Below are 102,543 nucleotides of genomic sequence, written 5' to 3'. Positions count from 1 at the left end.
CGTTTAAGCTAAAATTGCAAAAAATTTCAAAACTTCATCTCCTTTCTCTTTAAATTACATAAAAGTTGAGAAATATTTGTGCAAGATCATGTAGTCATACTTTATGATCATATAACAAAAACTTAAATGTTTCAAAATATGTAATATCACAACTATTTCTCAACTAATTTCTCAAAGTTACCATTCATATAATCCTTATCATCATTCTCAATAATTTAACTTGATTTTAAATGGTTCTACCTCACTAATGTTTAGCACAAGTAACACACTAGACAATACATTTAAAAATATTTGTGTAAGATCATGTGGTCACACTTTATGGTCATAATACAAAAACTTAAGTATTTTAAAATATGTAATAATGCAACTATTTATCAATCAATTTCTGAAAATTATCATTCCTATAATTTTTATTACCATTCTCAATTGTTTAACTTGATTTCAAATGGTTCTACCTCACTAATGTTTAGTGTTTGGAGGGTAAGTGTATCCATCAAAAAATAAAATTAATACAGGGTTCTTAAATTAAGTTCCCGAAATATCGTCCCACAAGAATTAATTTCCAATTACTAAAATTTTTCTAATTCAATTATTTAAGCTTAAAAGATACGAGATTAATTAAAAACACGAATTTATAAAATTAATTATAAAATTAAGAGAAAGGAACATAAAGTATGTCTTGGTTACACTTATCAGATAAAAACCTAGGGCGTATGAGTGTTCTCATTCAATCATTTATCTTATTTTGCTGTTTTAGATCTAAACCCGAATTCCTTGTGATTACTAATCATTCATACGAATACTATTAATATTCACTGGTCATGCAATATTAATATTCTTTTCTCTAAGTTAATATCCCCAATAGTCATGCAAGTTAGCAATTTAAAGAAAGTCTAAGGAACCTATGAATTTGTTAATTCAATAACGATTGGAAGAGGAAGATTGATTTAGTCTACCTAATCTTTCATCTCTATTTATCCTATAAACCTATTAATTAATCGAGGTACGATCTTCTGACGATGTAATTAATGAGGGTTAAGAGTGAGAAGCGATAGGATAAATTCTAATCAAGAAACATAATTCGAATTAAGATTCAAACATCAAAATCTCATAAAATCATAAACAATAATCTCCATAGCCCTAGCTATGGATTTAGTTACTCATGTAGAAAGAAAGAGCTAAAACAATCAATAACATATCCATAATGAAAAGATATAACAAACTAGAAATGAGACGGATCTTCAGTCTTCAAGTATGGTCACTTGAAGCAAGTTTATGCCAAGAGTATGCTGAGAATCCGTGTAAGAGAGGCGAAAAATAATTGAAAACTTGAAAGACTGAGGTTGTGTGTAAGCTGGTATCCAAAAATAGATGCTCTGACGATCCTCTCTCCCCCTATTTATAGAATTTTAACTCCTTTTGAAATGACTAAGATTGAAGTTCTGCAAATGAGCACGGTCGTTCACACAATGCAGCACGGCCGTACATTAAGTCGAAGCACCTCCATGCTATGCTTGACGTGCTTATTTCTGTGAGGCTTTTAACCCCATCCATTTAGGCCCAAAATGCACCAAAACTCACTTTCGCCTCTTTTCTATCAAACTGCACAAACAATATATAAATTTGTGTAAAATCTTAATAAAGTAAGGGTTAGATATAAATACATGGTCGTAAAATATAGCCAAATTATAAACTTATCATTTAGCACAAATAGTATACTAGACAATACATTTGAAATATTTAGTGGGATAAAATATGTAAGAGTCTTTGGTAATTAGATAGTCATTAGTCAGAAACAAAAGTTTTTCGAATTTTCTACAGCTTACAGAGGAAGGAGATAAAATTTTGAAATTTTTAACAATTTTAGCTTAAGTGAATTTTTTGGCTTAAACAAAAATTATTTCTTTTATTAAATCTTAAGCTAATTTTTTTAGCTTAAGCAAAAATCACTTTTTGTTAAATTTACTTATATAAAAAATGCACCGCAAAGTGCAATGTCTATCAAAACTGTAGAGGATCCAGATCCGTAATTTCATGTGTTTTCTCTCCAATCTTTCCATGTGACGAATTTATGTATGAATCCCCTTTTCTATCTTTCTTTTGATTAGTTTGTGTTATGTGTCACTCAATGTCATTTAAGAGACGCAACAGCCATTACCAAAAGTAAGATACTCCAATTGGGGGTTTATCATTTAATCCACATACACTAAGAATATATTAATATTTTTTTAATAAAATAACGTATTAATAATTATGTTACTTCATTAATATATTTGTTAATCGATATATATAATATAAAACATAACTAAGGATATACATTGAGATTTAACCATAAAAACTATTTTCTAGGGAAATAAAAATTTAAACACAATTTTACGAATATAAATCGTTTAGATGAATGCAATTTTTTAGCTTACAACTTAAGAATCTAGATATGATTAAGTATTTTAAATTTTACTCTCTTTTTTTTTGTTGTCAATTTCTTACTTATTTTACTATAAGTTATTTAAAATTTACACACTATATATTAAAGGATTGAATTGTTTTACTATAAAATTTCAAATTTTTATTTATTTTTTAAATTTAGTTCTTTATTATATTAGCGTGTGCAAAATCAATTCTTACAATTAAATATTTACGCATAAGTTATAACGTGATATTAACACGATTAATAAAATGTTACGTCATTAGTTAAATATGACAAAGAAAAAAGATTTTAAATTTATTTTAAGTTTAAATATATTTTTTCTTCACACAAATTTTTAATTTTAATCAATTCAAATAATTTTTATTTTATTCTTTATTTTTTAATAAATTTTTATTTTAATCTGTAATGTTTATGTAATCAAATAAAAAATTGTATTTGGACTAATCATCGTTAGAAACTAAAAAATAAAAAAAAGTAGAAACTAAAAAAATTATTTAAAAGAGATTAAAACAAAAAATTTGCTAAAATGTAAAAAGAATTATATTTAAATTTTTACTTATACTTATTTTGTTATATTAAAATTTTGTATTTGATCTTTTTTTTTCTTCTCCTTTAATTTTATTTAATCTAAAATGTTTACAATTAGTCTTTTACATTAATGAAACTTTGTTAAATAATAAAGTATTCACAATTGATAACTCTAGTTAGCGAGTTTCATTTGTAGTCTAGGCTCTACTTTTATCGGTCAAAACTAATTCATTGGAAGGAAGTGATTATTGGATAATTTAGGATCAAGTGTTTAGCGACTGACATTATATTATATATTAGTTTTTCTTATAAATTATAAATTTATACACATGACATAATATAATTAGTTAGTATCCCATGATTTCAAATCGTACCCAAAAAAAAAAATGTCGCAAGAACATGAAAACTATAATTCACAAACTACGTTGTCTTTGAAACAATTGAAGGTGGCTGTAGTGGCAGGTTTGAAATAATGGAAAGCAAGTATTGAAGGGGATACATGAATAGTGAGTGATGCAAAAGTCTTCATTTAGCTCCAAGATGGGACACTGATTTAGGGCACCTATTGCTTCGAGTTTGAGAAAATATAGGGTAGAGTAAGAAGAGACTATGTAATTAAGGGCATCAAATTTTAAAGGTCAACCTTTAAAGGTTGTCACTTTTTAAGGTTTTTCATATGGATGACAAAATGGATATTGAAATATACAATTTTATTGTTTGGACTATTAAAAATTAATATTGATATTTAATAATTAATTTTATTTCTTTTTCTATACATACATATCTTTAAAATATACTATAAAATACGAAGAGATATATTTAATGTTAACTTTTAGACATTCGAAAATAAAATAAGTCTTTCTATTTTCTACCTTTTTTTTTTCCTAATGACGGGCTAGTCTGGTGATATTTGCATTAGTACTCCAATATCGTTACTTAATAACACATTCAACAGTGATAATTAATGTTGCACATGTTAAATTACTTAAAAATCAACTTTATATAAAATATACTATAAAATAAATTAAAATATATACATTTTATAGAGATAAAAGTTATATTTAACATTAAGAAATTAATTCACTTGTTATATAAAAAGTTAATACTTTAGGATACTGTAATTTTATGATTATAATATTTTTTAAAATATTTAATTTTAAAGGTAAATTATAAAATTGAAATTTAATTTTGTGTGTATTAAAAAAACAACCTAGACAAAAGGTGATGAGAAACTAGGAATAGGGTTTAGAGGCATGACTGTGTGAACAATTGTGGTAGCTAAGAAGCTGTTGGTAAGAAAGAAAAAAAAATGAGTAGAAATGAATGAGATAGCTTACTAGTTGTCACCCCTATGAAAAGGTTAATCTTCTGCCGCCATAACCATCACAACTACAATTTATTTTGCAGACAACCATCTTATTTTTTCAATAGTTGTTTAGGAAGTAATTTCAGCTCTGTCTGTTTTACATTTCAAAACTTAGTTGTACAAATCTAAATACAGTTGAATGAGGTGATTTAAGGTAAATGTAACCAAGTGTCTAAAAACAGAATTAAAAAAGTAATAAATATATAATTTTAATACAGTATACTATATTATTTAAAATGTTTATTTTTTAACTAATATTTTAAATATACTAGTTAATAAACCGTGATTTAAAGCCTCCTTGTAATATAGAAAAAATTGAATTTCTTGAAAGTGAAAATTGTTCGATGTCATCCAATGTACTTCGATATCCCCGAAAAAATAAAACTACAGCCATGTAAAGGGCAATGACAACATAGCATTACACAAACATTTTCATATACAGTATCTTCTTTCCTAATTGTTGTAGGAACATAAAAAAAGGTGACAATATTTGTGAAAGTCATTAAAAAATGTTATAACCCAAATCGTCAATTAGATTAGAGTGTTTTTAAATAATCATTTTGTCTTAAAATTTTTCATATCTAAATCGATTTGGGAGAACCTTACTATGAAGCTAAACAAAATTAATGTCTATTTTTATTTACAAAACTCAAATTTAAAGCTTTATTAAAAAAAATATTGTTGCTTGAACTAATAATTAGTAATTTTCAATATATATATATATATATATATATATATATATATATCATTGTGGTGTGTGATAAATTTAGAGATCTGCGGAAAATATTCTATAAAATTTATTTGTTTTTATACAATAATATATATTACTGATATATGCTATTTTAAATATTTTTAAAGTAGAATTTATTAGAATAAGTTTTATAATCAAATTTATTTTTATATAATAAAAATTTATTAGATAAATATTTGTTGATTTATTTATTCAAATGAACTCTTAACAGGATTCGATCATGATCTTGGTTTCTTGATATGTGTATTTTTTAAAAACTTATGCATTAATAGTTTTAATTGTTAATTTGAATAATAAAAAATCAATTCTGTTTATAATATTGTATATAATTATTTTTATTTTTCACTTTTTTTTAATTTTTTATTACACGTGCATCTTAAAAATGCCTCAGACTAAAGCAGTAGTGAAAGATGTTATCTATGTAAAGATTAGTGTACGAAATTGTCGTAATTTTTAAAAAATTGGTCTTATGATATATATGAAAAAAAAAGGGTTTATTTTTCTTAATTTTTTTAATCAAAGTATCAAATTGTGAAATTGTGAATCCCCAGGATAAAAAAGTTGTGGGACGAGAGAAAGTCGAAGGCAGTTGTTGGAATCTAAGTGGGATGGCAGTGAATGTGCAGTGTGACGGTGCGTCCACTACGCTGTGAATTGCGCATAATCCTTACCATTAACCAACATCCATGCGTACTGCCAAACTGCTAGTTTTCACTCTCTTCCTACCCAAATTGCTTTCCCAACTTGCCACATGCGCATGCATGCCAGATTCCACACCACACCATCCTTTTCAAGTTTCTAATTTTTCTTTTTTTTCCTTCATGCCAATGTTTATTGTCCAATTATAATTTTTTAACTTTAATTCTATTCAAAAACATATTTCTCTGTTTTTAAACATTTAAGTTCAACTTTAAACACTCAACTTCATAAAATTAAATATTAATTTACTCTATTGTTAATCACTGTGTGTGTGGGGTGGGGATTATTCTCAATCCACTTAATAATTTTGTATGAATTTTAAATTTATCAATATATTAAATTGTTAAATTAAAAAAATTTTATTGACAATTTATTATTTTATGGAATATTTAAATACACAACTTAATTAAGTATTCAATAATCACTTTTTAAATAATGACTTTGGCCATAAATTTAACCATAAAATTTATTGTAGTAACTTAAAAATAATTTATTTCAATAAGTTATACTAAAAAAATGTATTAAAATAAGTTAAAAAGAGTTTATAATTTTTTTATATTTTTTTAAAATATCTATAAACTCTTCCAAATATCCTTACTGCATAATATTTTTTTAAAATATAAGTAAAAATTAATTATAAAACAACATATTCATGAATATTTAATTTATCTAAAATTTGTTTAAAAATTTTCATGTTAATATATCCAATAATTGTCTTGATAGAATTCAATTATTTACAAATGGTTATTGGACAAAACAAGTTATACAAACATTATTCTTAGAATAACATATTACACACATAGTTACTACAATATAATAGTTTCACAGCTATATATGTGCTTCAATTTTATTTGTATGATCATTCTGAGTAATTTACCGAAATAAAAAATATTATTATAAAACAATTACAAATTTTAAAATTATATTTATTCAAAATAAATTCATTATCATTTTAATTGTTGAAAATTTTTAAAAATTATGAATGATCTTATATTGAAAACTACTAAAAGTCTTGAAAAGAGTTGTATACCAATAAAATAAAAAATGAGCTTAAATAAGCTTTTGCTCTTAAAAAATTTACAATTTTTAATATCTAATTTTAATTTTTTAAAATAAGTTTTTTATATATTTTTATTTTTTATATAATCCATTTATTAGTAATTTGTTACTTTTGTTTAATATTTATTTGAATACTATTTAACAGACTCAGATAATATGACATGTAGTTATGTGAATAATAATGTAACATTTATAATTTTATTTATTTTTTATATTTTGAATTTTCAGTTTTAAAGATTTCAAAATTTTAAAGTGAAATTTTATTTAAAATTATAAAAGATGTAATATTATTAATGATATGTTATTTATGTCGTGTCTCTATGTTACATGAGACAATTTGAATATTTTATAAATAAATAAATAATTTAATAAATTATTAAAAGAGAACTCATAAAAATAAAAAATAATTTTGAAGAATTAGATTGAAAAAAATAATTTGTAATAGATAAAATCTTTATTTCAATAAATTATTATTAAAAAAATATCATATTTAAAAGTAAAATAATATAACGAAAATAAACTGAAAAAGAACTAGCTCAACACTCCCCTATAACACATAATGTAATTTAATTTTATAATATTTTATTAATTAAAATGAATATTTATAATAAATTCTTAAACAGTAGAGAAGTTCATTCTCCCTTCTTTCTTCTCTGCCGCCTCACTAACTCTAACCCCTTTCCTTTCTTGTTCTGCATAAATATATGTTAAAAGAACATAAGTATCAACGTTCCAAGGCTTCAATTCAAAAAGCACAGTGCTTGTTTTCTTTACAAGTTCAACATTACACTGAATCGTACAAGATCCAAGAAGGGAACTCCAAAATGTGGGTCCTGCTTCAAAATGTATATTTTCTATTAGTTTGATTGCTTCATCTAACCTATTAGCTTGACCATGGCATCATCACATTTACGGCAAATAGTAAGATGCCGTATTGCGACAGAACAGAACTAGCTATGCAAAATGTGTAGCCGTTTTGAGATTTTTAAATTTTGAAAAGAATAAAAAAAAACGTGAAAATTATGAATATTTAGAAAAAAAAAAAGAAGGAAAGTAAACATTCATTATTGTATCCGACATCGAGATCCCAATAATCCCTTTCCAAATTGCTCATGCAAGCAATGACATGACGGTGTTGTCAACATTTAGAGACGGCGAAACGTGTCCCTAGACATTATTTTACAACGAGGTCTTTTAAATTCAAATATTTTTAAAATTGAGGTTAAAATTAAATAATAAAAAGTAAATTTCGTTAAAATTATAATTTTAGTAGATTTAAATACGATTTTAATTTTATATAAAATTTAAAAAAAATTATTTGGTCATTTTTATTTTTATTTAAATTTAATCTCTTAAAAATTATTTATAAAATTTATCTTTTTTTATTAATTTATTTAATTATTTGTTTTTATAATTTTATTAGGATATAATATGAATAAGGTGTATCATTAGTAAAATCACATCTTTTATAATTTTTAATAAAATTTTAAATTATAAAATTTAGACTTTTAAAATTGAAATTTAAAAATATAAAGGAAATTAAATGTGGCAAAATGGGTCAAGTAACAAGTTTTAATCGGTCAAACTAAAAAATCTAAATGTAATTCAAACTTGCAAGAGTAGTGCCTAAAATAGCAAAGCCCATATTTCACAAACTTTTTACATGCTACTCCAGTTTAACATGCATTAGACTTGATTAGATCACGCTAAAATGATTTGGATTTAATTTAATCTTAAAATTTAAAGGTAAACTTTGCATTTTACTAGATGGGCAGGTGAATCTATTTTGCCAACTCTAAAAGAAATAACGTGTTAATGTTATATGATCATTTACATAAACTCTACGTCAGATATACAAGTCTAGTTAAATGATACAAAGATAAATATTCAAAAAAGAAGTAATAAATTACTAATAGAAAGATTGTATGAAAAAATATTTTTCGAGTACTTGTTTAAAAAATTAAAAAAAAATAGACATCAAATAAAAAAATTATGAATTTTTAGAAAATGAAAACCTTATCTATGAACAAATAAGTATCATTTTTCAATTGTAATTAAAAAAAATAAATATATTGAAAAGATAAAAAAGAACAGTTAGTATGGATGATAATGGGTAAAATACTATAATATTTATCTTGATAACTGCTTTTTAAAAAAATAATCCTATCCAGCTCGATACTTACGTGGGTAATAATTTTAATTTTCATATCTGTACGCTCTAGGTCTACATACTCATACCCAACTCTATTACCCACACTTATCTAAGAAAAAAGAACACATACAAAAATATGTTTTTATAATTTACATAAATAGTATAATAATACAAAAGTTTGATACGTATCTTTTGAACAAAGTTCTAGTATAGATAGAAAACAAATATTTAAATATTATAAGTATTAAATATATCTTAATACATCAACTTTCTAAACTCAAGTATTTAAAAATTATAAGTAAAATTTCACACATAATCTTCAAGATATCTAAAACAACCAACTCATAGATTTTAGAATCATGCACTATCACTCTTAAAGACCTATAGAAAAAAGAACATTAGTTAATTATTTATTGTAAAGTCAGAATAATAGATATAATAATGTTATTTTATCTCTTTATCAAAATCATACTCTCCAAATGAACATTTATCTTTTTATGTTTATATATTACTTTGATCCAGCAATATCAATACAAGTTAAAACATACTAGTACATAATAAGAATTAAGTTTTATATCATGTAATAATTAAATTTTATTAGCCTAGTTAAACGATATAAAATAGTAAATAAATTTTTCTATTAAAAATAAAAAAATATTCTTATAGTTTTCTTTATTGGTAAATATATTTTTATGTTAATCTTATAAAATAAATTTAATTAGATAGATTTTTATATCTTTAAATATACATTCTTTTATTTGAGTAACATAAATATTTATATTAAAATTTTCAACCTTTAATTTTACATAGAAAAAATTTTGAAAATATAGAATTATAAATTGAAAGATAATATTACTCAAAAATTCAAAATAGAAAATTTTTTCATTCAAAAGCCAAAATAATTATGTTTATAAAAGAACTCTAAATTGAATAAAAAATATAATATATGAAATTACACAAAATAAATAGTGAAATATTTATCTTGACCAAAATTTTACAAAAGCATTCACAAAATTTTTAAAAACTAAAAATAGGTTACATTTTTATTTTCTTAAATTATTAGTTGTTCTAGCGTAAGTAAAATTTATTTAAATAAGATTATATAAAATTAAGAAAGATGATTAAAAATATGAATAATAATTATAATAGAGTTTTAAACTTACTTATTGAAGATTTATCTTTGTATAAAAATTGTCGTATTTGATCTTTAAATTCTATAAAAATTGATAAGTTAGATATTTCAGTGTAAATCACATTTTTCATATGATTACATAATTATCAATTACTATAAAGAGAATATAGTCAAATATATAAAGTATTAAGTATTAACCCTAATTCTCTTACATCATAGATTTTTGAGTTAAAGTCTTTCTCATATAAGTAGTATAATTAATAATATATATTAGTATATGTGGATATGGGGCTGGAGTGGATACTTAGTACTCATACCTGCATCCATTCTCATTATAATTTGTGGGTATTTATTCATATCCATATCCATATTTACTTAATAAGTAAATATTTTATCCATTAAGAGTAAATTTTACAGATACTCATTGAATACTTTATTCATTGTCATTCCTATATTTGAAAAACATAGCAAATAATTAGTGTGTATCATAATTAGTATATTTTGGTCCCTTTAAGTCTCTTTTAACATTTACAATACTAAATAAAGATATGTGTTTTAAATTAAATTAACATTAGATAGCAAATTTACAAACAAAATAAATAAAATGGTTACTAACTAAAAATTACAATAAATGAGTAACTTATTTTTAAACGAAAATATTGTTTTTAATATTATCTGTAGACAAATTGTTTTTTTTAAATAAAAATAATAATTAAAATATTTTTAAAGACTTAAAAGAATAGCTTTAATGACTTTAATCTTGAGCTACCCATGTCTGCATTATGTAGCCTGCTGGTTTGAAAAAGGAGTTCCACATTTATTCCAAAATTTGTGACAGTTTCCTAACCTTGTAATGTTTCTTTGCATTTTATATCAATCAAAGCCCAGAAAGAGATCTTTTACTTACCTAACCAAACTGCACACGTGCTTCCTTCTTCAACAATACTATTCGGATCTTTTTCTTTGTTTTTCATTGGTACAATAAAGTTTGAGAGGGAACTGTGGTTCACCTGGGAATTAGGATACTACCGTGCATTATTTTCTTGTAAATTATAAAATTAAATAATAAAAGCATGTAAATTTTTTAAGTTTGTAAGGTTTATATTAAGTCTAATTTTTTTATATATAACTTTTATTACTCAATTAATAACATTTGACATAAAATTTAAAATAAAAAAAGAATAAATGTATTTATAGTATGTGTCCTTGAAGTGAGGGCCACGGTTATTTGGTGAAAACACTTTAGGGTAGATAATAATATGATCTGTTAAACTAAGTTGGATTGATTAATGAAGATTAATTTTTTAATCACGAAACAAACCCCATTAATAATAATAATAATAATAATATATACTGCACATGCCTTGTTATTGGTTAGTTACAAAGCTTAAATTTGAGGGAGCACTAGAATGACGAAGCAACGCAATATGATCATTCAGTCTATTTTATGCTCTTATTTCTTTTCCTATTTCTTATAAGTTTTTTCTTACCTTAAATTAATGTTTACATATTTTTGGATGAAATGACATGAGATGGACTAATTAATATGAAAAATAAATTATTATTTCATCCTAATTTTTTTACAATATAGGAGGAAAAATTAACTCATTCGCCCCCGTAGAGTTCATGAAATTCTATTCCATTTTTCTCCTATTTTAAACAATTAAATAATCTTGATACTTGACTTTTCAATTGTAAAATGCTGCTGTTATTTTTTATTTTTTTATAAGAAGGTCAAGTTTGTTAAGTTTATAAGTATTTATGAAAAAAAAATGTTTTTTTTAAGTTATAGTGTATAAGTTATTTTATTTTGCTTTCTTATAAATATTTGTTAAAATTTTTATTAAAATTAACTTATAATATCATTTAATTTTCCTTCATTCTATCTCTTTTCATCAATCTAAACATAACCTAAGAAATTGATCTTAATTTCATTCCCTAATGCCACATATTAAATAGACTTAATATGTGGCATTCAATTAAACAATCTTATACCCTTCCAAATAAAAGGAAGTAATTTTTTTGCAAGTTTCTTTTGGATTGGATCTTCGACAGATGGATTTGTCCAGAGCATACGGCTTATTCGACTTGGGCCCTCAGCTCGGTCCAGAACATGAAAAGGTTATCTCCCAAAAAGATAGGAAAAAACTCTCTAACCAATAGTCGACCAAAAAATGAAGGAAAAAAAAAACTATACCAACCAATCACAAGAAGATTTTCTTCTGGGGGCTTGATCTGTTGAATCACCACTTCTTGAGGCTTATGAAGTGCTTTAATCAAAACTACAAATTATATAGCAAAGCAAACCACTGAAATATTTAGTTTATTAAATGCTAATGTAGCATTTATATATGAAACGCTATGGATAAATGGATGAATTAGAGATCATCATAGTTATGTAATTTGTAACCATTTATTTAACTCTTAAGAAATGTGAAACCGACAGCAAAAACAAGACATCGATTCAGCAATGATTTGCAAAAGTTACACTAAATTGCATACCTCAAAGGCTGAAGTAGTAAACTGGTGCCGTGAACTTGGGAACAGAATGACAACAATTTGATTCACAGGTTTTCGAAAACAAGAGAATCAGCTTTTGACAAACAAAATTTGGTTTTCACAAGTTTTAACAATGATTGTAACGATAATAATCTCATCCTTCTCAGCGAATGTTTCTCAAATTATCTATGAAGTCATAATCACAGTAATGGAAGAATAGGTGACCATGCTTTGTTCATCAAAAAGATATTCCCGAAAGGCAAAGTAAGTTGCAATTATCCAGAGAACCATGCTATTATTATCATCATAACATAGCTGATATATATTACATAATAACAATAATCCAAACATATGTCAAAATAGAACCTGAAGCTCAGCATTTAAGGTTAAAAAACAGAATGAATTTGTATCAAAAGCAAACATGCCAAGAAAAAAATATGGCAATTAGGAGATTCAAACTCCACAAGTAGGGAAATAAAAAAGCACAGATTTCTACAATTGGAAACTACCAAGCATTTCGTTAGCTTTTTTTCCTAGCAGTCATCTGAGAACTTTATGAATATTTAAAAACTATATTATATTTAGACACCTCAATTCTTTACTTCCACAATGCAACTAGGTTCCAAATTGTCACTTTTTTCTCACACAAAGCAGCATATCATAAAACACTCAACTCAACTAAATTTAAATTATCAATGTATAAAGTTAAAGGATAAGCAGTAGCTAGGTGAAAGCAGGGCAAAAGGGAGGAGGGAGATAGCGAGAATTCAGAAATTGATTACATTTTTTCCACGTACTCGGATAAGAAATTAACAATAATATAATTTGATTTCAATTTTCAATACCATCTCAGGATAATTAACAATCAGGAGCTAGCGAAAGTAACTAACATTACCATGTCATAAGTTCAGAATAAAAATAACTCAGATTCCCATACTTCTTTTTCCTACCGGTCAGTTCTTGTGGATTAATGATATTCTTTTTTCTTTTTATATATCCGGGTATATTGCCCAAAATAATCTACTCATACCTGAAAAAGGTCAATATGGCCTCGAAACTTACCAAGTACCCGTCTGTTGTAGTCAGTAATTACATTTGAAACTCATCACATATTTTTGGTACTTGGTAAGCATATGCAATAGTTGGACACAAGATTGACCTGTACACTGTCATCATGCTACCAGTAGTCCCCACATGAACAAGTTCCATCACTAAAATGGTGAAAGCGATTTGCATCCCGAACAATTATGGACCTTCTCATAAGAGCCGAAACCATCTTACTAAACGTGTGACAATCACCACAGACCCTCAGATTTTTGGAGATCCTAATGGGTTCACCCTCAGGGATGGCAATTAAGCCAAATGCAATGGCTAACTTTTCACTATGTGCGTACAACATTTCTTTCTTAGCTTCTTCTTCAACATCTTTCAACACAAAATCTATATCAGGTACATAGCCAGCCATTTCCAACTTCTTAATTAAACTCATCAACATTTCATAGATCTCCTTTGATTGAGGATGGGATCTATCTCCAACACTAAACTGATATGTTTTGTTATCCACTTCAATCCATGTCCACCCAGGAACTTTCTTCAGCTTCCTTTGAGTCATCATATCCCTAAATGTTGCAACTTTTTCCCACTTACCAGCTTTAGCATAAATATTAGCTAGTAATACATAGTGCCCTGGATTTTGTGGCTGTAGTTCAAGTAGAGAATTGGCTGCTTTTTCTGCTAACTCCATGTTCCCATGAATTCTACATGCCCCAAGCAAAGCACTCCACAGCCTCTCATCTTTTTCAATAGTCATGGCCTCAATCAATTTTACAGCCTCTTCAAGCCTCCCCGCACGGCCCAGAAGATCAACCATACAGGTATAGTGTTTGACGTCAGGCCTAACAGCATGCTCTTCCCACATCAAGTTGAAAAAGCGAAGACCCTCTTCAGTCAGTCCTGCATGGCTACAAGCATGTAAGAGGGAGACAAAGGTGACCCTATTCGGAAATATTGCGCAGCTCAACATCATATGAAATAAATCAATTGCTTCCTTCCCCCTCCCGTGATAACCATATGCAGCAATCATAGCACTCCAAGAAATAACATTTTTTTCTTTCATCCTATCAAAAACCTCTCTTGCAGACTCAACACTTCCACACTTTGCATACATATCAATCATTGCAGTCCCCAGGATCACATCCATAGAGAAACCGTTTCTCAAAATATATTCATTAACGAACCTAGCCCTATGCATAGCCCCCAGTTTGGCACATGCATTGACAACAGTCACCATAGCAACCTTGTCAGGAACAACCCCTTCTTCCCTCATCCTATCAAACAACACCAATGACTCATAGGCATTGCAATCAGCATAAGCACCAATCATCACCGTCCAAGTCACAAGGTCCTTGCTAACCATTCTCTTAAACAACAGCTGAGCATCCTCAATCACCATGCACTTGGCATACATGTCCACAAGGGAGGCACAAACAAAGTGATCCAAATGCAACCCGTGTTTCAAGACAACGTCGTGGATCACTCGACCCATTTGAAGGTCCTTTCTGTCCCTGCAATTTCTTATAACAAAAGGCAAAGTATAGTTATCAGGTGTAACACCACATCTTAAAACCTCCCTGAAGGTGGCATAGCAATTAGCATAGTCTCCAACCTTGGCAAACCCACCAACCATGACACTCCAAGTCATGGGGTCTCTGATTGACATTCCATCAAACAGAGAATAAGCATCATCAATAGCCTTGTGTTGGGCATAGGTGGAAAGGAGCTTGTTTGCAACAACCAGGTCTTGGAATGTTCCATTGACCACCACATGGGCATGAACTTGTCTGATATGGAAAACATTTCTGCATCTAAACAGCATATCAATACAAGACTCGGCTCCCATTGAGTAAATATTGTTTTTAAGGTTTGTTCCTCAGTACCAGGTAAACAAAAGCATCACCAACTATAACGCTTAGAAGTGACAGTGTCAAAGGATCTTCCTAGTTTGTAAATGATGACAAATGTGCCAAGTCCCTGTAATGCATGTTTTTTTTCGGGGGTCAGTCACAGTATTAGGCATCGACTTTGCTATATCTTGTTACGCTTCTTTCTAATAATCTTTTTTTTTTTTTCTATTTTATAAAATAATTAAATAAAAAATATGTACATTTATTATTTTAAAAGTATAAAAAAATATTTACAAAGATACAAAAAAGGAGGGTTTAGAATTATTCGTTAAACATTAATTTGTTAATTAGCGGTTATTCATATGCTGCTAATGTCTTCAATGAATTGATAAGAAGTTAAAATATTTAGTGAAATATATAGTATTTAACATATTAAAATTTGAAAATTTATTTCTTATTTAATATTTTTATTTTAAAATTCTTAACAAATGTGCTATGTGAATTCATTAGCATTTGATAATATATATTTTTATCATTTGCTTTATAATGTTGGTCGTTTAAAAATTCCATGTAAGTTTGAAAAATCGTTAAATACAACTGTTTTTAAACCCTATTTGATTAAATTACTCTTCCGTTTGGTGGACATTCAAAAGGCAATAATAAATTTAAAAGAAGCTATACTTTCTTATTTTTAAAATAACATTAAATAAACAAATTTAAAACTAATATTTTAAGAAATAAAAAATGTTTTTTATTGAAAAGAATAAGAATGTACTCCTCTTCCCTAATTTTTAGTACATCTCTAACGTAATTTTTAACATATTTGTTAATTCTTTTATTAAAACTTTTAAAACACTTGTTAATAAGACTTATATTTTAATAGAATTATAAAATATAACTAGAACAGTAGCTCATGTTTTTGAACAAGAATTATTTTTTTTCATGTGGGTGTGCTTTCAGGGACAGAGACTGCAGAAGTCTCTCTCTTTATCTTTTTTTACCCAACAATTTTAAGAATCAAGGACTTACATATCAAATTAATTATCTATAAGAACCTACTATCAACTATATTGGATATTTAAGTCAAGTATATAATTGATAACACAATGCAAGTGTTGATATTTTTTTAAATGTCACTATAGTTGCAGGCATTCCTTTAATAGAGGTTTGATGATGGTCTCGTGAAATAAAATTGTCTTCTTGCTCAGGCATATTTTATTTATGAATTTTTCACCATGAAAAGTTTGCATAACTTGAGGTCAATGGAATATAGAAGTTATAGATAGAATGGAAAGTGTGTAAATTTATTTATAATACTTAAATTATTTATTTATTTTTCATTTATATAGTATTAAAAAAATTATGTATCCACTTAACTGGGTTACACATAAATTAAGAAATGTAATTAACAATTTTTAAAATTAAATTTTTTTATTATTTTTCTCTTATTTATGATAAATGTCCAAACATTATAAACTATTTAAGAATTAAATATAAATACAGACATCATTGAAAAAATTAACAACCAATATTGTCTTCAGTTTCTAAATAAATATGTAAATAAAAATAAAAATTTCTTTCAAATTGTAAAAATCATAAAGTATTTAAGATGATATTGAAACTTTGGTTCAGTCGAAATGTGATCAAGAAAATGTTAAAGGTTAATAAAAATATATAAATAAATAAATAAAAGCATTGTTCCATTGGTCGAACTATATATTTGTTCGAGTACGTATCAAAAGAACAATTGAAGGAAAGCATGCATTGATTAGTCTTTGGGTTTAAACACATTCGTATTCCTTACAGTTTACGACAATTTTTATTTTGATCTATATACTCTAAAAAATTTCATTTTTGGTCTTCATTATTATTAGCAATAAGCCAAAATATATGTCATAAAATTATTTAGATTAATGTCTACAATACTAAAGAGACTAAAACCTGAATAAAATAAATTGTGGAAATACACAAATAAAATTAAACTATACGAACCAAAACATAAATTTACAAAATCATAAGGACTACGCCTAAATTTCTAAAATATAGAAATAAAATATAAAAATGAGATAAATTACAAAGACGAAAAATATATTTAAATTTTAGTATTTATTTAATTATGCTTCCTAAAGCAAATATGTATATTTCAAATCAATCATTTCAACTACGATTCAAAGAATTTGAGAAGGAAAATTAAAAAGTTATCGAAATATCTTAAACAAATTATTTAAAAAAAAATGGTGTAGACGTGGTAAATTTATTTAAAGATGTAAGAAAGTAGAAATGAAATTTATGATAAAGGTTAGTCAAAGAATGTCAAAGAGGATTTTGATTATTTGTCAAAAAATAAATAAATTGGATATCCATTCAGAAGAAGATTTAGAATATTTTTTTTATTAGAATTGCTATAAATAAAAAGTTAATTAGAAGAAGTAACTTCCAATTATTTGTTGCAATCATATATGTATCAAGTTTTTATGAAGGTAGCTGAGTTATTATCGAATACATTTCATGCTAGTAAAATTTGACCGTTGTTAGTCTTTTACCTTTTTTGCTTGGTCATTTTTGCATGCTATAATTTTACTAAATATTATAATCATTCAAACAAATCTTTACCAAAAAGCACAGGAAGATAAAATGAAGATTGGGGAGTAGTTATTAATTTATCTTCTTGATGCAGCAAATAGATATTAATAACAAAGTACTCTCTTATTCTTACCCTTTGGACTATGATGATTGATTGGCACATGGTATTTAATATTAACAGCTAACCTTCAACTGTATAAATTACATGCATATGCATTGATTCATTGCTTCGAGTATAACAAATCGGATGCAGTCCTAATCTGAAGCTAACACTGGTCTGCGCATATAGTTTGTCACTTTAAATATAAACAGTACGTGAATCTATTGGCTCTGTGTGCCATTGTGCGTCACTATGAAGATTTTGTTGAGTACAACCAATGTATGCAGCTTGAAGGTCAAATTTCTTACCTTAACAAGCTAGGAAACCCGCGTGCAATTTAATGTTGAGTATGATGATGTTGTGGTCCCATAATTATGGCCTCGATATCAGAAATTTAAGTACACAAGTAGCACATGCATTCTTAGCTTTCTTTCGTGTTTAATTCATAAGAAACGATTATAATAAAGAATTACTTTTCTTAAGTCACATATATAATAAAAATTTAAGTATAGTAAAATTTTATTAAAAAGTAATAAAAAATATTTTTAAATTAAGTATATTGATAACATTAAATTTTAGTACTTTTCTTCATTATGTTTATTATTTTTTAACAATTTAAAAAATATATTAAAGAATGAGAGTTTATGGTCCAACTGCATATCCATAAATGACTTGCATTGCCACATTTTATGAAACGATGAGGTTATTGAAAACTTGAATCAATGTACTAAATTTGTGTATATGTCATAAAGATAGCTTACTATGTTTTTCAACAAAGATCGGGGTTGGAAAGATGCAGGACCAGCTGCAAGGGATACAATACCTATGGGGTGAAAAAAACATAACAAAACAGATAAGAAATTAAGTGCACCAGTGAATATGGTTGGCAGATAGATCTCCCTTTTTATATGCTGGGAGATGATGGGAATGACTAGAGTAGGTCATCAACTTATTTCAGCCAAAAAATAATTTTTTTTAATGATAAAATTGACAATATTTTTATTAAAAATTATATTATATATTATTAAATTTTTTAATATTTATTTTTAATCAAAATTTATTATATATAAATTCTTATCAATATATTGTTAACACATATTAAAAATTATATTAAAAAAAAAAAAAAACATTGTGTATACTTAAGTGACATGTGAAACAACTTTCTTAAAGTTATTTCTTTGTGCAAGGATATAAGTTGAAATTTAAATAACTTAAATTAAGTTTATAGTGCACTTTAAAAAAATTATTGTAATAAATAGTTAAATAATTAAGTTAGACATTAAATAAATAAAAATATTTATGATTATTTCTTATAAAAATGAAATTAAAAAATTATTTATTTATTTAATATATAAAATAATAATTTAACTATTTATCATTACAAACCGTCTGATGCTTACTACAAAGCATCGGTATCTTCTGCCGAGTTAAGGTGAGTCCCCCTTCTCGACATGCTATGACCGACTGACGCTGGCTCCATACCCTTAAGCTAGCAAAAGAAAAGGTAAGGGATCCTACTGGATACTTTACCCAATCTTTTGCTAAGGGGAGGAGAAGCAGAGGGGAGGGATGCCCTCGCCCTAGCAGCCGGGGGCCTTTATAATACATTAGTAAAACCAATTAAATGACTTTTACATAACTCTTTAACGCGTTTCACTAATTCTACAAGAGTGTACTACCTTTTAAGGTAGTACTCAAGAAAGTCCCCTATGAAATAGGGGTCTACTGTACCGCTAGAATTTAAAAGGGTATTAGGTAGCTAGCTAAGTTCTAGCTCTAACTTTCTTCTAAAATAATATAAATTTATATAATATAAGTATTTTTATTAATTTTAGTAAATTAATTATTAATTTTTAATAAAAACTAAAAATTATTTTGTATATAAATTTAATTGATTTATTAGCTTTTAATCATTATATAGATTAAAAAATATTAAAATTTAGTATTATTTTATTCAACAAATTTTGTTATTCACGTGGATAAAGGTAATACGTATCTTTTAAAGTAATTAATTGATATCCATATAAATGGCCTATAATTCACCTATTAGGGGTTTAAAATACTATAAAATCCAATAATGAATTGGTCTTGTTAATTCACAAGAATGTTCAATGACAATTTTTATCGTCTACTCTTTCTAATATTTAACATTAGAAATTTGTTAGAGAATTTTAATTTATTAGATTTTGTCACATTTTGTAAGGAAGCAAACTGAGAATGTTGATAAATTTGTTAAATTAGGAATAAAAGAACGTGTTCTTGATAGATCTCTTATGTTTTTATACTTGATGCTCCTTTTGTACAAAGAAAAAAGTAATTAATTAATAATATTCAGAATACATAAATAAATTTAAAAAATAAAACATTAAAAGGACAAGGCTCTTGGTGGGTCTTGTTTGAAGTAGAGGAGGCATTTGAAAATCTCGAACTTGAAGGACAGCTACTGTTACATGCAGAAATCCACTATAAATAGAGTTTTAGAGCAGAGAGGGACCCGACCCTTGAACCAACCCATTACTCACAATAAATAAAACACTACCCAACCCAACAACAATGTCAACATTCCCTCTCCACCCTAAACTCCGAACCGTTGGCGCAACCGAATGCAGTTGGTGCAAAGCCGTTCCTGGTGGCACGGGCATCGCTGTCCTCGCACTCCTAACCTCCAAACCCCCACACATTCATTTTCTCCAAACCTCTCTGCAAAAACTCCAAACCTCCCACCCGATCCTCAGGTCCAGACTCCAACACAACCCCAACGCTAACACCTTCTCCTTCCTCACCTCTCCCACCCCTTTCATCAACATAGCTTCTCACACCCTCGGCTCTCTCCCTCACTCAACCGACCCTCTTCAACAAATCCTCGAACTCGAACTCAACCGCAACACGTGGCACGATCCTACCCGTTCCACTTCTCATGACGTGTTCTTCGCTACAGTCTACGCCATCCCTGACGTCGCCAAGTGGGTCGTGGCCATGCGCCTCCACGTGGCCGCGTGTGACCGCACCACCGCGGTGTCGCTGCTCAGGGAACTGCTTGTCTTGATGGAAGAGAGTGGCACGGGTGCAGAGAGTAAAGAAGAGCCTGGTTTGCCCATAGAGGATCTTGTGCCACGTGCCAAGGCCAAGAAGGGTGTGTTAGCCCGTGGTCTCGACGTTCTTGGTTACTCCGTGAACTCCCTCAGGTTGACCAATTTGAAGTTCGTTGACCCCAAAGGAACCAGGTTTTCCCAAGTTGTGAGGTTGCAACTTAACCAAAATGACACCAAGGGACTTCTAGCTGTAAGCCAGCTACACCTTCAAATATTTACTACTATATCATAAGATGTGCTTCTTTTATTAATTATTACCCCACATAACATAACGTGTCTTTCAATATTAATAAGATTATCAAACTTACAGGGTATAAAACTTAGAATGTAAAATGTTTGTATATTTATGAAAAATATAGTCTTTTATGGATTGGGAAGAAAATGTTGGAGTAATGGATGATTGGGTGACATGAAATGTTCAGGGTTGCAAGTGGAATGGGATTAAACTATGTGGGGCACTGGTGGCAGCAGGACTCATCGCTGCCCATTGTTCCAAACGTAGCTCCAGGAAGTATGGGGTAGTCACCCTCACTGATTGCAGATCCAGTCTTGAATCTCCTCTCTCTGACAATTTTGGTAAATATCTCTACTTCTACTTCTCATTTTTCATAAATCTTTCACTTTCCTTTTATCAAAACATTCACTAACCTATTACTAGTTAGTAACTAAAGCTATTATTATATTCATCCCATGCTAATGAGTGAGGCCATATTCGGAAATCTCATCAATAAATTGAAACATTTTAAATGAATCATGATCTCACTTTTTTTTTTCTCTGTCTCTCTCCATTTCATCCCATGCTTTTTTCTCTTTTCTTTGTGTATTAGTTATTGTTTAGATTTTTTGGTATGATTGATATTAAGGAAAAATTAAAAATAGCACAAGGCAGGCATCACCTAATATCACTGTAAAAACTTATTATTTAAGAATGAATTAACAATTGTTAATATAAATTTTTAACAAAAAGAAACTATAAATATAAATATTGTGAAATTAACAAATTTAACAATTAATATATTTATAAATAGATTTGTATTTTTAATAATTAAAATTAAAAAATTTAGATATATAAATAAAGTAATTTTATATTTAAAATTGTGGAGGTGAATGTTTTTTTAATAATTTTATTATTATTTAACTAGGAGAGTGATCAACATTTTTTTATATATAATATAAAAGTGATCGGTTCTGCAAGAATTGATTGTAATGTCGTAGGATATTGATACCATTCTCTTTTGAATCCTTGTCAGAAGGTCTATGCTTTCCCAAACAATGCCTGTCCCTTTTTACTATAAAAGGATACTATTAATAAGTTTCTGACTGAAAGTGTGGACGGGAAGTGGAAGCCATTTTGAATAGACAAATTTTAATTAAGTAGTATTAAAGATATTTTAGGTATAATTTTTAATAAAATTAGTTTTTTTATGATAAATAATATAAGGTGATGAAAAGAAAAAATAGAAAACATGATATTATTTAAATATTTATAAGTAATATTTGTATAAAATACACATACGGTGTAATCTTTTAGCATTGAATTGAGTGTGACTAAAAAAGGAAAAAAGTAACAAGAAAAAGGACACAACAAAAATCTCCTACCAACTGCCACTAAGTTTTAATGCAGCATAATGCATTAATTGGAACAAAAATTGATTTCATTGACAAAAAGGCTTATACTGAAATTCAGGATTTTACCATTCTGCCATTCTGAATTCCCACGAAATCAAAGGAGGAGAAACCCTATGGGAGTTAGCAAAAAGAGCATATGGAGCATTTGCAAACTCAAAGAAAAGCAACAAACAGTTTTCGGACATGGGTGATCTCAACTTTCTGATGTGCAAGGCCATAGAGAACCCGAGTTTGACCCCATCTTCTTCGTTGAGAACTTCGATAATGTCCGTGTTCGAGGACACGGTCGTGGAGAACGGTAGCAAGAAGCAAAGAGAGGTTGGAGTAGATGACTACATGGGGTGTGCTTCTGTTCATGGGGTGGGACCCTCTATTGCCATTTTTGACACCATAAGAGATGGATGCTTGGATTGTGTGTGCGTGTACCCTGCCCCATTACACTCCCGAGAACAGATGCATGAGCTTTTTGGTAAGATGAAGACTATCCTTATTGAAGGTGCAAAGACGTACAAAGAATAAGGATTTTTTCTTTTATTTTTCATTCACCTTATTACTTCTGTTGTCGCTGTTACTGTTAGATATTTGTAGTCATTAAGGTTGTTCATCATTGATGCATGTAGCATTACATACTTGTTTCATTTAAATTGATCTTTAATTGCTTCAAAATTATTCATACTGCTGTGCCCTGGCTCTTTAGTAGCGTATTCCAACTCTTTTTCCATCTATTTGGACTAGAAGAAAATAATAATAATACAAGCAACCATAGATAATAATAATTTTTTTTTAATTTAGCTGAATATACATTGAGATAATTTTAAGATGAAAAAAACATTAAATTTCTTTCCTTATTTTTAATTTAAAATTTAAAATTTACTTTTTCCTTCACTTTTTTTTCTTATCTTATGAAACAAACGTAGATAAATTACATAAAGAGTAGTGTGATTTATGCACAAAACTGAAACTTTTACGACTTTAACCCTGTAAATAAGTCACAATTTTTGTTCAACTTATATACCAAAGAGAGGATATATATGTTTCAAATTTTTATTAAAATAGAACATATTTCTAATTTTGTATTTAAAAATAATCATAAATAAATGAGTAATAATTATTTCCTACCTCGGTATGAGTATGAAATATGTTAAAGGAAAGAAGAAATAAAAAGATGAAAGAAAAATATTAAAATATAACAAATCTTAATAATTTACAATTTTAAATAACTATTTGAATAATCTACGGTTATATTATTTAAGTAGTATGGATTAATATGTTTATTTTTGTGGTCAAAATGAGATAAGAAAAAAATATTAAATAATAATGTTATAATGTATCAAAATTAAATTATTTAAACTTTTTAATGTATCAATAAAAGTACATGTTAATAATTATACTTTATTAAATTATTATAAAAAATTTGTTATTGCAAAAGTTTTTTGTGAGAACGTTTTGTGAAACAAGGTGACCTTTCTCGAGAATGAAGGGAATGATCTCAGCTCCTGCATGTACATGTCTTTAGCTACGATAATGAGCTAAACAAATACTTAGTTTTTCTATTTATAAAAAATAGTTAATTAGTTAGAGTATATTAACTTAATTTTCTTTAAAAAAACAGAAAAAAATTAAAGTATATTTATTTACTTTTAAAAATATTTTTTAATTTTTAAAAATAATTTTTGCCACGATCAAATTAATACTTAAACATTATCATAGATAAGAGTCTATAGGCGCAAAAATATATTCAATCCGTTTGACCTGCATACTGAATTTAGCCCAATACATACAACAGCCGTTGTTAAGCCCAATTCTCATACCCTTTTCCTCTTACTAGGTCATATGTATATGTATATGCCGAATTTTATATCAAATCTTGCTTTAGTTAAAATATATATATCAAATCTTGTTCAGTCGGAAAAAAAAAAATCAATCAAAGTTTAAAGTTTGCTAAAAAATTACTTTTTACATACTCCAACTTCATTTTTTATTTTTTAATTCCTAAAATCTTCTCCATACAAAAAAAACGTAATGGAAGTTTTGGAAGTATAAGTTTGGGTCTATTTAATTTAACAATTTCATAACTCCAAGTTCTAGAATTGATATACCTTTGATATGGAGAGTTGGAATTCTAAAAATGTATATATTTCTGAAAGTTTAAGTTCAAGAAGTGTAGTTTCAAAGGTATGTTTCTGATTTGTTAACTAAACTTGGAATTTTAGAACTATAGTTGCACTTTCAAAAGTTTAAGTGCAAAAAAATAAAAATAAAAAATTACAGAGCATGTTTGTTTTCCTTTTTAAATTATTTTTAAAAAAGAAAACAAACATGCTCTTATATTTTTAATATTACAAAATCATATGAAATCAAAATTACATCTCCAATATTCAAATTTCTAGAATTAAAGTTGAAAATATTATAATCTTTATCTTAAAAATCAACTAGAAAGGAAAATGATGTATTTCTTGAAAATTGTAGATGTAAGGGGTGAACAAAACATCAATAGAGGAAAGAGAAAAATATATGAACAAAAAAGCTTAACCTGCAATGGAAGGAGAACCAAGTACAAAGACAAAGTTTAGATAAATTTTTGTCTAAGTATTTATAAAAAAAATAAAACAAATAAAATCTTTCTTATAAAATAAAATTAATTTATACTCTTTTAGTTTTAGAAATATTCTTCCTATCTCATCCTTGTTAGTATCTATTTCCCATTTGAATTTAAAAGAGCTTTAATTTTGTTCTTCTTCCTTTTATATAAGTAATACTACCAAATAATCTTAAATTTCTATAGCCAAACTATGACTACTTGTGTTGAGATTTCAAAAATTCCTGCCCTTGGCAAGAAATCATGTTCTTCCAGCTCACCAAGGATTTCTTCTCATGAAAGACTTTCCAAAAGTAGTGTAATTCCCCTGCCTCAAAGTAATCTGCATGACATGCATCACTCTGTTACAAGTTTAGTCACATCAATTCATTTTGAGTTGAACAATGAAGTACTTGTGTTTGATTACCATCAATAGTAAATTTTACACGTCAAAACATATATTTTAATATAAGACTTACGATTTAATTTAATTATATTTAAGGCTTGATTGTATTCACATTCTACTGAAGAAACACCTTTTTTAAAATAACTTTTATTAAAGTAAAATTTTTTCACTTCTTACAAAATGAAGATTAACTATTTTTTCAAACAAGCACTTAATAATTTGAAATTAAAATTTTTATATTTAAAAATAGTTAGAATAAGGTTAAGCAGATAGAAAATTTTTATAAAAAAAATATACAATTATTATATTAAAGTCATAAAAATATAATAAATATTTTTGTTTCTAATAAAATTTTACTCAGTCTTTTAAAGTTGAAGTTAATAAAACTCTTAAAAATATTACATATATTTAAAATAAATAAAATATAATTCCAATACAAAATGTATAATTAATAGTATCAACTACAGTAAAAAAGTTATTATGCATTAAAAAATCTATAAACTTAGATTCAACACCAAAGTTTCAATTAAGTAATGATGTAACTATTAAAACATGAATCTAAACATGTATTAAATGGTGAAGATACCTTAAAACTGATATTGCCCCACGCGAAACATGTGATACCTTGGCGTCCTTTCTTCTTCTCTGTTATGGTATGTATGGTCTTCTACTTCAAGTTACATTAATTAATAATTCACAGTTTCTGTTAAAGACAAATGCAAAGTGGGCCCTATACAGAGATAGCAGATTGTCGGCTTTATCTTAATCTGTCTCTTCACTTGTTTTTTCATTCCCTTCCCTAACACACTGCCCTCTCACGCAAACAGCATGGCCCAAGAGGGTGAGACCCAGACCCAAAGTCCAATAATGCCCGAGCCCATCACAACCCGACCCATGGGCGGCACCGAGTTCAGCTGGTGCAAGGCCGTTCCCGTCGGCACTGGCGTCACCGTCCTCAGCCTCCTCCTCTCCAAACCACCACCAATCCCTCTTCTCCAAAATGCCCTCCATAATCTTCAAAAATTTCATCCTATCCTTCGCTCCAAGATCCACCACGATCCCTCCTCCAACACCTTCCACTTCTTAACCCCTCCCAACCCTTCCGTCCATATCCAATCCTTCGATATCCAATCCACGTCCCACATCGTCCAAACCCAATCCAACGGTCACGATCCCTTCCACACGCTTCTCGAGCACGAGATGAACAGCGACACGTGGAGCGATCCCACGGCGGGCGACACCAACATCCTCTACGCCAGCACGTACACGATTAGTCACGACCGCTTCGCCGTGTTCCTTCGCTTGCACACGTCGGCGTGCGACCGCGCCGCGGCGGTCGCATTGCTCAAGGAGCTCCTGCGGCGCGTGGGGGAAAACGCCGTCGAGGATGAAACGAAGGATGAGAAGGTGAATTTGGCGATGGAGGATATGATTCCCGAAGGAAAGATGAACAAGCCGTTCTGGGCGCGTGGGTTGGACGTCCTTGGTTACTCGCTGAACGCGCTGAGGTTCGCGAATTTAAGTTTCGTGGATGCGAATTCGCCTCGAAGCTCCAGGATTGTGAGGTTGCAACTGACCGCTGATGAAACCAAATACCTACTTGCTGTGAGTCATCTCCCTTCTTCTTTCTTTTTCTTTTCTGTTATTTTCATTAATGTTTTTTTTATGTCTTAATAATTAATTAATTATGAAAGTACTGTTTGGTAAAATGGAATACTAGTTTATAGTTATACATTAGTAATTAGGATTTTGGAGGATCAGATAATGAGATAAATAGATATGGAGTGATTCTCTTACGAAACAATAATTCTATTTTGATTTCCATATTTGACTTATGATCTGGAAAGGAACACATGATAATTCAATGGTTGCTCTTCGATATTTTTCAATACTATTAGCCCTACATTTTCAGTTATATAGTAATTATCTGAATAATAATTTACTGTACTTGGATTAATACTTTCTTTTAAAATATTAACATCTTTCTTTAATTGATGTTTTTAGCTTTATGTTAATATTATATTAATTTTACATGATAATGAATTGATGTATCTTACAATTTTTTAAGAATAGAAACTGAGTTCGATTCCTTAAAAAATAATATTTGACCTAATTTAGTTTCTGAAGAAAAAACTGTTACTTAATAATATTTTAAGATTAGAAATGTAAAACATTTTACTCTTCATTCATTTTAGATAATATTTTCAGGGATTAATTTTGGTTATTAATGATTTTTAAGGACTCAATTAGCATATATTTACTTTTTCAGGGATTAATTATGTATGAAAAAACAGAAAAAATGATTGAAGAATTAAAATATCCTATTTTTATAATTTAAAGAGTTAGTTAGTCTCTTTTTCTTTAGAAGGATCAAATGATCAAATCGAGTCAAGTGATTTATTTCAAGATCGAATTGAATGTTACTCATTTTTTAATATTGATCCACTTTTGGAAATGAATTGATTTGAAAAATAATAATTTTCTCAAAGATTTGAAAAAACAAGTAATTTTTTTTCGTTCCGTAAAAATATGAGAGAAAAATTGTTTTTCTAAAATAAGTTGAATGTGTTTGGTCCTACATGTAATGTCATGTCGCATCGTCATCCTACCCATGCTTCTTAGCTAGATTTTGGTCCATTCAATAAGTAAGACAAACTTTTTTCCGACAGTGACCCATCATTTTTATATGTCATCGACTTAATAATAATAATAAAATTCTCCCATAACTCCACTTTATAATAAGAGTATGTTTGATTTTTTTTTTAAATAGTTTTTTGTTTTTATATTATATTTTATTTTTAAAAATGAACAGTTGCTTTTGTAAGGGAAATTAAACATGCTCTGATTCTTTTATTTTTATTTTCTGTAATGAAAGTGAGACAATTGGAGAGAGGTATATGTATGTATGGGGTAAATTTGTTTTTACCGTAGGAGTCATTGTCCGCAAGAATGATTGAGCATGGGGACGGACATAAGGCGCAAATATGCACACATAAAAGTGACAACTACAATGTCGAAATACGACAACACCAACACCAAGTGTAATTCTATGATCAGTTATTACTTGAGCTTCACTAAGAATCAGTAAGACTAATTTCTGACATAAGCTTGAAATAAATGTATTATACCTTATTTTATTATGTATATACTTATTATCAATACATTGGTAAATGCAAGAATCTAACCATTAATATCACCACAAATGCTCGTTAATCGATCAAGAGTTTCTTGCTGGAAAATGTATTATTAGTGCTATTATATTATGGCATTTTCGCTTATGAGCACTGGCTCTTTTCAAATATCAAATTAGTCTTTTGAATATTTCATTCTCCATTTGCAAACATAGATTTCCTCTCTTTTCTTAAAGGACGTGATTCGAGAATATACTAGCCCTTAGAAAAATGCTGGAGTGGCAAATTACAGAGACGTAACCTTAAAAGCCAAAGCTATTAAGAAGAAAGGGCCTCCACTATGAATTAGGGGTTTGTGTTTCACAGCATAGTGGTTTGATCTAAACACTTTGTAATATCAATTAGATTTTATCAACTAAAAAAATGATAATTCATATTTTCGGTGGGAGAAATTGCAGCGAATTGTAGCCAATATCAGCTGCGATGTTATGTTATCGTCTTTTTTCATCTCTAGGTATATGTAATTAAAATTAATGCTTGGGATAAAACAGTAAGCATGAAAATTAATAATATAAGCCAGTGTGCTTCCTAACAGTTTCTTTAAAATGCCAAATCTGTTTTCTATGCGTCCAATGTCTGATCTGATTGTTATGGCAAACTATGAAGTTTGATTGATATGGCATTCTAACATGTATACGTGCCTATGATCTGGTGATTTGATGAATTAATTCGTAATTTTACAATAACATGTAGGGATGCAAATCAAGAGGGATTAAACTTTGTGGGGTACTTGCAGCAGCTGGAATGATTGCCTCACGGACCTCTAAATGCCTTCCTGATCATCAAAGAGAAAAGTATGCTGTAGTAACACTTATTGATTGCCGCCCAATTCTTGATCCAGTCCTTAGCAGCAACCATGCTGGTAAGCAGTAGCTTCTAGTGATCTTTATTCCATTTTTTGTATTTTAATGCTACTGTTGCTTCTACTTTGACATTATACTTGACTGGTTTACAAAAACATGTTCTCTTCTTTTTTTCAGGCTTTATTCTTCTTTTTTAATTTCTGAAAATTAATGAAAAGAATATATGAATGGGTAGGAAGGGGCTGTCTCATATGTATCAAATCATTCCTTACAACCCTAGTAAATAAAATAGTTTGATAATTGTTGATGCCCCGCGTTTGAAATATGAAAGCTATCATTCAAATTTGTGATTTGCCCTGCCCTCACCCCATTTGGACATTTGAATCAAGATTTGTCTAGATTTTCATTGCTCATGTATATGTACCAGTGCACTTGAGTGAGAGCCAAATGTTGTAGAAAAATTTGGTTTCTGTCTTGTAGACAAATAAATGACTGAAATGATAATAATGAACTTGGATATGTCTAGTGCATCATGTAATACCTTTCTTAATGTTGTAAAGTTTCAACATTCTGCCAATGCATCTGTTGTTTGGTTCAGGGTTTTACCACTCTGCCATCCTGAACACACATGATGTGTGTGATGAAACATTATGGGAGTTAGCAAAGAGGAGCTACGCAGCCTTTGTAAATGCTTTGAACTGCAATAAGCATTTCTCAGACATGTCTGATCTGAACTTCCTCATGTGCAAGGCAATTGATAACCCTGGTTTAACACCATCCTCATCACTTAGAACTGCTTTGATCTCTGTGTTTGAAGACCCTGTCTTTGATGATTCAGCTGGCATGCATGAAGAGCTTGGATTGGAAGACTATGTGGGTTGTGCCTCTGCACATGGTGTTGGCCCATCCATAGCCATATTTGACACCATAAGGGATGGAAAATTGGATTGTGCTTGTATATATCCATCACCCCTTCATTCAAGAGAGCAGATTGAAGGACTCGTCGATCATATGAAGAGAATTCTAGTGGATGGTTATATCGGTGAAAATCAATAAATTTTACTGTAGTCCAATTCTGAACATGTGGTAATAATTTAATTGACCCATTCATAAACTTTGTTGCCTCTTCAGTTTCAGTTTGTGTGGATTCTCCTTGTTCTGTTGAATTTCCTAGGAATTTTAAAATGAAGGTAGAAATACAATACAATTCGCTGTGAAAGAAGAAAGCATCTGCAAAAGTTGCCATTAACATCAGCAATACCCTTTAAAACAATGCGGAGATACCTTCTCTCTCAGATGGCCTCAAGTAATGGAAGGTTTATTAATTTATTTGTCTCAAAAAACATTTATGACCGAATTAACACTTTTGAAATCATTTTAATACAGTTGATTCTGCTTTGATTTTTCTTAGTACTATTATTTTGTCACCTTACCCAAATGTAAGGTGATGTGCTTGGTGTTGATGTGTGTAAAGCATCTCAGTATCTAGCATTCTTTATTAAAATATTGCCTATCTATTCTTTCAAAGATAAGCCAATTGCAGAAGAAAAACAATTTTTCAATATTCACAATGAATGAAAATTATGACAAAAACAAATGATGATAACATGAAAGTTAGAACATTGTCTATATAAACAAATCATGTTTTCTTGAAATATAGGCCACTAATGCAATTATATTGCTAATTTATAGAATTTATTTCTACTGATGTAAACCACCAAACAGGTCAAAACGGGTTGGTCTTGTCATTAATAATGCTTCAATCTGGCTATCACGAAAATTGAACTAGTGTTTGCCCTTACTAACAGCCAACCAATTTTCAGTTTCCTGTGCATATACTAAGTCATCAAAATTCCCCTGAAGAATGAAGCCATCTTTTTTGTTTTGTTTTAATTCGAGCTCGTGATTCCTTAAAGAGAGAAGGAAACAAATTGCTGAACACTGCACCAAAGAAAGACTGCATGGTAGCAATATTCCAAATTTTTTTTCGTTTTATTTTTCTGCCGGGCTGCTAAGAGGATCTCAGATACAAATAGTGTCAAGGTGTCTAAATGAAATTTAGCAACTAACTGACTTGTTTTATTGATTTATACTACATTATCTTACTCATCTCATTTCACACTTTTTGTTAGGTACTAAAGTATATGAAATAAATATTTTGTAACTAGTTAAAAATATTAGAACTAAAATTTTTATTGAGTGAAAGAATAATATATTTTCTCTTTAATCATAAGAAAATAATAGCACTCTCTCTTGATAATAGAAAAAATAATTACATAAGAAACGTTTTTTTTCTCTAAATTTTTTTCTTTATATGTAACATTCTGAAATAGAATAATTTTGAATAATGCAAGATGTTTGTATTTATAGGACAGCCTAACTGCATGTGACCACTAATGTTTCTGTGGAAATAGGAGACTTGCTTTCTCCTTCTTTCACCAAGTTACGGTAGTATATATGATAATAGGAAACACATACACCATTTTATTACATTCTATGACTTATTCAAATACATTAAAAAAGTGAGCTTACTAGTTCTCACACTTTTCCCTTCCTATTTATCTCAGCTGTAAAAAATAATTGTACGAATAGAATTTACTCCTTGATATTTCCAACGGGCAAGGAAAGTCTGAGTGAAGAGCACCTAATACTCGTGTAAATTTAATGCAGTTAGATCTTTTTTCCAAATATATGCACCACAGTATGTCCAATCAGACAGACACCCAGTTGACTAATTGAAAGTGCACAATCCTTGCCTCTGATTACTGAGGTCACTTTTTGCGGCACTGGATGACAGTTGTAAAAGTAGGGGACATGTTTACTGAAAAGTGCAAGGGACAAGTAATAAAGCAAATGAAAGGCATAAGCTGAATATATTGAAAGCTAGCTATCATTCCTGCACAAACTAATTTACATGTCAGATCAATCCTAATTGAAAATTGCTTGTAGCAATAGCTTCCATTGAAATTAAATCTAGCTCACTGCATATGAGAATTGGTGTATATTCTCTAAAAGTCTGGCTAGAACATCCATTAAATATAACCCCACCAAAGAGGTCATAGTTTTGATGCATTTTAACACTAACCAAAGAAAGAAAAAGAAATATGGCATGATCTGTTTTTTGCACTTTAAAGAAATTCTTCAAAAATCTTGCCCAAGTCAAACTTGCCATTGTTGCATTCTATAGCATTTACCACCTCCTGAAACGTGGTAACACTGCATGGAACTACAAGGCCATTCCTCTGAGCAAACCCAAACTCGTTGTATGCCTTCTCTAACAGCATCTTGAATAGAGGGTGAGAAAGGTAGCTTGTTGGAACCACATATCTTTGGCGATCCTCCCCCACATAAAGTGCAAAAAAACCAGTTGGGGTTGTGCTAGAAGGGGATTCTTCCTCATACCCTTTGAGCAAACATTCTTGGTACGGAGGATCAGGGTCAGCTCCACCAACAGCCTTCACCTTTTTGGCTAGTTTCTTCAATGACACCATCTTTTTCCCTAGCATTTTGTTTTGATTAATCAAAGTACCAAAGGGACTTTGAGAATATTGAAGGGGAGCTATATAGAGGAGGGAATGGCTATTGTGCAAGTTGAAGGGAGGATTTATGATGATATTTGTGAGGGCAATAGAGGTGATAGACAAATGACAGTGCGAAGGGGAATGTGTCCCATTGAAAAGTCCACTTTTCCAAGTTTGAATTATAGGGAATTCATGATAGGTGAATGAATGTTTTGAGCGTGAAAAAATTATTCTCTATTCTTTTATAGCTGACCTCAAGTTGTCTTGAAGTGGTCATTGGGTTAAGCCTGACTTAATAATAGTTAAAGAGATAAAAATAGATAAATTCAAATTGTTCAGAAAAAACACAAGCAATGTGTGGCACACTACTACTTTAAAGTAGTAGAGCAGCATGATAATACAGTTGGTGTGGGTCTCAACTCCACGTTTGTTGGTTGTGATTTATTAGGTGGCCAATGCATATGTGTCAATGAAGTGGCGCAAACCAAGGGCTTGTCCAAGGCTAAAAAATTTTAATATTGGTGGCACCTAATTAAACATTTTATATCATTCATTAAAAATGATAAGACCACACTAATCCAGTGGGCGTAGTTATTAGTGGTCCACTGCTTAGGAATCATTAGTTTTTGAAACTAAAAATGTATTCATATATAATTTTTTTTTTCATAGGTTTGGTTTGGCTTCTCATTATCTAATACCAACACCAAGGAACTCTCATCTATATTCTCAAATTAGCGAAAGCCACAATATGGTGACCCACGAACTGACACAGTGCATGTTCCTACCATTGAATTTTGAATCGCATTTTTTTTCAAAACCCTATGACATCTTATATCTTATTTCACCACTCTTTTTGTTTTAGAAAGATTCAAGACTAGTACAAGAAATAGGGTAGTCTAAAGAAGAGACAAAATAATTTCAGTGACATGTAATTTCGAAATCAATTGTTTAAAAAAATGGTGTCACTTGAGTCAACGGCATGATTTTCGATCTATACCTATCTCATAAGTTATGAAGACCCACAACGTGCAGAGTGAAAAGCCAGAGCAAGGGAGCCGAAAATTCGAGAGTATGATGCAATATTATCAAGAAAGAATTAACAGTTTTTCTAAATGGTACTTATCTTGCTATGTGAATTTAACTTTTACATACTACCAATAAAAATTTATATTGTAACCAATTATAAATTATTTTATATTTACTTTTAAAACAGGTATTATAAAAGTCAATAATTTCATAAAATATATATTTCAATACATTTTAACTTAATTATATGCATGTATTACTTAATGTCTTCAAAAATATTATAAAAGATGAGAAGGAGTATATTTAATAGAAGCTTAAAAACTTGCTTCATTAAACTTAAAAAAATCAAGAAAACTCATTTAAAAAGTAAGAAATATAAGTCTAATTTGCTTAAACAAAAATATAAAAACACAAAATATGACCCTCGTGTAACTGGAGGGGAGTTTTTTCTGGAAATTGTTGGTGGAGTTGAGGTTGAGGGGCAGTGAAGATGATTGGTAAATTACTGTGTGTTTACCCTTCAATGACTAATGACCGTACTGTTCTTGTTGACAAAATTGAACGTAAGCAACCGTACAATGATTGACTGCGGTACGTCTCGTTTTCTTTCTTTCTTATGTCATGGCGTTGGGTACGGAATTGTCCTCTAAATTATCATAACACTGTGCTTTCTTCCCCGCCAATTCCGTTCCAATCAACGTTCACACCCCTTTGTCAATGTTCCATCCAGAATCATATCAGTTTTCAATTTGGATTATTTAATATGTTTAAAATAAATTAAAGTTTATATATGATATTTGTATATGGATTGTTTCTCTATTTTTATATAATTTTTAATTTAATATTCTTATAATTGTATATAATTTTAACTGAATATATTATACATGATATATATATATATATATACTTACTGTTACTTCAATCTTAATTGTATCATTATTGAATTAATTAAATGTGGATCGCACTTTTATTGTTTTTAATGACTAATTTGATCATTATTTTAACAAATGATGCATTAGATTAGATATTATGATATAATTTTTATAAAATTTAGGGTATCCTTTATAATTACAGATTTTTTAACCCGTATAACCTTGCATAGGATAAATCTTAATAAATACATCACTTAATCAATGAATAAAAAATAAAAAATAATTTTTTTAAAAAAGAAACCATGATAAAATAATTAATAAAATTAATTAAGTGGTGCATTTATTAAAATTTATCCCGTACAAAATTGTACAAGTTAGAAAACTCTTTATAATTAAAAGAGAATTTGATACCTTCTTTTGTATGTAAAATAATTTTAACTATTAATTTTATACTGATAGATATTAAAGTTAGTAATTTAATTAAAAAATATTAATATTTTTTTATTTTTAAAATATTAGAAAAATTACAACCATTAATCTTAGATAATATAGAATACTCTTTCAAGTGTATGAGTACCATAATAAGCATTTATAACTTTTGTGTTATTTTTATTTATTATAAATTTGTAAATCTTAAAAAAAATATGATATTTTTATAAAGTTACTGTCTCTTACTAATATTGTATATATTTTGTTGACATTAACTCACTCTTTGAACTAAAAATATACATACTATTATTTTACCTTTTTTTTATATGTGTGATAGTTTTTTTAATATAAAATTTTATTTATTTAATTTAGCCTTATTTTTTATAGTCTTATTCAATATGATAAAATATTTAATAATATTTTTTAAATTATAAATTAAAATTTTATGTAATATATTTTATTTCTTATTCAAAAATTTATTTTAATTTAACAATATCTATATAGTATGAAAAATATTCACTAAAATAATTTTTTTAGTTGTGTGTATGTGTATAGGAATGTTATCATGAATGAGAATATTTTTTTAGTTGTTTTTTTTTCTCAATATGTCATCTAACTCTTCTAAATTTAAATATTTATATTTTTAAAATTTGATATTTTTTAAAAACAGATTAACCTCTTTAATTAAATTTTATTTAATATAATAAATTATTATTAAAATTTGTCCTTTTTAAATGAACTAAATATAAAAATAAACTTATAAGATAGAACAAAATTATTAATTTATTCAAAAAAATAAATTTTGAGTTTTAATTATGAAAATAATTTCCTTTCGTGGTTCTCCATTGGATGATTTTGTGAATCACAAATTTATGGAGAACACCAGATGCCAACTTAGATAAAGCGTTTGAATAACATGATTGAATTCCATCCAAAATTTGATTAGGAAAGAAATGAATAAAAAAGTGATATAAATGTAGCCTTAAAATATTTTTAAAAAGTTTACAACTGGGTGTTTGGTCTAGTGGTATGATTCTCGCTTCGGGTGCGAGAGGTCGCGAGTTCGATTTTCGCAACACCCCTAGTAGTTATTGTTTATTATTTTACTAATTGCTGGTTGTTGAGTTGATTAATATTAAATTTTTCTTATATATAGCTTTTTATCTTATATAATATTACATAAATTAAAAAATTTATAATATAATTTTCTTCTATATACTTACTTTAAATTTTTTATTCACACCTCTCTTTTGAGTAGAAGGTTAGAAATAAATAGAAAAATGGAATCACATGGAAACAAAAAATAAAAAAAGTTAATTGCTAATCATGTTTACTTGATAAAAATATTTTGCAAATCTTTTATCTTCTACACAAGTAAACATAGAGACCAAAAGACCACGTGAATGTTTGGTAATATATATAATATATTATTAATAAAATAATTGTATTTTATATTGGTGTTATAAAAAAAATTACTTATAAAAGCACAATACAGACTATAGTAAAATTAGTTCAATCAGAGTAAGAGTAAAGTAGAGCTCCAGAGTTTTTTTTTTTAGAAATAGCATCTTCTTTGTTAATACGATATTTCTGTTTTCTACTCTAAGTTTTGGCACGAATCAACTATTCATTGCCTTTAACTTGTGTTTATGTATCCACTTCTACCTTTCATTGCATTAAAATTGTGTAAGAAAAAAAATGGTGGTGAGTAGGTGATATTTTTAGAAAAATATTATTATTTTTTAGAACTTAATTTTGGAATTGATTTTAAAAGTTCTTTGAAATTATGCTTTCAAAAAAATTAAACACAATATCACAACTATATAGATATCTCTTTCAAAATCAAACTTTCTTTATGTACAACATGAAGCAAATACATAAATTAGTAGTTCTTTAAGAAAAAGCCCATACACTTAATCAAACAAAAAAAATATATTAATGTTCTTATTTCATAATATTTTTATGATCATAAAAGATACTTCAAATATTATAAAAAAAGAAGAAGAAGAAATTAATGGAGACATAAAAAATAAAAGATACTAGCAAAAGTAATAGAAGAATCTTTCACGAGAGGGTTTCCATTCCTTCATGTGAGGTTTCTCTTGTAATATTTTCTATTCTCTTGTAAAACCTTTTACTCAATGAATGATGAGTTTTTATTACTATTCCTTGAGATATTATCTTTTTTAATTTTTTCTACATATTTATTTCTTCTTTTACTGTTTATTTTATTTTCATCTTTTTAAAATATTTGGTTTGCATTCAAACTTATTTGAACCACTTTTAGACTTGTGCTAGTTTAGAAGGAGAAAAATAATTACCTTTAAGTTTGCATTAATATAAAGAAAAAATAAATTTATTTTTTGTGATTAAGTTTATGTTGTTGAAAAATGAGAAATTAATTTTAAATTTAATTATATTTTGTGTTTAAAAATTTGATAAATTGTGTTTAGTATTGAACGTACTTGGTCTTTTATTATATATTTATTGTGCATTGTTATTTCATATCTTGGTCTTTTATTATATATTTATTGTGCATTGTTATTTCATATCATTTAATTGCAAGCATTGTTAGACTTTACTAATGAATAAATATTTGACAAGAAAAAGTTAGTTTATTTGCATGTGAAAAAATAGTTGACAAAAAAAGTGAGAAAAATAAAATAAAAAAAGAAAAATATAAATGATAATATATATTTTATTTATTTATTTCAATTCAAATTTTATTTTATTTTTACTGAATCATAGGGTAAATGGAAGAAGATTGTGATAAAAATAGATGCAAACATAAAATAAAAGTTCTTATTAATTAACATTTTAAAGACATTAATTCAAAAGTAATAAGTATACTCCTTTAAATACCTTTAATCACCTAAAAATAAATACAAAATGAATTTTTATATATACAAATACGATAAATTTTTTTAATTTTTTTCTTAATTATTATCTTAAAGATACTTATTAAAATTTATTTAAAATATTTATTATTAATTTTTAATTAATTATTATTACTTTGCATCTTATCCTAGTGTAATTTTTTCCATTCCTTATCTTCTATTAATTAATTTATATTTAGGATTTTATTTGACCCATTATAAAAAACAAAGGATTAATTTTATATATAAAGATTTTACATTTGCTCAAAATATCAAATTATATAATTTTATTTTCATTTTTTCAATTATTTTTGATACAAATATAAAAATATTGGACTTTTTCATTTATTTAAATTGCAGGCATATATCTATTACTTGCAGTGATTTATCATTTAATGACTAACTTAAAAAAAAAAAATCCAATTTTATGCAAATTTTTTCCCTATAAAAGCTAAATATTTTATAAAAAATTACATTTTATTTTTTCTTCTTTTTATTTCATCGAATGATTTTTTCTATATATTTCAGAAAACTACTTTTAATAAATATCACAATCATAAATAGGTGAACTTACTTTAAAAATACACTTTTTAAAATACATATTATTTAACTTCAAACTCATTTAAATATAGGGTAAATAATTGTGAACAAATACCTTAAGATTTTTTTTTCTTTTTACTATTTCTAAGGTTATCAGCAACTAATTTAAAAATACTATATTATTAAATTTAAGGGTTTAGTAAATAAAATGATATTCTAAACATTCATTCAATCGGCTTTGGAACTTTATTTATACTTTTTATTTTATATTCAGAAATTTCAAAGCCAATAAAATAAGAACTTAAAATTAGTTGTTAGTAATCTTAAAAGTTATGAAAAGGAAAAATTGACCCCAAAAAGCTCATTCATATTGAAAAAAATATAAGTGTAACCAATTGGTAAAAAACTTATAAAAAGAGAAAAATACATAAAAATATTAATATTTCAAAAGAGGAAAATGAAAAATTTAAAGTATATAAAATAGAAAAAATTATTTTAAGAAATAAAATATAATTTATTCTTTTAAAAGATCACCATTTTATACAGAAAAAATATTTTTCCTATTACACATTCCGTTCTTAATCAAAATATCTTTTTCTTGAAAGCTGCTTGGATTATTTTATTAGATGCTAAATCTTGTTAGTAACAAATAATTAAAATACTTGTAATCATGAAAATAAAAATATTAAATAAAAAGCACAAAAATTTAATATATTAAATGCTCAACAAACTATTTAATATTTTTAATTAAACAAATGCTAGTTTATCAAGAAGATTTAGAATTCTTAATAATAAATGCTTAATAATTAATTAAAAAGCACAAACATTTAATATTAAATGCTAATTGTTTAATTACCTTAGCATTATAATCTTTTAGTACATTTTTATTCCGCCAGCATAGCCTTTATTAAACAGTGATAGCTAAATTAAGGAAAATCTTCCATGGGGACCGTGTGGACCATGATGGGACATGTTATTTACATTTATTTGTGTTGGTAGTTTAATAATAATGCAATGCCAAGCCTAGGATTTCTTAAGCGTGAACATTAATATGAAGATAAGTACATGTACATAATAAAGCACCTTATATATATATATTACATACAGTATTATTTATGATGTTAACAAAAATTGTAATAAAAGAGCTGTGGTTATTAAAATTTATTTATTATATTAAAGATAAAAATTTATTCTTGATAAAATTTTCCTATTATTAAATACTTATTTAGAGTCATTTTCCTAAACAAAGAACACTTTCTTGGAAAGTAGTTAACCCGGTGGACATGCGTGGAATTAAAAATGATAACTTTTTTAAGAAATAAATTATTTTTTTAGACTAAAAAAATAAAAAATGTAAAAAAGAAAAGCATATTTAAGTCATTATATAAGTTTTTCTTATAATATTTTATTTCTAACTCAGAAGAGAAAAAAAAAAATAGGAAAAACAAAAACTGCAACAAGAATCATAGAAGACTCAAAGGTTCTCTTCTGTTCTGACTTCTGAGACAGAAATCATCCCATGCCACCTCTAAGGTAGTGTCTATAACTACTTAACGTCTTGTACATGTCATTATTCCTCTCTTTCTCTCTCTCTCTTCATGATCTTCTTCTCCTCCACCCCACCAACCTCTCTCTCTCTCTCTCTCTATGTTGCCTTAAAAGGGCAAGACAAGCAGGTTAAAGCACAGTAGTGAAAGTAACGTCTTACCCTCCAACACCCTTTTCTTGAATCAAACTCAACTCCACAATCACGTCGTCAAAATTATGTCTTTCCCTCAAGAAAACAGAATAACACATATCCCACATGACAAACACTAGCAATAGTAATACCAGTACTACGTGTTCCATCAACACACAGCATGACCCAAGTGTTCCAATCTCAATCTCACTTCCCTTCACCCTCAAGCTCTTCCATTACACGTGGGCACCCAAGCTCCCATACTAGCAACCCCACAGTAGAAGAAGAAGAAGAAGGAGACAGGAAAAGGAAAGAAAGGGATGGAGAGAGTGATAATGTGTGTATTTTAACACTTTTGGCTGTTGCTTTTAGGAAATCTTTGATTGGTTGCAGCAGTAGAAGTAGTTGTAATGGTGATCACTCTTCCATGGAGATTGGCATGCCTTCCAATGTTAGGCATGTTGCACATGTTACCTTTGATCGCTTCAATGGTTTTCTTGGCTTGCCCGTTGAGTTTGAACCTGAAGTTCCTAGAAGGGTTCCCAGTGCCAGGTAAGTTCATGTGCATTTGTTGAAGAAAAATGTTTTATGTACCACTAAAAGTAGACATCTTTAAGTGTCCCTTTATATTGTAGGTGTATTTTTGAAATGTCTATATGCAGAAAAGATAAAAAAGTGAGAGATAAAAATAATGATATACGATGTCACGAATGTGTGTCAATATTTAGTGATTCAAATAAGTAAGCTGTTGAGTGATATGGCAGATATTTTTCTTTAACGGTGTTTTTCGTTTTGATGTAATTATGTTTATTTGTGTAATTACTAGTTGTACTACTGCTTACTACAGCTAGATTATCTTCTTGTTCTGTTTGATTTATGGATGCAATGCTAATCATCTTGAAGTTTCTTCTCCATTGCCTGTGTTATCCAATTTGTTTCAATGAGATAGCCAATTTGTTGGACTCTGAAAGGGATTATGTACAAATTTCATACTAGGAATTTTATTGGAAATCTATATTTAGCAATTTAGCTTTTGTCGTGCCTATTAGCTTGCACTATTAAACTTCAAAAGTCGTATTTGATGGCTACAAACGGCATATTTTAGTTATTTTTAATCAAGTTAGAGTGAAAGACTGGAATTCCAGTAATGTAGTGCTAGTCATGTTTAGGGTCGTTTGTTGAAGGCTTAAGCTTAAAAAAATACTTTATGATGTGAGTTTTTTGCGAGCTTTTTTACCCCGAAAGTTGCTATTTTAAACTTCATAGCAAAGTACTAGAACAGTATTTCTTTTTTTTTTTTTTTAGATTTTTACTTTTTTAAAAGTACATAATTATAATAATTTTTTATTATTTTTTGTTTTAAAAAAAACCATATAAAAACTCCCTTAGTCTTACCGGTGTTTGCTTATGCAATGGTTTTTCTTTGTTTTTTTTTTTAAACATATACTTATTTGATACTTATCATGTGAATATACGTTGCTCTGCACGGAGCGGTGATTCCCGTGTCATAGTTGTCATTACAGAAGTATAAAGCAAGACATGTATTGTTCATTGTGAAAAAGTAATCCTCTCTCTTCCCAATGCCTTGTTCTGCATCCTACTTGTCCTTTCTGTGCTCTATTTCATCTGTCTTTCTCAAGCTTGATGAAAGGTACAAGTACAAGTGCTGTTTCTTTGAAACTGTTGTCCACTTCATCAATATGCTGTGGTTACCATCATAAAACATTTGGTCAATTTTTTCATTTTGCAACTTGGTATCAGATTTTCCATTGCATTCCTTGATAATGCATGCACACTCAATTTGTATTTTAGATTACATACCATCCCTTTGTGCATCTACTTCTGGCAGTGCTTTTTACCTGACTCATTGAATACCCAGAGAATGCATCTCAAGTCTTAACTTATATCGTCTTATGGGTCTTCATAAATTTTATTCTTTTTTGTCCACAGTGCAAATATTTTTGGAGTTTCAACAGAATCTATGCAGCTTTCTTATGATGCCAGAGGAAATAGTGTACCTACAATACTCTTGCTAATGCAAAGGCATTTGTATGCACAAGGAGGTCTACAGGTATTTTTCTCCCATGTCTTTTCCTGCCTTGTTGGTGAGAACCTAAAGGTGATTTGAATAATTACATTACTTCGCTACATAATGCAAGTTAGCGATGAACACTCTCAAAATTTTATTTGATGCTTATTTCTAAATTTACCAGAAAACTTTCATATGATTTGGTTTTTATTATACCAGACTTGAACTTGAGATTTTAATGAACACGTGCAGGCTGAAGGAATCTTCAGAATTAATGCTGACAATAGTCAAGAGGAGTTTGTGAGGGAACAATTAAATAGAGGGATTGTACCAGATGGCATTGATGTGCACTGCTTAGCAGGTCTTATAAAGGTATTACTAGAAATTTTCTTCATAATCACTTTTTCTTTTTCTCTTTTTTCCAAAATACAAATTGTTTGAAGATTGCTTCAGAATTAGTTTTAAGGATTGTTGAGTTTGGTCCTTTCTTCTATTTTAAAATTTGGTAAATGCATCAGTGTTTCCCTCTTCCTGTGGGGCTGGGATTGAATGCACTTACTGAGACCATGAACTAGTTAACTAAACTATATTATAGGAATTGCTACATTAATTTAATTTTCTTGTTCCGTTTTAGGCTTGGTTCAGAGAACTTCCAACTGGGGTATTAGACCCTCTTTCACCAGAGCAGGTGATGCAGTCCCAATCAGAAGAAGAATGTGTTCAACTTGTGAGGCTTCTTCCTCAGACAGAAGCTACTTTACTAGATTGGGCAATAAACCTAATGGCTGATGTTGCTCAACTAGAACATTTGAACAAAATGAATGCTCGTAATGTTGCAATGGTTTTTGCACCAAACATGACTCAAGTAAGTCAAAATAAAGTTTTCTTGTCTATGGTAGTTTTTGTTATTGAGTTTATATGAGCCAACTTCATTGGGTACAACTATTTTTTCTATCCGTGTGTTTATTGTTTCTCCCATGTGGTTAGTTTAACTTTCATCTACTGAAATAATATAACAAGTTCACTGAAAATAATTTGTTATTAGATTTTTAATTTACCTTATAAAGGTTTTAGAGATTTTTGAAAGATAAGAAAATGCACTGGTTCTGGAACAATGTGAGATCTTTTAGATTATGGAACATCTCTTAGGAATCGTATGACACTCCAAATAAGAGAAGTATTTAAGTAGGGAACTGTTTTTTTGGCTCCTGTGATTACTTGTTAAGTATTCTCCCTCGGTACAATAAAATTGATGTTCTTATTGTCTTCCTAAAATCTTCTTGTTTGTATGTTACCATTTTATTCAAAGTTTTAGGGTTGGTCAGAGGTTATTGTTGATCTATGAGGCAATAAAAATGTTTATATTGATTCTGGTGAATATATATGAACCGTTCCTCCCAAGTCCTAGAGAGTTTGGTTTGCTTTTAGTATGTTGAGCAAGACTATACAGTAAAGGTCTGAGGTTATTATTAAATATTAATCCATGATGCAATAACAGCATTTCTGACCTGTCTACCACAGATGGCAGATCCTTTGACTGCTTTGATGTATGTAGTGCAAGTGATGAATTTTCTTAAGACCCTTGTGATGAAGACACTCAAAGAAAGAGAGGAGTCTATGATGAACTCAAATCCTGTTTCAGACTTAAATTCTTTTGGTGATGATGGGCACCAAAGCTCTTCACAGCTGGTACTCCAAGATGGCCGTGAAAATTTAAGTGATTGTAGTGAAGAGGATAAGACATTTGTTACTGAAGAGCCTTCTCTACAGAGCCACCCTATTGAAGATGGCTCAGAAATGGAAAGTGGATCCAAAACTTTGCCTACAACTACTGAGAATATCATTCCTAGAGGAAATAGGTTGCTGTTTGATAATTGTCATTGCAATGTGGTATCTCAAATGTGCGCTTTGACAAATGGAATCTTTACTAGTTTGACTAAAGATGATCAAGCAAATATTTGTAAGAGCAGAAGTCTTCACTTGAGTAGTTCTAACAAGGTCACCTGTTCCGAAAATGTGATTGAGTTGCCAGTAGAAGGACCTGCAGAAAAAAATATGACAACTTCAATTGTCGGGCATATTATAAAGTCTAGAACAGATTTAGCTGAAGCTTGGCGTTGAAAGGAATCTGATTTTGTATCATAACATAGTTGAGAATGGTATTGATGTTGTGAGAGTAACAAGCTCTGTAGGAATGAGTTGGGTGGGAACATGTAAAGAGGTGTGTCCGTGTTTCCAGGCCTAGGAATAGCCAGTTTAGGATTGCTGCTTAATATAAGTGTTGGTTTTCATGTGTGAATTTTGTTCTTGTTTGAGGGTGGTTCTTGACCATGTTTATTCTTTCCATTCCATTAACCATGCTAAGTTCGTAGTAATTATCTTTAATGTAAAAGCACTTATTTTATTATAATAAATATATGAAAAATTAAACTTCAGTTTTAATAATATAGTAAAACATTATTCCAAACGGTTGTACTATTTCAATTTTACTATTTTTAATTGGCATGAGATCACTAGAAACAATTTCTTTACCCCTCACATTCATAAGGTTTAAAACGATAACTGTGGCTAAACAATTTCTTTAATTGGCATGACACTATTCAGGGTACTTCCATTAAAAAGGGATTACGCCATTTAGGAGGTGAAAAAAGAGATATATTAGTTCTCTTAATTTTTTCTTATTTGACAATTACATTAATTTTTAATTCTTTAAAATATTTGATTCTTATAAAATATTTTTAATCTTTATATTTTTTAAAATTGTATTTATTACTGACGTGACTCTACAAAAAATAATACTTCTTATAAACATTAACAACTAAAGACTAAAATAATAATTTTAAAATAAAAAAAATATAAGAATCAAAATTAAAATATACTGGTATATTTTAAGAAATTTTGACTAATAGCGCGCGGGTCGGGGTTAGCCCGCTCAATTCGTAACCATAAGTCTCTTAATTTGTTATTTTTCCCTTTTATTTATCGCTGATTTTTTGGTTAAATTCCCTAAGCAATGTTTACATGCAAATTGTGAATGAAACACATCTATCTTAGATTGTTTTTTTTCTTAATAAATCACTACCATGCTTGAGTTGTACTATTTACATTCTGTCATCTCCCTAGTATTTCGATGTTTCCCAGGATGTATCTATTTACTGTTGTGTGAAACTGATTTAGAAGACGACTCTAAGTATGCTTGATACTGTGAATGAATAACGTCATTGCGAGGCAAAGCACTGTTAATGATGAATATGAATTGCTTTGGAAGGAATCTCATCACTGCTTCATCCTCTTTGCCTCTTGTGCAAATCGCAGCACAGAAGTATTTCACTATCTTGAGCATTTAACTACTTGTTTTTATACTATGCACCATTGACGGGTTATTATGTACAATTAGATTTTTATTTTTAATTTAAATAAACTTTTTGGTTAGTATTGTGGATGTCTTTCTGTTTTGAGTAGTCTTATGTTGTTTGTGTATCTTCCGAAATGTTGTTTAATGTATGAGGTGGTAAATATTTTCTTTATGCTGGAATGTAGGGAAGCTCATTTTTGGTATGTTTTACCTAATGAAGTAAAGAGCACAAACCTATTGAACCGGTATTTAGAAATTCTATCACCTTGTGAGAAAGAAAATGTATTTCACATGCGTGGAGAACAGCTGACCAAGAGAGCACTCCTGACTCGTGTGTTGGTTCGGACGACATTAGCAAGATGTAAGTAAAGTTTATTTTTCTGGTATTGAGTTTTAGTGTTTATTCTTCCATTTTCATTTTCATTTGTACAACATTATTCCTATATGTTATTCATTTATATTTTCAGTCAGAATTAAGTATTTGATGGACCCAAACCTTGTGGTTTCACATAGTGGTTGATAGCGATACTACCATAGCAACTAGCAAGGTTAGGTTTTTGAGTTGCCTAAATATCTCTTGATAACATGCATATTTCTTGCTCTTTATTTTTGCTTTTTATGTTTTGGAATCAGTGTTGAAATCTGCCTATTTTGTGCTTTGTTGCATAGTTTTTACCTAGTCAGTGCCAAGTTGGATAAAAAAGGAGGGTCATGTTAGACACTTGATAGCTAACATAAACTTTGTAAAATCTCAATGACATGGATCAGTGCTGTGTAGGATTGGCAAATATTTTTCAAATCCACTATGTGTATAATTATTAGCAATGTTTGCTACCTTCCTTATTTTTCTCGTGACAATTGTGTATCACTTCTTTTGACATGTTTCGTGTTTCATTTGACCACATAATGCAACTTCTTACCTTAACAATTATTCTTGTTATGGATACATTGATCTTCTTGATACTCTTCTACTGTGGGATAAGGTGACGTCCTTACAAGTACTGTTGATTTTTCTCTGTCTGACGTGAAGGGAATGTACTTGCAAAAGGTACTCCGATGATAAAGTCAGGTGTCGTGTCGGTTTAGACAATAAATGCTATTAAATATTTGAAAGTCAACCTATAATTTGTACCTCTTACTTTCCTTTTATAGACAATGTTATGGGCTAATGGGCTTTGTGAATTAGCCTTGACTTTGTCCCTTTAATTAAATAAATAATGATATAATTATTTATCCTAATTGGTTTAATTATCCTTTGATTCATTCTTAATTTGACTGGGAGTGTACTCGTCCTATTTAGGTCGAGGGGATATTCAGATTTCTTCTTTTATCATTGAGACCAAATGATGTTCTATCCAGTACACTAGCCCCCCAAGACCGAGGAGGTACGACTTAAGGGTTTATTAAGTCCTGTAGACCGTTCTTTGTTGGTGTTTATGATCTTCTTTATGTAGGTAAATATGATGTGGAAGTTGTTGATAACGTATTCGATTTTGAAGATGATATGTCGGTATTCATCCGAACAGGTACTCGAGATCTTTTTATTGGTGTTGAGACCGAATATATGTTCGGCTAAGTCTTTGCTGAAGGTTTCCAGAACTGATGGTTTCGACAATTTTGGAGTTTGTTTTCCTCGTACTTTGTGCTTTTGAAATGAAAGGTTGGTTGATCACATCCGTTGATCTGAGAAAGATCTAACGGATAAAATGATGTGCAACTCTTCACCTGCCCGAAACCCTATGTTCTATAAATATGTGGTGGTCTAGACATCATATACATTTTTTTCTCTAAACCGAGGGGTATATTGTGCTTTGAACTGTTAGAAGCTTTTTCTTTCTCCTGACACCTTAAGGTACGCTTTGTTTTTCTTTGCCCCTCTCTTCTTATCTTGTTCTCCTTATGGCCTATTCTCTTGAGTGGGAGAATTCACTGTCGAACCATACAAGGTCGACTACTGCTGTTAAGGTTGGGGACCTCAAAGGGACCGAAAGGTTTGAAGAAGTTTCTTCAAGGCTGAATACTGCTGGGGGTGAGCTTGAGACGACTGTGAGGACAATGCTGAAATGTCCACTGTTGTCGCCGATGGTTCTGAGTCTAGTGATCCGTTATCGAATGCTAGTCCCCAAGAGAAAGGCCGATCTTCCCCCCTTATACTATTCTTGGCTTTGAATAGGTGGATGGTGAAGTGTATGCGTACTTCTTAGGTTTCCAACAAAATAAACATCTACAGGCCTTTGTAGATCATTGTGATATATCACTATGGGAGGCTTTGGATTCCTATCCGATAATTATTAATATTTGTCGAGGCGATGGCTCCTATAATCTCGAACTGGTATTTTTAGGGGATGGTGCCGAGATGGTTGACACCTTTTCTATGTACAAGTGTATGTTTAGAGAGTTAGGTATAAAACTTCCTTTTGATGACTTTCAAATAGGTGTTTTGAGGGTTTTGAATATTGCGCTGACACAGCTTCATCCAAATGGGTAGGCAGCAATGCAAGCTTTTAGGATTTTATGTAAATTTCATTACATAGAACCTAGTGTAGGTTTATTTCTTCATTTTTTCTGTACACGCCTCTCAGATAAAGCCAGACAGGTGTCGTTAATAAAGCAGGCTGAATTGTCACTTTTTAAACCTTATAATGCGTCGTTTAAGGGTTTTTAAATCGGTTACTTTAAAGTAACAGTGCACCCTATTGGTATAAAATATTTTTTTGATAACAAAAATAATCCTCTTTCCACTTTCATTAGACTTGGGTACCTCGTCGGTATGACTCATTTTCCGAGGATATGTTATCGGCTGAAGAATTATCGGCTTTGGAATATTTGAAGTCTCTTCCAAGAGAGCTTCCTACCCGAGCCCTAATCCTTTTGTTGAAGTCCCCTCAACCTCGCTTGGATATGGATGGTATGCTTTGTCTTTGTAATGTTTGATTTTGATACTAGATTATATTGATTTGACTTCTTGTTTTTATTGTAGGTATAATGACTCAAAGAGGACCTAGTGTGAATAATCGTTGAGGCTTGAGACAACGAGCTCCTGAAGGTACCTCGACTGAGGAGCACCGAAACCCTCGCTTGGACCAAGTGCTGAATTTGGGTGAAGCTCGCCCCTTCCTCAGGATCTAACCCTTGTTGAAGGTCAACCAAAGAAAAGGAAAGACAAAGGCAAGGAGAAAAAATCTGTAAGGGAGAAGAAGCAGAAACATTCTCGAGCTGCAGGATTGGATGGTGCAAGCAGCTCGTCTGTGCAAACTGTCGTTCCTCTGGCTGTCTTCTCCGAGTCCTTTTTTGCTAAGGGGGTTCGAGTTGGAAGGGTCGTCTCCCTAAACTTGCTATCGAAGTCAAGGAGGAGCCTTGTAAATAAACTAAATAACAGGTCTCGGTGGCCGTGGTATTGCGAGTTTCAAACTAGAACAATGGTGATGGCGCATAGTCTGGCTTTGGAACCTTTGCAAGAATTATAAAAGGTCAAAGCCAATTATCTTCCTCTCAGAAGGCTCTAGCAGAAAGTGAAGAGGTTCAGTCAAACTTAGCCAAAATCAACAAAGCCCTGAAGATTAAAGTGGCTCAGATGAAGGAGCACTTCAACATAGTTGAGGACTGACTACACGCCACTAAACAGGCTCTCAGGATGAAAACCTTGGAGTCGGATGAAGCCTTGACTACGGAAAGGCAGAAGGCTGATGTTGAGATGAGAGCTTTTGCTGCCGAATGCAACGACAAAATAGTTGTCGAGCATGAGGCTGGATTCTATCATGCTATGTGTCAAGCTTTTGAATTTTGTCAAGTCTCTGCCGACCTCCGCTTTGATCTTACTGGTGGGAAGTTCCTACCTTATGACAAAGTGGATGAGGAGGTGGAACCCGACACTGAGGCACCCTGTCAAGCTCAAGCTGCTGCCGAAGAAGTCCCTACCCATGATGGTGCTAAGGGGAATTGATAATTTTTTATTTTTGTAAATCAAAGGCCGATAGTGTCTATTTTTGTAACGTCATTGGCCTTTTTGATAATACAAGTTTGGTTTCTTCAATTCATATCTACCGTTTACATTATTTATTTGTTTTATATTCGTGACGCAAACCAAGATTTAATCGTAATTGTGTGAACGATCGAGATGTGTACTTATTCAGCTTTAACTAAGAAATTGTAATTAATTCTTTCTTAACCAAGAGGTGATACTCGAGAAAGTAATTTAATTCATTTTTAACCGAATGGGGTGTTTGATAAGGAAAATAATTGATTCTTTTTTAATCAAATATACTTGATTCATCTTTAACCGAGTGGGGGTACTCGGGAGGGAATAATAATTGATTCATCTTTAACCGAGTGAGATACTTGGGAGGGAAGTAAATAAATCCATGGTATTGTAAAAGAGGTGACTTTATTAACAAAGTGCTTCATTAAAAACCTTCTCAAGAGAACCTCTCTTCACATTTTTATAAAAGGACAAAACTTGAGCGAGGAAAAGAGTGCACTAAATTTACAACAAGGTTCAACTAAAATAATGTTTAAGATGCGATACATTGCATGTTCTTGGTAGAGCTTTTCCTTCAAGTGTTTCAAGCTTATATGATTCATTGTCTAAGCATGTTGTTATCCGAAAGGATCCTTCCTAGTTGGAAGCGAGCTTTCCTTCTCGTCGATCTCGGCGTGCTTCTCCAGTAGCCCTCTACACTAAGTCTGCAACCTGAAATTGTCTTGATTTTATTTTTGAACTGAACCTACTTGCCATTATTCTTCTACTAGCATCGGCCATGGTAGCTGCTTGATCACGTACCTCGTCCAATAAATCCAGGTTAACAGCTAAAGCTTCACCATTAGTATGTTCATCAAAATGTTGCCTCCGAAAGGATGGCTCCCCAATTTTGATCGAACCATGACATCAATACCATAGGTTAGCCAAAAAAATGTTTCCTTTGTGGTTGTTTGAGGAGTACACCGGTAAGCCCATAAAATCTTAGGTAATTTTTCTTGCTCATTTGCCTTTTGTCAAACTCAACCTTTTTTTCAGTTCATGTAGGATGACTTTATTTGTTGCTTCGGCTTGTCCATTGGTTTGGGGATGCTCGACAGAGGTGACTCGGTGTTTAATATGCAATCCTTCTAAAAATTCATTAAAGCGCCGATCTATGAATTGTAGACCATTATCTGTGATCAAGGTATGTGGAATGTCGAAACGTGTGATGCTGTTCTTCCAAGTGAATTTTTGAACATTATTTGTTGTGATGGTAACAAGTAGTTTTGCTTCAATCCATTTGATAAAATAGTCAACAGCGACAATAAAAAATTTACACTGTCTTTTTGCCAAAGGAAAGGGTCCAAGCAGGTCCATTTTCCAAATGACAAAGGGCTAAGGAGAAGTATTTGGATAAAGGTTCTTGGCATGTTGATGTATAGATGGACCATGTTACTGACAGGGGATACATTTTTTTGACAAAAAGATCACAATCTTTGGATAGGGTCGGCCAAAAGTATCTGACCTTTAGAATTTTTGCTGCCATTGTTTGTCCTCCCAAGTGGATACCACAAATACCTTCATGAATTTCCCTCATCACATAATTGGCTTGTTCTATATCAAGACATTTCAATAAAGGGGTGGAGATTCCTCTTTTATATAGTTCTTGACCGACGAGGGTAAACCTGGCTACTCTCTTTCTTCATTGTCTTGCCTGGTCTGGATCTTCAGGTATGTTGTCAATTTTAAGATACTGAATAATCTTTGTCATCCAATTTTGAGATGTTTCTTTAATTTCCATGCATTCATATCCGTTTATACTAGGGATATTGATTTCTTGATGAATCATACTCTGAAGTTGTCCAAGTTTCCTTTGACTAGCCAATTTTGCGAGCCTATCAGCTTGTTCATTCATGATTCTCGGTGTATACCGAACACACACTTTGTCAAATTCACTTTTAATTCGTTTGAATTCATGATAATATTGCAACATGATGGGGTCTTTAACCTAATATATACCGTTGACCTGTTCGGCCACTACTTTTGAGTCACTCCAGCATGTGATGCGTCTGCCCCTAATTTTTTTTGCAAGCCTGAGCCCGTCCAATAATGCCTCATATTTAGATTGGTTATTAGATGCCTTAAACCCAAATCGAATAAACTATTCAAGCATCACAGTGTTCAGCCCTTCTAATATAACTCCTGTCCCACAATCGCGAAGATTTAATGATCCATCAATGTGCAATTTCCACATGTTGGTACCAATCTGTTTATGAGTGGTGAATTCATTAACGAAATTAGCAAGTATCTGAGCTTTAAGAGGTCCTCGGGCCTCAAAGCAAATATCAAATTGGGATAGCTCAACTGCCCACGTCATTAACTAACCTGCTAACTCTAGTTTTCGTAAAATTTTAGCAACTGGACAATCTGTTCGTACTACTATCCAATGACTCTGAAAGTAATGTCTCAATCGCTGAGCTGTATGAACCAGTGCCAATATCGTTTTTTTCATCAACTAATATCGAGTTTCAGCATCCTGAAGGGCTCGACTGATGAAATATATTGGTTCCTGTTCAGGAGGTTCATGTAATAAGACTGAACTGATGGCCTTGTCTGACACGGCTACATAGACTATCATATCCTACCTCGGTCTTGGTTTTGCTAAAATGGGTGGGGTTGTCAGTATGTTTTGTATTGAATAAAAGCTTGTTCACATTCATCCGTCCAGGTGAACTTTTGTGATTTCTTGAGAAGATCAATAAAAGGCTGAGATCTTTCTGCCATTGTAGGTAGGAAGCTGGCGAGAGCACCTATTCGGCCAGCTAGCCATTACACCTCTTTTATATTGCGAGGACTCGTCATCTCAATAATAGCCTTACACTTATTCGAGTTAGCTTGAATCTCTCTTTCTAAAAGCATGAACTTTAAGAATTTTCCTTCGGCTACCTCAAATGTACATTTCTCTGGGTTAAACCTCATTCCACGCCGTCTCGCTTCACCGAATACTTCATTTAAATGGGCAACATGTCTATCAAGGGAGATGAATTTGACTACCATATCGTCGACATAAACTTCCATGCACTTCTCTTTTTGTTTTTCAAAGATTTTGTTCATCAATATTTGATATGTTGCCCCTGCGTTTTTAAGACCGAAGGACATTACTTTATAGCAGAAATTTGTCAAATCCATGATAAATGTCGTCTTCTCCTCATTTAAGGGATACATCCGAATCTGGTTATACCCTGAGTATGCATCCAAGAAACTAAATACCTTGTGGCTGGCAACACCATCGACTAGATTGTCAATGTTGGGAAGAGGATAAGCATCCATAGGACATGCTTTATTTAGATCAGTAAAATCAATGCACATCCTCCACTTCCTATTGGCCTTTCTTATCATCACAACATTGGCCAACCAAGTAGAGTATCTTACCTCTCGAATAAAGGCAACTTGTAATAATTTGCACATTTCTTCGTAGACCGCTCGTGCTCTATCACCTCCTATCTTTCTCTCTTTCTATGCTATTGGTTTTGTTCCCTTGTAAACAGACAGATGATGACACAAGAAATCAGGGTCTATTCCTAGCATATCCAAGGCCGACCATGCAAATAAATTAGCATTTCGTGTCAACACATTTTGAAGGACCTGCTACTCCTCCAAAGACAATTTGATTCCAAGGTAAGTGACCTGTTCGGATTTTTTACCCAGCTGAAAAAGCTTCTTATCTCATTGGGTTCAACCCGAAGCCCCTCATCTATTCTTGGATCAAGCTCTATATCCAACTTTTTCCCTGACCGAGGGGATACGATGTTAACATCTCGTCTATGCCCTTGGAAGGGTTTTAGACACAGGCTTGCAAAGTAGCACTCTTTGGCGGTCTTTTGGTCGGCATGAACGGTAATGATTCGACCTTTCTCAAATGGAAATTTCATAGCCAAATGAGGAGTGGACACTGTGGTCTTCAATTTATTAAGGGAGGCCGACCTAGTAGTATATTATATGAAGTACTTGTGTGTACCACTAGGTAAGTGACCTTGATATATTTTCCTTCGTGTTCTGATCCGAATAAGGTGTATAAATCGATATAGCCACGAGTCTCAACTCGTTCCCCAGAGAAACCGACAAGTGGTTCGTGATACTCCTTCAATTCCTTTTCTGGTATCCCAAGTTGCTTGAAAGTATTCCAGTACAGAATGTCAGCCGAACTCCCTTGATCAGTTAGAGTCTTACTGACCGTGCAATTAAGAATGTCGACACTTATGACTATGGGGTTGTCCTGAACTGGGTCCACTCTGTTAGGACTCTATCCCTTTAAAAAAAGAAAAGAAAGGACTTATATTGAATGATGAGGAAACAGTACAGAGACCAGCAATCAGTAAACACTGATTTCCCAGAGCTATGCTCCTGCAGAGAAAATATTCTCTGTTCCTAAGACTGGAATTAAATTCTCCATACCCTCGAGGCCCCCCCTAGCTATCCTATAAATAGGAACACTAAGAGATAACAATTCCTAGAAAAAAGGAAGAGATAACGATTCCTAAACAAAAGGGCTAACAAGATAACCAACTAAATAACAACTAGATAAGTTCTTAATAGAAAAACAAACTGATAAGATAAAACCAAAAAGAGAAGATAAAATCCTAAGATAAACATCAGTAACTAAATTCCCTTGAAAGGTGCATCTTTATCCTCCTTTGTTCCTTGATCTTCTCGTATAAACTTTCAAAATAGGAGGCCGGATATTCTGAGTGGTGGTTCTAAAAATACCCTCTCCATCAGCATCAGCCTTGTCCCCAAGGCTGAAATCCGGGAATTGGCTGGCCAAAGTAAGAGAATCCTCCCAAGAAGCTTCCTCGATTGGCTTGTCCTTCCATTTGATCAGCAATTCGGTGGTAGTGTGTCCTTGTCGTGTAATAGTTCTAGAGCTGAGGACAGATTCCGGCTCAAATATCTCAGTAACATCCATGTCCAGACCCGCAGGTAGAGAAGAGACCGGATGATGTGTTCCTAATGCCCGTTTCAGTTGGGAGACGTGGAAAACTGGATGGATGCGAGAAGAGGGAGGGAGTTGCAGTTTGTAAGCTACAGCCCCAATTCTAGCGAAGATCTGGAAGGGCCCATAAAAACGGGCTGCCAATTTGGGATTAATCCTTCTTGCTACTGAGGATTGGCGATGAGGACGCAATTTAAGATAGACCCAATCTCCTTCTTGAAATGTCAACTCCCGACGATGTGCGTCAACTGTCTTCTTCATCCTCTGTTAAGCACGGGATATATGGTATTGAAGTTGCCGTATAGCCTCGTCTCGGTCTACAAGATCTCTAGCCACAGATTCAACCAAGGTTTCGCCTTGGGAAAAGCGAATAAGGGGAGGAGGCTTCCTGCCGTAGACAACCTCGAAAGGGGTTTGGGCGATGGATAAATGATAGTTGGAGTTATACCACAGTTCTGCCCAAGGAAGCCATTGAGACCATTGTCTGGGTTGCTCGGAAGCAAAGCAACGTAAGTAAGTCTCCAGCCCACGATTTAGCACCTCTGTTTGACCGTCCTTCTGGGGATGATATGTTGAGCTCATCAAGAGAGAGGTCCCTTGCAAACGGAGCAGCTCCTTCCAAAAGTTGCTAATGAAAATTGGGTCATGGTCGCTAACGATAGTGTTTGGGATGCCATGCAGACGAACTATCTCTTGAGCAAATTGGGCAGCAATGGTCCGAGCCGAATAGGGGTGCTTGAGAAGGGAAAAATGACCATATTTTGATAGGCGATCAACTACCACCATTATTGCTTCGTACCCGTGAGACTTCGGCAGGCCTGTAATGAAATCCATGGAGATGTCTTCCCAAATGGCACTTGGAATCGGAAGGGGTTGGAGAAGCCCAGCCGGGGAAGTAGCTTCGTACTTTTGCTTCTGACAAACCGGACATTCCCTCACAAACTGCTGAACTTGTTGCTTCATACCCACCCAGTAAAGGTTGTCCGCCAAGCGTTTGTAGGTCCTAAGAAACCCGGAGTGGCCCCCTAAAGGAGAGGAGTGGAACTCTTGGAGGAGAGAGGGAATCCATTTTGAAGATGGGGAAATGACCAACCTTCCTTTATAGTAGAGTCTGTCGTGTGATTCTGAGTAACCAGGATGAGAGGAAGGATCCTGTTGTAACTCGTGAATGACTTGAGAGATGTATTGATCCTGCTTAATTTCTTCCAGAAGAGAGCCTCTATCGAGCCATTCAGGGTGAGAAGCTGCTAAGAGTAAACTGTCTTCCTCTTTTACGCGCGATAATGCATCTGCTGCCTTATTGGTAGAGCCGGGTCGGTATTCAATGTTGAAGTGGTATCCAAGGAGTTTGGCGATCCAATGCTGTTGAGTGGGAGTAGTTATACGTTGGTTCAAAAGGTGTTTGAGGCTGCTCTGGTCAGTATACACAGTAAAAGTCCTCCCTAACAGATACGGACGCCAGTGCTGTATTGACAAAGCTAAAGCCATTAATTCACGCTCGTAAGCAGATTTCGAAATTGTTCTATCTGATAGTGCCTTGCTAAAAAAAGAAATCGGCCTCTTATCCTGCATTAGGACGGCGCCCAGACCAGAACCTGAGGCATCACATTCAACCACAAAGGGTCTAGAGAAGTTTGGCAATGCAAGTACTGGGAAGGTAGTCATGCGTTTCTTCAACTCTTCAAAAGCATGTTGAGCAGTGGGATTCCAAGTGAAAGAATCCTTTTTGGTAAGGGCAGTAAGAGGTTTCGCGATCTGCCCGTAGTCCTTTATAAATCTTCGATAGTATCTTGTAAGGCCCAGAAACCCTCTAACTCCCTTAACTGATTTCGGTGTAGGCCAATCAACCACATCCTTGATCTTCTTGGGATCCATGGATACCCCAGCCGCTGAGACTATGTGGCCAAGGTATTCGATGGACTGCTTGCCGAATTGACACTTTTTACGATTAGCGAACAAATGATTCTGTTGCAGGACCTGCAAAACCCTCCTCAAGTGACCCAAGTGGGCCTCCCAGCTGGAGCTATATACTAAGATGTCGTAAAAAAAGACAAGAACACATCTTCGGAGCAGGGGTTTGAAGACAAAATTCATTGTTGCTTGAAACGTAGCGGGAGCATTCATTAGCCCGAAAGGCATCACCAAGAACTCGTAGTGACCTTGGTGAGTGCGAAAGGTTGTTTTGTGCACGTCTCCTTCATAGACTCTAATTTGATGAAAACCGGATTTGAGATCGATTTTGGAGAAAACACGCGCTCCGTGCAATTCATCCAACAGTTCCTCTATCACAGGGATTGGGAACTTATCTGGGATGGTAACCTTATTAAGAGCACGGTAATCCACACATAACCTCCATGACCCATCCTTCTTTTTGACAAGTATGACAGGACTAGAAAAAGCACTAGAGCTATGTCTAATGATCCCGGAAGCCAACATCTCATCCACTTGTCTCTCAATCTCAGCTTTCTGATGATGAGCATATCGGTAAGGACGAACACAAGTGGGTCCTGCACCCGGTTGAAGGGTGATGATATGGTCAATAGGACGTTGAGGAGGCATTCCTTTTGGTTCCTTGAAAACCATCTCGAAGGCGACAAGGAGCTCCCCTAATTGTCCGTCCTGAATCTGTCCATCATCGGAGGAAGATCCTTCAGGCTGCCTCTCAACCATCAAACGCACACATGATCCTCCGAAGCGCTGAACCTTGCGATTTAGCATATTTTGCAAGGAGAAGCTATCAGCCTTCTCAGTTAAAACTCCCTGCAGCTGCACCCACTAGCCTTGGTGATGAAAGCGCATGTATTGTAGCTCCCAATTAGTGATGACATCCTCAAGGGTTTTTAGCCAAGATATCCCCAAAATAGCATCTACGCCCCCTAGATAAAAAAACGTGGGCTTCGATAGAGCAAGAGTAACTCCCAAATTTTAGGAGCAAATTTGCACACTTCCGTTGCGTAAACACCCTATAGCCATCTCCTAACTTGATAGGGATTTTGGTTGTGTCGACAACATGCAACCCCAGAGCGCGAGCGAGCTTCCGAGAGATAAAGTTGAGTGTAGCTCCACTGTCAACCAACACCAGCAATGGAACTCCTAACAACACTCCCATGATTTTTAAAGTTCGGGACCCTCGATCTGCAGTAGCGGCTCCACAACACCATTCCAACGAGTTACACTCCTGCTCAGCTTCATGATCCTTACTAAGCTCGTCCCCTTTGTCTTCTTCAGGCTCATCCCCATCAGAATCCTCAACCATCACCTGCAGTTGGCGCTCCGGACAGCGGTGAAGAGGGTGGTAGTTCTGCCCACACCTATAGCAAAGGCCCTTCTGCTTCCGGTTCAGGAGTTCTTGGAACGGCAGGTGCTTGATCCCTCGATCTCGTTTGAAACTCCCCGTCTTCTGTTTTTCTCCCCCTTCAAGGATATTCCGTGTTTCAGGTTTATCTCCCTTGAAATCTCGAAATTTCTGGGCTTAAGTAGTGTTGTCTCGGTGACCAAGAACTAAGTTGTGACTGAGATTGGGCTGGGCAGCATTTGGGCCTATTTTAAAACTGGGCCCAAATCGTGAACTAGGTCCCCAACCCTTCGTATTGTGATTTCCGTAAAACCCCTCTTCCTTCAGACCCTCCTCAATGGAAGCTGCCATTTTTATCAACTCCACGCGTGATTTGGGGCCAAACATGCGGACCCGTTGTTTGATTTCTGGACGCAGCCCACTCATGAAGTAGGCAAAGAATCTGTCATCTGGAACTCCTGAGACCTGAGCAGCCAACAGCTCGAACTGAGCTACATATTCCTCCACTGAATTCGTCTGCTGCAAATCGACTAGCTGTTCTAACGGGGGTTTGAAACGGCAAGCGCCGAACCTTGCAAGCAGCTGCTCCTTGAACCTTTCCCAGGTGAGATCTGCTCCTAAGGCATCCTTTAGGCAAGTGAACCAATGGATGCATGGCCCTTCCATGCATAACTGAGCCATCTTAACCATCATGTCTAACGGGGTTTCTTGGACTGAGAAATACGTTTCAGCCCTTGTTAGCCATCCCGCAGGATCTGTCCCCGTGAAACTAGGAAGCTCGACACGTTTCGCTAACATCTTAAAATCCTCTTCTGGGTCACCGACTGATCGCCAAGGTGATCGCCCTTCACTGGAATGTTCTCTTCGGTCCTCAGAATGCTTACCTAAAACATTGCTCAAAGACCTTTGTATGTCCGCCAATGCTTTCTGCACGTCCGCCATAGACGATCTTAACTCCACATTGGAAGTTTTGATCGCAGTAAGCTCAACGTTCATGGTAGTCACCCTTGTCTCAAGATCCCCTTCCATCTGGTTGCTGACTGAAGTGTGCTTCCTTCATGGCATTCAAGTGAAAATTTGCCGCTGGTTCTTTTCTTTTGATATCCGGTAGGTCGGACCACTGTTAGGACTCTATCCCTTTAAAAAAAGAAAAGAAAGGACTTATATTGAATGATGAGGAAACAGTACAGAGACCAGCAATCAGTAAACATTGATTTCCCAGAGCTATGCTCTTGCAGAGAAAGTATTCTCTGTTCCTAAGACTGGAATTAAATTCTCCATACCCTCGAGGCCCCCCTAACTATCCTATAAATAGGAACACTAAGAGATAACAATTCCTAGAAAAAAGGAAGAGATAACGATTCCTAAACAAAAGGGCTAACAAGAAAACCAACTAAATAACAACTAGATAAGTTCTTAATAGAAAAACAAACTGATAAGATAAAACCAAAAAGAGAAGATAAAATCCTAAGAAAAACATCAGTAACTAAATTCCCTTGAAAGGTGCATCTTTATCCTCCTTTGTTCCTTGATCTTCTCGTATAAACTTTCAAAATAGGAGGCCGGATATTCTGAGTGGTGGTTCTAACACACTCCTTGGAAATCTTTGTCAGTAAATGTAATGGGAGGGATTCAGATTCCACTTCCCAACGATATGTGGTTGACCGAGCGGACATGTCTCAAATGTCTTTTCCTAGCCGAATTGGTAGATCCTCCGTGAGCAAACCCACCTGCAATCGTGTTAATAACTCGGTGAAGATACTTCTCACATTCATTGTGATACTTGATAGGAGGTTCTCTTGACCTACTACATTGTCATTCCATTCTTCTATCATTGTATCTTCTTGATAGCTCGGGATGATGATCTCTACTCCTATTAGTAAGATTGGAAGGGTTTGTTTGTACAAACCTTTGTAAGTGTCTGGTTTTAACCAAGTCTTCAATGTGGTCCTTAAGGACTTTGCATTCTTCGGTGGTATGTCCCCTATTTCTGTGATATCGACATGAATTTGACTTGTTTGCCTAAGGGGGGTGTTCACACGCCTTGGGATAGTCAGTATCTCAGTTACCAATGCCTGCTCGAGTACTCTAGACCAGTTAGTGTTTAAAGTAGTATAAGTGGCATACTTGGGTCCTCTTGGTGGTCGCTCGGCCTTTCCTCTTCGGTCCTTATTTTCTTGCCTAGTTTTAAAAGATTCTCTTCTGTCACCCTCTCTTTAGTTGGACCCCTGCTACATCCGAACTTGGCTTCAGTATTCGACCAAGTCTTCCATCTGTATATACTCCGCGGCCTGACTTCTTAATTCGTCTAGATCAACAAGTGATTTTTTACATATACTGTTGACAAAAGGTCTCGGTCTCAAGGCTGTTGTGAGGTGGTGCATTGCGACTGCTGGCTCCAAATTGTGGATTGAGAGGGCAACCTTGCCGAAGCGCTCCATGAATGCTCTAAGCGTCTCTTTCTTTTCCTAACGAATATTGACCAACTCCAAATATATCAAAGGATAAGGACGGCTTGTGGTGAACTGTAGACTGAACCGTTTGGCAAGCATTGCAAATGAATCAATGAACAAAGGGGGTAGCTTGGTAAACTAGTTGAGGGCTGACCCACGAAGTGAGGTGGGAAATATCCTACATAATAAGGTATCATTTTCTGTATATAAGCTGACTTGAGTTGTAAAGATATTTAAGTGTTCCTCAGGGTTGGATGTCTCATCATACTTTTCCAATGTTAAGGCTCTCCAGTTCTTAGGTAATTTAGCATCCAGAATAGCTTCGGCATGAATTACAGTCTCGTTCAACAGGGGGCCTAATCTACTGATATGTGTTTGGTCTTTCCTGCAGGGTCGAGGACTCTCCTTACTCCTGAACAAGGGGGGTAGTTTAAGAGGGTATGTAGGTTTTGATTTCTTCCCTTAAGTTGGCATTCTCCTTTCTCAAAGCCAACAACTCAAGAGAATCTTTCTCTCTCATCCTTTGTATCTCTATCATTTAAGCCCTAAGTTGTCTTACTACTAAGAAAAGGCTTTCATCTCCTCCCCCTCGGCTAAAACTTCAGGGATTGGTGGGTTAGGTGTAGCGTCCTCCTGTTGACGAGAGGCTCCTCCTTGCTAATTCTATCCTTCCTGCTGGCTCCTAATAGGTACCATGATGGCTCTGAAAATTAAGGCAAATCGTGCCCTACGGTGGGCGCCAAAATGTTCCTGTTACGGATACACTGATCTTCTCGATACTCTTCTGTTGTGGGATAAGGTGACGTCCTTGCAAGTACTGCTGATTTTTCTCTGTCTTACGTGGAAGGAGTGTACCCGCAAAAGGTACTTCGATGATAAAGTCAGGTATCAATTTAGGCAATAAATGCTATTAAATATTCGAAAGTCAACATTTTATTTTATCTATACCTTTTACTTTTCTTTTATAGACAATGTTATCGGCTAATGAATTTTGTAAATCAGCCTTGACTTTGACCCTTTAATTAAGTAAATAATAATATGATTATTTATCGTAATTGGTTTAATTATCTTTTGATTCATTCTTAATCTGACCGGGAGGGTATTCGTCTTATTTAGACCGAGTGGGTATTTAAATTCCTTCTTTTATCATTGAGACCGAATGCTGTCCTATCCGGTACAACAACAACTTTAACATGATTTGATTAGTTTTCACACAAGCCTACATGATTCATGGACCATTTTTTATACAGAACTATCTGTGTCATGGTTACTCTGTAATCTGTATATTCTTCCTATTCTGCTTCACTTGGTTTTGATCTTTCTATATCATGATAGAGATCATATATCTAAACAATATTGTTTACTGCTAGATCAGATGAACTGTCAGATTAATCCAAAATCCTTAAAGTTTAGAACAAACAATTATGGCAAGCCTGAGGTGTGTTTTTAAATTGTTCATGCATTACATGCAATTTTTGTATGATCTCACTTTTTTCTTGCATAACTGGTTTTTTTGGTAAACACTAAACATTTTTTGTAAGATATAGGAATGGGTGGACTTGTTATACACTGATGATTGGAGCCCACCACCACTGCATTTTAATATCTCACACACTTCATCTTTGATAGCTTATGGAGTAACTGTGGGTTCACCTGTATGTAATTACTATTCTCTTACAGAAGTTATTTATTTATTTAGCTGAAAATGGGTCATTATTTCTCTTCTAGTTTTATTTCTTTTTCTTTCTTATTGTCATTTTTCTTGCTGAAGACCATATTCTTTGAACTGATTTAACTTGCCTTTCTTGTTGTAGATTGGTATTGATGTGGAAGAGAAGCAAAGGGCATTAAAAAATGATATTTTAACCTTTGCACGTCGATACCTTTCTCCCCAAGAAATAGAAATGCCGACTCACATTGCAGACCATGAACTTCAGCGTCAGGAGTTTATAAAATTATGGACTCTGAAGGTTAGTCAGTATATCTAATGTTCTACTACTGTTGTGTTGCACCTTAAATTCTTAGTTGAGCGTTAGGTGTGAAATATATTATTCTTTGAGTAATACTTTTAATTTAGTCTCATATCAAAAATTCATTTTCTGAAAGCATTATTTACTTTTCGAAAGTAATGAGGTATTGGGGTATTGAACAAGTTAAAGTTTCTCCTTTATCTTTGAAGATATTGGTTATACATTTCCATACTACTATGGAACTGGAATTACTTGGAAAACATTTTTAATGGGTAAAATGCAAATTTATATAAATATAATAATTTTGAAAGGTGTCTAGATGATTTGTTCCTTTTTTCTTAGCTCCAAGCAGAATAAGCTTTGTCCTTTTCTCTCATTGGAGATGACTAAAATCCCTGTGTAGATTTAATTTGTTTAACAAGTTCCTTATTTTTTGTTTGAAGTATTCAAGTGACCAGTGATAGGGAGTAGTGTGCATAAGTTTCCTTCAAAACTTTCTGTTTTACAAGTTGCATTAGCATAATATAGTTAATCAGCATAACTTGTTGTAAGTTGAAATTCAATCCATGTTTTGCGGTTTTGCAGCTTTCAGTTACAGAGATAAATGAGGCATACGTAAAAGCACAAGGGAAGGGCTTCTCAGCTTCACCTTTTAAGATTTTTACTGTTCAATTAAGAGACCATATGGAAGGAGGCATCCACATTCCACCTCATATGATTTCTAAGGTACGTCTCACTCTTACAAAGTTTGTTTGAAATATAGAGAGCTCTTAATTAGACATGTTATTTGATGAGAATTTATTCTTCTTCTGAAGTGTAGTTCTGTCGTATGGGCATGTGCCATAATAATATATTAGCCAATTCTCTAGCCACCATTGCAATATACTGCATGAATCCTTCTTCAGTATTAGCATATTAAATTTTACCATGTGTTTTATTGGTTTTGTCTTCCTTTAATATTTTATTTTGCTGACAGATACCTGACATTACTGTTGAAAACCGTCTGATGATGACCTGAAGAATCTCTCAAGCAATTGGCAGTTTGTGCTTCTGGAGTTGGCTGGTTCTCATTATGCTGTTGTTTGTATAGGAAAAGACAGGATCAATACAGGTAGCAAGTTTTATTTTGTTACAAGGTGTATATTGCATTAATGCTAAATGCACAACATTCCCTTCATAGTTGCACGCACAGGTGTGAGCCTGCATGTTGAACTATTTTCTTTCACGCTTAGATGCAGCCATTTTTGTAGCTGTGGCCATTTGTGAGCCCAACAACTGCCCGTGTCACTACAGCTTAATGTTTGTGGTTTGCAGGCAAAGGGAGCATTCCAATAAATTTGACCATAAGGAAAACAATCCCATTTGTTGAGGATGAGTGTATTCTACAATAATGTTGTAGTCATCGGTGGCTTGACTAGGCTGTTAGTATGTGATTATTGATTCTGTAGGAAATGTAAGTTTTAGCAATAGTTTTACATTCTACCTTTTTTTAGCTTTTCAGAATAAGTGATTCCAATTTATTTTAGAGCTTCCCTTGTTGTTCCCCAGCTAGGGATTTCGTAGTCTCTTTAGAAAAGTAAGTTTGCTAAATTGCAGGGTCTTTTTTTACCGTTTGCTTCTTTTTCGTTGTAATAAACAGTGATCATTACATATGCTGGAATAACTCATAAATTTGTCCTTGGAAAAAATTATACTGATTTGACAAATTTAGTCATCCTGTTTGAAAAATTATATCAAATGACATTATCAATATATAAATTTATATAAATTATAATTATTGATATAAACCTTTACAAAATAATAATAATAATAATAATAATAAAGTGCTATCAAGTCTGTCAGATTCTTTTATTTGCCAGTTGTTATCTCATAATTGTTTTGATTGAATGTCATTCTTTCTTAATCTTCTCCTGATTTATATCATGAGAAAAGATAACATATTCGTTTGGTAAGCTAAGCCCTCAAATTGAAATGGTGATTTCATTAACTAGGTTACATCAAATTAATGCATTATTTTCTTTTCTCGACGTAAAAAGTTCAGGCAGGGTAGAAATGACACTTCATCATGACAAACATGATTTTTCTAATATACTAGGTCATTTGAAAGATTTATGAATTGCTTATGAAAATAGTTTATAATTCTTTTAAGTTAATTTTAACTCATTCTGATAAGCTTTTTCAATATAACTTATTTTAAAAAAACCATATGATCAAGTTTATAACATAAATCTTCATGTAACGAGTTTGTTGAATAAATGTTTTTCAAGTTTCCCAACGCACTTGAACTTATCATAAGTGGGATATATACCACAGCAAATTTTTCCACTGAATTGATAATTTGTCCCTCATTTCTCAATGGGAATTTCTTGATCTCCAACACCATAAGAAGCTGATAATACTTTCGGGTCTTAAATACCTCAATTCTCAAGTCATTGTGGAAGGACAAAAAACCAAGGCATGCAGAACTATTAAGGGCAAGCTAATAAAAGCCCATTACAATTGGAACAATAGTGCTGTTAGTCGGAGCTCTACAGTCTCATCAATAAACATACTGAAAACAGCATTGATTGTGAATTTTCTATTGTCAATATCAATTGGAATGATTAAATATTTGTTAGGGTGGACAAAACTGGAAGGGAAACCCCCTTTGCACAAAATAATTAACCTTGAATTTCTGGAGTATCATGACCAACTTTGTGCAGACACAGCATTGATTGTGCTACGCCAGATAGCTTACTTTTTTCCTTTAACTTCTTGTATATGTCAGCAAATGAAGCATGACATACACTTTTCAGTAAAAGTTGCACGTCCTGTGCTGTAGTGGCAGTCTTCCTTTCCACACTTGAGAGCATTTAAAGATTTTTTTTCATTCATATTTTATATAATTTCCCAACATGGATGCATTCTCAGACCTCACTCACCATCACCACCACCACCAACAAACTAGTTGAGGTCGGACATCATTGTGCTCTATCAAAAGCCAAAGTTTCTGAAATAGTTCTGCTTTGGTTTTACCAGTAGTCCTTGCAAGAGCAGATTCCATCTCTGAAATGGTGAAAGCGAGTGGCATCTCTAACTATAAATTGGCGATTAACAATCTTGCTTACTAACTTAATAAATAAATGACAATCCACACACACTCTCAAGTTTTTCATGACAGTAATCTCTGTTCCACTCCTAGTGTTCAAGAGGCCAAATGCAATTGCCAATTTTTCACTGTGCACCCCTGTACCAACTAAGAGTTCTTCACTCCTCCTTTGAAATTTCTCATCTGGTTGATGAATTTCCTTAACAAGATTTTCCAATTTATCTAACATTCTATATATCTCCTTAGATTGGGGATGGCTTAAATCCCCCGAGTAAAAAAGGTGCACTTTTTCTTTGTATTCTACATAGCTGCACCCTGGATCCTTCCTAAGCTTTCGTTCCCTCATCATGACTCTAACTTTCAAAACCCCCTCTAAGTGCTTAGCATCAGTGTATATGTTTGATAACAAAACATAGTAACCTATATTTGTAGGTTCAAGCTCAACTACATGCTGAAAGGCCAACTCTGCTAACTCTACATTTTTATGAATCTTGCAAGCACCCAAAAGGGCACCCCAAACAGCACCATCAGGTTTCACCTTCATCGACTTTATGAGATTCATAGCTTCGTCCAATCTACCTGCCCGACCTAAAAGATCAACCACACAAGAGTAATGCTCTGGACCAGGCTGCAAGCCATACTTCATCTCCATGTCCTCAAAGTATTTCAACCCCTTATCAGTCAACCCTGCATGGCTGCATGCAGAAAGAACAGTCACAAAAACCGTTTCATCCGGCCTAACACCCGACTTAACCATCTCACCGAAAAGATCCACCGCAACTCCCCCATGTCCATGAATTCCATACCCGCCAATGATTGCAGTCCACGAAATAACACTCTTGTCAACCACACGTTCAAAAATCTCCCGCGCCCGAACCAAATTACCACACCTAGCATACATATTGATAAGAGCATTTGTCAAAAACGGATTAGAACCAAACCCACATCGTTCTATCTGTCGTTCCACCTGCCGACCAATGCCTTGCGCTCCAAGGTTCGCACAAGATGATAAAACCCCAAGAAAACTAACAGGGTCCGGACTCACCCCACTCAACTTCATCTCACCATAAAGCTCCAAAACAAGCCTAGCATGCCCATTTTGCGCATACCCAGAAATCATAGCATTCCACGTAATCAAATCCTTGACAGGCATTTCATCAAACATTTGGCGCGCTTTTTCAACTTCCCCACACTTGACATACATTGTAACCAAACTATTCGCCACAGCCAAATCAGCATCAAACCCCAACCTAACAGTACAACCGTGAAGACAAACCCCAATGTTGAAATGGGTAGGAATAGAACACCCAGAAACCAAACCCAACACGGTAACGGTGTTAACATCCACCCCCTCATCGTCCCTCCGCATTTGACGGAACAAATAGACGGCGTCAACGAGCTTGGAGTTGAATGAATAGCCAGAAATCATAGCGTTGTAAGAAATGGTTAGATTTTGCATTTCGTCGAACACTTTGCGCGCGTAGTGGAGGAGGGAGCATTTACAGTACATGGAGATGAGGGAGGAGCGGGTAAACGGGTCGGGTTGAGAACCGGTTCGGATGACGTGGGCATGGAGCATGGAACCGGTGAGGGGAAGTGTGAGAAGGGCACAAGATTTGAGGAGAAAGGGGAATGTGTAGGGGTTGGGGAAGAAGGAGGAACGGAGCATGTGGCGATATAGGGTTAGGGCTTCTCTGTATTGTCGTTGCTTTGATAGCTCTCGCAGCCGAGAGTTCCATGCCGTCGTTGGGTTTGTTGATCGGCGGTCGGAACACGGCGGCGGCGCCCCGCTGTGACGGTGCTGATCGACGCTCATAGAGTGAACCACATTTCATGTGTATTATTTTACTTCTATGAAACTTGTTAACATGCACGCAAATAATAGGGAGTTTATTCTTTATTTTAAAATTTAGTTTTCCATTTTTATTTTATTTTAAGCATATTTTTTTTTATTATAATAATGCTATTTTACATCGTTAGTTTGTGAGAACTTACACAAAATTTGAATTAGCTAAATAGAATTTATCGTGAATGGTTGTTTTAAGTTTTGAAAACTTGATTTCTCACACGAACTTGCTGGAGAAAGGGATTTGTAAACCTTAATAAAGGAAATATTTTAACATTAAAGTTATATTAAAAAATATTAGAAGGAAAGGAAATTTTAGATTTGTGTTTACTGCTTCAAGACTAAGGTTTTCAAAGGTTAAATTTAAATTTTAAATTAATTTTTTATTATTTTTATTTTTATTTTTTTCCCTTTTAAGAGATAGTTAAGTTACTAAGAATTAAACGACTTGTAAGGCTAATGTTGAAAACCTTAAATAGAGTATGTTAGACTATTGAAGCAACCTGATATGTTAATTAACTGAAGATGCAAAGACAAGGTTTCTTAGTATAAAACGCAAGGTCAATTTGTACAATGATAGAGTGGATTAGTTTTAAAAGTGTGAGTAAACATGTGTGATTTATTTAATAAATCTTCTGAATTTACATGATTAAAAAGGAAAATTACTTAAAGATATAAAATAAGAGAGACATTTGTATAGAGCTCACAAAAATTAGGTTTAAATATTATTTGGTTTAAGTAAAAAAATTATTTTCAAAATGATTGTTTGTACAACACACTTTTATTTTAGCCCTCATGTGAAAAAAAAATTACAAGAATCATAATAAAAAATATGTTAACTATAAAGACTAAACTAAAAGAAGTATTAATTAATAAAATTAAAAAAAATATTATTGTAAAAATAAATTAAAAATATTACAATAATTCATGTCACATTATAATAGGTACTTTATTATTAAGTGAGTGAGAGTTTAATTAAAAGTATTTTGTTATTATATCTGTGATACATTTAAAAGATTATTTAAGAATAAAATTTTATATCATACCTTAACTTTTTTTAATACTTTTTTTAATTAAAATTAGATATTTATTTTTCAGATTAATATAATCCTTTATATTGACTTATATTATTTTAATTAATAAGATAAATTTTTAATTAAATAATTATATTTAAATTTTATTCATAAAACAAGTAATTCATGATAATTGTACATAAAAGTATGAATAAGTTTAATTATAAATTTTAGCCTATATAACAAAATCAATAAAATTAAACAAGACACTGTCGCTACTTTCTTAAACAAAAATAATAATAATGACTTAATATTTTAAAAATTAATTTACATTATTTTCTTGTAATATTTTATAATAAATAAAAGCAAAATAGTTTTTAAATGTCAAATATCATTTTCTTGTAACAAACTTTATAACCACGTTAAGTTATAATAATATCATTTTAAATTATTAAATTATTTTTTATAATCTATTATAAATTTTGTAGTCTTTTCAAAACTTAACCTTAATATACATTTTTTTTATTTTGATTCTTTGTGAAATACAATTGTTTTATCTTTATAATTAATTTTTTATAAGGATTAAAATAAAAATTACCTTATCAATAACGACTACAATTTAAAAAATTTATATAACTGGATTAAAATATAAAATATATAAATATTATGTAACAGTTTTATACCAAAAGTTAACAACAAGAATTATTTAAAAAATAATTTTTTATTCAAATACTTATTACAAACCTTTTTTTATAACAACGATCAAATTGAAAAAAGAGTTACATTTGTGGACAAAAGTTGTACTTAAACCTAAAAGATATAAACTAAAGGGGCAAGCAACTAAAATGATGCAGCATTGGAGATGCTCTTACAATTGTTGACAATCTAAAAGCAAAAAAGTAAAACGAATGAGTCTTGCTAACTTATGTGCCTATAAACCGGTTAATGAATCAATAAGTGCATTTTTACATTTTTTTAACAAAAATTTTTATTTTTAATTCTTTAATTAATACTTTTAACACACTGGTTTGTATTTTTCTTCGAGAATTATATACCTACCAATGAAGTGTTATAAAGAAAAGTGAAAAGAAAGGACAATAGAAACAAAGGTTCTATGACTTTTATCTATCTTGAGTCATAATTTCTTCAAAATATTAGATTTAAAAAAAAATAAATGACAAGATTTATTGCTTTAGTACACAGAAAGAAGTGAGACACTGCGACCGATAGTTCTGTTTTGTTACCAAAGAAAGCAGAAAAAAGTGAGCATTTTTTCCTTCTTAAATAATATTTACTGAATTTCTTTTCGTATTGTTTTTTTGGGTAGAAAAGCATAGTTGTTTTCTTAGAACCGAAAGTTTAGGCTAGTCTGAACAAGTTTATCGGCAAGTTTGAGAACCAGAAGGCAATGACGTTGAGACCCACAAAGCTGTAACAACCTCAGCATCTCCAACAATGACACGTGTTTATTGTATTGGTTACATGAACCCTTGATAATGTTGGGAGTTCTTTCTCTTCTCTTTTCCCTCCTACGATTGTTCCATAACAAGGTTAGAGTACCATTGCTAGAAAGCTAGCTAGAAGAAAATGGGAAGCCCACCTCAGAACTCAGACCTAACATTTCCACCAGCTGATGCTGTTGGAGAGCTGAATCCTGGGAACAATACACAGGTTCAAGTTGATCCTGTATCTTCTGAGGTGGCTGCCTCCAAGGAAATGAAGGTGATATATTTTTAGGATTTATTTTGATATGATTTTTTCACCGTAGATAAAAAATATTATAAATATGAGTTTTAAAAGTAATTATTACATAAGTCGATGATTTTGAATGACATGACGAGTTATAATTAAAAGAGAGTACAGAAAACTTTCATATTGTTGGTATATTTTAATTGAGTTTTTATATTTTATTTTCATATATAATGAAAATGCTACTGGAAATAGCTTTTTTACTTTTTCCCTTTTCTAGGTGGAATTATGAGACTTCTTTGAAGAATTTATAGCCTCTCTTCTGTGTTTCATTATTCTGTATCACGTACTGATTGGTGTTATGTATATACTTGCTTGATTGGATGAAGGAACAAACTGAGGCCAAACAGAAAAAAAAGGAAAGAGAAAAGAATGAGGCATTGGAAACACTAAAATCAGCCATTATAATTTCAGGCATTGTTGTTGCTCTGGCGGGAGCTGCCTTTGCAATAACCAAGAAATTAAGAGAGAAATGACCCTACCTTCCCAAAGGGAAATATAGAAGATTTATAGAAATTGTCTACGTTGTTTTTATTGTCAGGTCCCTTTCTCTTTCTTTTTTTTTTCAAATATATGAATTAGTTCCCATAGTTCTGGTTTTGTGCTGTCAAATAAGTCCTCAGCACCCTTTAATGCTATTATTCATTAAATGATAATCATGTATGCTTTTCTCAATGTAGCTTGACGATTGACATCTGAGTGCGAGTTTAAAAAGTTTTATTCTTCTTATCCCAATTCTGTTTTAGATTTCATTTTTTCTCTTCAATTACCAGTTGTTATGCCCACAATGACCATCTGTTAAGCGTTGAAGCATTGGAGCCGCATTCAGTCAGTAAAATGGGGTGATTTTGTAACCCAGTGAGAAAGAAAAGTGCGTGACTTAATTATAGGAACACAGTACTCTCTCTCTCTCCGGTAATTTTTATATATTAACAAAAGAAACAAAAGGCAAAAGATTAAGAAAAATAATTAAATCAGTTATATTTTTTATAAATATAAATTTTATTTTAAAAATACTTATTATGTTAAATGATATAATTAGTGATTTACATATTTAATGATACTAATAAAAATATATAAAAAAATTGACAATTAATGTATCTCAAATTTATATTATATTTTCTATAATTAAGACCAAAAAATTATTACATTTTGATCCTTGTAAAAAGGACTTGGGGGAGTATTTATTTTGCAGCGAGCAAGCACGTGTACTTGCACTGAGCGAGTGATCTTATAATTGATATAGCAGAAGTTCCATGGATTGGTTTTCTATTTGACAAGTATTAAACTCATAGTGAATTTTCCCTCAATTGCTTGAGTATGACACCAAATTGAAAATAAAGGAGCACATAAACAAATAAAAAAAACACATTTGAAGTAGAAGGTAGCATGAACTAAAATAATATGATCCCTCAAAGAAAAATAAAAATATGATTAACAAAGAATGTACAGGTAAAGGAATGTGAAGAGCATCCACGTTTACACTCGCATACATGTACAGAGAGAAAAAGCCCATTGCTGTGAAATAAATGAATATATAACCACCATTACCATAAATATGCTATGAGAAATACATTTATGAGAAGGTAAATGTGAAATATATATGTATGTCATCCGTGCAGTTGCAAGAAATATTCAAATAACAAGTCCAGATGATAGCAAAGAATCCTTCTGACCATCTAGCATAGTTGACCGAGGCAGCTCTTTTAGCTTCCCATTATCCAAAAGGAATACTCTTTTAGCCATCATAACTGTTTCCAAGCGATGCGAAATCACTAGTACCTATGAACATAGGAAGAATGTTTGAATACTTCCATAGGGAAGAAAAAGCTATACAAATTACCAACAGAGTGCAAAATATTAACCAATAAATCCAAAAACTAGTTAAGGTCTCAGCAAAGGATATTCGATGACAAACTTACTGAAAACTAAAAGTAATGAAATAAGATTCAAAAAAAAAAAAAAAAAAAAAAACGGAAAAATCGCTCCGGAGTCCAAAGTTAAACCCCAATATAATGGTCCTGTGATTTAAACTAAGACCTGAATGTATCAAAGAAATAGGATAAACTTCAACCAAAAGAAGATAAAATAAATAGCATCCACACCAAATATTTAGCTAGATCATGCGATTCCTATAGCTTGTTTTGTGTCCGTTTCTGTCAGCATATGCAGGTAAAATGATCATAAGAGACAAAAAATGTCACATGTCAAAGGACAGAAAAGTCTAGTTGTCTTACTGTGCGATTTTGCATCAAATGCTCTACAGCTTGTCTCACTAATAACTCAGATTTACTGTCTAACGATGAAGTTGCCTCATCCAGAATTAATATAGAAGAATTTTGATAGAAAGCCCGTGCAATAGCCAGCCTGTGATTTTGAGAAAGGAAGGAACAGATCAAGGAGAGAAGCCATACATCAATGAAGCTTCAAAAATATGGAGTGCATCAAATTTGATCTATACATTTATCATACCTAGCAAATGCTCCCTCAAACAGAAAAAAAATTAGCTGTTCAATCATGGCCTACAGGAGAACATAATGAAGTTTGAATTGAAATTTTACCTTTGCCTCTGGCCTCCACTTAAAGTTGAGCCCCTTGGTCCAATGTTGGTTTTGTATCCTTCGGGAAGTTTTTTAATGAACTCATCTGCATGAGCAGTTTTAGCTACAAGCTTTACCCTCTCCATGTCAATTTTTGTTGTCAGATCCCTATAACCAATGTTTTCAGCAACTGTACCTGAAAAGAGTGTCTAGAGTATACACATCAGTATTGGTGAGATATCTGTCGATTCTGCTGGTCAAACCATGAGGAATGGCATGATGTATAAATTTACAAAGGATTACAAATTTATCAGCATATAAAATCTATTCATGCTAGCAATCAAGAATGCCCGAAATAGCTGAATTAAATACCAGAAAAATCAAACAATTGATAAAATAAAACACTTCAAAGGAATAGATGGTAAACATATAAGGGGAAGAAAGAAAGAAAAAAAAAGCTAAAGGATGAAGTGGGGGGCACTTTTTAGATATATTATTTGGCACTACCTAAACTTTTAAAAATGATTTCTTATGGAAACTAATTTGAGATAAAACTTGGTTTCTTGTTCCCTTTGTTTCTCCATTCATGATAGCAAAAAAGAGCATATGTTAAATTATTACGAACATCATGATCGGAAGTACAAACTCTGAACTCATAAGGAAGTATAATGCAAAGGCATGTGTCACTTACTATATCTTGAGAAACAACACCTACATGCCTTCTTAAACTTGCCAACCGAATGTTTTGGATGTTATGGTTATCAATCAGTATACAACCTGTAGGTATAAGAAGACTGATAAAAGCAAATGATAAGAAGGGGACTAAAATGTAAAACTATAACCAGTTGGTATAATAAATGTATTTAATAAATCACCATCCCCATGCTGAGATTTATTTTACATCGCTCACCAGATATTGGATCATAAAGCCGAAGCAACAGTTTTACTAGTGTTGTTTTCCCTCCACCAGAAGGACCCACGATAGCAACTATCTCTCCAGTTCTGATGTGAAGATTCAATCCACTTAAAATAAGTCGCATATCATCATTATATCCAAATGAGACATCACAAAATTTCAGCTCCCCTGTAACTCGGTCCAAATCAACAGCATCCTGTTTCTCAACTACCTATTATTCAAGAAAACAAAATGATCTGTTATTGCACTGCAACACATTATCTTGATTGAATTAACAAAACTTAAGAAAAACAAAATTTTCAGTCGAATTTGACAGCAAACATTACAAAATGAAAGAAGAAAGTTAAATCAAGTGTGCAAATCACATGTGATACATTTACCTTATCTTTGAACCTGGTCATAGCAAACAAGCGTTCAGCTGCTGGTTCTCCCTGCCTCCATTCATTGTAAGCTTTTCCAACATCCTGCATGATTCTTTTTATTTTCAGATTGATGATAACCAGAGACGACAACTCAAAAGCTGAATCATGATGATAACAATACCTGGATTGGCCCAATCAAGAAAAGCAACGATGTCACAAATGAAACCAAGATATAGCGATCAAATGAGCCTCTTGAAATCATCACTGAACCAGCGCAAAGTATGGAAAGGATTCCAAAATAAATAGCTTGTATAACCTGAGGAATCACAGCTTTCATCTTTCTCTTCTTCAGCTTTGCAGAATAGTCCATCATAGCCAGTCTCTTGAACCTGGCATTCTCACACGACTCTGCATTGTTTGCTTTCACAAAGAGAATTGCGGGAAGCACCTTAATTTAAAAGAAAAATAAATAACATTGACACTCCAGGTAAAATAGAAAGTCACCTTTAAGATTATTGCTTGTTACCTCATTTAGATAAGCTGAGAGAGCAGCAATGCTAATATGTGCCTCTTTGGATATCTTGCGAAGTTCTTGACCCAGCAAGGCAACAACTAGCACCATGCAAGGAATAATCTGCAATTTCCAAACCCACGACACAAAAATTAAATTTACCATGCACCATCAAGTGTGAAACCAGCACAAGCCCCTGACTGTGACTCACCATTGCTGAAATCAAAGAAAGGGCAGGACTTATAACTAACATCTGCATCATCATTGCCGACAACTGCAGGGTACTGGGTACTATGGTCTGTTAAAAAAAAGGACCAAAAAAAAAAAGTCATTAGATACAAGTGATTACACAATGGACTAAAAAAGTGTTCCCAAAAATGCACTATAAATGCAATTGCCATGCATCTCAAAATGACAAGCAAAGCCACGAGTCAGGTATAGCAAATGAAGGGTACACCAGAGGAGGAGTCACATTCCCTCCCATCACACATCACGTAGTACAATAAGGTTCAGCGGGACAACAAAGCAATCAAACGTAATAAAGTGACATGCTGAAATATAAAGTACTGTACTAACTGGGCCATGAACAAAAATTCCACCAACTTACAACGAAATAGCATTTAAGTGCCTGTTTGTAAGTTGAAACTTGAAAGGAGAATTTGGCTTCAGTGTCTATTTATTTTAAAATTGAGTAAAATTAATTTTAAATAATTGAATTAATTAAAATATATATCCAAAATAATCTTTAACTACAAATTGCTCCATGTGGAAATTGATATCCAAAATTGATTTTAAATAATCTTTCAAATAGAAGGTGCATAAACTCCGTTGAGTTGATAAAACAAACAGAATGCAAACAAACAATCTCGAACATAGTTTTAAAATTTCAGAATATTATGATACGGTTATTTTACCGTAAACTATCAACTTTAACAGAAGAATAATGAATACATTATTTATTATTTTTTAATATGGTAAAGTATTTTTAGTAACTGTTTTTTTAAACGATTAATGTTTCTCATACAACCTAAAAAAAGAGTGAGAGGAAATGCAAAAATACGATAAACGATTTAATATGATAAAAAAAATCTAAACATATTTTAAATTCTTATAATTTTGTTAATTTTTTATTTTAGTCCTTATATTTTTGTAATTATTTCCTTTGGTCTTTATATTTTTATAATTTTTTATTTTGACCTCTCTTATTTACCTAAATGTAAGATGTTAAAACCAAAAACAAAAGTATGAGTTTAATTTTAATACGGTTTTGCATAAAAAAAATTATATCATTAATCAATTAAAATATACAATAAATATAATTTTAAATTAATTATTATAAAAATTAATAATTTTTATTGATATAAAAATCTAAAATTAAACAACTGTGTAAACAAATATATTATTATTATTATATTCAAAATTAAATTGTAAAAATTTAGGAATAAAAAATATATTTAACTTTAAAAATAAATAAAAGAGAAGAAAATGAAGTTAAATTAACGTGTAGCTTTGCATACGATTATAATTGTTGAATTGAATGGGTGATTGGAATAAAAGATTCATAGAGGAAATGATGAAGAATGGTACCGACGTTGAGAAGAGTGTAAAAGGTATCGGCGAGGTCGGAAGCTTCGGCGGTGATTCGATACGCAATATCTCCGGCGGAAAGGCTGTCGTTTCCTTCGAAGTAGGCGAGTTCCCTCTGGAGAACGCGATCGAAGACGTGCAAACGGAGTTCATAGACGGCGTTAAGGGAAGCTTCCCAAAGGAGAGCGTGCTGCGCGTAGGTGGCGATCAAGCGCGTAACGACGAGAGCGACGAGGGGAAGGGTATCGAGAGTGGTGACGGTGCCGATTTTGGAGAATTTGGAGAGAAGGTTGGAGAGGGAATAGACGGAGACGGCACTGCAGAGCCAACCGCAGAGGATGGTTTTGTGTTGGGAGAAAAGGTACGGTTTGAGGAATTGGATGGTTTGTGTGTGGGTTTTTGTTGTGCAGTTGTGGATTCGAAGGGAATGAATGGGTTTGTGAGGGTGGAATTGGAATTGGGAGGGAAAGGGGGGGTGGGGCTTTAGCAGAAATGATGACATTGACAGTGACATTGGCATTCTGTTTCTGCTTCTTCAACGAGAAGAGAACGAAATGGAATTGAAAATGCTACTATGCTTCGCTCGCAACATTCTTTGTTAATCTATCATCATGTGGATTTAATTCACTACATCATCATCATCATCATCGTCATCATCATTCACTACTCTACGCTCTGTTCCTCTTCCATGTTAACTCTTTTATTAATCACATCATGGTTTAAGGCTGTAATATGCGTGTAAAAGTACATAATAAAATTTATTAAATAATATAATTTTATTAGAAACTTTAGTATTTAGTATATTTTATAATTTTTATTGCATTAAATTTTATAATTCTTTAAAAATTTATTGTATACAGATTCTTACTTTATATTATTAGATATATATTAAAAACTTAATAACTAATTTTTTTCTTATATATTGGGTACATTAAAAATTACAGGAGTAAGTATCATTTTATGTTTTTAATAAAAAGAATTTTTAATTTCTTAAACAATATTCTAAAAGTATTACTTAGTATTTTTTATTTTTAAATAAAAATTTATGGTTTGATTATAATTTTGATCTTCTTAGTTTGATACTTGTTTAATTTTGGTCTTATCATGTGATTTTAATTCCCTTAATTTAGTACTTAATAAATTTTGGTCCCCTAATTTATAATTGTGTGACTTTGATTCCACTAATTTGAGTAATTTTAATTTCTTGATTTTTAATTGTACAATTTTTATCTTCCTTGTTTAAAAATAAAATTACATCCATCAACTCATCATCTAAATTTTAACAGAAGTAGATGTTAATTTTGCTAATAAGTCCTTGTTCATCTGATTTGCATTATAAAAATATTATTTCATAATAATATTATTCTTTGTATTCCTACGTGTCTCCCTAGAGATTTAAAAAAAAAATCTTTTTTTAAACATAGTGATATAAACGTGTGAACATAACTAATAGACACATCAACATAATTAATTATAAAACAAAAATGAGCACTTCAATATAATTAATAATTAACTTATCACTCTATTATAATTTAAATAACCAAAATTGAATAAGTAACAAATAAAGTAACAATTTATAAACCATTTACCATCCCATGAGCTTGGCAGATCACAAAACTACTGATGATCCTAATTCACATCTCTTCATTCTTGTTTCTTCCCTACATTGGAATCTATCTGAAAACTGTGTTCTATCTTGATCACATTAAATATTAATATCATCTACAGACAGATATTAAATTAGAAGCAAACATCATGCATCGAATAAAATAATCATAATTATATATATATATATATATATATAAAGAAAAATGTATATAATATTTTAAAAGATTTAAAAATATATAAATCTGTCAAACATAACGACATTGAATGCCTCTGATACTACACTAAGCATTTGAGCAGTTCAACTACACTCGGAATGAAATTTAATGTCTTGGTCAACGGTATTATGACATGTGAAATGATTCACTTTATTTTCAAGTATATTTAGAAAGAAATTGAGAAAGGGATGAATCTTAAAATTTTAATAAAGTTGTTATTTCATAATTTTTTAACATAAAAAGGCAAAAACATAATATATTAATTTTTTATATTCTTATGTAGGCTTTTAATTTAAGATTTTTGTCAATTAAAGTTTTTAAAATTAATTAAAAGATAAAAATATTTATTATAATAAAATTTACTACATTACATATACAAAATTAAGAAAATTTTATCATTAATAATTATTTAAATTTAATTCTAAAAATTAAAATTAACAAAATTATTAATTTAAAATATAATAATTATTATTATTTAAATCTAATTATCAAATGTAATTCTAAAAAAATTTATAGGTCAAAACACTAGTTAGACAATGTTTTCACTAAAGGAGTTGCAAACAAAGTATTTAACAAGTTATTTAAGTTGGAAATATGTAATATTTATTACACCAATTTTTTTTTATTTAGATAGCATATATCTTTTACTCGAGGTCATTTTATTCGAGACAGGTAAAATTATTATAAACAATAATTTTTTAAAAAAATATTTAATACAATTTTATTTATTAAAATCATAAATTAAACTGAAATAACTACTACCAATGGATCTAAATTTTTTTACTAGTATGGACCTAAAATTTTTTTATAGTATATATATACATTAATTTGATAACGGCAGTTAAGACTTAAGATAAGACAAATATTTTATTAGCTATAAGTTAGGCATTTGTATATTTAATAAAAAATATATGTATAATTGTTATTCTTTTTATTCTTCAATCCTTTCTTTTATGGACGAGAAATCATAGGGTTACTTTGTATAAATATTATGTTCATTTCTGTGGAAAAAAGTTAAAATTATTTCTCTTTGAAGCCTCTTTAACAATATTAATTAAGAAATAAATAATATTTTTTTTAATTAAAACTCATATTGGAATACATTAAATTTTATAAGATATATTAATAATAATTTTAATTTTGTTTACCAATACCCTATAAACACTTAACATTTTCTTTTTCTTAATCTCGGATTTTGATATTTAATTTCTCTTTCAAAGTACCATTTAGGTTATGGCCTTTAATAGCCAAAGATACTTCTCATTTAATAATGTTAAAAAAGGAAACTCACTCAATTGGGTTGAATTAAATGCTTGTTGTTAATTAAGCGAGGTTCGTTGGCAGTGTCACTAATTGCAAGATGGGCGCTCATAATAAGAAATGGCTTTGCAAATTTTGATTCTTTGGTGGGATGTAAATTCTAATTAAACGTTGTTTGCAACTGTGACTAGCAGTTCACATCAATTAATTATTGTTGAGGTGCTTAGTTTTTTCAAATGAAAAATAAAATTATATATATATATATATATATATATCAAGACAGAGTATCCTTAAGTTTATTAATTTGATCTAACATATCAAATTTATAATTTTAAATTAAAATTAGGATGAATTAAGTTTAAGCAATAATATTTAATAGAATAAAATTATAAGAAATGATATACTTGATGCATTGCCATTTGTTTTTATCTAGAAATGATATTGATTATTTACTAAGATATATTAAAAGTTAGTTGGAATAAATTTTTATATGATAAAAAATAAAATAAATATTATCAATTTCATATTCTAAAGTTATAAGTATCATCACGTTAGTCTTTCAAAAATCTTGTCACTAAAATATTTTAGCAAAGATTTATTTTTATTGTCAAATTAATCTTTCAAAGATTTTATCTTATTGATATTTTAGTTATCTTTAATAATTTATTTGACGAGAAAATTTTTGAGAAACTAATGTGATGACAATTTAAATATTTGAAACACTAGTTTTATGTCCCAATTTTTTATAAAATTAATATGACGACACTCGTAACTTTAGAAGAACAAAATCAAGGTTTTATCAAAAAACAAAAGTTGAAGCAATGAGTTAAAATAACGAGGGAATTAATAGAAAAGTTGAAATGCATAAGTTATTTTTAACTTGCTAAAAAAATTGATTTATTTTACTTCCTTAATTTATCTTAGGATGTTCTGTTATGAATGCTTATGAAAAAGCTTATTTAAATTAACTTTTAATACTCTTTACTAGGGATCGAAATTCTATTTAAATTGTTTTAAATGTTAAAGAGTAAAAATGAGAAAAATATATAGGTAGCTAACTGTCAAGAGAAAATAGGTGTAACAATATTATTATCAAATTATAATACTTGGATACGTACAATCCTGTAGTCTTTGTCAATGTAGAACTGTTACATTGTACATTGAATGAAAGGTTTGGTAGTAATGCAGGTTGTTGAATCCTATGTCGGAGCTGTAATTGGAAGTTAAGGGATCACTCCTGCCAGCTACTCTTATAAATGGCGGTTGATGTTATTAGTGTTACAGCGAAAATCCATGTATGTTGAGAAATGGACCAATTTTGGTGATGCAATTGGTTGTAAACTAATAAAATTGGTTTTAGCTTTTGAGATATGACTATGGCATCCCTGCCTTTTTTTTCCTTTATTTTTTCTAGCCAAATTAGGACTTAGGATCACAAGAAACTAGAACAATGGCAAACAAATTTAGGTAAGAAAAGAAAAACATATAGAAGTTAATGCTTTCAAGCAAGATCTGATATGTACCACTCCTCGATTTGAGAGATTTAAATGGTGACAATGAACCATGTTCATTGTTTTAGCAGAGCTTAAAAGAAGAGTTATTGTGGCTGTCACTGGAGGAAGCTTGATATGTAGTGGAATGTGTAAGTTGAAATTTTTTGGTGTAAGGTTGGGGTAGAGGTTTACCCAGTCATTGGTTAGCACGCCTTGAGCTTTCATCAAAAGTGCACTTAATGTTGCTTGCTTTTAAGGGCGTAGATAGTTGTTGGACATTTCCTAACAGGGATCCTTGTGTAGCAAACTGTGGTCTGGTGTACTTGTTAGTCAGAAGCCTTTAATACTGAAATCTACTATTATTGTTCATTTGTGTTTTAAGTGCTGTTTCAAAGATTGCTGGAAACACAGTTGCTACGTTTCAATTTGGGCTATGTATTATGTTACATATGTATATTAGCTAATCAAACATCTTTCCGATTTGCTTTTGATGGTATACATATTAGTCTCCACAGCCAAAGATAAAAGCTCACAAAAGAATTTTAAAAATGGGTGGTAGACCCCAGGATTCATGATTCCTTTCGGAAAATTGAAGACATGGATTTGCTGGTTTACTTTTTACATCCTTCTTCGGGAATCTATGGTCCGTACGTCAAATGTAAAAATTTCAAGGCTAGTTGAAATGTTAAATTATTTAATAAGAAAGAAATTCCTCATGATAGCTTTTCGTTTAATATATATTTAACATTCTTGAAAATATAACAAATAATTTTTTTCCGTATTTGAAAGAAAAGAATAAAATTACATTCCAAAATTAAAAAATTCTTAAAAATGTTAATTTGTAAATAAGAATAGAACTTTTCTATTTTTACAGGAAAAATATAAAACATAATAATTAATAAAAATTTATTAAATTTTCTCATGATAATTAATCATAAAGCTTAAATTCCTAACAAAATTTAATAACTATAATTTCTATTTTTTTCCAAAAATCCTATTAAGAATTTCACTGTGAGGAAAGTAATTTAATTAAGAATGAAAGACTCCTTGTATCAAACGCCACCTAAATGTATGCTCCGATCGATTGCCAATAGCCTTGAAGTATTTTATTTTTACTTTTGCATTATGCATTGAAAAAAATTATCAGAGACTTCCTTGGGTATTTTATTGGTTTCTAATAAAGGAGAAGATTAATCCGCTAGTAACTGGAAAAACTGTTTCTTGTCCATTCAAGGTGCGGTCGAAATTTATCGAGTACTGTAGTGTGTAGTAGTGCACAGTTTCGTTGAGAAATCATCAAACAACCTTCCACTTGCTAAAGGCAGTCCAACTAAACAAACTTAAAAGACCAATAACAATTATGATAATAAATCTATAGATCATATGCCCAAAATAAATATGTCAATAAATCTGTGGGTAATTCTAGCATGAACTCCAATTGTTCTGCATAAGCACTACATCACTAATTTGTTGGGAAAAATCTTAAAAATTCTAGATCAGCAGAGACAAGATAATCAAAGGGGTTAAGTCTTAGCTTACCCCAACAGATGTGATTCTTCACATATTAGTAGCCTCCTATTATATAGTAAAGATGCTGCCTTCGGCATGCTTCCAAATGAGCTTCACTCATGAACTGCTGAAGCCCAAAAGTATGGTAACAAGAAACTCTGAAACTGCAACATGGAAAATTTTCATGAACTGGATGAATAATCACAAATGCACTATGACTGTTGTATGAAAATGCCTGTTTAACAAAACGGTTTATTTTTTGACAAAATGCACTATGCCAGTCCCAAGGTTGGCACAAAGAACAGAAAATCATCTTTGACAAACTACTAAATAACCATTTACCCATCAAAAACACGTGCAGAAGTGTTTGGCTGATGAGTAAGGGAGATATTGGACTGCTGATATATGTTATAATTTTTGTACATGAGAACCGGTTTCAGAAAAATAAGGAGACAAGAAAAAATTAAAAAGATACAATTACCAATAGTAATCTAAGCAGGTCAAATTCAAATTCATAAGTTGGATTCTTCTAAGATGATCAGTTAAGGATACGGGCTAGGATGCCAAGTTTAGTAGGAGGAATATGTTACATTTAATTAGGCCAATTAATTTTTAGCAGTTTGGAAGTTCACCTAATGAAGATCCTAACCTTCGTCTAACAAAATTTCTCTGGCTCATAAACACCATAAAATACAATGGTGTTGGTGTCAAATGCTATTAAGATTCGCCTCTATTTATTCTCTATCTCGGAAAAGGTAAAAGTATAATTCTCGATGGTACCAACCATTCCATCATGACATGGGATGATCTAACTTAATAGTTCTTGGAGAAATACTTTCTCCCACCTCGTTATACAAAAATCATTGCAAAAATTTCTAACTTTTAACAATATAAGTTAGAATCCTTATATGAGACATGAGAGTTGTACAGAGAGCTTCTAAGGAAGTACACACACCATGGTTAACAATCATAGAAAAATTGGGATTGGAATTAAACTAAAAGTGAAAAAAGTATAAAGATGAAACTAAAAGCTCTGAGTTCATCTTGAATATTTTGCTTGTTAGAAGTTTTGTTGTTTTCTTAATCTTTTAATTACCTTTTAATTTAATTATTTCATATCATTATTTTATTTTATTACACATTATTTAAATTCAAACAATTAAATTACAAAATTTTTTATAATTGAAAATAATCTTTGTGAGATGATATTCTAGAAACTCAATTTGAGAATCACTTTTATTACTATTTAGCAAGTACACTTGCTCACGAACAATAGTAAGAGGAGAACAGCTTGCAAAACAATAGAAAAACAAAGGGGAAACTAAAGCACGTGGCTGAAAATGCAAAATAATGGGACAAAGAATGGCGGTTTGGCAAAAAAGCACCAGAACTGACCAAAAAACACTGGCAGTTCACTAGAGAGCAGTGGGTTCGGTTGCACAATAACATAGTCAGGGAAACGAAGGTTCAAAAATGGGAAGAGGCACAATCAGTTTTTCTAAACCCATTTATAGACTTTTTTTATTTCGCTGCATACATGGTTCTGCAATAATGCAATGTTAAAATTTAGGACATCTTTGGGTTTTTGAAAAATTTCAAAGCTGCAGCCAAGATGCATGCAAAACACATACAAAAAATATTATATTTCATAATTTAACATCTAGTCCCTATTCTCTTTACCAAAGCCAGTAATGACCATGGTCATTTGTAAAACTTTGGCAGTAACCAAGCCATTTCAAAATTATTAAATAGAAATTACAATAATTTTTATGTAAACGAATGCAATAAATGCAAAGTATCATTTATACTTATGAGTGAAACTAAAACTAAAGATACTATGAAGTATTAACACACGTAACCATTTAGGAAAAATCCCTTTAATAATTGAATGAAACTTGTGTTATAAGTTTAGCTCTCTTTTCAGTCAAAGTTTTTATTCTATCATTCAATCAAGTGTGACACATCAATACATTATTAGAAAATTTGACTTCATAGATAGATATTGCCATAGTTAAACTATTTTAAAGAGATGCCAGGGAATAAAAATTAAATCCTATAACTTAAAATGAATAAGAATGATTGAATGAGCACATGCTGGATAGCTTTACAATTTGCATGAAGCAAACACTGATAATTAATTAATAAAAACATCAATAACATAGATGAAATGTTACAACATACATAATTACTTACTAAAGGATATCGACAAGCTAGCTATTAAGCTATCTATACATTACTGATTTGGGAAAACTTACCTGTTTCACTAAAATTCTTCATGTGAACCCAGAGAAGTCCTTTGGTGGTTCAACCCATATGTTCTCGAACGGGTCTTGTTCTCCCCAATCATGCCACTGCTTACGAGGATAGTATCTATAGTCATCAAGAGAGAATGATATGCAACGCTTTCCATAAAAACGAACTTTAGAGAAGTAGATGCTGTTTCTCATTATTCCAGGGAGGTCAGTCCTTGAATGAGAAGACAAGAAACTAGCAAAAAGAGTTACTCCATCCAGTGTTTTCAACTCTTCCCATTCCATTAATGTCTGATCTAACTTAAAAATAATGGGATTTTCACTAGAACATGTATAAATTACTATTATGTCTCCCTCATGCTCTGTCATAAATTTCCCCTTCCACCAATTTTTGGCAAAAAAATTCTCTGGGCATTTGGGTGGAGGTACTGAAAGAACATTCCAAGTGCATTCAGATGGGTCAAAAACCCCTAGCCAACCTGTGAGACTCAGACAATAAAAGAGTCCATTACAAAACACAAGCTTATTCCATATGCTACTCACAAAGGGCAATCGGTTTTGGTAACTAACAGTGTGCCATTCTGTTGCCCCAGGGTGACATGTGCTAATGGCCACAACAGTAGGACTAACATGCTTAACAGTAAACAGAACACAGTCAGCTGATGTTGGAGCACAAGAGAAGGCAACTATCTGGTATGACATCTCAAATCTTGGCAGTTTGATAATCTCCCGAGTAAAGGGATTGAAGAAGAACACACGGTGAGTTCTGGGCCGGTATAGGAGTAACCAACCATCTTTTGTATAGCAAACTCTAGATCCATTCAACTCTGGCAACTCAATGGAATGAGTCTTACGCTGCGCAGGGTCATAGAATTCATACCAGTTACCAAATTTTGGAAAATACATTAGCCATGGCAATTGGTTTACCACACGTACAGCTGTAGCAACAGAATGCCAACTCTTGCAAACAACTGAAGCACGAACATTATCATCTAGGGTTAAACGGGACAATATTAATTCTAAGAGTTCGGGAGGGAGATCAGACCAGGTTTGCAGCTCCAAATTTTCATTTTCCACCTCCACCTTTGCTCTTCTGTTGTCAGTAATTGTATCACTCAACCTAAATAATCAGAGACAAAGTAAGAGAGAAGTTGAACAATTCACTCAAATGTACTTAATATACAGCAGAAAAGGTTAAAGAGACTATAACCTTGTGACCTGAACAGGGCTTTATCCCAATAAATATGCAAACCAACCTCACTTCTTCTACCACTCAAGGTTTGTGAAACATAAACTTGGATGTTTATATCATGGTCAGTATACTAACCAATATAATAATACCACATCAAGAATACTTTAAAAATTGATGACTTGGGTTTACTGGAGCATGCCAAAAGTCAGTTTGAGAATTAAATAAAAAGAGAGAGTAAAAAAAATACCCGATTTAATTATCATTTAAAATAAAGCACAACAGTAGTAGATGAATAAAATTAAAATTAACTAGAGCAAGTACACAATGCTCCAGCTCCAGTTCACCATAATTCACACTGGAGTAACCCAATTTTCTACAAAGTTATACAACATTAGACCCTGATCTGATCCATAAACCCTAATTGATTCACAATCACAACCTAAGCACATTTTAAACCATCCATAACCCAATTATTGTTTCAAATTAAGAATTCAGACCCAAAATCGAGACAGAAACCAAATAAAAGCCGCCATTCCTTGAAACCCAAACTGATCCAGCGCTGAATATCGTTTTTCACATATTAGCTATTTTTTATTTTTTTTTAAATGAGGAAGCAAAAGTAAGACATAGATTTTGAGGGGCTTACGATTTCAACTTCCTCTTCCTTTTGCCCGACATTATGCGAAAAAAACTGACCTAACGAAGTTGGGTTGTAGAAAGAGAAAGAGGAATTTGAAGGAGAGACAGGACAGGGTGTCAACCAGAGAAGAAAAAGAGTGAAAGAAAGAATGATAGTGAGAAGGCACATGACTATGAAGGAACGAAGTAAGTGACGGCATTGACACGTGCGAGGCGGCTTCACGACATGCTCACTACGTGTCAATCTTTCCGCAAAAACACCATTATCATGGGTCGTATGTCAACGTGATCGTCACGTGTTCCTATCTTCATGTGTAATGAAAAAATATGGAATTAAATGTTTAATTGCTCTAAAAGTTTTATAGTTTAAAATTAATTTCTATAACAAAATTTGTCGGCATAATATTCATAATTTTTTATAAATTATATTTTTTAATCCTTCTAGTCAACATGATTCTAAGAGTTTTTTTAGTTACATTACATCACTTAAAACAATTAAAAAATATTATTCATAAAAAAATAAGAATTGAGTCTTTATTAAATATTTTATAAAATATAAATTTAAATTATACAACATTTTTACCTACCAAATAATCATTAAATCTTTTTTTTCTAATCTTTTTTTATTATAAATTTAGTTTTGATGTTTTTCTAATTTATTTTATATAAAAAATATTTAAATTTTTATATATGTAATTTTTTTAAAATTTATTTTTTTATTATTTATAAATGTATTGACCATATTAAATAGAAAGAATTAAAAATTTTAAGAGATTGTGTAATAAATATTAAAATGTATTTTTAATTATAAGAATTAACTTATAAATAAATATCAACTATTAATATTAAATATATATTTTAATAAAAAATTATAACTTATATCTTATAAAATTATACTTCATGTATTTTTCTATGCTAAATATAGTAAAAAAAATTCTATAAATTTCTTAGAAAGAAATATATAATAAAAAATTATAAGAATAATGCTAATATTAATATTTTATTTATTATTCTGAATTTTTATTAAAAGATAAAAATACAATAATTTTTTTTACGTTGTGAAACATTATATGAGATAAGAATTTTTTTATATTAATTTTTATTGGAAATTATAAAATTGAATTCAATTCAGTACATTAATATTATTAAATATTATATATATATATATATATATATATTATCTGTATAATATTGCATTATAAAAATAAAAATATAAAATATAAAGGTTAACTTCAACGTTCAAAGGAAAATAATTTATTATACTTTTATTATTTTAATATAATTAATACATTTTTTTAATATAAAATATATTTTTTAGTGCTTCAACTCAATATTAAATACCGAGATTTATAAAATTATATGAAATAAAGTAAAATAAATTATTAGAAAAATAATTTTGTTATAACATAGGTCTTTTTAGTGGACTTGCTCAAAAATAAAAATAAAAAAGTACAAAATAAATTTATTATACATGATAATGATAACTTATATCTTGATAAAAAAAATTATATTTAGTCTAATTTTATATCTTAAATATAGTAAACTTGTTTTCTTATACAAAAGGAAAATTCTATAAAATTTATTGTAAAATAAAAACTATATCAATAATGTGTATATTAATGCTTTATTTGGTTCTCTAAACACGAATTAAAAAATAAAATTATAAATAATTTTTCTAATTTATATAGGATAAGAATGTTTTTATGAAATACTATAATTTCTGAAGATAACTTATCATTATAAATTTTTATCATATATTAAAATTTTATTGATAGAAAAATATTTATTATATTTTTATATTTTTAATACAATAAATACATTATTTTTTTAATATTTTTTTCTAATTTTGGATGGTTAAATTCAACATTAAAAACCACCATTAACAAAAATTTATGAAATAAAGTATAATTTTTTATTAATAAAAAATCAAGTGTGTTTTGAAGATTATTTTTTTATTTAAAATACAAAATTTTTATTAATCAAGTTTAGTGTTATACATTTTTTAAAAAGTATAATTTGTTAAAATACAAATGTAATTTATATAGTTAATTTACAAATTAAGTCTTATAGTTAAGAAAAGTTACATTATAATTTTTATATTTTCATATTTTTTTATATAATACTATCAACACATTTATAATTAATAATAACTGATTCAAAAATATTTAATTATGTAAAGGTTAAATTATAAACTTTTTGTATAGAGTCTAAATTTTAAAATGTATATCAAATATAGGAAATAAATTTATGATTTATCTTTTTATAAATATAATTTATTCTAAAAAAAATTATTTTTAAAAAAATTTAAATTTTTTTATTATATACACTTATTTATTATAAAAGTAAGATCCTATCACAATTAATTGTTACATAATTATTATCTTAATCAACTAAAATTAGATTTTGTAATTTCTTTACATGTAAGAAGTTTTTCTTTCACTATAAAATATCTATATATATTTATTTTTTCAGAATCATTCAAGAGACAATTTCTCTCTTTTATTTTTTATCTAATTTAATTTGACCGAAGTTTTTTTCGTACATAATAACTTGAACCCAAAATTTTACTGCTTACTATTTTTAAAAAAATAATTATGTTTATCTATTTTAATAATATATGTAAGAATTATACAATATACTAAAGTTTCTATGATTCTTTCTGGTTATATTTTAATATTCCTTTTCATTTTAAAATTTATTTTATATATTATTCTCTTAATACTTTTTTTCATAAAAAGCTTTAATAGTGTGATTTAATTTATCTTGTATCTTTTATTAATATTTTATTCATTATTTCTTCCAATAATTGTGTTTTTTTATTAAATTATTTTTCTTGTCACTAAATTTATCTTTTTATTAACATTTTAATATTTTATACTTCATTAAATTTATTTTTCTTTTCACTGCATTGTACAGTATTTTATTTTATTTATCTTCTCTTTTAATAACACATTATTGCTATTTTCATGTATTGATGGTGTCATAAAAATAATTTATTTTATATTTTATTATTTTATTCTAATTTTTTACAAGATAAAATTTAATTGCAACATAAATAGGGATTGGGAGAGGGAATAGGGTTGTGATTTTAGTATGTAAGGTCGTTACAATCCATGTCCCAAGGGACTAATCTCTAAACAAGTGCTCGCATGCATGCTGTTCCAACTTATTTGTAAATGGGCCTGCCATCCCCCTTTATACCGAAATGAAAAATCAATCCACATGCTGCATAGTCGAATCTAGTTATTCTGGATTGTCATGTGTTTGGGCTAGGCCTATGTTTGGGCTAGGCCTGTTCCCAATTTGTACTTTATTGTTTGGAGAAAAAATATCCATCACAAGGTAGGTTAGACTAAAGCCAACGATTCGCTTTCTGAAAGTTGTTTTAACTTGCTCCTTTATTATATATTTCAGTTTTCCTAAGGGAAAATGTTGTGTGTACATTTAATTGTACAAGAAGGAAGAGAAATAAAAATAAATAAACATTTATTAAGATGCATTATGATATGTTGAGACACGTAGAAAAACATAGAACAATAATTAATATTTGAAAACTTTAAATTTAGACTATATAATCATATATAAATAATTTAAAAGTAATTAGTAATTACATGACTATTTACAAATATTATAAGTAATTTTTTAAATTTAGATTATTTAAATAAGAATAAAGTACTCTCGTTGGAGTAATTTTCTATATAATAACATCAACAATACACCTTTTGTAAATTATTATTTATGAAAATCAGAGCTTCTGGAAGGTGTTTTAGGAAGGTTCAGTAGCGTTCCATACACAAGGAAAGATGCATATGATTGGAAAGAGTTGGGGGCGGCTTTTCCATTCTACTTGTGTGCATATCAACGTGTTTTGACTTCCAAAGTAGTATCAACCTAACCAAGCTTTTCTTCTTGTTATTCTCTTCAGTTCCTCACAACTTCTAGAATAACATTTTAAATAAACAAAAACTTCCAGAAGAACGCGGTTTGGCTCCATCTACTTTACCTTATGCATTTTTCCTTTTGAAAAGAAATACAAATTCTTACTCCAATTATGTTATGTTCATGAGTGATGTAATTTTTATTTTGTTTGCTTACTATATGTTTGCCATTTTGGTTTGTTAAAAAGGTTACAATAAGATGATAATGTTATTAATGGTTTGCATGAAAGTATACGAAAAGTTTGCATTATGTAAGTAATATTTCTCTTTCAATTTTAAAGACGTACGTGTCTTATTCGTTCATAAATTTACTTTTGAAATATAAAAGCTTCTATCGATCTTCTCTAAATCTTGAGGTGAGGATACCATATTTCATAAAAAAACTGCTAAATTATATGAGAAAACATTCGAGTAGTTTGGATCGTCTCTTCATCTCTAACAACTTTAAATTCAACCAATATACCAAAAAAGTTGAATTAGTGATCATTCAATAATTGAAAAGAAATCAAGTATTTAATGTCCGGTTAAGGATTTAGCTGTACGGATAGAATTTGAACTCTTACACGAAACAATCATGAAATACATAGATGAATATGGTTTCTAATTCTTTGTTAATTAAATGCAAATTTTTATTCGCTTTTTTTTAATTTAATGTTCTAATTAATAAGTGTCACATCATATGTAATTTAATTCATAAAATATTTTTTTTGACACTTTTTTTAATATTACATGCAGAATCAATTTTTTTTAATAGAGAAAAATATTTTTTTTTGTAACATATATTAATTTTAATTTTTCTTTTGTAGAAGACTATATTATGTAGTGAAAATAAACCACACAAGTTTAATTTATGGTTTGTTTGGATAAATTTTTGGAAAAATGTTTTCATGACATAGTTTTTAATTTTTAGAATTTTATTTTGGGAAAAGTAACTATTTTTCTGGGTTTTTTCTTTATTTTTTAAAATAAACTTATTCAATTATTATTATTATTATATATATATATATATTAAAATTATTTATCAACAGATAAAAAAACAAGGTGGTGAATCAAGCCCGAATAAACTTACAAAATCGAAAAGTTATGCTGTGAGATTAAGGTGAATTATAAGCTTATTTCATTAAAATTTAAGGGTAAAAGGGTATTGATTTTTTCAGAAAAAAAATTAAAATATTTATGCTGGCTATGGGGTTCGAACCCATGCGCAGTTTGACTGCAGAAGATCTTAAGTCTTCCCCCTTAACCTCTCGGGCAAACCAGCTTTTTCTTCATTAGTGAAGAAAGGTATATTAACCTATTGTTAAAGTAGCAAGTCCCCGTAGTGGATAAGGAGTTATTCTGTTGATATAATAATATGAAATGTTCAAAGTTTTAATAAAATTAGATGCCTCTGAAGTTTCAAAAGAAATGTTTTCCGTACGTAATGCATGGAAATTAAGTATGATTACTTGTTTAATTTAGAAGAATAGCACATTTATCTAATAAAATTCACATAAATTATAGATCAAGAGTTATTTTTCTTATATAAAAAAATTATATTGTTAATAAATTAGAATACACAATCTATTATAAAAAAAATTGTCTAATTACTTAATTTTTAAAAGAAATATATCTGTTGACAAGTTATATTTTAAATTTTTTAAAATATATTTAAGATGCAACTTGTTAAAATACTCCTTTTAAAATATAAGTGGATGTACGTTAACAAATAGAAGAAACACCCCATATGTGTGTATATGTAAAGTAATTAAACATATATATGTTACTGTTTTAGATCCCTATCTGGGTTTCATCCTCTGTTGGACTCAGTTTTGAGTTCAGAAGATTCACATTTGACGCGCGCGCAGGGATTTTAGAATATTTGAGATATTGATAACTTAAGCCTAGAAAAATTCTATTCATATCATAAGTGGAATTGATTTGCATGTGCATATATATAATTTCTAAAATAAGCCTTGCCACCAAATTTAGGTATTGTTCTTGCTTTGTGTGAGACGCAACGTCACAAAAGCGACAATTTTGTAATAAGAGGATGGGTTGATTGGTTTCCTTCTTCGTTCGAGTTGAAATAAAGAAGATGAGCATTGAATACTTTACCATTTAATTTTCAAGTTTTCTTTTGACACAAAAAAAGCAAGAAAGAAAAGAACACGCGCACACAGACACTAAGCAAAAGGGTGGGTCTTGCAAAACTTTTCTAAAGCTGTTTCTCGATTTCAAAATCCAGTTATTTTACTTTGGTGAATCAAACTTGAAATGAATAACTATGGTCGAGTTATCCAATTCAATTTTACTAAAAAGAAACTTTCACGATTGTCAAACTTCATTCTAACTTAAAGTTGAGCATTTTGAATACTGTTTGGTATAAACTGGCTTGTATTAATCACACAATTGTCAAACATCATTTCTCTGTTTACCCCCAATTCCCGAAAGTAAACAGAATTGTCTTAAGGTAATATTCTTAAGTCAAAATTTATCCAAAATAAGAATAAACATTTCATAAATACAAAATAAGGATCTCACGCAAGCCAACGGGTATGATAATATACAAGGGAAAACATTTGACAAAACTAGCTAGAACTCTGGCGTATGCACAACACCACCACTATCCAAATTCCAAGGGATCTTGGACTCTTCGTCAATCCTCAGCTGGTCATATTGCGCGTTATTTTTTTAAAATAGTAGTGGGATGCATGCATACAGAACTCTAGTATTTTCAGGAAAAAAATGGTGCAAACGTTTTGTTTATTATTATTATAACAATAAAAGGACGATGATGTCACGAACTTATAAATACTTTTTAGAATTTAATTGGTATATTTGTTTTAATATTATTTTCTCTTTTAATTAATTGAAATAAAAAATTATCAATTTTAAATTAATAAACATTTTTTATAAATATTTTAAAAGTAATATATATTCTTAATAATATAATAATTTTATTAAACTATCTGTATTTTTGTTATATTAGAACATTACTTAATTTAAAATGAAAGATTAACAGATAAAATGTAACACTAAGTCTTAGAATTAACGTTAAAATCATTATAACATGAATCGATTTTAATATTTCAAGTTGTAGTACCTTACACACTTTTTAAATCACATTCCCTCTTCCCCACAAAGATATATACAGGATATTCATGCCAGTTGCAAGGTAGTGACATCATTTTAAAGCTTCAATCGTCATATAAGTATATCGCATATATATGGAGCTTATCATTGTATATATTTTTGGCTCTCCCATGTTACACAGTAATGTTAATGTGTAACAAAATGAAATTGTGCGTCCAATACCAAGAGCGAAGCCATTTCATATATATCAAGTAGAGGACAGAACAATTTTATTTATAGAAAAGAGAAAGGTTAGAACTAGGAAGTAAGAAATTTGAACAAAGTTATATTTTTATAAACACGCAAATTGCAAACAAATAGCGAGCTCATCAGTGTTGTCATGTTTTTGTATATTACTATGCCCTTGCATTGACATTGCTTTCGTATTTTTTGGACGAGCCAAAAAGAGACAATAAAGATGCTTTTTCTTCCTCTCTCTCTCTCTCTAGAAGAAAAATGATACATAATCAAATCAGTATTTAATCATCTAGTCCTTCGTATAAATACAGCACCAAAATCACCGCCACTTAACAACCTTCTTCCAACATTAATACCCCCAAACACTTTCTCTCTCTACTCCATATTTTCTCTCTCTACCAAGACATGCCACAGGTGGACTTGGAAACGCTCGTTTCAGCCTGTGCTGGAGTTTCCGCCGACCGGAAAATCGCCTGCGAGACGCTCGCCGACAACCACACCGACGAACCGGACCGGCGTGAGCCCAATCCCGACTCGCCGCCGGCATCGTTCTGGCTCTCCGGCGACGCGGAATACGACTGGTGGGACCGGAACGCCGTTTACGAGCGAAATGAATCGACCAAGGGAAACTCCATTTCCATGACCTTGAACCCTAACTCAAACTCAAACTCTCAGCGATTCTCCAAGAACTTGAAGACAAAAGCCACAATCATCGGTTTGCCGAAGCCTCAAAAAACCTCCTTCACCGACGCCAAGTGCCGCCGCAACCACCGTCCGGGAAACGCTAGGTTGTTCCCGAAGCGGAGTGGGTCGGTCGGAGGGAAATCGGAAACCGCCGTGATTGAACCTTCGTCGCCGAAGGTTTCGTGCATAGGGAGAGTGAGATCGAAGCGTGACCGGAATCGTCGGTTAAGAACTCGCCAGAAATCCATCTCCTCCTCCGTCACTTCCACCGTCGTTTCCTCCGCCGCCGTTACAAGGCAAAAATCGTCTCGAAGTCAAAGAAAGAAAACCAGTTTTTTCGAGAGCGTTCGCGCTATTTTCCGGTCCGGTCGAAAAGGAAAACCGGTTCAAAAAACCGATCTTCCGCCTAGGGATTCGTCGACGAAGAAGAAAAGAAGTAACAGCAGAAAAGCGCGGGGTGGTTCTACGGCGAGCCGAAACGACGTGTCGTTTGAAGAATCATTTTCGAGTGAGGCACCTGGTTTGGGTTCGGTGAACCGGTTCGCGTCTGGGAGACGGTCCGAGTCGTGGGTAGTTGGTAACTCGGAAATCCACGTGTCCCAATAGGATTCATTTCGGGGCTTACGAATTTGTTCGGTGACGGCCACCGATGGGTCCCACCTGCAAACATTTTGAATAGTCGTTAGAGTGATTGCGTGGCAAGTTGAATAAATGTAGTTTTCTTCTCAACTGTTATTGAATTTACTTTTCTCTTCTCGTTTTTGTCCTTTTCTCTTTCAAAGGCAAGGGCAACGTTTTGTAAATATGATTCATGTGCCTTCAGAATGTGAGCACCAGCAGCCGTAAATTTTCTGTTAGCACTTATTTTAAGCTTCTTTTTTTCATAAAAAAATGCTGTATAGTAAGAAAAAGGACGATATATAAAAAGGAAAAGAATGGATCGCATCGTATTACAATAAGGAAAGGAATTATCTATAAGTTGACATTTTTTAAAAATCGAAATGATTTATATGCTTTTTTTAATTAAAAATGGCATCATTTAATATAATATTATTTTTTAATATGTGTTTCTGAATATATATGTATATATATATATATTAAAAAGATTATTTAATATATATCACATACAAGTTTAAAATTTAAATTTTTTATAAATATTAAAATATTTGTTATTTCAAAATTTTAAAAAATACATATTTTTATGATAGTTTGAAATATTTAATAAAATGCATTTTTTTATTATTTCTTAATATATGCTCTTAAACATACATAAAAAAATTGTTTAATATATTAAAGGGTGTTGTTGAAATTTTAAAATATTAATTGGTATATATTTTTTTTCATTAAATACTCGTAAGTGAAAAATAAATAAATTCTTTTTCTCCCTTTTCATTCGTATTTTCATTTCCTTCGTGATTGATTCGAAAGTCATTTCTTCATTTTTTTTTTTACAAAAGAAATCATACCTACCAAATAGCACTGCTTTTATCAATTATTGATGAAATCAAGCATTTTGCTGCAAGGAATTTTATTGTTATAATGATTTATTCAATAAAAAGATTGTAATAGTAAAAATTTATTCTCGAGTTTCTTTTTTTTCTTATTAATAAAAATTAGCGGTTAATATTATATATAAAGTTATATTATTTATATATAACTTTTTTCAATATTAATTTTTTTATTTTTCTTTATTTTATTTCGCACTTCTATCTTTTTTTATCATAATATTTTATACTAAAAACTATATAAATACAATTTCTCTCTTATACTTGCATTCTAATCAATCATAAATTTATTAAAATTTACTCTCTAATTCTTTTTTTAGTATCCACGAAGATGTCTCACTTTTTCTTAGTAAATTACTCACTCAATCGCAAAAATGAGAAATAAGACTTTTTTAAACCGCAAAACATACTTTAATTAAATATTTAAATTTTATGCATTTTAATAAATACTTTTAAGACATGGTAATTCATAATGGTTGACGACCTTAATTAATTTATGAAGAAAAATGCATAATCCAAAGTCCTATCAAACTCCAGATTATTTTGAAGGTCAACTCGTATGCTACTTTTCAATTTATCAATGAAATCTCGGTGTTTGGATTATTTAAACTAATCATGCTTTATTGGGCTAATATGTTGGGGTGATTACTAGTATAGCTAGGACCATTCTTTAGCTATACTAGTAAACATCACTATGTATACAGGCAAGGTCTCTAATCCAAACCATTCTTGTCTATTAATCATACGTGGCTTTATATTGTTATATATGATATCCCTGAATTTGTTTCAGAAACGTACAAGTTAATTATATATTATTTTTTGTGGTAAATATGATTTGATATGTTTTTTTTTCTCTACACCAAGTTTCCATTGGTACACATTCATGCACATACTGTATAATTAATAATTAAATTTTTATGAATTTTTGGGTTAGAAATCAAATGCGTCAAAAGTTGCATCATGCTCGATTGATTTATGTAAACCACGCGACTTGGAAAAATTGCACTATATAAGTTGGACCTCTAATTATTACCAATATCAATCATTTTATTTTTTTTAAAACTCAAACAGTATTCATATTTATTTAATATTTGTATATTGTACTAATGTATTATTTATACGTTGTATAATAAAATTAAATTCAAAATATTAAATTATATACTTATAAAGTTAATATAAAATATATTATACAATTTTTATTCTAAATTATATTATATAATTATAATATTTTGTTTATGAAATTATCGTATAACAATAATTATTAAAATTGCTGATCTTTTTATAATATTATTATATTTTTAACTTATATATTCAATTTGATTATTATTATATATTTTTGAATTGATATATTTATTATTTAAATATGGATATTGATACGTTATTGAATTTTTTATGACATATATGACACTTTTTCTTTGAGTATCAATTTGTAGAATAAATTGATACTCTATTGTATTTAACTCAACTAAAATCATGTAAGGTATTGTCAAGTGATAAAATCACAGTTCATATGACAAATATTAAAATTTACATAACAGACTTAATAGTTGAATAAACAGGTCACTCAACTCGTATTAGGTATTAGGCTTTATCAAATTGAGCATAAAAAAAAAAACAGTTTTTTATTTGGGCATTTAAATATAAACTCAAAGCTCGATCTGGAATCAATGAGAAAAAAAAAAGTTTATACGTATTGACTAAAAAACTTAAAATCAATTTAAACATACAAAAATAAAAATTTATAATTTAATTGACTTAAACGAGCCACATTTTATTGACTCTAAATTAAATAACTTTAAAGTATATTTATTAATTATTTTAATATTTTTTTATTTAGAGTTAGTTTAAATCGTGCACTTGAATATGTTAGATGGGTGTATTACTAAAAAAAATTTATATACATAAATATTTAAATTTAAAATTTTATTTAAAAAATACTCAACTGTTTGTTATTCAAATTAATTTTGTTAATTTAATAATTTTTTTTTATAAAATAATTATTAAATATATTTATTTTTAAAAAAATAAAAAATATTTAATATATTTTTAAAAATTATAAACATAAAATAAAAAATTATAATTTTGACGTAATGATGTATTTTAAGGTTTTGATGTTGAAGACATGGGGTGGCGGCTTACCACGTTGACGCGGGTGGCATTCTGTCAAAGAGGATGATATCAGAAATATTATAGATTCCAATCCCAATCTCTGACTCATCACACCATCTTTATCACTCATCCAAGTAATCGAACTCACGTATATATAATTTGAATAAATTACATTTACTTTTTCAAAAGTTTAACATCATTTTATTCAGTATTTTTCTTTTTCTTTTTATCTTATATAATAATATAATATCACATACATTTCTCAATTACATAAACTATTTTAATTTTTTATACATTTACTAATCTTGGAAAAGTGTATATGTAATTTACTTTTATATATTTTATAATTAATTAAGTTAATTCGAGAAGGCAAAACTACTTTTTTATTTATTTAGTTTATTTAAGAATATGAACATGTTAATTAAAGTTACGTCTTTTAAGGATTTCATATTTTACGTAGTATTTTTTATAGTCTTTCTTTGATAAGACTGTGTTATTAATACTCTTAATTAAATTTTATAAAATTGTTAATTTGATTCAATAAAAATTATTTAAATCAGTGTGATCAATTTTTACGGAATTATTTTATCTTAGCTAATAATTTCAAATTTAAATTTTAAAATAAATATAGTTATATTAAATATTTAAAAGTAAAGTCTACCTGGCGTGAATGAGGTCACATCTTGGAAAACATGCATGCAGTCATTTTCAATACATATTTTATAAGGTTGAGTGAGGAAGGTTATCATTGAGGCAGAAAAAAAACAGGCACCAAAGTGTTGCTGGATTTTTTTATTTAGGGTCTTAATTTTGATGTAATTGGAAATGATGATGAAGCTGGAAAAAAAAGGAGAGAGAGCATAGAAATGAAGAAAAATAAGAGAAACATGTCTACCTTTCTATTCCACCCACATGATTCAACCAGTTGAATCCAATCAGGTTAGCTGATCAATTAAGCTACTGCTATAATGACTGCCAAGGTTTTGACTGATGGGAACACAAGTTTCAAAGATACTTGGCTGAAGCACATATTGATGTCTAAAAACTTTTTTTTTCTAAAACAATTATAAACCCTTTTACCTTTTATTTTTATAAATTCTAATTAGTAAATTATTACGAGAATATTAAGAGAATACAACACAATTTTTTCATTTTTAATATTTTAGAGATAAATTTTATTAGTTTAATTTCAAAAATTCTAAATATTTTTTTTATCTGTATTTAAGTTATTTTGTCTATTTTATGTTTTTTAATCAAACTCTAAAAAATTCTTCATTTTATTAAACAAACTTAAATATGTTTTGGATTCTTTAAAATATATTATATTTTAATATTTATTTTTTTTCTTCTGTGTATATGAATTTTAATTTTTTCTTAAACTCTCTCTAATAATATATGTTTTATATATATAAAAAATATGTCATATAAAATTAATCTTTGATAATATCTGAGTTAGCTACGTTAATGTTTAAAAAAATTATAAATAAAAAAACTAAAAATAAAATAAATATTTTAAAGAATTAAAAAATATATTTAAATCGAAATAATATTTCATTTCCAACTCAATTGATTAAATTGATGCCCGTAATTGATTGTGTGTATGAACTTGTGTATTTTTAAATACTTATACAACTGTTAGATATACATTTTGATAAAATGATCGACCTAATTGGTTGCATGTGATATTATCTTAAAACGATGTTATGAAATTACGATGAAGGATTAAAAAATTTAATCATTTAAAATTTTAGAAATTGTGTATTTGAATTAACTTATTTTGAAATAACATCTTTATTAATTTTTTAAAGCTATTTTTTCTAAAATTAACTAAAATAAATTAATTAATAATTTTTTAAGGAATTAAATTAATAAGAGATGTGTCTTTCTTGAATAAAAAAAATATTCTTTTAATTTTGTGTGCATTGAGAATATTCTCTAATTAAATAGTGTAGTTGTAAAAAAAAAAGAAGTAGGGGCACACAAAATATTTTAGCTTGATCAAACTTGTGTCAATTGAAGGCCATAAAATATTTTTTGAGCATGATGGATTAGTGTCAGATATAATCGAGTCTAATCTTTAGTTACAAACGATTTAATGTATATTTGGAAATCTAATAAAATCACGTCAAATCACAATTTAATGCAAAAATTATAATTTATAGCATTGAACTAGATTCATGTTTAAGTAAATTTGACGCAGAATCAAACATGCTGCGAATATGTTCGGGTGCAGTTTTATAATTTGATAACTTGAAGTGAAGAGGAACAAGTTAGACATTTGCTGTAGTTTATTATTCATACGAGTTGATTTACTAGGTTAATAGGTTTGGTTGAATTGGCATTATCTTAACACAGTTAGGTTAAGTTAACTTACATTTGCATTCAATCGTGAAATAGTAAAGCGATAATGATTCTATTCAGTGAATATGATTAATGAAATCCTAAAACACATCATTGAACGTATCCCTGATAAGACTAAAATAAAAAGTGCTTTAACCTCAATCTTTGAATAAAAGCTCACTCAGCATCATTGGAAGTGTGCTTCTCATACTTTTCTTTATCATCCTAGTAACACGTTTAAATTATTTATTTATTTGTTATTTTATGGAGTTAAAAAAATAAAATATTATTTTAAAACCACTAGACATTATCCTCAAACAATTTATTGATGGGTATTTGGTACGTGATGCTTGTGGTTGGGATGGTAATACATCTCAATTTTACGACCATTAAGTTGCTGAAGAGGCCTTGCGTTGTGCCAGAACTCTGGGTCCAATGGTGCCTTTAGGAGCTCTAATTGTTTCTTGGAAAGTGTCCTCACCTGCATCATGCACAGTAGATTAAACATTTTGTTATAAAAACATAAATTTTCCCAAGCAAACCTACCTATACCTATAATGGGTAGCATATAATATGACTTACCTTGCCAAGGATGTTCCAAGTGACACCCTCTTTGCACGGTGGAGTGGTGAGAGAGCCAATATATCTATAATACCTATGGGAGTTTCTATTTATTTCTTCCATGTCAAATGTGCCAAGGGCAATTTGGGCATCCTCATTGCCTGCACGGGTCTCCTTGACCAGCTCAATTAACTTGTCTTCAAACTGTACCCAAAAACCATGTGTTAGTACTTTTAGGGAGAATTTATTGTCACTCTTATATGGTATTGTACATCATACTTTGAAGTTCCCAATTGCAACTTTATCCTTTGTACCACATGAATTTAGAACACAAGTGAATATAACTTGTACTATACCTGGGAAATGATAGGATCTGGATCACCCAATTTGTAGAGTGCTGCCACCACCGCTATGTTATTATTATCTTGGGTTAGGTGGACTAGATGGAGCTCGGCAACATGACTGTATTAAGAAATTTGTGTGTCAGAGTGCTCACAACATTGTTGAAATCACTTGAATTTTCCTAACATTTATGTTTTATGCTTGCAAGGTTTGGACTTTTTATTCGATCTTCTTTATTGAAGAGAACGGTAGGCCCAAATTGATGCTTAAATGGGTTACTTAGATTGCTTATTTGCTTTGCCTTGGACCAAAAACTAAAAGGACTGGTTTGTCTGTTTAGACCCAAAAAACGAAAGAGAGAGAGAGAGAAACAATTCAGATCAAAAGCCTTGTGAGTGAAATGATGAAAAAAAAAGATGTGTTAGGGAGCGTCTTAAGGTTGTTGATTACAAAATAATAATTTTTTAAATTAAAAATATTATATTAAAAACCACAATAAAATAGTTTTGATAATCGTTTTTTTTTTTAATTTCCTTTTTAAACTTTTTAACTAATACAAGACACTTGTGAGCATTCTTTAATGAAAAATTGTTCCTACATTGAAAGCAAGTGGTAACCAGTGGAACATCTAACTGGATAAACAGGGGTTCAAACTCTGTCATCCCCCAACACTTAATTAAGAAAATCATTAAAATAATTGAGTTGGATTACTTTTGTTAGGTTATGCACTTTCGCGTGCCCTGTTTGGTTAATTTGAATTTTGAACAACCAACCCAAATTATCTCAAGAGTCATGATTCCTGACCGGTCAGGATAATTTGTTGACTTCATTATATTAAAACTTCACCTAATGAAGATGACGTTTGTAAAGTTTATGTTAAAAACAATACTTTTTATTTTTTTAATATCATGTAGATTTCCCTATCATAAGGTCTGTTAAAATTAAAGTTTTTTTTTATTTGTTTAAGCATTTTCCATTTAAAGTAACAGAGGTTTCCAATGTAATTATTGGGTGCATGTCTAACTGGAGGAGGAAGAGGGAACTTACATACGACCATTGGCCATGTGCTCTGCAGGAG

The 102,543-nt window shown here is 30.9% G+C and overlaps 12 protein-coding genes and 2 non-coding genes across 18 annotated transcripts in view; 7 read left to right on the top strand and 7 right to left on the bottom strand.

The window, feature by feature from the left end:
- Positions 1-13,615: 13,615 nt before the first annotated feature.
- LOC113873307 (pentatricopeptide repeat-containing protein At3g46790, chloroplastic-like) lies at positions 13,616-15,011 on the bottom strand. Its single transcript, XM_027511369.1, has one exon. It carries the CDS (start codon positions 14,995-14,997, stop codon positions 13,792-13,794), a length of 1,206 nt encoding a protein of 401 aa, XP_027367170.1. The 5' UTR covers positions 14,998-15,011; the 3' UTR covers positions 13,616-13,791.
- A 5,742-nt stretch (positions 15,012-20,753) lies between these two features.
- On the top strand, positions 20,754-23,440 carry LOC113870906. Its single transcript, XM_027507449.1, has 3 exons — positions 20,754-21,482; positions 21,715-21,868; positions 22,980-23,440. The coding sequence occupies exons 1-3, from the start codon at positions 20,754-20,756 to the stop codon at positions 23,438-23,440; spliced, it is 1,344 nt and encodes a 447-aa protein (XP_027363250.1).
- Positions 23,441-26,480: 3,040 nt separating this feature from the next.
- Positions 26,481-31,271, top strand: LOC113872340. 2 transcript variants are annotated; one of them, XM_027509828.1, is made up of 4 exons: positions 26,481-26,558; positions 26,733-27,510; positions 29,790-29,958; positions 30,498-31,271. In XM_027509828.1, the coding sequence occupies exons 2-4, from the start codon at positions 26,734-26,736 to the stop codon at positions 30,953-30,955; spliced, it is 1,404 nt and encodes a 467-aa protein (XP_027365629.1). In that variant the 5' UTR covers positions 26,481-26,558; position 26,733; the 3' UTR covers positions 30,956-31,271. The 2 variants fall into 2 exon arrangements, with proteins under 2 accessions (XP_027365629.1, XP_027365628.1); XM_027509827.1 differs by lacking the exon at positions 26,481-26,558 and having other exon boundaries at positions 26,660-27,510.
- Positions 31,272-33,027: 1,756 nt separating this feature from the next.
- LOC113873737 (auxin-responsive protein SAUR15) lies at positions 33,028-33,405 on the bottom strand. The gene has a single exon (XM_027512021.1). It carries the CDS (start codon positions 33,403-33,405, stop codon positions 33,028-33,030), a length of 378 nt encoding a protein of 125 aa, XP_027367822.1.
- A 3,352-nt stretch (positions 33,406-36,757) lies between these two features.
- TRNAP-CGG lies at positions 36,758-36,829 on the top strand. Its single transcript has one exon. It is a non-coding gene; the product is annotated as a tRNA-Pro (tRNA).
- Positions 36,830-41,124: 4,295 nt separating this feature from the next.
- On the top strand, positions 41,125-44,991 carry LOC113873460 (rho GTPase-activating protein 5-like). Its single transcript, XM_027511589.1, has 5 exons — positions 41,125-41,393; positions 42,792-42,912; positions 43,123-43,242; positions 43,505-43,735; positions 44,392-44,991. Exons 1-5 carry the CDS (start codon positions 41,269-41,271, stop codon positions 44,989-44,991), a joined length of 1,197 nt encoding a protein of 398 aa, XP_027367390.1. The 5' UTR covers positions 41,125-41,268.
- Positions 44,992-46,046: 1,055 nt separating this feature from the next.
- On the top strand, positions 46,047-64,285 carry LOC113870905 (4'-phosphopantetheinyl transferase-like). Its single transcript, XM_027507448.1, has 8 exons — positions 46,047-46,192; positions 46,411-46,586; positions 62,295-62,362; positions 62,472-62,579; positions 62,739-62,894; positions 63,495-63,620; positions 63,915-64,005; positions 64,209-64,285. Exons 1-8 carry the CDS (start codon positions 46,113-46,115, stop codon positions 64,283-64,285), a joined length of 882 nt encoding a protein of 293 aa, XP_027363249.1. The 5' UTR covers positions 46,047-46,112.
- Positions 64,286-65,418: 1,133 nt separating this feature from the next.
- LOC113871976 (putative pentatricopeptide repeat-containing protein At3g11460, mitochondrial) lies at positions 65,419-67,837 on the bottom strand. Its single transcript, XM_027509085.1, has one exon. The coding sequence runs from the start codon at positions 67,796-67,798 to the stop codon at positions 65,906-65,908; it is 1,893 nt and encodes a 630-aa protein (XP_027364886.1). The 5' UTR covers positions 67,799-67,837; the 3' UTR covers positions 65,419-65,905.
- Positions 67,838-70,241: 2,404 nt separating this feature from the next.
- LOC113871978 lies at positions 70,242-71,124 on the top strand. The gene is made up of 2 exons (XM_027509090.1): positions 70,242-70,563; positions 70,920-71,124. Exons 1-2 carry the CDS (start codon positions 70,429-70,431, stop codon positions 71,064-71,066), a joined length of 282 nt encoding a protein of 93 aa, XP_027364891.1. The 5' UTR covers positions 70,242-70,428; the 3' UTR covers positions 71,067-71,124.
- Positions 71,125-71,999: 875 nt separating this feature from the next.
- On the bottom strand, positions 72,000-77,091 carry LOC113871977 (ABC transporter B family member 29, chloroplastic). 3 transcript variants are annotated; one of them, XM_027509086.1, is made up of 10 exons: positions 76,511-77,091; positions 75,131-75,217; positions 74,935-75,042; positions 74,590-74,856; positions 74,427-74,510; positions 74,041-74,257; positions 73,822-73,907; positions 73,152-73,339; positions 72,828-72,957; positions 72,000-72,372 (listed from the first exon to the last, which is right to left on the bottom strand). In XM_027509086.1, exons 1-10 carry the CDS (start codon positions 77,024-77,026, stop codon positions 72,226-72,228), a joined length of 1,830 nt encoding a protein of 609 aa, XP_027364887.1. In that variant the 5' UTR covers positions 77,027-77,091; the 3' UTR covers positions 72,000-72,225. The 3 variants fall into 3 exon arrangements, with proteins under 3 accessions (XP_027364887.1, XP_027364890.1, XP_027364889.1); XM_027509089.1 differs by having other exon boundaries at positions 72,211-72,372; positions 74,725-74,856; positions 76,511-77,051; XM_027509088.1 differs by lacking the exon at positions 73,822-73,907 and having other exon boundaries at positions 72,211-72,372; positions 73,152-73,326; positions 76,511-77,051.
- A 5,336-nt stretch (positions 77,092-82,427) lies between these two features.
- On the bottom strand, positions 82,428-86,817 carry LOC113872826 (F-box/kelch-repeat protein At1g57790-like). 2 transcript variants are annotated; one of them, XM_027510660.1, is made up of 3 exons: positions 86,682-86,813; positions 84,847-85,963; positions 82,428-82,755 (listed from the first exon to the last, which is right to left on the bottom strand). In XM_027510660.1, the coding sequence occupies exons 1-2, from the start codon at positions 86,711-86,713 to the stop codon at positions 84,865-84,867; spliced, it is 1,131 nt and encodes a 376-aa protein (XP_027366461.1). In that variant the 5' UTR covers positions 86,714-86,813; the 3' UTR covers positions 82,428-82,755; positions 84,847-84,864. The 2 variants fall into 2 exon arrangements, with proteins under 2 accessions (XP_027366461.1, XP_027366462.1); XM_027510661.1 differs by having other exon boundaries at positions 82,446-85,963; positions 86,682-86,817.
- A 4,972-nt stretch (positions 86,818-91,789) lies between these two features.
- On the bottom strand, positions 91,790-91,873 carry TRNAL-UAA. Its single transcript has one exon. It is a non-coding gene; the product is annotated as a tRNA-Leu (tRNA).
- Positions 91,874-94,106: 2,233 nt separating this feature from the next.
- On the top strand, positions 94,107-95,454 carry LOC113873513. Its single transcript, XM_027511662.1, has one exon. The coding sequence runs from the start codon at positions 94,330-94,332 to the stop codon at positions 95,212-95,214; it is 885 nt and encodes a 294-aa protein (XP_027367463.1). The 5' UTR covers positions 94,107-94,329; the 3' UTR covers positions 95,215-95,454.
- A 5,160-nt stretch (positions 95,455-100,614) lies between these two features.
- Positions 100,615-102,543, bottom strand: part of LOC113873172 (alpha carbonic anhydrase 1, chloroplastic) — a 2,876-nt gene continuing 947 nt past the window's right edge. Inside the window, exons 3-6 of the mRNA XM_027511177.1 lie at positions 102,513-102,543; positions 101,480-101,585; positions 101,145-101,327; positions 100,615-101,043 (exon numbers count right to left, since the gene is read on the bottom strand). The exon at positions 102,513-102,543 is cut by the window's right edge and continues 76 nt beyond it. Coding sequence (XP_027366978.1) covers positions 100,885-101,043; positions 101,145-101,327; positions 101,480-101,585; positions 102,513-102,543 — 479 coding nt within the window. The 3' untranslated portion in view covers positions 100,615-100,884. The remainder of the gene's footprint in view (positions 101,044-101,144; positions 101,328-101,479; positions 101,586-102,512) is intronic.

The sequence above is a fragment of the Abrus precatorius genome, unplaced genomic scaffold (genome assembly GCF_003935025.1).
Source record: "Abrus precatorius isolate BTA unplaced genomic scaffold, Abrus_2018 Scaffold7, whole genome shotgun sequence".
In the NCBI taxonomy this organism is placed as follows: Eukaryota; Viridiplantae; Streptophyta; class Magnoliopsida; order Fabales; family Fabaceae; genus Abrus; species Abrus precatorius.
This window is presented reverse-complemented; position numbering and strand designations above follow the sequence as displayed.

Bases quoted from the DNA above. Each gene is read 5' to 3' on its own strand.
- LOC113871977 (XM_027509086.1), bottom strand. From the start codon at position 77,026: ATGCCAATGTCACTGTCAATGTCATCATTTCTGCTAAAGCCCCACCCC. The intron at 75,043-75,130 runs GTGAGTCACAGT...TGGAAATTGCAG, and splicing joins TTTCTTTGATTTCAGCAATG to ATTATTCCTTGCATGGTGCT. The intron at 72,958-73,151 runs GTAAAATTTCAA...TCAAAATCACAG, and splicing joins AGTGGAGGCCAGAGGCAAAG to GCTGGCTATTGCACGGGCTT.
- LOC113870905 (XM_027507448.1), top strand. From the start codon at position 46,113: ATGATGAATATGAATTGCTTTGGAAGGAATCTCATCACTGCTTCATCC. The intron at 62,580-62,738 runs GTATGTAATTAC...TTCTTGTTGTAG, and splicing joins GAGTAACTGTGGGTTCACCT to ATTGGTATTGATGTGGAAGA. The intron at 63,621-63,914 runs GTACGTCTCACT...GATGACCTGAAG, and splicing joins CACCTCATATGATTTCTAAG to AATCTCTCAAGCAATTGGCA.
- LOC113873737 (XM_027512021.1), bottom strand. From the start codon at position 33,405: ATGCTAGGGAAAAAGATGGTGTCATTGAAGAAACTAGCCAAAAAGGTG.
- LOC113871978 (XM_027509090.1), top strand. From the start codon at position 70,429: ATGGGAAGCCCACCTCAGAACTCAGACCTAACATTTCCACCAGCTGAT. The intron at 70,564-70,919 runs GTGATATATTTT...GATTGGATGAAG, and splicing joins CTGCCTCCAAGGAAATGAAG to GAACAAACTGAGGCCAAACA.
- LOC113870906 (XM_027507449.1), top strand. From the start codon at position 20,754: ATGTCAACATTCCCTCTCCACCCTAAACTCCGAACCGTTGGCGCAACC. The intron at 21,483-21,714 runs GTAAGCCAGCTA...TGAAATGTTCAG, and splicing joins ACACCAAGGGACTTCTAGCT to GGTTGCAAGTGGAATGGGAT. The intron at 21,869-22,979 runs GTAAATATCTCT...ACTGAAATTCAG, and splicing joins TCCTCTCTCTGACAATTTTG to GATTTTACCATTCTGCCATT.
- LOC113871976 (XM_027509085.1), bottom strand. From the start codon at position 67,798: ATGAGCGTCGATCAGCACCGTCACAGCGGGGCGCCGCCGCCGTGTTCC.
- LOC113873460 (XM_027511589.1), top strand. From the start codon at position 41,269: ATGGAGATTGGCATGCCTTCCAATGTTAGGCATGTTGCACATGTTACC. The intron at 41,394-42,791 runs GTAAGTTCATGT...TTTTGTCCACAG, and splicing joins AGAAGGGTTCCCAGTGCCAG to TGCAAATATTTTTGGAGTTT. The intron at 43,243-43,504 runs GTATTACTAGAA...GTTCCGTTTTAG, and splicing joins GCTTAGCAGGTCTTATAAAG to GCTTGGTTCAGAGAACTTCC.
- LOC113872340 (XM_027509828.1), top strand. From the start codon at position 26,734: ATGGCCCAAGAGGGTGAGACCCAGACCCAAAGTCCAATAATGCCCGAG. The intron at 27,511-29,789 runs GTGAGTCATCTC...AATAACATGTAG, and splicing joins AAACCAAATACCTACTTGCT to GGATGCAAATCAAGAGGGAT. The intron at 29,959-30,497 runs GTAAGCAGTAGC...TGTTTGGTTCAG, and splicing joins CCTTAGCAGCAACCATGCTG to GGTTTTACCACTCTGCCATC.
- LOC113872826 (XM_027510661.1), bottom strand. From the start codon at position 86,713: ATGTCGGGCAAAAGGAAGAGGAAGTTGAAATC. The intron at 85,964-86,681 runs GTAAGCCCCTCA...CTGATTATTTAG, and splicing joins AGGAAGAGGAAGTTGAAATC to GTTGAGTGATACAATTACTG.
- LOC113873307 (XM_027511369.1), bottom strand. From the start codon at position 14,997: ATGATTGGTGCTTATGCTGATTGCAATGCCTATGAGTCATTGGTGTTG.
- LOC113873513 (XM_027511662.1), top strand. From the start codon at position 94,330: ATGCCACAGGTGGACTTGGAAACGCTCGTTTCAGCCTGTGCTGGAGTT.